This window comes from Schistocerca americana, chromosome 6, assembly GCF_021461395.2.
Source record: "Schistocerca americana isolate TAMUIC-IGC-003095 chromosome 6, iqSchAmer2.1, whole genome shotgun sequence".
Lineage (NCBI taxonomy): Eukaryota > Metazoa > Arthropoda > Insecta > Orthoptera > Acrididae > Schistocerca > Schistocerca americana.
In genome coordinates, this window is record NC_060124.1 from 542,073,577 (window position 1) to 542,217,755 (window position 144,179).

Consider the following 144,179-nt stretch of genomic DNA (forward strand, 5'->3'; position numbering starts at 1 on the left):
TCTCAAACTGGGCTCACACGAGAGGTTCAAATCATAGAAAGTTAGAGTGACAGTCCTCTTGTACTTAAGTCGGCTTTGTGACTTTTGTATTAAATTCGGATGCAATTTCTGTGTTTCATCGTCAATAAGATGGTCCAAGGAATACAGTAAACCTGAATTGAAGCATCGGAATCTAAAACTGGACACACAGGAGAGGTTCAATTCATCGAAAGTTAGAGTGTCAGTCCTCTTGTACTTAAGTCGGCATTGTGCCTCTTGTATTAAATTCGGATGCAATTTCTGTGTTTCATCGTCAATAAGAAGGTCTAAGGGCTACAGTAAACCTGAAGTGAAGCATCTGAATCTTAAACTGGAGTCACAGGAGTGGTTCAAATCATAGAAAGTTAGAGTGTCAGTCCTCTTGTACTTAAGTCGGCATTGTGCCTTTTGTATTAAATTCGGATGCAATTTCTGTGTTCATCGTCAATACTAAGGTCCAAGGGATACAGTAAACCTGAATTGAAGCATCGGAATCTAAAACTGGAGTCACAGGAGAGGTTCAAATCATAGACAGTTAGGGTGTCATTCCTCTTGTACTTAAGTCGGCATTCTGCCTTTTGTATTAAATTCGGATGCAATTTCTGTGTTTCATCGTCAATAAGATGGTCCAAGGAATACAGTAAACCTGAATTGAAGCATCGGAATCTAAAACTGGACACACAGGAGAGGTTCAAATCATCGAAAGTTAGAGTGTCAGTCCTCTTGTACTTTAGTCGGCATTGTGCCTTTTGTATTATATTTGGATGCAATTTCTGTGTTTCATCGTCAATTAGAAGGTGCAAGGGATACAGTAAACCTAAAGTGAAGCATCGGAATCTAAAACTGGACTCACAGGAGAGGTTCAAATCATAGAGAGTTAGAGTGTCAGTCCTCTTGTACTTAAGTCGGTATTGTGCCTTTTGTATTGAATTCGGATGTAATTTCAGTGTTGCATCATCAATAAGAAGGTCCAAGGGATACAGTAAACCTGATGTGAAGCATCGGAATCTAAAACTGGACTCACAGGAGAGGTTCAAATCATAGAAAGTTAGAGTGTCAGTCCTCTTGTACTTATGTCGGTATTGTGCCTTTTGTATTGAATTCGGATGTAATTTCAGTGTTTCATCATCAATAAGAAGGTCCAAGAGATACAGTAAACCTGATGTGAAGCATCGGAATCTAAAACTGGACTCACAGGAGAGGTTCAAATCATAGGAAGTTAGAGTGTCAGTCCTCTTGTACCTATGTCGGTATTGTGCCTTTTGTATTGAATTCGGATGTATATTCAGTGTTTCATCATCAATAAGAAGGTCCAAGAGATACAGTAAACCTGATGTGAAGTATTGGAATCTAAAACTGGACTCACAGGAGAGGTTCAAATCATCGAAATTTAGAGTGTCAGTCCTCTTGTACTTAAGTCGGCATTCTGCCTTTTGTATTAAATTCGGATGCAATTTCTGTGTTACATCGTCAATAAGATGGTGCAAGGGATACAGTAAACCTGAATTGAAACATCGGAATCTAAAACTGGACTCACAGGAGAGGTTCAAATCATCGAAAGTTAGAGTGTTAGTCCTCTTGTACTTAAGTCGGTATTAGGCCTTTTGTATTAAATTCGGATGCAATTTCTGTGTTTCATCGTCAATAAGATGGTCCAAGGGATGCAGTAAACCTGAATTCAAGCATCGGAATCTAAAACTGGACTCACAGGAGAGGTTCAAATCGTCGAAAGTTAGAATGCCAGTCCTCTTGTACTTAAGTCGGCATTGTGCCTTTTGTATTAAATTTGGATGCAATTTCTGTGTTTCATCGGCAATAAGAAGGTGCAACGGATACAGTAAACCTGAAGTGAAGCATGGGAATCTAAAACTGGACTAACAGGAGCGGTTCAAATCATCGAAATTTAGAGTGTCAGTCCTCTTGTACTTAAGTCGGCATTGTGCCTTTTGTATTAAATTTGGATGCCATTTCTGTGTCTCATCGTCAATAGGAAGGTCAGAGGGATACAGTAAACCTGAAGTGAAGCATCGGAATCTAAAACTGGACTCACAGGAGAGGTTCAAATCATCGAAATTTAGAGTGTCAGTCCTCTTGTACTTAAGTCGGCATTGTGCATTTTGTATTAAATTCGGATGCAATTTCTGTGTTTCATCGTCAATAAGAAGGTCCTAGGGATACAGTAAACCTGAAGTGAAGCTTCGCAATCTGAAACTGGACTCACAATAGAGGTCCAAGTCATAGAATGTAAGAGTGTCAGTCCTCTTGTACTTAAGTCGGCATTGTGCCTTTTGTATTAAATTCGGATGCAATTTCTGTGGTTCATCGTCAATAGGAAGATCCAAGGGATACAGCAAACGTGAAGTGAAGTATCGGAATCTTAAACTGGACTCACAGGAGTGGTTCAAATCGTAGAAAGTTAGAGTGTCAGTCCTCTTGTACTTAAGTCGGCATTGTGCCTTTTGTATTAAAATCGGATGCAATTTCTATGTTTCATCGTCAATAAGAAGGTCCAAGGGATACAGCAAACCTGAAGTGAAGCATTTGAATCTAAAACTGGACTCACAGGAGAGGTTCAAGTCATAGAAAATTAGAGTGTCAGTCCTCTTGTACTTAAGTAGGCATTGTGCCTTTTGTATTAAATTTGGATGCAATATCTGTGTTTCATCGTCAATAAGAAGGTCTAAGGGATACAGTAAACCTGAAGTGAAGCATCGGAGTCAGAAACTGGACTCACACAAGAGGTTCAAATCAAAGAAAGTTAGAGTGTCAGTCCTCTTGTACTTAAGTCGGCAGTGTGCCTTATGTATTAAAATCGGATGCAATTTATGTGTTTCATCGTCAATAAGAAGGTCCAAGGGATACAGTAAACCTGAAAAGAAGCATCGGAATCTAAAACTGGACTCAAAGGAGAGGATCAAATCATAGAGAGTTTATGTGTCAGTCCTCTTGTCCTTAAGTCGGCATTGTGCCTTTTGTATTAAATTCGGATGCAATTTCTGTGTTTCATCGTCAATAAGAAGGTCCAAGGGATACAGTAAACCTGAAGTGAAGCATCGGAATCTAAAACTGGACTCACAGGAGTGGTTCAAATCATAGAGAGTTAGAGTGTCAGTCCTCTTGTACTTATGTCGGTATTATGCCTTTTGTATTGAATTCGGATGTAATTTCTGTGTTTCATCATCGATAAGATGGTCCAAGAGATACATTAAACCTGATGTGAAGCATCGGAATCTAAAACTGGACTCACAAGAGAGGTTCAAATCGTAGAAATTTAGAGTGTCAGTCCTTTTGTAATTAAGTCGGCATTGTGCCTTTTATATTAAATTCGGATGCAATTTCTGTGTTTCATCGTCAATAAGAAGGTCCAGGGGATACAGTAAACCTGAAGTGAAGAATCGGAATCTAAAACTGGACTCACAGGAGAGGTTCAAATCATAGAGTGTTAGAGTGTCAGTCCTCTTGTACTTAAGTAGGTAGTGTGCCTTTTGTATTGTATTCGGATGTAATTTCTGTGTTTCATCATCAATAAGAAGGTCCGGGAGATACAGTTAACCTGATGTAAAGCATCGGAACCTAAAACTGGACTCACAGGAAAGGTTCAAGTAATTGAAAATTAGAGTGTGAGTCCTCTTGTACTTAAGTCAGCTTTGTGCCTTTTGTATTAAATTCGGATGCAATTTCTGTGTTTCATCTTCAATAAGAAGGTCCAAGGTATACAGTAAACCTGATGTGAAGCATCGGAATCTGAAACTGGACTCACAGGAGAGGTTCAAGTCATAGAAATTTAGAGTGTCAGTCCAATTGTACTTCACTCAACATTGTGCCTTTTGTATTAAATTGGGATGCAATTTCTGTGTTTCATCGTCAATAAGAAGGTCCAAGGGATACAGTAAAACTGAAGTGCAGTATCGGAATCTTAAACTGGACTCACAGAAGTGGTTCAAATCATAGAAAGTTAGAGTGTCAGTCCTCTTGTACTTAAGTCGGCATTGTGCCTTTTGTATTAAATTTGGATGCAATTTCTGTGTTTCATCGTCAATAAGGAGGTCCAAGGGATACAGTAAACCTGAAGTGAAGCATCGGAATCTAAAACTGGACTCACAGGAGAGGTTCAAGTCATAGAAAATTAGAGTGTCAGTCCTCTTGTACTTAAGTAGGCATTGTGCCTTTTGTATTAAATTTGGATGCAATTTCTGTGTTTCATCGTCAATAAAAAGGTCTAAGGGATACAGTAAACCTGAAGTGAAGCATCGGAATCAGAAACTGGACTCACAGGAGAGGTTCAAATCATAGAGAGTTAGAGTGTTAGTCCTCTTGTACTTAAGTCGGCATTGTGCCTTTTGTATTAAATTCGGATGCAATTTCTGTGTTTCATCTTCAATAAGAAGGTCCAAGGGATACATTAAACCTGAAGTGAAGCATCGCAATCTGAAACTGGATTCACAATGGAGGTCCAAGTCATAGAATGTAAGAGTGACAGTCCTCTTATACCTAAGTCAGCGTTGTGCCTTTTGTATTATAAATTCGGATGCAATTTCTGTGTTTCATCGTCAATAAAAAGGACTAAGGGATACAGTAAACCTGAAGTGAAGCTTCGCAATCTGAAACTGGACTCACAATAGAGGTCCAAGTCATAGAATGTAAGAGTGTCAGTCCTCTTATGCCTAAGTCAGCATTGCGCCTTTTGTATTAATTTCGGATGCAATTTCTGTGTTTCATCGTCAATAAGAAGGTCCAAGGGATACAGGAAACCTGAAGTGAAGCATTGGAATCTAAAACTGGACTCACAGGAGGGGTTCAAATCGTAGAAAGTTAGAGTGTCAGTCCTCTTGTACTTATGTCAGCATTGTGCCTTTTGTATTAAATTCGGATGCAATTTCTGTGTTTCATCTTCAATAAGAAGGTCCAAGGGATACATTAAACCTGAAGTGAAGCATCGCAATCTGAAACTGGACTCACAATAGAGGTCCAAGTCATAGAATGTAAGAGTGACAGTCCTCTTATACCTAAGTCAGCGTTGTACCTTTTGTATTAAAAATTCGGATGCAATTTCTGTGTTTCATCGTCAATAAGAAGGTCCAAGGGATACAGTAAACCTGAAGTGAAGCATCGGAATCTAAAACTGGACTCACAGGAGATGTTCAAATCATAGAGAGTTAGAGTGTCAGTCCTCTTGTACTTAAGTCGGTATTGTGACTGTTGTATTGAATTCGGATGTAATTTCTGTGTTTCATCATCAATAAGAAGGTCCAAGAGATACAGTAAACCTGATGTGAAGCATCGGAATCTCAAACTGGGCTCACACGAGAGGTTCAAATCATAGAAAGTTAGAGTGACAGTCCTCTTGTACTTAAGTCGGCTTTGTGACTTTTGTATTAAATTCGGATGCAATTTCTGTGTTTCATCGTCAATAAGATGGTCCAAGGAATACAGTAAACCTGAATTGAAGCATCGGAATCTAAAACTGGACACACAGGAGAGGTTCAATTCATCGAAAGTTAGAGTGTCAGTCCTCTTGTACTTAAGTCGGCATTGTGCCTCTTGTATTAAATTCGGATGCAATTTCTGTGTTTCATCGTCAATAAGAAGGTCTAAGGGCTACAGTAAACCTGAAGTGAAGCATCTGAATCTTAAACTGGAGTCACAGGAGTGGTTCAAATCATAGAAAGTTAGAGTGTCAGTCCTCTTGTACTTAAGTCGGCATTGTGCCTTTTGTATTAAATTCGGATGCAATTTCTGTGTTCATCGTCAATACTAAGGTCCAAGGGATACAGTAAACCTGAATTGAAGCATCGGAATCTAAAACTGGAGTCACAGGAGAGGTTCAAATCATAGACAGTTAGAGTGTCATTCCTCTTGTACTTAAGTCGGCATTCTGCCTTTTGTATTAAATTCGGATGCAATTTCTGTGTTTCATCGTCAATAAGATGGTCCAAGGAATACAGTAAACCTGAATTGAAGCATCGGAATCTAAAACTGGACACACAGGAGAGGTTCAAATCATCGAAAGTTAGAGTGTCAGTATTCTTGTACTTTAGTCGGCATTGTGCCTTTTGTATTATATTTGGATGCAATTTCTGTGTTTCATCGTCAATTAGAAGGTGCAAGGGATACAGTAAACCTAAAGTGAAGCATCGGAATCTAAAACTGGACTCACAGGAGAGGTTCAAATCATAGAGAGTTAGAGTGTCAGTCCTCTTGTACTTAAGTCGGTATTGTGCCTTTTGTATTGAATTCGGATGTAATTTCAGTGTTTCATCATCAATAAGAAGGTCCAAGGGATACAGTAAACCTGATGTGAAGCATCGGAATCTAAAACTGGACTCACAGGAGTGGTTCAAATCATAGAAAGTTAGAGTGTCAGTCCTCTTGTACTTATGTCGGTATTGTGCCTTTTGTATTGAATTCGGATGTAATTTCAGTGTTTCATCATCAATAAGAAGGTCCAAGAGATACAGTAAACCTGATGTGAAGCATCGGAATCTAAAACTGGACTCACAGGAGAGGTTCAAATCATAGGAAGTTAGAGTGTCAGTCCTCTTGTACCTATGTCGGTATTGTGCCTTTTGTATTGAATTCGGATGTATATTCAGTGTTTCATCATCAATAAGAAGGTCCAAGAGATACAGTAAACCTGATGTGAAGTATTGGAATCTAAAACTGGACTCACAGGAGAGGTTCAAATCATCGAAATTTAGAGTGTCAGTCCTCTTGTACTTAAGTCGGCATTCTGCCTTTTGTATTAAATTCGGATGCAATTTCTGTGTTACATCGTCAATAAGATGGTGCAAGGGATACAGTAAACCTGAATTGAAACATCGGAATCTAAAACTGGACTCACAGGAGAGGTTCAAATCATCGAAAGTTAGAGTGTTAGTCCTCTTGTACTCAAGTCGGTATTAGGCCTTTTGTATTAAATTCGGATGCAATTTCTGTGTTTCATCGTCAATAAGATGGTCCAAGGGATGCAGTAAACCTGAATTCAAGCATCGGAATCTAAAACTGGACTCACAGGAGAGGTTCAAATCGTCGAAAGTTAGAATGCCAGTCCTCTTGTACTTAAGTCGGCATTGTGCCTTTTGTATTAAATTTGGATGCAATTTCTGTGTTTCATCGGCAATAAGAAGGTGCAACGGATACAGTAAACCTGAAGTGAAGCATGGGAATCTAAAACTGGACTAACAGGAGCGGTTCAAATCATCGAAATTTAGAGTGTCAGTCCTCTTGTACTTAAGTCGGCATTGTGCCTTTTGTATTAAATTTGGATGCCATTTCTGTGTCTCATCGTCAATAGGAAGGTCAGAGGGATACAGTAAACCTGAAGTGAAGCATCGGAATCTAAAACTGGACTCACAGGAGAGGTTCAAATCATCGAAATTTAGAGTGTCAGTCCTCTTGTACTTAAGTCGGCATTGTGCATTTTGTATTAAATTCGGATGCAATTTCTGTGTTTCATCGTCAATAAGAAGGTCCAAGGGCTACAGTAAACCTGAAGTGAAGCATCTGAATCTTAAACTGGAGTCACAGGAGTGGTTCAAATCATAGAAAGTTAGAGTGTCAGTCCTCTTGTACTTAAGTCGGCATTGTGCCTTTTGTATTAAATTCGGATGCAATTTCTGTGTTCATCGTCAATACGAAGGTCCAAGGGATACAGTAAACCTGAATTGAAGCATCGGAATCTAAAACTGGACTCACAGGAGAGGTTCAAATCGTAGACAGTTAGAGTGTCTTTCCTCTTGTACTTAAGTCGGCATTCTGCCTTTTGTATTAAATTCGGATGCAATTTCTGTGTTTCATCGTCAATAAGATGGTCCAAGGAATACAGTAAACCTGAATTGAAGCATCGGAATCTAAAACTGGACACACAGGAGAGGTTCAAATCATCGAAAGTTAGAGTGTCAGTCCTCTTGTACTTTAGTCGGCATTGTGCCTTTTGTATTATATTTGGATGCAATTTCTGTGTTTCATCGTCAATTAGAAGGTGCAAGGGATACAGTAAACCTGAAGTGTAGCATCGGAATCTAAAACTGGACTCACAGGAGAGGTTCAAATCATAGAGAGTTAGAGTGTCAGTCCTCTTGTACTTAAGTCGGCATTGTGCCTTTTGTATTAAATTCGGATGCAATTTCTGTGTTACATCGTCAGTAAGATGGTGCAAGGGATACAGTAAACCTGAATTGAAACATCGGAATCTAAAACTGGACTCACAGGACAGGTTCAAATCATCGAAAGTTAGAGTGTTAGTCCTCTTGTACTTAAGTCGGTATTGTGCCTTTTGTATTAAATTCGGATGCAATATCTGTGTTTCATCGTCAATAAGATGGTCCAAGGGATGCAGTAAACCTGAATTCAAGCATCGGAATCTAAAACTGGACTCACAGGAGAGGTTCAAATCGTCGAAAGTTAAAATGCCAGTCCTCTTGTACTTAAGTCGGCATTGTGCCTTTTGTATTAAATTTGGATGCAATTTCTGTGTTTCATCGGCAATAAGAAGGTGCAACGGATACAGTAAACCTGAAGTGAAGCATCGGAATCTAAAACTGGACTCACAGGAGCGGTTCAAAGCATCGAAATTTAGAGTGTCAGTCTCTTGTACTTAAGTCGGCATTGTGCCTTTTGTATTAAATTCGAATGCAATTTCTGTGTTTCATCGTCAATAAGAAGGTTCAAGGGATACAGTAAACCTGAATTGAAGCATCGGAATCTAAAACTGGACTCACAGAAGAGGTTCAAATCATAGGGAGTAAGAGTGTCAGTCCTCTTGTGCTTAAGTCGGCATTGTGCCTTTTGTATTAAATTTGGATGCAATTTCTGTGTTTCATCGTGAATAAGAAGGTCCAAGGGATACAGTAAACCTGAAGTGAAGCATCGGAATCTAAAACTGGACTCACAGGAGAGGTTCAAATCGTAGAGAGTTAGAGTGTCAGTCCTCTTGTACTTAAGTCTGTATTTTGCCTTTCGTATTGAATTCGGATGTAATTTCTGTGTTTCATCATCAATAAGAAGGTCCAAGAGATACAGTAAACCTGATGTGAACATCAGAATCTAAAACTGGACTCACAGGAGAGGTTCAAATCATAAAAAGTTAGAGTGTCAGTCCTCTTGTACTTAAGTCGGCATTGTGCCTTTTGTATTAAATTCGGATACAATTTCTGTGATTCATCGTCAATAAGAAGGTCCAAGGGATACAGTAAACCTGAATTGAAGCATCGGAATCCAAAGCTGGACTCACAGGAAAGGTTAAGATCGTCGAGAGTTAGAGTGTCAGTCCTCTTGTGCTTAAGTCGGCATTGTGCCTTTTGTATTAAATTTGGATGCAATTTCTGTGTTTCATCGTGAATAAGAAGGTCCAAGGGATACAGTAAACCTGAAGTGAAGCATCGGAATCTAAAACTGGACTCACAGGAGATGTTCAAATCATAGAGAGTTAGAGTGTCAGTCCTCTTGTACTTAAGTCGGTATTGTGCCTGTTGTATTGAATTCGGATGTAATTTCTGTGTTTCATCATCAATAAGAAGGTCCAAGAGATACAGTAAACCTGATGTGAAGCATCGGAATCTCAAACTGGGCTCACACGAGAGGTTCAAATCATAGAAAGTTAGAGTGTCAGTCCTCTTGTACTTAAGTCGGCATTGTGCCTTTTGTATTACATTCGGATGCAATTTCTGTGTTTCATCGTCAATAAGAAGGTCCAAGGGATACAGTAAACCTGAAGTGAAGCATCTGAATCTTAAACTGGAGTCACAGGAGTGGTTCAAATCATGGAAAGTTAGAGTGTCAGTCCTCTTGTACTTAAGTCGGCATTGTGCCTTTTGTATTTAATTCGGATGCAATTTCTGTGTTTCATCGTCAATAAGAAGGTCCAAGTGATACAGTAAACCTGAATTGATGCATAGGAATCTAAAACTGGACCCACAGGAGAGGTTCAAATCATCGAAAGTTAGAGTGTCAGTCCTCATGTACTTAAGTCGATATTGTGCCTTTTGTATTAAATTTGGATGCCATTTCTGTGTTTCATCGGCAATAAGAAGGTGCAACGGATGCAGTAAACCTGAAGCGAAGCATCGGAATCTAAAACTGGACTCACAGGAGCGGTTCAAATCATCGAAATTTATATTGTCAGTCCTCTTGTACTTAAGTCGGCATTGTGCCTTTTGTATTGAATTTGGATGCAATTTCTGTGTTTCATCGTCAATAGGAAGGTCAGAGGGATACAGTAAACCTGAAGTGAAGCATCGGAATCTAAAACTGGACCCACAGGAGAGGTTCAAATCATAGGGAGTTAGAGTGTCAGTCCTCTTGTACTTAAGTCGGTATTGTGCCTTTTGAATTGAATTCGGATGTAATTTCTGTGTTTCATCATCAATAAGAAGGTCCAAGAGATACAGTAAACGTGATGTGAAGCATCGGAATCCTAATTGGACTCACAGGAGACGTTCAAATCATAGAAAGTTAGCGGGCCAGTCCTCTTGTACTTAAGTCGGCATTGTGCCTTTTGTATTAAATTCGGATGCAATTTCTGTGTTTCATCGTCAATAAGAAGGTCCGTGGGATTCAGTAAACCTCAGGTAAAGCATCGGAATCTACAACTGGACCCACAGGAGGGGTTCAAATCATAGAAAGTAATAGTGTCAGTCCTCTTGTACTTAAGTCGACATTGTGCCTTTTGTATTAAATTCGGATGCAATATCTGTGTTTCATCGTCAATAAGAAGGTCCAAGGGATACAGTAAACGTGAATTGAAGCATCGGAATCTAAAACTGGACCCACAGTAGAGGTTCAATTCATCGAAAGTTATAGTGTCAGTCCTCTTGTACTTAAGTCGGCATTGTTCCTTCTGTATTAAATTTGGATGCAATTTCTGTGTTTCATCGTCAAAGAGAAGGTCCAGGGATACAGTAAACCTGAATTGAAGCATCGGAATCGAAAACTGGACTCACAGGAGAGGTTCAAATCATAGAAAGTTAGAGTGTCAGTCCTCTTGTACTTATGTCGGCATTGTGCTCTTTGTATTAAATTCGGATGCAATTTCTGTGTTTCATCGACAATAAGAAAGTCCAAAGGATACAGTAAACCTGAAGTGAAGCATCGGAATCTAAAACTTGACTCACAGGATAGGTTCAAATCATACTAAGTTAGAGTGTCAGTCCTCTTGTACTTAAGTCAACATTGTGCCTGTTGTATTAAATTCGGATGCAATATCTGTGTTTCATCGTCAATAAGAAAGTTCAAGGGATACAGTAAACCTGAATTGAAGCATCGGAATCTAAAACTGGACTCACAGAAAAGGTTCAAATCATAGAGAGTTAGAGTGTCAGTCCTCTTGTACTTATGTCGGCTTGTGCCTTTTGTATTAAGTTCGGATGCAATTTCTGTGTTTCATCGTCAATAAGATGGTCCAAGGGTTACAGTAAACCTGAAGTGAAGCATCGGAATCTAAAACTGGACTGACAGGAGAGGTTCAAATCATAGAGAGTTAGAGTGTCAGTCCCCTTGTACTTAAGTCGGCATTGTGCCTTTTGTATTAAATTCGGATGCAATTTCTGTGTTTCATCGTCAATAAGAAGGTCCAAGGGATACAGTAAACCTGAAGTGAAGCATCGGAATCTTAAACTGGAGTCACAGGAGTGGTTCAAATCATAGAAAGTTAGAGTGTCAGTCCTCTTGACTTAAGGCGGCATTGTGCCTTTTGTATAAAATTCGGATGCAATTTCTGTATTTCATCGACAATAAGAAGGTCCAAGGGATACAGTAAACCTGAAGTGAAGCATCGGAATCAAAAACTGGTCTCTTAGGAGAGCTTCAAATCATAGAAAGTTAGAGTGTCAGTCCTCTTGTACTTAATTCGGCATTGTGCTTTTTGTATTAAATTCGAATGCAATTTCTGTGTTTGATCGTCAATAAGAAGGTCCAAGGGATACAGTAAACCTGAAGTGAAGCATCGGAATCAAAAACTGGACTCACAGGAGAGGTTCAAGTCATCGAAAGTTTGAGTGTCAGTCCTGTTGTACTTAAGTCGGCATTGTGCCTTTTGTATTAATTTTGGATGCAATTTCTGTGTTTCATGGTCAATAGGAAGGTCCAAGGGATACAGTAAACCTGAAGTGAAGCATCGGAATCTAAAACTGGACTCACAGGAGAGGTTCAAATCATCGGAAGTTAGAGTGTCAGTCCTCTTGTACTTAAGTCGGCATTGTGCCTTTTGTATTAAATTTGGATGCAATTTCTGTGCTTCATCGTCAATAAGAATGTCCAAGGGATACAGTAAACCTGAAGTGAAGCATCGGAATCTAAAACTGGATTCACAGGAGAGGTTCAAATTCTAGAGAGTTAGAGTGTCAGTCCTCTTGTACTCAAGTCGGTATTGTGCCTTTCGTATTGAATTCGGATGTAATTTCTGTGTTTCATCATCAATAGGAAGGTCCAAGAGATACAGAAAACCTGATGTGAAGCATCAGAATCTAAAACTGGAATCACAGGAGAGGTTCAAATCATAGAAAGTTAGAGTGTCAGTCCTCTTATACTTAAGTCGGCATTGTGCCTATTGTATTAAATTCAGGTGCAATTTCGGTGTTTCATCCTTAATAAGAAGGTCCAAGGGACAGAGTAAACCTGAAGTTAAGCATCGGAATCTGAAACTGGACTCACAGGAGAGGTTCAAATCGTAGAGAGTTAGAGTGTCAGTCCTCTTGTACTTAAGTCGGCATTGTGCCTTTTGTATTAAATTCGGATGCAATTTCTGTGATTCATCGTCAATAAGAAGGTCCAAGGGATACAGTAAACCTGAATTGAAGCATCGGAATCTAAAACTGGACTCACAGGAGAGGTTCAAATCGTCGAGAGTTAGAGTGTCAGTCCTCTTGTGCTTCAGTCGGCATTGTGCCTTTTGTATTAAATTTGGATGCAATTTCTGTGTTTCATCGTGAATAAGAGGGTCCAAGGGATTCAGTAAACCTGAAGTGAAGCATCGGAATCTAAAACTGGACTCACAGGAGAGGTGCAAATCATAGACAGTTAGAGTGTCATTCCTCTTGTACTTAAGTCGTTATTGTGCCTTTTGTTTTAAATACGGATGCAATTTCTGTCTTTCATCGTCAATAAGAAGGTCCAAGGGATACAGTAAACCTAAAGTGAAGCAACAGAATCTAAAACTGGACTCACAGGAGAGGTTCAAATCATCGAAATTTAGAGTGTCAGTCCTCCTGTACTTAAGTCGGCATTGTGCCTTTTGTATTAAATTTGGATGCAATTTCTGTGTTTCATCGTCAATAAGAAGGTCCAAGGAATACAGTAAACCTGAAGTGAAGCATCGGAATCTTAAACTGGAGTCACAGGAGTGGTTCAAATCATAGAAAGTTAGAGTGTCAGTCCTCTTGTACCTGAGTCGGATTTGTGCCTTTTGTATTAAATTCGGATGCAATTTCTGTGTTTCATCGACAATAAGAAGGTCCAAGGGATACAGTAAACCTGACGTAAAGCATCAGAATCTAAAACTGGACTCTTAGGAGAGCTTCAAATCATAGAAAGTTAGAGTGTCAGTCCTCTTGTACTTAAGTCGGCATTGTGCCTTTAGTATTAAATTCGAATGCAATTTCTGTGTTTGATCGTCAATAAGAAGGTCCAAGGGATACAGTAAACCTGAAGCGAAGCATCGCAATCTAAAACTGGACTCACAGGAGAGGTTCAAATCATCGAAAGTTAGAGTGTCAATCCTCTTGTACTTAAGTCGGCATTGTGCCTTTTGTATTAAATTTGGATGCAAATTCTGTGTTTCATCGTCAATAAGAAGGTCCAAGGGATACAGTAAACCTGAAGTGAAGCATCGGAATCTAAAACTGGACTCACAGGAGAGGTTCAAATCATAGAGAGTTAGAGTGTCAGTCCTCTTGTACTTAAGTCGGTATTGTGCATCTTGTATTGAATTCGGATGTAATTTCTGTGTTTCGTCATGAATAAGAAGGTCCAAGAAATACAGTAAACCTGATGTGAAGCATCACAATCTAAAACTTGACTCACAGGAGAGGTTCAAATCGTAGACAGTTGGAGTGTCATTCCTCTTGTACTTAAGTCGGCATTGTGCCTTCTGTATTAAATTCGGATGCAATTTCTGTGTTTCATCGTCAATAAGAAAGTCCAAGGGATACAGTAAACCTGAATTGAAGCATCGGAAACTAAAACTGGACTCACAGGAGAGTTTCAAATCATCGAAAGTTAGAGTGTCAGTCCTCTTGTACTTAAGTCGGCATTGTGCCTTTTGTATTAAATTTTAATGCAATTTCTGTGTTTCATCGCCAATAAGAATGTCCAAGGGATACAGTAAACCTGAAGTGGAGCATCGGAATCTAAAGCTGGACTCACAGGAGTGGTTCGAATCGTAGAGAGTTAGAGTGTCAGTCCTCTTGTACTTAAGTCGGGATTGTGCCTTTCGTACTGAATTCGGATGTAATTTCTGTGTTTCATCATCAACAAGATGGTCTAAGAGACACAGTAAACCTGATGTGAAGCAACAGAAACTAAAATTGGAGTCACAGGAGAGGTTCAAATCAAAGAAAGTTAGAGTGTCAGTCCTCTTGTACTTAAGTCAGCATTGTGCCTTTTGTATTAAATTCGTATGCAATTTCTGTGATTCATCGTCAATAAGAAGGTCCAAGGGATACAGTAAACCTGAATTGAAGCATCGGAATCTATAACTGGACTCACAGGAGAGGTTCAAATCGTCGAGAGTTAGAGTGTCAGTCCTCTTGTGCTTAAGTCGGCATTGTGCCTTTTGTATTACATTTGGATGCAATTTCTGTGTTTCATCGTGAATAAGAATGTCCAAGGGATACAGTAAACCTGAAGTGAAGCATCGGAATCTATAACTGGACTCACATTAGATGTTCAAATCATAGAGAGTTAGAGTGTCAGTCCTCTTGTACTTAAGTCGGTATTGTGCCTTTTGTATTGAATTCGGATGTAATTTCTGTGTTTCATCATCAATAAGAAGGTCCAAGAGATACATTAAACCAGATGTGAAGCATCGGAATCTGAAACTGGGCTCTCACGAGAGGTTCAAATCATAGAAAGTTAGAGTGTCAGTACTCTTGTACATAAGTCGGCATTGTGACTTTTGTATTAAATTTGGATGCAATTTCTGTGTTTCATCGTCAATAAGAAGGTCCAAGCGATACAGTAAACCTGAAGTGAAGCATCAAAATCTTAAACTGGAGTCACAGGAGTGGTTCAAATCATAGAAAGTTAGAGGGTCAGTCCTCTTGTACTTAAGTCGGCATTGTGCCTTTTCTATTAAATTCGGATGCAATTTCTGTGTTTCATCGACAATCAGAAGGTCCAAGGGATACAGTAAACCTAAAGTGAAGCATCGGAATCTAAAACTGGACTCTTAGGAGAGCTTCAAATCATAGGAAGTTAGAGTGTCAGTCCTCTTGTACTTAAGTCGGCATTGTGCCTTTTGTATTAAATTTGGATGCAATTTCTGTGTTTCATCGTCAATAAGAAGGTCCAACGGATACAGTAAACCTGAAGTGAAGCATCGGAATCTAAAACTGGACTCACAGGAGAGGTTCAAATCATAGAGAGTTGGAGTGTCAGTCCTCTTGTACTGAAGTCGGTAATGTGCCTCTTGTATTGAATTCGGATGTAATTTCTGTGTTTCATCATGAATAAGAAGGTCCAAGAAATACAGTAAACCTGATGTGAAGCATCAGAATCTAAAACTGGACTCACAGGAGAGGTTCAAATCATAGACAGTTAGAGTGGCATTCCTCTTGTACTTAAGTCGGCATTGTGCCTTTTGTATTAAATTCGGATGCAATTTCTGTGTTTCATCGTCAATAAGAAGGTCCAAGGGATACAGTAAACCTGAATTGAATCATCGGAATCTAAAACTGGACTCACAGGAGAGGTTCAAATCATCGAAAATTAGAGTGTCAGTCCTCTTGTACTTAAGTCGGCATTGTGCCTTTTGTGTTAAATTTGGATGCAATTTCTGTGTTTCATCGTCAATAAGAACGAACAAGGGATACAGTAAACCTGAAGTTAAGCGTCGGAATCTAAAACTGGACTCACAGGACAGGTTCAAACCGTAGAGAGTTAGAGTGTCAGTCCTCTTGTACTTAAGTCGGTATTGTGCCTTTCGTATTGAATTCGGATGTAATTTCTGTGTTTCATCATCAATAAGAAGGTCAAAGATATACAGTAAACCTGATGTGAAGCATCAGAATCTAAAACTGGACTTTCAGGAGAGTTTCAAATCATAGAAAGTTAGAGTGTCAGTCCTCTTGTACTTAAGGCGGCATTGTGCCTTTTGTATTAAATTTAGATGCAATTTCGGTGTTTCATCCTCAATAAGAAGGTCCAAGGGACACAGTAAACCTGAAATGAATCATCGGAATCTAAAACTGGACTCACAGGAGAGGTTCAAATCGTAGAGAGTTAGAGTATCAGTCCTCTTGTACTTAAGTCGGCATTGTGCCTTTTGTATTAAATTTGGATGCAATTTCTGTGATTCATCGTCAATAAGAAGGTCCAAGGGATACAGTAAACCTGAATTGAAGCATCGGAATCTAAAACTGGACTCACAGGAGAGGTTCAAATCGGCGAGAGTTAGAGTGTCAGTCCTCTTGTGCTTAAGTCGGCATTGTGCCTTTTGTATTAAATTCGGATGCAATTTCTGTGTTTCATCGTCAATAAGAAGGTCCAAGGGATACAGTAAACCTGAATTGAAACATCGGAATCTAAAACTGGACTCACAGGAGAGGTTCAAATCATCGAAAGTTAGAGTGTCAGTCCTCTTGTACTTAAGTCGGCATTGTGCCTTTTGTATTAAATTTGGATGCAATTTCTGTGTTTCATCGTCAATAAGAAGGTCCAAGGGATAAAGTAAACCTGAAGTGAAGCATCAGAATCCAAACCGGGACTCACAGGAGAGGTTCAAATCGTAGAGAGTTAGAGTGTCAGTCCTCTTGTACTTATGTCGACATTGTGCCTTTTGTATTAAATTCGGATGCAATTTCTGTGTTTCATCGTCATTAAGAAGGTCCAAGGGATACAGTAAACCTTAAGTGAAGCATCGGAATCTTAAACTGGACTCACAGGAGTGGCTCAAATCATAGAAAGTTAGAGTGTCAGTCCTCTTGTACTTAAGTCGGCATTGTGCCTTTTGTAATTATTTCTGATGAAATTTCTGTGTTTCATCGTCAATAAGCAGGTCCAAGGGATACAGTAAACCTGAATTGAAACATCGGAATCTAAAAATGGACTCACAGGAGAGGTTCAAATCTTCGAAAGTTAGAGTGTCAGTCCTCTTGTACTTAAGTCGGCATTGTGCTTTTTGTATTAAATTTGGATGCAATTTCTGTGTTTCATCGTCAATAAGAACGAACAAGGGATACAGTAAACCTGAAGTTAAGCATCGGAATCTAAAACTGGACTCACAGGACAGGTTCAAACCGTAGAGAGTTAGAGTGTCAGTCCTCTTGTACTTAAGTCGGTATTGTGCCTTTCGTATTAAATTCGGATATAATTTCTGTGTTTCATCATCAATACGAAGGTCCAAGATATACAGTAAACCTGACGTGAAGCATCAGAATCTAAAACTGGACTCTCAGGAGAGTTTCAAATCATAGAAAGTTAGAGTGTCAGTCCTCTTGTACTTAAGGCGGCATTGTGCCTTTTGTATTAAATTTAGATGCAATTTCGGTGTTTCATCCTCAATAAGAAGGTCCAAGGGACACAGTAAACCTGAAGTGAATCATCGGAATCTAAAACTGGACTCACAGGAGAGGTTCAAATCGTAGAGAGTTAGAGTATCAGTCCTCTTGTACTTAAGTCGGCATTGTGCTATTGTATTAAATTCGGATGCAATTTCTGTGATTCATCGTCAATAAGAAGGTCCAAGGGATACAGTAAACCTGAATTGAAGCATCGGAATCTAAAACTGGACTCACAGGAGACTTTCAAATCGGCGAGAGTTAGAGTGTCAGTCCTCTTGTGCTTAAGTCGGCATTGTGCCTTTTGTATTAAATTCAGATGCAATTTCTGTGTTTCATCGTCAACAAGAAGGTCCAAGGGATACAGTAAACCTGAATTGAAACATCGGAATCTATAACTGGACTCACAGGAGAGGTTCAAATCATCGAAAGTTAGAGTGTCAGTCCCCTTGTACTTAAGTCGGCATTGTGCTTTTTGTATTAAATTTGGATGCAATTTCTGTGTTTCATCGTCAATAAGAATGTCCAAGGGATACAGTAAACCTGAAGTGAAGCATCGGAATCTAAAACTGGACTCACATGAGAGGTTCAAAACGTAGAGAGTTAGAGTGTCAGTCCTCTTGTACTTAAGTCGGCATTGTGCCTTTTGTATTAAATTCGGAAGCAATTTCTGTGATTCATAGTCAATAAGAAGGTCCAAGGAATACAGTAAACCTCAATTGAAGCATCGGAATCTAAAACTGGACTCACAGGAGAGGTTCAAATCGCCGCGAGTTAGAGTGTCAGTCCTCTTGTGCTTAAGTCGGCATTGTGCCTCTCGTATTGAATTCGGATGTAATTTCTGTGTTTCATCATCAATTAGAAGGTCCAAGATATACAGTAAACCTGAAGTGAAGCATCAGAATCTAAAACTGGACTCACAGGAGAGGTTCAAATCATAGAAAGTTAGAGTGTCAGTCCTCTTGTACTTAGGTCGACATTGTGCCTTTTGTATTAAATTTAGATGCAATTTCGGTGTTTCATCCTCAATAAGAAGGTCCAAGGGACACAGTAAACCTGAAGTGAAGCATCGGAATTTTAAACTGGACTCACAGGAGAGGTTCAAATCGTAGAGAGTTAGAGTGTCAGTCCTCTTGTACTTTAGTCGGCAATGTGCCTTTTGTATGAAATTCGGAAGCAATATCTGTGTTTCATCGTCAATAAGAAGGTCCAAGGGATACACTAAACCTGAAGTGAAGCATCGGAATCTTAAACTGACTCACAGGAGTGGTTCAAATCATAGAAAGTTAGAGTGTCAGTCCTCTTGTACTTAAGTCGGCATTGTCCCTTTTGTATTAAATTCGGATGCAATTTCTGTGTTTCATCGTCAATAAGAAGGTCCAAGGGATACAGTAAACCTGAAGTGAAGCATCAGAATCCAAACCGGGACTCACAGGAGAGGTTCAAATCGTAGAGAGTTAGAGTGTCAGTCCTCTTGTACTTATGTCGACATTGTGCCTTTTGTATTAAATTCGGATGCAATTTCTGTGTTTCATCGTCATTAAGAAGGTCCAAGGGATACAGTAAACCTTAAGTGAAGCATCGGAATCTTAAACTGGACTCACAGGAGTGGCTCAAATCATAGAAAGTTAGAGTGTCAGTCCTCTTGTACTTAAGTCGGCATTGTACCTTTTGTAATTATTTCTGATGAAATTTCTGTGTTTCATCGTCAATAAGAAGGTCCAAGGGATACAGTAAACCTGAATTGAAACATCGGAATCTAAAACTGGACTCACAGGAGAGGTTCAAATCATAGAAAGTTAGAGTGTCAGTCCTCTTGTACTTAAGGCGGCATTGTGCCTTTTGTATTAAATTTAGATGCAATTTCGGTGTTTCATCCTCAATAACAAGGTCCAAGGGACACAGTAAACCTGAAGTGAATCATCGGAATCTAAAACTAGACTCACAGGAGAGGTTCAAATCGTAGAGAGTTAGAGTATCAGTCCTCTTGTACTTAAGTCGGCATTGTGCTTTTGTATTAAATTCGGATGCAATTTCTGTGTTTCATCGTCAATAAGAAGGTCCAAGGGATACAGTAAACCTGAAGTGAAGCATCAGAATCCAAACCGGGACTCACAGGAGAGGTTCAAATCGTAGAGAGTCAGAGTGTCAGTCCTCTTGTACTTATGTCGACATTGTGCCTTTTGTATTAAATTCGGATGCAATTTCTGTGTTTCATCGTCAATAAGAACGTCCAAGGGATACAGTAAACCTGAATTGAAGCATCGGAATCTAAAACTGGACTCACAGGAGAGGTTCAAATCGGCGAGAGTTAGAGTGTCAGTCCTCTTGTGCTTAAGTCGGCATTGTGCCTTTTGTATTAAATTCGGATGCAATTTCTGTGTTTCATCGTCAATAAGAAGGTCCAAGGGATACAGTAAACCTGAATTGAAACATCGGAATCTAAAACTGGACTCACAGGAGAGGTTCAAATCATCGAAAGTTAGAGTGTCAGTCTTCTTGTACTTAAGTCGGCATTGTGATTTTTGTATTAAATTTGGATGCAATTTCTGTGTTTCATCGTCAATAAGAATGTCCAAGGGATACAGTAAACCTGAAGAGAAGCATCGGAATCTAAAACTGGACTCACATGAGAGGTTCAAAGCGTAGAGATTTAGTGTGTCAGTCCTCTTGTACTTAAGTCGGCATTGTGCCTTTTGTATTAAATTCGGATGCAATTTCTGTGATTCATAGTCAATAAGAAGGTGCAAGGAATACAGTAAACCTGAATTGAAGCATCGGAATCTAAAACTGGACTCACAGGAGAGGTTCAAATCATCGAAAGTTAGAGTGTCAGTCCTCTTGTACTTAAGTCGGCATTGTGCCTTTTGTATTAAATTTGGATGCAATTTCTGTGTTTCATCGTCAATAAGAAGGTCCAAGGGATAAAGTAAACCTGAAGTGAAGCATCAGAATCCAAACCGGGACTCACAGGAGAGGTTCAAATCGTAGAGAGTTAGAGTGTCAGTCCTCTTGTACTTACGTCGACATTGTGCCTTTTGTATTAAATTCGGATGCAATTTCTGTGTTTCATCGTCATTAAGAAGGTCCAAGGGATACAGTAAACCTTAAGTGAAGCATCGGAATCTTAAACTGGACTCACAGGAGTGGCTCAAATCATAGAAAGTTAGAGTGTCAGTCCTCTTGTACTTAAGTCGGCATTGTGCCTTTTGTATTAAATTCGGATGCAATTTCTGTGATTCATAGTCAATAAGAAGGTGCAAGGAATACAGTAAACCTGAATTGAAGCATCGGAATCTAAAACTGGACTCACAGGAGAGGTTCAAATCATCGAAAGTTAGAGTGTCAGTCCTCTTGTACTTAAGTCGGCATTGTGCTTTTTGTATTAAATTTGGATGCAATTTCTGTGTTTCATCGTCAATAAGAACGAACAAGGGATACAGTAAACCTGAAGTTAAGCATCGGAATCTAAAACTGGACTCACAGGACAGGTTCAAACCGTAGAGAGTTAGAGTGTCAGTCCTCTTGTACTTAAGTCGGTATTGTGCCTTTCGTATTGAATTCGGATATAATTTCTGTGTTTCATCATCAATACGAAGGTCCAAGATATACAGTAAACCTGACGTGAAGCATCAGAATCTAAAACTGGACTCTCAGGAGAGTTTGAAATCATAGAAAGTCAGAGTGTCAGTCCTCTTGTACTTAAGGCGGCATTGTGCCTTTTGTATTAAATTTAGATGCAATTTCGGTGTTTCATCCTCAATAAGAAGGTCCAAGGGACACAGTAAACCTGAAGTGAATCATCGGAATCTAAAACTGGACTCACAGGAGAGGTTCAAATCGTAGAGAGTTAGAGTATCAGTCCTCTTGTACTTAAGTCGGCATTGTGCTTTTGTATTAAATTCGGATGCAATTTCTGTGATTCATCGTCAATAAGAAGGTCCAAGGGATACAGTAAACCTGAATTGAAGCATCGGAATCTAAAACTGGACTCACAGGAGACTTTCAAATCGGCGAGAGTTAGAGTGTCAGTCCTCTTGTGCTTAAGTCGGCATTGTGCCTTTTGTATTAAATTCAGATGCAATTTCTGTGTTTCATCGTCAACAAGAAGGTCCAAGGGATACAGTAAACCTGAATTGAAACATCGGAATCTAAAACTGGACTCACAGGAGAGGTTCAAATCATCGAAAGTTAGAGTGTCAGTCCCCTTGTACTTAAGTCGGCATTGTGCTTTTTGTATTAAATTTGGATGCAATTTCTGTGTTTCATCGTCAATAAGAATGTCCAAGGGATACAGTAAACCTGAAGTGAAGCATCGGAATCTAAAACTGGACTCACATGAGAGGTTCAAAACGTAGAGTGTTAGAGTGTCAGTCCTCTTGTACTTAAGTCGGCATTGTGCCTTTTGTATTAAATTCGGATGCAATTTCTGTGATTCATAGTCAATAAGAAGGTCCAAGGAATACAGTAAACCTCAATTGAAGCATCGGAATCTAAAACTGGACTCACAGGAGAGGTTCAAATCGCCGCGAGTTAGAGAGTCAGTCCTCGTGTGCTTAAGTCGGCATTGTGCCTTTTGCATTAAATTTGGATGCAATTTCTGTGTTTCATCGTCAATAAGAACGTCCAAGGGATACAGTAAACCTGATGTGAAGCATCGGTATCTAAAACTGGACTCACAGGAGAGGTTCAAATCGTAGAGAGTTAGAGTGTCAGTCCTCTTGTACTTAAGTCGGTATTGTGCCTCTCGTATTGAATTCGGATGTAATTTCTGTGTTTCATCATCAATAAGAAGGTCCAAGATATACAGTAAACCTGAAGTGAAGCATCAGAATCTAAAACTGGACTCACAGGAGAGGTTCAAATCATAGAAAGTTAGAGTGTCAGTCCTCTTGTACTTAAGTCGACATTGTGCCTTTTGTATTAAATTTAGATGCAATTTCGGTGTTTCATCCTCAATAAGAAGGTCCAAGGGACACAGTAAACCTGAAGTGAAGCATCGGAATTTAAAACTGGACTCACAGGAGAGGTTCAAATCGTAGAGAGTTAGAGTGTCAGTCCTCTTGTACTTAAGTCGGCAATGTGCCTTTTGTATGAAATTCGGATGCATTTTCTGTGTCTCATCATCAATAAGAAGTTCCAAGAGATACAGTAAACCTGTTGTGAAGCATCGGAATCTCAAACTGGGCTCACACGAGAGGTTCAAATCATAGAAAGTTAGAGTGTCAGTCCTTTTGTACTTAAGTCGGCATTGTGCCTTTTGTATTAAATTCGGATGCAATTTCTGTGTTTCATCGTCAATAAGAAGGTCCAAGGGATAAAGTAAACCTGACGTGAAGCATCAGAATCCAAACCTGGACTCACAGGAGAGGTTCAAATCGTAGAGAGTTAGAGTGTCAGTCCTCCTGTACTTATGTCGACATTGTGCCTTTTGTATTAAATTCGGATGCAATTTCTGTGTTTCATCGTCATTAAGAAGGTCCAAGGGATACAGTAAACCTGAAGTGAAGCATCGGAATCTTAAACTGGACTCACAGGAGTGGTTCAAATCATAGAAAGTTAGAGTATCAGTCCTCTTGTACTTAAGTCGGCATTGTGCCTTTTGTAATTATTTCTGATGAAATTTCTGTGTTTCATCGTCAATAAGAAGGTCCAAGGGATAGAGTAAACCTGAAGCGAAGCATCGGAATCTAAGACTGGACTCACAGGAGAGGTTCAAACCATAGAGATTTGGAGTGTCAGTCCTCTTGTACTTAAGTCGGCATTGTGCCTTTTGTATTAAATTCGGAAGCAATATCTGTGTTTCATCGTCAATAAGAAGGTCCAAGGGATACACTAAACCTGAAGTGAAGCATCGGAATCTTAAACTGACTCACAGGAGTGGTTCAAATCATAGAAAGTTAGAGTGTCAGTCCTCTTGTACTTAAGTCGGCATTGTCCCTTTTGTATTAAATTCGGATGCAATTTCTGTGTTTCATCGTCAATAAGAAGGTCCAAGGGATACAGTAAACCTGAAGTGAAGCATCAGAATCCAAATCGGGACTCACAGGAGAGGTTCAAATCGTAGAGAGTTAGAGTGTCAGTCCTCTTGTACTTATGTCGACATTGTGCCTTTTGTATTAAATTCGGATGCAATTTCTGTGTTTCATCGTCATTAAGAAGGTCCAAGGGATACAGCAAACCTTAAGTGAAGCATCGGAATCTTAAACTGGACTCACAGGAGTGGCTCAAATCATAGAAAGTTAGAGTGTCAGTCCTCTTGTACTTAAGTCGGCATTGTACCTTTTGTAATTATTTCTGATGAAATTTCTGTGTTTCATCGTCAATAAGAAGGTCCAAGGGATACAGTAAACCTGAATTGAAGCATCGGAATCTAAAACTGGACTCACAGGAGACTTTCAAATCGGCGAGAGTTAGAGTGTCAGTAATCTTGTGCTTAATTCAGCATTGTGCCTTTTGTATTAAATTCAGATGCAATTTCTGTGTTTCATCGTCAACAAGAAGGTCCAAGGGATACAGTAAACCTGAATTGAAACATCGGAATCTAAAACTGGACTCACAGGAGAGGTTCAAATCATCGAAAGTTAGAGTGTCAGTCCTCTTGTACTTAAGTCGGCATTGTGCTTTTTGTATTAAATTTGGATGCAATTTCTGTGATTCATCGTCAATAAGAATGTCCAAGGGATACAGTAAACCTGAAGTGAAGCATCGGAATCTAAAACTGGACTCACATGAGAGGTTCAAAACGTAGAGAGTTAGAGTGTCAGTCCTCTTGTACTTAAGTCGGCATTGTGCCTTTTGTATTAAATTCGGATGCAATTTCTGTGATTCATAGTCAATAAGAAGGTCCAAGGAATACAGTAAACCTCAATTGAAGCATCGGAATCTAAAACTGGACTCACAGGAGAGGTTCAAATCGCCGCGAGTTAGAGTGTCAGTCCTCTTGTGCTTAAGTCGGCATTGTGCCTTTTGCATTAAATTTGGATGCAATTTCTGTGTTTCATCGTCAATAAGAACGTCCAAGGGATACAGTAAACCTGAAGTGAAGCATCGGTATCTAAAACTGGACTCACAGGAGAGGTTCAAATCGTAGAGAGTTAGAGTGTCAGTCCTCTTGTACTTAAGTCGGTATTGTGCCTTTCGTATTGAATTCGGATGTAATTTCTGTGTTTCATCATCAATAAGAAGGTCCAAGATATACAGTAAACCTGAAGTGAAGCATCAGAATCTAAAACTGGACTCACAGGAGAGGTTCAAATCATAGAAAGTTAGAGTGTCAGTCCTCTTGTACTTAAGTCGACATTGTGCCTTTTGTAATTAATTTAGATGCAATTTCGGTGTTTCATCCTCAATAAGAAGGTCCAAGGGACACAGTAAACCTGAAGTGAAGCATCGGAATTTAAAACTGGACTCACAGGAGAGGTTCAAATCGTAGAGAGTTAGAGTGTCAGTCCTCTTGTACTTAAGTCGGCAATGTGCCTTTTGTATGAAATTCGGATGCATTTTCTGTGTCTCATCATCAATAAGAAGTTCCAAGAGATACAGTAAACCTGTTGTGAAGCATCGGAATCTCAAACTGGGCTCACACGAGAGGTTCAAATCATAGAAAGTTAGAGTGTCAGTCCTTTTGTACTTAAGTCGGCATTGTGCCTTTTGTATTAAAATTCGGATGCAATTTCTGTGTTTCATCGTCAATAAGAAGGTCCAAGGGATAAAGTAAACCTGACGTGAAGCATCAGAATCCAAACCTGGACTAACAGGAGAGGTTCAAATCGTAGAGAGTTAGAGTGTCAGTCCTCTTGTACTTATGTCGACATTGTGCCTTTTGTATTAAATTCTAATGCAATTTCTGTGTTTCATCGTCATTAAGAAGGTCCAAGGGATACAGTAAACCTGAAGTGAAGCAACGGAATCTTAAACTGGACTCACAGGAGTGGTTCAAATCATAGAAAGTAAGAGTATCAGTCCTCTTGTACTTAAGTCGGCATTGTGCCTTTTGTAATTATTTCTGATGAAATTTCTGTGTTTCATCGTCAATAAGAAGGTCCAAGGGATAGAGTAAACCTGAAGCGAAGCATCGGAATCTAAGACTGGACTCACAGGAGAGGTTCAAACCATAGAGATTTGGAGTGTCAGTCCTCTTGTACTTAAGTCGGCATTGTGCCTTTTGTATTAAATTCGGAAGCAATATCTGTGTTTCATCGTCAATAAGAAGGTCCAAGGGATACACTAAACCTGAAGTGAAGCATCGGAATCTTAAACTGGACTCACAGGAGTGGTTCAAATCATAGAAAGTTAGAGTGTCAGTCCTCTTGTACTTAAGTCGGCATTGTCCCTTTTGTATTAAATTCGGATGCAATTTCTGTGTTTCATCGTCAATAAGAAGGTCCAAGTAATACAGTAAACCTGAAGTGAAGCATCGGAATCTAAAACTGGACCCACAGGAGAGGTTCAAATCATCGAAAGTTAGAGTGTCAGTCATCTTGTACTTAAGTCGCTATTGTTCCTTTTGTATTAAATTTGGATGCAATTACTGTGTTTCATCGTCAATAAGAAGGTCCAAGGGATACAGTAAACCTGAAGTGAAGCATCGGAATCAAAAGCTGGACTCACAGGAGAGGTTCAAATCATAGAAACTTAGAGTGTCTGTCCTCTTGTACTTAAGTCGGCATTGTGCCTTTTGTATTAAATTCGGATGCAATTTCTGTGATTCATCGAGAATAAAAAAGTCCAAGTGATACAGTAAACCTGAAGTGAATCATCAGAATCTAAAACTGGACTCATAGGAGAGGTTCAAATCATAGAAAGTTACAGTGTCAGTCCTCTTGTACTTAAGTCGGCATTTTGCCTTTTGTATTACATTGGGATGCAATTTCTGTGTTTCATCGTCAATAGGAAGGTCCAAGGGATACAGTAAACCTGAATTGAAGCATCGGAATCTAAAACTGGACCCACAGGAGAGGTTCAAACCATCGAAAGTTAGAGTGGCAGTCCTCTTGTACTTGAGTCGGCATTGTGCCCTTTGTATTAAATTCGGATGCAATTTCTGTGTTTCATCGTCAATAAGAAGTTCCAAGGGATACAGTAAACCTGAAGTGAAGCATCGGAATCTAAAACTGGACTCACAGGAGAGGTTCAAATCGTAGAGAGTTAGAGTGTCAGTACTCTTGTACTTATGTCTGTATTGTGCCTTTCGTATTGAATTCGGATGTAATATCTGAGTTTCATCATCAATAAGAAGGTCCAAGAGATACAGTAAACCAGATGTGAAACATCGGAATATAAAACTGGATTCACAGGAGAGGTTCAAATCATTGAAAATCAGAGTGTCAGTCCTCTTGTACTTAAGTCGGTATTGTGCATTTTGTATTAAATTGAGATGCAATTTCGGTGTTTCATCCTCAATAAGAAGGTCCAAGGGACACAGTAAGCCTGAAGTGAAGCCACGGAATCTAAAACTGGACTCACAGGAGAAGTTCAATAGTAGAGAGTTAGAGTGTCAGTCCTCTTGTACTTAAGTCGGCATTGTGCCTTTTGTACCAAATTCGGATGCAATTTCTGTGATTCATCGTCAATAAGAAGGTCCAAGGGATACAGTAAACCTGAATTGAAGCATCGGAATCTAAAACTGGACTCAGAGGAGAGGTTCAAATCGTCGAGAGTTAGAGTGTCAGTCCTATTGTACTTAAGTCGGTATTGTGCCTTTCGTATTGAATTCGGATGTAATTTCTGTGTTTCATCATCAATAAGAAGGTCCAAGAGATACAGTAAACCTGATGTGAAGCATCGGAATCTCAAACTGGGCTCACACGAGAGGTTAAAATCATAGAAAGTTAGAGTGTCAGTCCTCTTGTACTTAAGTCCACATTGTGCCTTTTGTATTGAATTCAGATGTAATTTCTGTGTTTCATCACCAATAAGAAGGTCCAAGATATACAGTAAACCTGATGTGAAGCAACAGAATCTAAAACTGGACTCACAGGAGAGGTTCAAATCATAGAAAGTTAGAGTGTCAGTCCTCTTGTACTAAAGTCGGCATTGTGCCTTTTGTATTAAATTTACATGCAATTTCGGTGTTTCATCCTCAATAAGAAGGTCCAAGGGACCCAGTAAACCTGAAGTGAAGCATCGGAATCTAAAACTGGACTCAGAGGAGATGTTCAAATCATAGAGAGTTAGAGTGTCAGCCCTCTTGTACTTAAGTCGGTATTGTGCCTTTTGTATTGAATTCGGATGTAATTTCTGTGTTTCATCATCAGTAAGAAGGTCCAAGAGATACAGTAAACCTGATGTGAAGCATCGGAATCTCAAACTGGGCTCACACGAGAGGTTAAAATCATAGAAAGTTAGAGTGTCAGTCCTCTTGTACTTAAGTCCACATTGTGCCTTTTGTATTGAATTCAGATGTAATTTCTGTGTTTCATCATCAATAAGAAGGTCCAAGAGATACAGTAAGACTGATGTGAAGCATCGGAATCTAAAACTGGTCTCACTGGAGAGATTCAAATCGTAGAGAGTTAGAGTGACAGTCCTCTTGTACTTAAGTCGGCATTGTGCCTTTTGTATTAAATTCGGATGCGATTTCTGTGATTCATAGTCAATAAGAAGGTCCAAGGAATACAGTAAACCTGAATTGAAGCATCGGAATCTAAAACTAGACTCACAGGAGGGGTTCAAATCGCCGCGAGTTAGAGTGTCAGTCCTCTTGTGCTTAAGTTGGCATTGTGCCTTTTGTGTTAAATTTGGATGCTATTTCTGTGTTTCATCGTGAATAAGAAGGTCCAAGGGATACAGTAAACCTGAAGTGAAGCATCGGAATCTAAAACTGGACTCACAGGAGATGTTCAAATCATAGAGAGTTAGAGTGTCTGTCCTCTTGTACTTAAGTCGGTATTGTGCCTTTTGTATTGAATTCGGATGTAATTTCTGGATTTCATCATCAATAAGAAGGTCCAAGAGATACAGTAAACCTGATGAGAAGCATTGGAATCTCAAACTGGGCTCACACGAGAGGTTCAAATCATAGAAAGTTAGAGTGTCAGTCATCTAGTACTTAAGTCGCCATTGTGCCTTTTGTATTAAATTCGGATGCAATTTCTGTGTTTCATCGTCAATATGAAGGTCCAAGGGATACAGTAAACCTGAATTGAAGCATCGGAATCTAAAACTGGACTCACAGGAGAGGTTCAAGTCATCGAAAATTAGAGTGTCAGTCCGCTTGTACTTAAGTCGGCATTGTGCCTTTTGTATTAAATTCCGATGCAATTTCAGTGTCTCATCGTCAATAAGAAGGTCCAAGGGATACAGAAAACCTGAAGTGAAGCATCGGAATCCAAACCTGTACTCACAGCAGAGGTTCAAATCGTAGAGAGTTAGCGTGTCAGTCTTCTTGTACTTAAGTCGGCATTGTGCTTTTTGTATTAATTTCTGATGAAATTTCTGTGTTTCATCGTCAATAAGAAGGTCCAAGGGATAGAGTTAACCTGAAGCGAAGCATCGGAATCTAAGACTGGACTCACAGGAGAAGTTTAAACCATAGAGAGTTAGAGTGTCAGTCCTCTTGTACTTAAGTCGGCATTGTGCCTTTTGTATTAAATTCGGATACAATATCTGTGTTTCATCGTCAATATGAAGGTCCAAGGGATACAGTAAACCTGAAGTGAAGCATCGGAATCTTAAACTGGACTCACAGCAGTGGTTCAAATCATAGAAAGTTAGAGTGTCAGTCCTCTTGTACTTAAGTCGGCATTGTCCCTTTTGTATTAAATTCGGATGCAATTTCTGTGTTTCATCGTCAATAAGAAGGTCCAAGTGATACAGTAAACCTGAATTGATGCATAGGAATCTAAAACTGGACCCACAGGAGAGGTTCAAATCATCGAAAGTTAGAGTGTCAGTCCTCTTGTTCTTAAGTCGGCATTGTTCCTTTTGTATTAAATTTGGATGCAATTTCTGTGTTTAATCGTCAACAAGAAGGTCCAAGTGATACAGTAAACCTGAAGTGAAGCATCGGAATCTAATACTGGAATCATAGGAGAGGTTCCAATCATAGAAAGTTACAAAGTCAGTCCTCTTGTACTTAAGTCGGCATTGTGCCTTTTGTATTACATTGGGATGCAATTTCTATGTTCCATCGTCAATAGGAAGGTCCAAGGGATACAGTAAACCTGAATTGAAGCATCGGAATCTCAAACTGGACTCACAGGAAAGGTTCAAATCATCGAAAGTTAGAGTGTCAGTCCTCTTGTACTTGAGTCGGCATTGTGCCCTTTGTATTAAATTTGGATGCAATTTTTGTGTTTCATCGTCAATAAGGAGGTCCAAGGGATACAGTAAACCTGAAGTGAAGCATCGGAATCTAAAACTGGACTCACAGGAGAGGTTCAAATCGTAGAGAGTTAGAGTGTCTGTCCTCACGTACTTTTGTCGGCATTGTGCCTTTTGTATTAAATTCGGATGCAATTTCTGTGATTCATCGTCAATAAGAAGATCCAAGGGATACAGTAAACCTGAATTTAAGCATCGGAATCTAAAACTGGACTCACAGGAGAGGTTCAAATCGTCGAGAGTTAGATGGTCAGTCGTCTTGTGCTTAAGTCGGCATTGTGCCTTTTGTATTAAATTTGGATGCAATTTCTGTGTTTCATCCTGAATAAGAAGGTCCAAGGGATACAGTAAACCGGAAGTGAAGCATCGGAATCTAAAACTGGACTCACAGGAGATTTTCAAATCATAGAGAGTTAGAGTGTCAGTCCTCTTGTACTTAAGTCGGTATTTTGCCTTTTGTATTGAATTCGGATGTAATTTCTGTGTTTCATCATCAATAAGAAGGTCCAAGAGATACAGTAAACCTGATGTGAAGCATCGGAATCTCAAACTGGGCTCACACGAGAGGTTCAAATCATAGAAAGTTAGAGTGTCAGTCCTCTTGTACTTAAGTCGGCGTTGTTCCTTTTGTATTGAATTCGGATGTAATTTCTGTCTTTCGTCATCAATAAGAAGGTCCAAGAGATACAGTAAACCTGATGTGAAGCGTCGGAATCTAAAACTGGTCTCACTGGAGAGGTTCAAATCGTAGAGAGTTAGAGTGTCAATCCTCTTGTAGTTAAGTCGGCATTGTGCCTTTTGTATTAAATTCGGACGCAATTTCTGTGATTCATCGTCAATAAGAAGGTCCAAGGAATACAGTAAACCTGAATTGAAGCATCTGAATCTAAAACTGGACTCACAGGAGAGGTTCAAATCGTCGAGAGTTAGTGTGTCAGTCCTCTTGTGCTTAAGTCGGCATTGTGCCTTTTGTATTAAATTTGGATGCAATTGCTGTGTTTCATCGTCAATAAGAAGGTCCAAGGGATACAGTAAACCTGAAGTGAAGCATCGGAATCTAAAACTGGACTCACAGGAGATGTTCTAATCATAGAGAGTTAGAGTGTCAGTCCTCTTGTACTTAAGTCGGTATTGTGCCTTTTGTATTGAATTCGGATGTAATTTCTGTGTTTCATCATCAATAAGAAGGTCCAAGAGATACAGTAAACCTGATGTGAAGCATCGGAATCTCAAACTGGGCTCACACGAGAGGTTCAAATCATAGTAAGTTAGAGTGTCAATCCTCTTGTACTTAAGTCGGCATTGTGCCTTTTGTATTAAATTCGGTTGCAATTTCTGTGTTTCATCGTCAATAAGAAGCTCCAAGGGATACAGTAAACCTGAATTGAAGCATCGGAATCTAAAACTGCACTCACAGGAGAGGTTCAAATCATCGAAAGTTAGCGTGTCAGTCCTCTTCTACTTAAGTCGGCATTGTGCCTCTTGTATTAAATTCGGATGCAGTTTCTGTGTCCCATCGTCAATAAGAAGGTCCAAGGGATACAGTAAACCTGAAGTGAAGCATCGGAATCCAAACCTGGACTCACAGGAGAGGTTCAAATCGTAGAGAGTTAGAGTGTCAGTCCTCTTGTACTTAAGTCGGCATTGTGCCTTTTGTATTAATTTCTGATGCAATTTCTGTGTTTCATAGTCAATAAGAAGGTCCAAGGGATACAGTAAACCTGAAGCGAAGCATCGGAATCTAAAACTGGAGTCACAGGAGAGGTTCAAATCATAGATTTAGAGTGTCAGTCCTCTTGTACTTATGTCGGCATTGTGCCTTTTGTATTAAATTCGGATGCAATTTCTGTGTTTCATCGTCAATAAGAAGGTCCAAGGGATACAGTTAACCTGAATTGGAGCATCGGAATCTAAAACTGGACTCACAGGAGAGGTTCAAACCATAGAGAGTTAAAGTGTGTGTCCTCTTGTACTTAAGTCGGTATTGTGGTTTTTGTATTGAATTCGGATGTAATTTCTGTGTTTCGTCATCAATAAGAAGGTCCAAGAGATACAGTAAACCTGATGTGAAGCATCGGAATCTCAAACTGGGCTCACACGAGATGGTCAAATCATAGAAAGTTAGAGTGTCAGTCCTCTTGTACTTAAGTCGGCATTGTGCCTTTTGTATTAAATTCGGATGCAATTTCTGTGTTTCATCGTCAATAAGAAGCTCCAAGGGATACAGTAAACTTGAATTGACGCATCGGAATCTAAAACTGGACTCACAGGAGAGGTTCAAATCATCGAAAGTTAGCGTGTCAGTCCTCTTGTAATTAAGTCGGCATTGTGCCTTTTGTATTAAATTCGGATGCAGTTTCTGTGTCTCATCGTCAATAAGAAAGTCCAAGGGATACAGTAAACCTGAAGTGAAGCATCGGAATCCAAATCTGGACTCACAGGAGAGGTTCAAATCATTGAGAGTTAGAGTGTCAGTCCTCTTGTACTTAAGTCGGCATTGTGCCTTTTTTATTCATTTCTGATGCAATTTCTGTGTTTCATAGTCAATAAGAAGGTCCAAGGGATACAGTAAACCTGAAGCGAAGCATCGGAATCTAAAACTGGACTCACAGGAGAGGTTCAAATCATAGATTTAGAGTGTCAGTCCTCTTGTACTTAAGTCGGCATTGTGCCTTTTGTATTAAATTCGGAAGCAATATCTGTGTTTCATCGTCAATTAGAAGGTCCAAGGGATGCAGTAAACCTGAAGTGAAGCACCGGAAACGTAAACTGGACTCACAGGAGTGGTTCAAATAATAGACAGTTAGAGTGTATGTCCTCTTGTACTTAAGTCGGCATTGTGCCTTTTGTATTAAATTCGGATGCAATTTCTGGGTTTCATCGTCAATGGGAAGGTCCAAGGGATACAATTAACTTCTAGCGAAGCATCAGAATCTAAAACTGGACTCACAGGAGAGGTTCAAATCATATAAGGTTAGAGTGTCAGTCCTCTTGTACTTAAGTCGGCATTGTGCCTTTTGTATTAAATTCGAATGCAATTCCTGTGTTTCATCGTCATAAAGAAGGTCCAAGGGATACAGTAAACCTGAAGTGAAGCATCGGAATCTTAAACTGGACTCACAGGAGATGTTCAAATCAGAGAGAGTTAGAGTGTCAGTCCTCTTGTACTTAAGTCGGTATTGTGCCTTTTGTATTGAATTCGGATGTAATTTCTGTGCTTCATCATCAATAAGAAGGTCCAAGTGATACAGTAAACCTGATGTGATGCATCGGAATCTCAAACTGGGCTCACACGAGAGGTTCAAATCATAGAAAGTTAGAGTGTCAGTCCTCTTGTACTTAAGTCGGCATTGTGCCTTTTGTATTAAATTCGGTTGCAATTTCTGTGTTTCATCGTCAATAAGAAGCCCCAAGGGATACAGTAAACCTGAATTGAAGCATCGGAATCTAAAACTGGACTCACAGGAGAGGTTCAAATCATCGAAAGTTAGCGTGTCAGTCCTCTTGTACTTAAGTCGGCATTGTGCCTCTTGTATTAAATTCGGATGCAGTTTCTGTGTCCCATCGTCAATAAGAAGGTCCAAGGGATACAGTAAACCTGAAGTGAAGCATCGGAATCCAAACCTGGACTCACAGGAGAGGTTCAAATCGTAGAGAGTTAGAGTGTCAGTCCTCTTGTACTTAAGTCGGCATTGTGCCTTTTGTATTAATTTCTGATGCAATTTCTGTGTTTCATAGTCAATAAGAAGGTCCAAGGGATACAGTAAACCTGAAGCGAAGCATCGGAATCTAAAACTGGACTCACAGGAGAGGTTCAAATCATAGATTTAGAGTGTCAGTCCTCTTGTACTTATGTCGGCATTGTGCCTTTTGTATTAAATTCGGATGCAATTTCTGTGTTTCATCGTCAATAAGAAGGTCCAAGGGATACAGTTAACCTGAATTCAAGCATCGGAATCTAAAACTGGACTCACAAGAGAGGTGCAAACCATAGAGAGTTAAAGTGTGTGTCCTCTTGTACTTAAGTCGGTATTGTGGTTTTTGTATTGAATTCGGATGTAATTTCTGTGTTTCGTCATCAATAAGAGGGTCCAAGAGATACAGTAAACCTGATGTGAAGCATCGGAATCTCAAACTGGGCTCACACGAGAGGGTCAAATCATAGAAAGTTAGAGTGTCAGTCCTCTTGTACTTAAGTCGGCATTGTGCCTTTTGTATTAAATTCGGATGCAATTTCTGTGTTTCATCGTCAATAAGAAGCTCCAAGGGATACAGTAAACTTGAATTGACGCATCGGAATCTAAAACTGGACTCACAGGAGAGGTTCAAATCATCGAAAGTTAGCGTGTCAGTCCTCTTGTACTTAAGTCGGCATTGTGTCTTTTGTATTAAATTGGGATGCAGGTTCTGTGTCTCATCGTCAATAAGAAGGTCCAAGGGATACAGTAAACCTGAAGTGAAGCATCGGAATCCAAATCTGGACTCACAGGAGAGGTTCAAATCATTGAGAGTTAGAGTGTCAGTCCTCTTGTACTTAAGTCGGCATTGTGCCTTTTTTATTCATTTCTGATGCAATTTCTGTGTTTCATAGTCAATAAGAAGGTCCAAGGGATACAGTAAACCTGAAGCGAAGCATCGGGATCTAAAACTGGACTCACAGGAGAGGTTCAAATCATAGATTTAGAGTGTCAGTCCTCTTGTACTTAAGTCGGCATTGTGCCTTTTGTATTAAATTCGGAAGCAATATCTGTGTTTCATCGTCAATAAGAAGGTCCAAGGGATGCAGTAAACCTGAAGTGAAGCACCGGAAACGTAAACTGGACTCACAGGAGTGGTTCAAATCATAGACAGTTAGAGTGTATGTCCTCTTGTACTTAAGTCGGCATTGTGCCTTTTGTATTAAATTCGGATGCAATTTCGGGGTTTCATCGTCAATAGGAAGGTCCAAGGGAGACAATAAACTTCTAGCGAAGCATCAGAATCTAAAACTGGACTCACAGGAGAGGTTCAAATCATAGAAAGTTAGAGTGTCAGTCCTCTTGTACTTATGTCGGCATTGTGCCTTTTGTATTAAATTCGAATGCAATTTCTGTGTTTCATCGTCATAAAGAAGGTCCAAGGGATACAGTAAACCTGAAGTGAAGCATCGGAATCTTAAACTGGACTCACAGGAGTTGTTCAAATCATAGAAATGTAGAGTGTCAGTCCTCTTGTACTTAAGTCGGCATTGTGCCTTTTGTATTAATTTCGGATGCAATTTCTCTGTTTCATCGTCAATAAGAAGGTCCAAGGGATACAGTAAACCTGAAGTCAAGCTCCGGAATCTAAAACAGGACTCACTGGAGAGGTTCAAATCATAGAAAGTAAGAGTGTCGGTCCTCTTGTACTTATGGCGGCATTGTGCCTTTTGTATTAAATTCGGATGCAATTTCTGTGTTTCATCGTCAATAAGAAGGTCCAAGGGATACAGTTAACCTTAATTGAAGCATCGGAATCTAAAACTGGACTCACAGGAGAGGTTCAAACCATAGAGAGTTAGAGTGTGTGTCCTCTTGTACTTAAGTCGGCATTGTGCCTTTTGTATTGAATTCGGATGCAATTTCTGTGTTTCATCGTCAATAAGAAGGTCCAAGGGATACAGTAAACCTGAATTGAAGCATCGGAATCTAAAACTGGACTCACACGAAAGGTTCAAATCATCGAAAGCTAGAGTGTCAGTCCTCTTGTACTTAAGTCGGCATTGTGCCTTTTGTATTAATTTCGGATGCAATTTCTGTGATTCATCGACAATAAAAAAGTCCAAGTGATACAGTAAACCTGAAGTGAAGCATCGGAATCTAAAACTGGACTCATAGGAGAGGTTCAAATCATAGAAAGTTACAGTGTCAGTCCTCTTGTACTTAAGTCGGCATTGTGCCTTTTGTATTACATTCGGATGCAATTTCTGAGTTCCATCGTCAATAGGAAGGTCCAAGGGATACAGTAAACCTGAATTGAAGCATCGGAATCTAAAACTGGACTCACAGGAAAGGTTCAAATCATCGAAAGCTAGAGTGTCAGTCCTCTTGTACTTAAGTCGGCATTGTGCCTTTTGTATTAATTTCGGATGCAATTTCTGTGTTTCATCGTCAATAAGAAGGTCCAAGGGATACAGTAAACCTGAAGTGAAGCATCGGAATCTAAAACTGGACTCACACGAGAGGTTCAAATCGTAGAGAGTTAGAGTGTCAGTCCTCTTGTACTTAAGTCGGCATTGTGCCTTTTGTATTAAATTCGGATGCAATTTCTGCGATTCATCGTCAATAAGAAGGTCCAAGGGATACAGTAAACCTGAATTGAAGCATCGGAATCTAAAACAGGACTCACAGGAGAGGTTTAAATCGTCGAGAGTTAGAGTGTCAGTCCTCTTGTGCTTAAGTCGGCCTTGTGCCTTTTGTATTAAAATTGGATGCAATTTCTGTGTTTCATCGTGAATATAAATGTCCAAGGGATACAGTAAACCTGAAGTGAAGCATCGGAATCTAAAACTGGACCCACAGGAGATGTTCAAATCATAGAGAGTTAGAATGTCAGTAATCTTGTACATAAGACGGTATTGTGCCTTTTGTATTCAATTCGGATGTAGTTTCTGAGTTTCATCATCAATAAGAAGGTCCAAGAGATACAGTAAACCCGATGTGAAGCATCGGAATCTCATACTGGGCTCACACGAGAGGTTCAAATCATAGAAAGTTAGAGTGTCAGTCCTCTTGTACTTAAGTCGGCATTGTGCCTTTTGTATTGAATTCGGATGTAATTTCTGTGATTCATCATCATATAAGAAGGTCCAAGAGATACAGTAAACCTGATGTGAAGCATCGGAATCTAAAACTGGTCTCACTGGAGAGGTTCAAATCGTAGAGAGTTAGAGTGTCAGTCCTCTTGTACTTAAGTCGGCATTGTGCCTTTTGTATTAAATTCGGATGCAATTTCTGTGATTCATCGTCAATAAGAAGTTCCAAGGAATACAGTAAACCTGAATTGAAGCATCGGAATCTAAAACTGGACTCACAGGACAGGTTCAAATCGTCGAGAGTTAGAGTGTCAGTCCGCTTGTGCTTAAGTCGGCATTGTGCCTTTTGAATTAAATTTGGATGCAATTTCTGTGTTTCATCGTGAATAAGAAGGTCCAAGGGATACAGTAAGCCTGAAGTGAAGCATCGGAATCTAAAACTGGACTCACAGGAGGTGTTCAAATCATAGAGAGTTAGAGTGTCAGTCCACTTGTACTTAAGTCGGTATTGTGCCTTTTGTGTTGAATTCGGATGTAATTTCTGTGTTTCATCATCAATAAGCAGGTCCAAGAGATACAGTAAACCTGATGTGAAGCATCGGAATCTCAAACTGGGCTCACACGAGAGGTTCAAATCATAGAAAGTTAGAGTGTCAGTTCTCTTGTACTTAAGTCGACATTGTGCCTTTTGCATTAATTTCTGATGCAATTTCTGTGTTTCATAGTCAATAAGAAGGTCCAAGGTATACAGTAAACCTAAAGCAAAGCATCGGAATCTAAAACTGGACTCACAGGAGAGGTTCAAATCATAGATTAAGAGTGTCAGTCCTCTTGTACTTACGTCGGGATTGTGCCTTTTGTGTTAAATTCGGATGCAATTTCTGTGTTTCATCGTCAATAAGAAGGTCCAAGGGACACGGTAAACCTGAATTGAAGCATCGGAATCTAAAACTAGACCCACAGGAGAGGTTCAAATCATCAAAAGTTAGAATGTCAGTCCTCTTGTACTTAAGTCGGCATTGTTCCTTTTGTATTAAATTTGGATGCAGTTTCTGTGTTTCATCGTCAATAAGAAGGTCCAAGGGATAAAGTAAACCTGAAGTGCAGCATCGGAATCAAAAACTGGACTCACAGGAGAGGTTCAAATCATAGAATGTTAGAGTGTCTGTCCTCTTGTACTTAAGTCGGCATTGTGTCTTTTGTATTAAATTCGGATGTAATTTCTGTGATTCATCGACAATAAAAAAGTCCAAGTGATACAGTAAACCTGAAGTGAAGCATCGGAATCTAAAACTGGACTCATAGGAGAGGTTCAAATCATAGAAAGTTACAGTGTCAGTCCTCTTGTACTTAAGTCGGCATTGTGCCCATTGTATTACATTGGGATGCAATTTCTGTGTTCCATCGTCAATAGGAAGGTCCAAGGGATAGAGTAAACCTGAATTGAAGCATCGGAATCTAAAACTGGACTCACAGGAAAGGTTCAAATCATCGAAAGTTAGAGTGTCAGTCCTCTTGTACTTGAGTCTGCATTGTGCCTTTTCTATTAAATTCGGATGCAATTTCTGTGTTTCATCGTCAATAAGAAGGTCCAAGGGATACAGTAAACCTGAAGTGAAGCATCGGAATCTAAAACTGGACTCACAGGAGAGGTTCAAATCGTAGAGAGTTAGAGTGTCAGTCCTCTTGTACTTAAGTCGCCATTGTGCCTTTTGTATTAAATTCGGATGCAATTTCTGTGATTCATCGTCAATAAGAAGGTCCAAGGGATACAGTAAACCTGAATTGAAGCATCGGAATCTAAAACTGGACTCACAGGAGAGGTTCAAATCGTCGAGAGTTAGAGTGTCAGTCCTCTTGTGCTTAAGTCGGCATTGTGCCTTTTGTATTAAATTTGGATGCAATTTCTGTGGTTCATCGTGAATATAAAGGTCCAAGGGATACAGTAAACTTGAAGTGAAGCATCGGAATCTAAAACTGGTCCCACAGGAGATGTTCAAATCATAGAGAGTTAGAGTGTCAGTCCTCTTGTACTTAAGTCGGTATTGTGCCTTTTGTATTGAATTCGGATGTAATTTCTGTGTTTCATCATCAATAAGAAGGTCCAAGAGATACAGTAAACCTGATGTGAAGCATCCGAATCTCAAACTGGGCTGACACGAGAGGTTCAAATCATAGAAAGTTAGAGTGTCAGTCCTCTTGTACTTAAGTCGGCATTGTTCCTTTTGTATTAAATTCGGATGCAATTTCTGTGTTTCATCGTCAATAAGAAGCTCCAAGGGATACAGTAAACCTGAATTGAAGCATCGGAAACTAAAACTGGACTCACAGGAGAGGTTCAAATCATCGAAAGTTAGAGTGTCTGTCCTCTTGTACTTAAGTCGGCATTGTGCCTTTTGTATTAAATTCGGATGCAGTTTCTGTGTCTCATCGTCAATAAGAAGGTCCAACGGATACAGTAAACCTGAAGTGAAGCATCGGAATCCAAACCTGGACTCACAGGAGAGGTTCAAATCGTAGAGAGTTAGAGTGTCAGTCCTCTTGTACTTAAGTCGGCATTGTTCCTTTTGTATTAAATTCGGGTGCAATTTCTGTGTTTCATCGTCAATAAGAAGCTCCAAGGGATACAGTAAACCTGAATTGAAGCATCGGAATCTAAAACTGGACTCACAGGAGAGGTTCAAATTATCGAAAGTTAGAGTGTCTATCCTCTTGTACTTAAGTCGGCATTGTGCCTTTTGTATTAAATTCGGATGCAGTTTCTGTGTCTCATCGTCAATAAGAAGGTCCAACGGATACAGCAAACCTGAAGTGAAGCATCGGAATCCACACCTGGACTCACAGGAGAGGTTCAAATCGTAGAGAGTTAGAGTGTCAGTCCTCTTGTACTTAAGTCGGCATTGTGCCTTTTGTATTTAATTCGGATGCAATTTCTGTGTTTCACCGTCATTAAGAAGGTCGAAGGGATACAGTAAACCTGAAGTGAAGCATCGGAATCTTAAACTGGACTCAAAGGAGTGGTTCAAATCATAGAAAGTTAGAGTGTCAGTTCTCTTGTACTTAAGTCGGCATTGTGCCTTTTGTATTAATTTCTGATGCAATTTCTGTGTTTCATAGTCAATAAGAAGGTCCAAGGTATACAGTAAACCTAAAGCGAAGCATCGGAATCTAAAACTGGACTCACAGGAGAGGTTCAAATCATAGATTAAGAGTGTCAGTCCTCTTGTACTTAAGTCGGCATTGTGCCTTTTATATTAAATTCGGATGCAATATCTGTGTTTCATCGTCAATAAGAAGGTCCAAGGGATACAATAAACCTGAAGTGAAGCATCGGAATCTTAAACTGGACTCACAGGAGTGGTTCAAATAATAGAAAGTTAGAGTGTCAGTCCTCTTGTACTTAAGTCGGCATTGTGCCTTTTGTATTAAATTCGGATGCAATTTCTGTGTTTCATCGTCAATAGGAAGGTCCAAGGGATACAATAAACTTCTAGTGAAGCATCGGAATCTAAAACTGGACTCACAGGACAGGTTTAAATTATAGAAAGTTAGAGTGTCAATCCTCTTGTACTTAAGTCGGCATTGTGCCTTTTGTGTTGAATTCGGATGCAATTTCTGTGTTTCATCGTCAATAAGAAGGTCCAAGGGATACGGTAAACCTGAATTGAGGCATCGGAATCTAAAACTAGACCCACAGGAGAGGTTCAAATCATCAAAAGTTAGAATGTCAGTCCTCTTGTACTTAAGTCGGCATTGTTCCTTTTGTATTAAATTTGGATGCAATTTCTGTGTTTCATCGTCAATAAGAAGGTCCAAGTTATAAAGTAAACCTGAAGTGCAGCATCGGAATCAAAAACAGGACTCACAGGAGATGTTCAAATCATAGAATGTTAGAGTGTCTGTCCTCTTGTACTTAAGTCAGCATTGTGCCTTTTGTATTAAATTCGGATGCAATTTCTGTGATTCATCGACAATAAAAAAGTCCAAGTGATACAGTAAACCTGAAGTGAAGCATCGGAATCTAAAACTGGACTCATAGGAGAGGTTCAAATCATAGAAAGTTACAGTGTCAGTCCTCTTGTACATAAGTCGGCATTGTGCCTTTTGTATTACATTGGGATGCAATTTCTGTGTTCCATCGTCAATAGGAAGGTCCAAGGGATAGAGTAAACCTGAATTGAAGCATCGGAATCTAAAACTGGACTCACAGGAAAGGTTCAAATCATCGAAAGTTAGAGTGTCAGTCCTCTTGTACTTGAGTCTGCATTGTGCCTTTTGTATTAAATTCGGATGCAATTTCTGTGTTTCATCGTCAATAAGAAGGTCCAAGGGATACAGTAAACCTGAAGTGAAGCATCGGAATCTAAAACTGGACTCACAGGAGAGGTTCAAATCGTAGAGAGTTAGAGTGTCAGTCCTTTGTACTTAAGTCGGCATTGTGCCTTTTGTATTAAATTCGGATGCAATTTCTGTGATTCATCGTCAATAAGAAGGTCCAAGGGATACAGTAAACCTGAATTGAAGCATCGGAATCTAAAACTGGATTCACAGGAGAGGTTCAAATCGTCGAGAGTTAGAGTGTCAGTCCTCTTGTGCTTAAGTCGGCATTGTGCCTTTTGTATTAAATTTGGATGCAATTTCTATGGGTCATCGTGAATATAAAGGTCCAAGGGATACAGTAAACCTGAAGTGAAGCATCGGAATCTAAAACTGGTCCCACAGGAGATGTTCAAATCATACAGAGTTAGAGTGTCAGTGCTCTTGTACTTAAGTCGGTATTGTGCTTTTTGTATTGAATTCGGATGTAATTTCTGTGTTTCATCATCAATAAGAAGGTCCAAGAGATACAGTAAACCTGATGTGAAGCATCGGAATCTCAAACTGGGCTGACACAAGAGGTTCAAATCATAGAAAGTTAGAGTGTCTGCCCTCTTGTACTTAAGTCGGCATTGTGCCTTTTGTATTAAATTCGGATGCAGTTTCTGTGTTTCATCGTCAATAAGAAGGTCCAAGGGATAAAATAAACCTGAAGTGATGCATCGGAATCTTAAACTGGACTCACAGGAGTGGTTCAAATAATGGAAAGTTAGAGTGTCAGTCCTCTTGTACTTAAGTCGGCATTGTGCCTTTTGTATTAAATTCGGATGCAATATCTGTGTTTCATCGTCAATAGGAAGGTCCAAGGGATACAATAAACTTCTAGTGAAGCATCGGAATCTAAAACTGGACTCACAGGAGAGGTTTAAATCATAGAAAGTTAGAGTGTCAGTCCTCTTGTACTTAAGTCGGCATTGTGCCTTTTGTGTTAAATTCGGATGCAATTTCTGTGTTTCATCGTCAATAAGAAGGTCCAAGGGATACGGTAAACCTGAATTGAAGCAACGGAATCTAAAACTAGACCCACAGGAGCGGTTGAAATCATCAAAAGTTAGAATGTCAGTCCTCATGTACTTAAGTCGGCATTGTTCCTTTTGTATTAAATTTGGATGCAATTTCTGTCTTTCATCGTCAATAAGAAGGACCAAGGGATAAAGTAAACCTGAAGTGCAGCATCGGAATCAAAAACTGGACTCACAGGAGAGGTTCAAATCATAGAAAGTTAGAGTGTCTGTCCTCTTGTACTTAAGTCGGCATTATGCCTTTTGTATTAAATTCGGATGCAATTTCTGTAATTCATCGACAATAAAAAAGTCCAAGTGATACAGTAAACCTGAAGTGAAGCTTCGGAATCTAAAACTGGACTCATAGGAGAGGTTCAAATCATAGAAAGTTTCAGTGTCAGTCCTCTTGTACTTAAGTCGGCATTGTGCCTTTTGTATTACGTTGGGATGCAATTTCTGTGTTCCATCGTCAATAGGAAGGTCCAAGGGATAGAGTAAACCTGAATTGAAGCATCGGAATCTAAAACTGGACTCACAGGAAAGGTTCATATCATCGAAAGTTAGAGTGTCAGTCCTCTTGTACTTGAGTCTGCATTGTGCCTTTTGTATTAAATTCGGATGCAATTTCTGTGTTTCACGTCAATAAGAAGGTCCAAGGGATACAGTAAACCTGAAGTGAAGCATCGGAATCTAAAACTGGACTCACAGGAGAGGTTCAAATCGTAGAGAGTTAGAGTGTCAGTCTTCTTGTACTTAAGTCGGCATTGTGCCTTTTGTATTAAATTCGGATGCAATTTCTGTGATTCATCGTCAATAAGAAGGTCCAAGGGATACAGTAAACCTGAATTGAAGCATCGGAATCAAAAACTGGACTCACAGGAGAGGTTCAAATCATAGAATGTTAGAGTGTCTGTCCTCTTGTACTTAAGTCGGCATTGTGTCTTTTGTATTAAATTCGGATGCAATTTCTGTGATTCATCGACAATTAAAAAGTCCAAGTGATACAGTAAACCTGAAGTGAAGCATCGGAATCTAAAACTGGACTCATAGGAGAGGTTCAAATCATAGAAAGTTACAGTGTCAGTCCTCTTGTACTTAAGTCGGCATTGTGCCTTTTGTATTACATTGGGATGCAATTTCTGTGTTCCATCGTCAATAGGAAGGTCCAAGGGATAGAGTAAACCTGAATTGAAGCATCGGAATCTAAAACTGGACTCACAGGAAAGGTTCAAATCATCGAAAGTTAGAGTGTCAGTCCTCTTGTACTTGAGTCTGCATTGTGCCTTTTGTATTAAATTCGGATGCAATTTCTGTGTTTCATCGTCAATAAGAAGGTCCAAGGGATACAGTAAACCTGAAGTGAAGCATCGGAATCTAAAACTGGACTCACAGGAGAGGTTCAAATCGTAGAGAGTTAGAGTGTCAGTCCTCTTGTACTTAAGTCGGCATTGTGCCTTTTGTATTAAATTCGGATGCAATTTCTGTGATTCATCGTCAATAAGAAGGTCCAAGGGATACAGTAAACCTGAATTGAAGCATCGGAATCTAAAACTGGACTCACAGGAGAGGTTCAAATCGTCGAGAGTTAGAGTGTCAGTCCTCTTGTGCTTAAGTCGGCATTGTGCCTTTTGTATTAAATTTGGATGCAATTTCTGTGGTTCATCGTGAATATAAAGGTCCAAGGGATACAGTAAACTTGAAGTGAAGCATCGGAATCTAAAACTGGTCCCACAGGAGATGTTCAAATCATAGAGAGTTAGAGTGTCAGTCCTCTTGTACTTAAGTCGGTATTGTGCCTTTTGTATTGAATTCGGATGTAATTTCTGTGTTTCATCATCAATAAGAAGGTCCAAGAGATACAGTAAACCTGATGTGAAGCATCCGAATCTCAAACTGGGCTGACACGAGAGGTTCAAATCATAGAAATTTAGAGTGTCAGTCCTCTTGTACTTAAGTCGGCATTGTTCCTTTTGTATTAAATTCGGATGCAATTTCTGTGTTTCATCGTCAATAAGAAGCTCCAAGGGATACAGTAAACCTGAATTAAAGCATCGGAATCTAAAACTGGACTCACAGGAGAGGTTCAAATCATCGAAAGTTAGAGTGTCTGTCCTCTTGTACTTAAGTCGGCATTGTGCCTTTTGTATTAAATTCGGATGCAGTTTCTGTGTCTCATCGTCAATAAGAAGGTCCAACGGATACAGTAAACCTGAAGTGAAGCATCGGAATCCAAACCTGGACTCACAGGAGAGGTTCAAATCGTAGAGAGTTAGAGTGTCAGTCCTCTTGTACTTAAGTCGGCATTGTTCCTTTTGTATTAAATTCGGGTGCAATTTCTGTGTTTCATCGTCAATAAGAAGCTCCAAGGGATACAGTAAACCTGAATTGAAGCATCGGAATCTAAAACTGGACTCACAGGAGAGGTTCAAATCACCGAAAGTTAGAGTGTCTATCCTCTTGTACTTAAGTCGGCATTGTGCCTTTTGTATTTAATTCGGATGCAATTTCTGTGTTTCATCGTCATTAAGAAGGTCGAAGGGATACAGTAAACCTGAAGTGAAGCATCGGAATCTTAAACTGGACTCAAAGGAGTGGTTCAAATCATAGAAAGTTAGAGTGTCAGTTCTCTTGTACTTAAGTCGGCATTGTGCCTTTTGTATTAATTTCTGATGCAATTTCTGTGTTTCATAGTCAATAAGAAGGTCCAAGGTATACAGTAAACCTAAAGCGAAGCATCGGAATCTAAAACTAGACTCACAGGAGAGGTTCAAATCATAGATTAAGAGTGTCAGTCCTCTTGTACTTAAGTCGGCATTGTGCCTTTTATATTAAATTCGGATGCAATATCTGTGTTTCATCGTCAATAAGAAGGTCCAAGGGATACAATAAACCTGAAGTGAAGCATCGGAATCTTAAACTGGACTCACAGGAGTGGTTCAAATAATAGAAAGTTAGAGTGTCATTCCTCTTGTACTTAAGTCGGCATTGTGCCTTTTGTATTAAATTCGGATGCAATTTCTGTGTTTCATCGTCAATAGGAAGGTCCAAGGGATACAATAAACTTCTAGTGAAGCATCGGAATCTAAAACTGGACTCACAGGACAGGTTTAAATCATAGAAAGTTAGAGTGTCAATCCTCTTGTACTTAAGTCGGCATTGTGCCTTTTGTGTTGAATTCGGATGCAATTTCTGTGTTTCATCGTCAATAAGAAGGTCCAAGGGATACGGTAAACCTGAATTGAGGCATCGGAATCTAAAACTAGACCCACAGGAGAGGTTCAAATCATCAAAAGTTAGAATGTCAGTCCTCTTGTACTTAAGTCGGCATTGTTCCTTTTGTATTAAATTTGGATGCAATTTCTGTGTTTCATCGTCAATAAGAAGGTCCAAGTTATAAAGTAAACCTGAAGTGCAGCATCGGAATCAAAAACAGGACTCACAGGAGATGTTCAAATCATAGAATGTTAGAGTGTCTGTTCTCTTGTACTTAAGTCAGCATTGTGCCTTTTGTATTAAATTCGGATGCAATTTCTGTGATTCATCGACAATAAAAAAGTCCAAGTGATACAGTAAACCTGAAGTGAAGCATCGGAATCTAAAACTGGACTCATAGGAGAGGTTCAAATCATAGAAAGTTACAGTGTCAGTCCTCTTGTACTTAAGTCGGCATTGTGCCTTTTGTATTACATTGGGATGCAATTTCTGTGTTCCATCGTCAATAGGAAGGTCCAAGGGATAGAGTAAACCTGAATTGAAGCATCGGAATCTAAAACTGGACTCACAGGAAAGGTTCAAATCATCGAAAGTTAGAGTGTCAGTCCTCTTGTACTTGAGTCTGCATTGTGCCTTTTGTATTAAATTCGGATGCAATTTCTGTGTTTCATCGTCAATAAGAAGGTCCAAGGGATACAGTAAACCTGAAGTGAAGCATCGGAATCTAAAACTGGACTCACAGGAGAGGTTCAAATCGTAGAGAGTTAGAGTGTCAGTCCTCTTGTACTTAAGTCGGCATTGTGCCTTTTGTATTAAATTCGGATGCAATTTCTGTGATTCATCGTCAATAAGAAGGTCCAAGGGATACAGTAAACCTGAATTGAAGCATCGGAATCTAAAACTGGATTCACAGGAGAGGTTCAAATCGTCGAGAGTTAGAGTGTCAGTCCTCTTGTGCTTAAGTCGGCATTGTGCCTTTTGTATTAAATTTGGATGCAATTTCTATGGGTCATCGTGAATATAAAGGTCCAAGGGATACAGTAAACCTGAAGTGAAGCATCGGAATCTAAAACTGGTCCCACAGGAGATGTTCAAATCATAGAGAGTTAGAGTGTCAGTGCTCTTGTACTTAAGTCGGTATTGTGCTTTTTGTATTGAATTCGGATGTAATTTCTGTGTTTCATCATCAATAAGAAGGTCCAAGAGATACAGTAAACCTGATGTGAAGCATCGGAATCTCAAACTGGGCTGACACAAGAGGTTCAAATCATTGAAAGTTGGAGTGTCAGTCCTCTTGTACTTAAGTCGGCATTGTTCCTTTTGTATTAAATTCGGATGCAATTTCAGTGTTTCATCGTCAGTAAGAACCTCCAAGGGATACAGTAAACCTGAATTGAAGCATCGGAATCGAAAACTGGACTCACAGGAGAGGTTCAAATCATCGAAAGTTAGAGTGTCTGCCCTCTTGTACTTAAGTCGGCATTGTGCTTTTTGTATTAAATTCGGATGCAGTTTCTGTGTTTCATCGTCAATAAGAAGGTCCAACGGATAAAATAAACCTGAAGTGAAGCATCGGAATCTTAAACTGGACTCACAGGAGTGGTTCAAATAATGGAAAGTTAGAGTGTCAGTCCTCTTGTACTTAAGTCGGCATTGTGCCTTTTGTATTAAATTCGGATGCAATATCTGTGTTTCATCGTCAATAGGAAGGTCCAAGGGATACAATAAACTTCTAGTGAAGCATCGGAATCTAAAACTGGACTCACAGGAGAGGTTTAAATCATAGAAAGTTAGAGTGTCAGTCCTCTTGTACTTAAGTCGGCATTGTGCCTTTTGTGTTAAATTCGGATGCAATTTCTGTGTTTCATCGTCAATAAGAAGGTCCAAGGGATACGGTAAACCTGAATTGAAGCAACGGAATCTAAAACTAGACCCACAGGAGCGGTTGAAATCATCAAAAGTTAGAATGTCAGTCCTCATGTACTTAAGTCGGCATTGTTCCTTTTGTATTAAATTTGGATGCAATTTCTGTCTTTCATCGTCAATAAGAAGGACCAAGGGATAAAGTAAACCTGAAGTGCAGCATCGGAATCAAAAACTGGACTCACAGGAGAGGTTCAAATCATAGAAAGTTAGAGTGTCTGTCCTCTTGTACTTAAGTCGGCATTATGCCTTTTGTATTAAATTCGGATGCAATTTCTGTAATTCATCGACAATAAAAAAGTCCCAAGTGATACAGTAAACCTGAAGTGAAGCATCGGAATCTAAAACTGGACTCATAGGAGAGGTTCAAATCATAGAAAGTTTCAGTGTCAGTCCTCTTGTACTTAAGTCGGCATTGTGCCTTTTGTATTACGTTGGGATGCAATTTCTGTGTTCCATCGTCAATAGGAAGGTCCAAGGGATAGAGTAAACCTGAATTGAAGCATCGGAATCTAAAACTGGACTCACAGGAAAGGTTCAAATCATCGAAAGTTAGAGTGTCAGTCCTCTTGTACTTGAGTCTGCATTGTGCCTTTTGTATTAAATTCGGATGCAATTTCTGTGTTTCACGTCAATAAGAAGGTCCAAGGGATACAGTAAACCTGAAGTGAAGCATCGGAATCTAAAACTGGACTCACAGGAGAGGTTCAAATCGAAGAGAGTTAGAGTGTCAGTCCTCTTGTACTTAAGTCGGCATTGTGCCTTTTGTATTAAATTCAGATGCAATTTCTGTGATTCATCGTCAATAAGAAGGACCAAGGGATACAGTAAACCTGAATTGAAGCATCGGAATCTAAAACTGGACTCACAGGAGAGGTTCATATCGTCGAGAGTTAGAGTGTCAGTCCTCTTGTGCTTAAGTCGGCATTGTGCCTTTTGTATTAAATTTGGATGCAATTTCTGTGTTTCATCGTGAATATAAAGGTCCAAGGGATACAGTAAACCTGAAGTGAAGCATCGGAATCTAAAACTGGTCTCACAGGAGATGATCAAATCATAGAGAGGTAAAGTGTCAGTCCTCTTGTACTTAAGTCGGTATCGTGCCATTTGCATTGAATTCGGATGTAATTTCTGTGTTTCAGCATAAATAAGAAGGTCCAAGAGATACAGTAAACCTGATGTGAAGCATCGGAATCTCAAGTTGGGCTCACACGAGAGGTTCAAATCATAGAAAGTTAGAGTGTCAGTCCTCTTGTACTTAAGTCGGCATTGTTCCTTTTGTATTAAATTCGAATGCAATTTCTGTGTTTCATCGTCAATAGGAAGGTCCAAGGGATACAATAAACTTCTAGTGAAGCATCGGAATCTAAAACTGGACTCACAGGAGAGGTTTAAATCATAGAAAGTTAGAGTGTCAGTCCTCTTGTACTTAAGTCGGCATTGTGCCTTTTGTGTTAAATTCGGATGCAATTTCTGTGTTTCATCGTCAATAAGAAGGTCCAAGGGATACGGTAAACCTGAATTGAAGCAACGGAATCTAAAACTAGACCCACAGGAGCGGTTGAAATCATCAAAAGTTAGAATGTCAGTCCTCATGTACTTAAGTCGGCATTGTTCCTTTTGTATTAAATTTGGATGCAATTTCTGTCTTTCATCGTCAATAAGAAGGACCAAGGGATAAAGTAAACCTGAAGTGCAGCATCGGAATCAAAAACTGGACTCACAGGAGAGGTTCAAATCATAGAAAGTTAGAGTGTCTGTCCTCTTGTACTTAAGTCGGCATTATGCCTTTTGTATTAAATTCGGATGCAATTTCTGTAATTCATCGACAATAAAAAAGTCCCAAGTGATACAGTAAACCTGAAGTGAAGCATCGGAATCTAAAACTGGACTCATAGGAGAGGTTCAAATCATAGAAAGTTTCAGTGTCAGTCCTCTTGTACTTAAGTCGGCATTGTGCCTTTTGTATTACGTTGGGATGCAATTTCTGTGTTCCATCGTCAATAGGAAGGTCCAAGGGATAGAGTAAACCTGAATTGAAGCATCGGAATCTAAAACTGGACTCACAGGAAAGGTTCAAATCATCGAAAGTTAGAGTGTCAGTCCTCTTGTACTTGAGTCTGCATTGTGCCTTTTGTATTAAATTCGGATGCAATTTCTGTGTTTCACGTCAATAAGAAGGTCCAAGGGATACAGTAAACCTGAAGTGAAGCATCGGAATCTAAAACTGGACTCACAGGAGAGGTTCAAATCGTAGAGAGTTAGAGTGTCAGTCCTCTTGTACTTAAGTCGGCATTGTGCCTTTTGTATTAAATTCGGATGCAATTTCTGTGATTCATCGTCAATAAGAAGGTCCAAGGGATACAGTAAACCTGAATTGAAGCATCGGAATCTAAAACTGGACTCACAGGAGAGGTTCATATCGTCGAGAGTTAGAGTGTCAGTCCTCTTGTGCTTAAGTCGGCATTGTGCCTTTTGTATTAAATTTGGATGCAATTTCTGTGTTTCATCGTGAATATAAAGGTCCAAGGGATACAGTAAACCTGAAGTGAAGCATCGGAATCTAAAACTGGTCTCACAGGAGATGATCAAATCATAGAGAGGTAAAGTGTCAGTCCTCTTGTACTTAAGTCGGTATTGTGCCATTTGCATTGAATTCGGATGTAATTTCTGTGTTTCAGCATAAATAAGAAGGTCCAAGAGATACAGTAAACCTGATGTGAAGCATCGGAATCTTAAGTTGGGCTCACACGAGAGGTTCAAATCGTAGAAAGTTAGAGTGTCAGTCCTCTTGTACTTAAGTCGGCATTGTTCCTTTTGTATTAAATTCGAATGCAATTTCTGTGTTTCATCGTCAATAAGAAGCTCCAAGGGATACAGTAAACTTGAATTGAAGCATCGGAATTTAAAACTGGACTCACAGGAGAGGTTCAAATCATCGAAAGTTAGAGTGTCTGTCCTCTTGTACTTAAGTCGGCATTGTGCCTTTTGTATTAAATTCGGATGCAGTTTCTGTGTCTCATCGTCAATAAGAAGGTCCAACGGATACAGTAAACCTGAAGTGATGCATCGGAATCCAAACCTGGACTCACAGGAGAGGTTCAAATCGTAGGGAGTTAGAGTGTCAGTCCTCTTGTACTTAAGTCGGCATTGTGCCTTTTGTATTAAATTCGGATGCAATTTCTGTGTTTCATCGTCATTAAGAAGGTCCAAGGGATACAGTAAACCGGAAGTGAAGCATCGGAATCTTAAACTGGACTCAAAGGAGTGGTCCAAATCATAAAAAGTTAGAGTGGTAGTTCTCTTGTACTTAAGTCGGCATTGTGCCTTTTGTATTAATTTCTGATGCAATTTCTGTGTTTCATAGTCAATAAGAAAGTCCAAGGGATACAGTAAACCTAAAGCGAAGCATCGGAATCTAAAACTGGACTCACAGGAGAGGTTCAAATCATAGATTAAGAGTGTCAGTCCTCTTGTACTTAAGTCGGCATTGTGCCTTTTGTATTAAATTCGGATGCAATATCTGTGTTTAATCGTCAATAAGAAGGCCCAAGGGATACAATAAACGTGAAGTGAAGCATCGGAATCTTAAACTGGACTCACAGGAGTGGTTCAAATAATAGAAAGTTAGAGTGTCAGTCCTCTTGTACTTAAGTCGACATTGTGCCTTTTGTATTAAATTCGGATGCAATTTCTGTGTTTCATCGTCAATAGGAAGGTCCAAGGGATACAATAAACTTCTAGTGAAGCATCGCAATCTAAAACTGGACTCACAGGAGAGGTTTAAATCATAGAAAGTTAGAGTGTCAGTCCTCTTGTACTTAAGTCGGCATTGTGCCTTTTGTGTAAAATTCGGATGCAATTTCTATGTTTCATCGTCAATAAGAAGGTCCAAGGGATACGGTAAACTTGAATTGAAGCATCGGAATCTAAAACTAGACCCACAGGAGAGGTTCAAACCATCGAAAGTAAGAATGTCAGTCCTCTTGTACTTAAGTCGGCATTGTTCCTTTTGTATTAAATTTGGATGCTATCTCTGTGTTTCATCGTCAATAAGAAGGTCCAAGGGATACAGTAAACCTGAAGTGCAGCATCGGAATCAAAAAGTTGACTCACCGGAGAGGTTCAAATCATGGTAAATTAGAGTGTCAGTCCTCTTGTACTTAAGTCGGCATTGTGCCCTTTGTATTAAATTCGGATGCAATTTCTATGTTTCATCGTCAATAAGAGGGTCCATGGGATACAGTAAACCTGAAGTGAAGCATCGGAAGCTAAAACTGGACTCACAGGAGAGGTTCAAATGATAGAGATTTAGAGGTTCAGTCCTCTTGTACTTAAATCGGCATTGTGCCTTTTGTATTAAATTCGGATACAATTTCTGTGTTTCATCGTCAATAAGAAGGTCCAAGGCATACAGTAAACCTGAAGTGAGGCATCGGAATCTTAAACTGGACTCACAGGAGTGGTTGAAATCATAGAAAGTTAGAGTGTCAGTCCTCTTGTACCAAAGTCAGCATTGTGCCTTTTGTATTAAATACGGATGCAATTTCTGTGTTTCTTCTTCAATAAGAAGGTCCAAGGGATACAGTAAACCTGAAGTGAAGCATAGGAATCTAAAACTGGACTCACAGGAGAGGTTCAAATCATAGATAGTTATAGTGTCAGTCCTTTTGTACTTAAGTCGGCATTGTTCCTTTTGTATTAAATTCGGATGCAATTTCTGTGTTTCATCGTCAATAAGAAGCTCCAAGGGATACAGCAAACCTGAATTGAATCATCGGAATCTAAAACTGGACTCACAGGAGAGGTTCAAATCATCGAAAGTTAGAGTGTCTGCCCTCTTGTACTTAAGTCGGCATTGTGCCTTTTGTATTAAATTCGGATGCAGTTTCTGTGACTCATCGTCAATAAGAAGGTCCAACGGATACAGTAAACCTGAAGTGAAGCATCGGAATCCAAACCTGGACTCACAGGAGAGGTTCAAATCGTAGAGAGTTAGAGTGTCAGTCCTCTTGTACTTAAGTCGGCATTGTGCCTTTTGTATTAAATTCGGATGCAATTTCTGTGTTTCATCGTCATTAAGAAGGTCCAAGGGATACAGTAAACCTGAAGTGAAGCATCGGAATCTTAAACTGGACTCACAGGAGTGGTTCAAATAATGGAAAGTTAGAGTGTCAGTCCTCTTGTACTTAAGTCGGCATTGTGCCTTTTGTATTAAATTCGGATGCAATATCTGTGTTTCATCGTCAATAGGAAGGTCCAAGGGATACAATAAACTTCTAGTGAAGCATCGGAATGTAAAACTGGACTCACAGGAGAGGTTTAAATCATAGAAAGTTAGAGTGTCAGTCCTCTTGTACTTAAGTCGGCATTGTGCCTTTTGTGTTAAATTCGGATGCAATTTCTGTGTTTCATCGTCAATAAGAAGGTCCAAGGGATACGGTAAACCTGAATTGAAGCATCGGAATCTAAAACTAGACCCACAGGAGAGGTTCAAATCATCAAAAGTTAGAATGTCAGTCCTCATGTACTTACGTCGGCATTGTTCCTTTTGTATTAAATTTGGATGCAATTTCTGTCTTTCATCGTCAATAAGAAGGTCCAAGGGATAAAGTAAACCTGAAGTGCACCATCGGAATCAAAAACTGGACTCACAGGAGAGGTTCTAATCATAGAAAGTTAGAGTGTCTGTCCTCTTGTACTTAAGTCGGCATTATGCCTTTTGTATTAAATTCGGATGCAATTTCTGTAATTCATCGACAATAAAAAAGACCAAGTGATACAGTAAACCTGAAGTGAAGCATCGGAATCTAAAACTGGACTCATAGGAGAGGTTCAAATCATGGAAAGTTGCAGTGTCAGTCCTCTTGTACTTAAGTCGGCATTGTGCCTTTTGTATTACATTGGGATGCAATTTCTGTGTTCCATCGTCAATAGGAAGGTCCAAGGGATAGAGTAAACCTGAATTGAAGCATCGGAATCTAAAACTGGACTCACAGGAAAGGTTCAAATCATCGAAAGTTTGAGTGTCAGTCCTCTTGTACTTGAGTCTGCATTGTGCCTTTTAATTAAATTCGGATGCAATTTCTGTGTTTCATCGTCAATAAGAAGGTCCAAGGGATACAGTAAACCTGAAGTGAAGCATCGGAATCTAAAACTGGACTCACAGGAGAGGTTCAAATCGTAGAGAGTTAGAGTGTCAGTCCTCTTGTACTTAAGTCGGCATTGTGCCTTTTGTATTAAATTCGGATGCAATTTCTGTGATTCATCGTCAATAAGAAGGTCCAAGGGATACAGTAAACCTGAATTGAAGCATCGGAATCTAACACTGGACTCACAGGAGAGGTTCAAATCGTCGAGAGTTAGAGTGTCAGTCCTCTTGTGCTTCAGTCGGCATTGTGCCTTTTGTATTAAATTTGGATGCAATTTCTGTGTTTCATCGTGAATATAAAGGTCCAAGGGATACAGTAAACCTGAAGTGAAGCATCGGAATCTAAAACTGGTCTCACAGGAGATGTTCAAATCATAGAGAGGTAAAGTGTCAGTCCTCTTGTACTTAAGTCGGTATTGTGCCATTTGTATTGAATTCGGATGTAATTTCTGTGTTTCAGCATAAATAAGAACGTCCAAGAGATACAGTAAACCTGATGTGAAGCATCGGAATCTCAAATTGGGCTCACACGAGAGGTTCAAATCATAGAAAGTTAGAGTGTCAGTCCTCTTGTTGTTAAGTCGGCATTGTTCCTTTTGTATTAAATTCGGATGCAATTTCTGTGTTTCATCGTCAATAAGAAGCTCCAAGGGATACAGTAATCTTGAATTGAAGCATCGGAATCTAAAACTGGACTCACAGGAGAGGTTCAAATCATCGAAAGTTAGAGTGTCTGTCCTCTTGTACTTAAGTCGGCATTGTGCCTTTTGTATTAAATTCGGATGCAGTTTCTGTGTCTCTTCGTCAATAAGAAGGTCCAACGGATACAGTAAACCTGAAGTAATGCATCGGAATGCAAACCTGGACTCACAGGAGAGGTTCAAATCGTAGGGAGTTAGAGTGTCAGTCCTCTTGTACTTAAGTCGGCATTGTGCCTTTTGTATTAAATTCGGATGCAATTTCTGTGTTTCACCGTCATTAAGAAGGTCCAAGGGATACAGTTAACCGGAAGTGAAGCATCGGAATCCTCAAGTGGACTCAAAATAGTGGTTCAAATCATAGAAAGTTAGAGTGGTAGTTCTCTTGTACTTAAGTCGGCATTGTGCCTTTTGTATTAATTTCTGATGCAATTTCTCTGTTTCATAGTCAATAAGAAGGCCCAAGGGATACAGTAAACCTAAAGCGAAGCATCGGAATCTAAAACTGGACTCACAGGAGAGGTTCAAATCATAGATTAAGAGTGTCAGTCCTCTTGTACTTAAGTCGGCATTGTGCCTCTTGTATTAAATTCGGATGCAATATCTGTGTTTAATCGTCAATAAGAAGGTCCAAGGGATACAATAAACCTGAAGTGAAGCATCGGAATCTTAAACTGGACTCACAGGAGTGGTTCAAATAAAAGAAAGTTAGAGTGTCAGTCCTCTTGTACTTAAGTCGGCATTGTGCCTTTTGTATTAAATTCGGATGCAATTTCTGTGTTTCATCGTCAATAGGAAGGTCCAAGGGATACAATAAACTTCTAGTGAAGCATCGCAATCTAAAACTGGACTCACAGGAGAGGTTTAAATCATAGAAAGTTAGAGTGTCAGTCCTCTTGTACTTAAGTCGGCATTGTGCCTTTTGTGTAAAATTCGGATGCAATTTCTATGTTTCATCGTCAATAAGAAGGTCCAAGGGATACGGTAAACTTGAATTGAAGCATCGGAATCTAAAACTAGACCCACAGGAGAGGTTCAAATCATCGAAAGTAAGAATGTCAGTCCTCTTGTACTTAAGTCGGCATTGTTCCTTTTGTATTAAATTTGGATGCTATCTCTGTGTTTCATCGTCAATAAGAAGGTCCAAGGGATACAGTAAACCTGAAGTGCAGCATCGGATCAAAAACTGGACTCACCGGAGAGGTTCAATTCATGGTAAATTCGAGTGTCAGTCCTCTTGTACTTAAGTCGGCATTGTGCCCTTTGTATTAAATTCGGATGCAATTTCTGTGTTTCATCTTCAATAACAAGGTCCAAGGGATACAGTAAACCTGAAGTGAAGCATCGGAATCTAAAACTGGACTCACAATAGAGGTCCAAGTCATAGAAAGTAAGAGTGTCAGTCGTCTTGTACTTAAGTCGGCATTTTGCCTTTTGTATTAAATCCGGATGCAATTTCTGTGTTTCATCGAAGTAAGAAAGTCCAAGGGATACAGTAAACCTGAAGTGAAGCATCGGAATCTAAAACTGGACTCCCAGGAGAGGTTCAAATCATAGAAAGTTAGAGTGTCAGTCCTCTTGTACTTAAGTCGGCATTGTGCCTTTTGTATTAAATTCGGATGCAATTTCTGTGTTTCATCGTCCATAAGAAGGTCCAAGTATACAGTAAACCTGAAGTGAAGCATCGGAATCTAAAGCTGGACTCACAGGAGAGTTTCAAATCATAGAAAGTAAGAGTGTCAGTCCTCTTGTACTTAAGTCGGCATTGTGCCTTTTGTATTAAATTCGGATGCAATTTCTGTGTTTCATCGAAATAAGAAAGTCCAAGGGATACAGTAAACCTGAAGTGAAGCATCGGAATCTAAAACTGGACTCCCAGGAGAGGTTCAAATCATAGAAAGTTAGAGTGTCAGTCCTCTTGTACTTAAATCGGCATTGTGCCTTTTGTATTAAATTCGGATGCAATTTCTGTGTTTCGTCGTCAATAAGAAGGTCCAAGGGATACAGTAAACCTGAAGTGAAGCATCGGAATCTAAAACTGGACTCACAGGAGAGGTTCAAATCAGAGAGAGTTAGAGAATCAGTCCTCTTGTACTTAAGTCGGCATTGTGCCTTTTGTATTAAATTCGGATGCAATTTCTGTGTTTCATCGTCAATAAGAAGGTCCAAGGGATACAGTAGACCTGAAGTGAAGCATCGGAATCTTAAACTGGACTCACAGGAGAGGTTCAAATCATAGAAATTTAGAGTGTCAGTCCTCTTGTACTTACGTTGGCATTGTGCCTTTTGTATTAAATTCGGATGCAATTTCTGTGTTTCATCGTCAATAAGAAGTTCCAAGGGATACAGTAAACCTGAAATGAAGCATCGGAATCTAAAACTGGACTCACAGGAGAGGTTCAAATCATCGAAAGTTAGAGTGTCTGTCCTCTTGTACTTAAGTCGGCATTGTGCCTTTTGTATTAAATTCGGATGCAGTTTCTGTGTATCATCGTCAATAAGAAGGTCCAACGGATACAGTAAACCTGAAGTGATGCATCGGAATCCAAACCTGGACTCACAGGAGAGGTTCAAATCGTAGGGAGTTAGAGTGTCAGTCCTCTTGTACTTAAGTCGGCATTGTGCCTTTTGTATTAAATTCGGATGCAATTTCTGTGTTTCATCGTCATTAAGAAGGTCCAAGGGATACAGTAAACCGGAAGTGAAGCATCGGAATCTTAAACTGGACTCAAAGGAGTGGTTCAAATTATAGAAAGTTAGAGTGGTAGTTCTCTTGTACTTAAGTCGGCATTGTGCCTTTTGTATTAATTTCTGATGCAATTTCTCTGTTTCATAGTCAATAAGAAGGTCCAAGGGATACAGTAAACCTAAAGCGAAGCATCGGAATCTAAAACTGGACTCACAGGAGAGGTTCAAATCATAGATTAAGAGTGTCAGTCCTCTTGTACTTAAGTCGGCATTGTGCCTTTTGTATTAAATTCGGATGCAATATCTGTGTTTAATCGTCAATAAGAAGGTCCAAGGGATACAATAAACCTGAAGTGAAGCATCGGAATCTTAAACTGGACTCACAGGAGTGGTTCAAATAAAAGAAAGTTAGAGTGTCAGTCCTCTTGTACTTAAGTCGGCATTGTGCCTTTTGTATTAAATTCCGATGCAATTTCGGTGTTTCATCGTCAATAGGAAGGTCCAAGGGATACAATAAACTTCTAGTGAAGCATCGCAATCTAAAACTTGACTCACAGGAGAGGTTTAAATCATAGAAAGTTAGAGTGTCAGTCCTCTTGTACTTAAGTCGGCATTGTGCCTTTTGTATTAAATTCGGATGCAATTTCTGTGTTTCATCGTCAATAAGAAGGTCCAAGGGATACAGTAAACCCGAAGTGAAGCATCGGAATCTAAAACTGGACTCACAGGAGAGGTTCAAATCGTAGAGAGTTAGAGTGTCAGTACTCTTGTACTTATGTCTGTATAGTGCCTTTCGTATTGAATTCGGATGTAATATCTGTGTTTCATCATCAATAAGAAGGTCCAAGAGATACAGTAAACCAGATGTGAAACATCGGAATATAAAACTGGACTCACAGGAGAGGTTCAAATCATTGAAAATTAGAGTGTCAGTCCTCTTGTACTTAAGTCGGTATTGTGCATTTTGTATTAAATTGAGATGCAATTTCGGTGTTTCATCCGCAATAAGAAGGTCCAAGGGACACAGTAAGCCTGAAGTGAAGCCACGGAATCTAAAACTGGACTCACAGGAGAAGTTCAATAGTAGAGAGTTAGAGTGTCAGTCCTCTTGTACTTAAGTCGGCATTGTGCCTTTTGTACCAAATTCGGATGCAATTTCTGTGATTCATCGTCAATAAGAAGGTCCAAGGGATACAGTAAACCTGAATTGAAGCATCGGAATCTAAAACTGGACTCAGAGGAGAGGTTCAAATCGTCGAGAGTTAGAGTGTCAGTCCTATTGTACTGAAGTCGGTATTGTGCCTTTCGTATTGAATTCGGATGTAATTTCTGTGTTTCATCACCAATAAGAAGGTCCAAGATATACAGTAAACCTGATGTGAAGCAACAGAATCTAAAACTGGACTCACAGGAGAGGTTCAAATCATAGAAAGTTAGAGTGTCAGTCCTCTTGTACTAAAGTCGGCATTGTGCCTTTTGTATTAAATTTAGATGCAATTTCGGTGTTTCATCCTCAATAAGAAGGTCCAAGGGACCCAGTAAACCTGAAGTGAAGCATCGGAATCTGAAACTGGACTCAGAGGAGATGTTCAAATCATAGAGAGTTAGAGTGTCAGCCCTCTTGTACTTAAGTCGGTATTGTGCCTTTTGTATTGAATTCGGATGTAATTTCTGTGTTTCATCATCAATAAGAAGGTCCAAGAGATACAGTAAACCTGATGTGAAGCATCGGAATCTCAAACTGGGCTCACACGAGAGGTTAAAATCATAGAAAGTTAGAGTGTCAGTCCTCTTGTACTTAAGTCCACATTGTGCCTTTTGTATTGAATTCAGATGTAATTTCTGTGTTTCATCATCAATAAGAAGGTCCAAGAGATACAGTAAGACTGATGTGAAGCATCGGAATCTAAAACTGGTCTCACTGGAGAGATTCAAATCGTAGAGAGTTAGAGTGACAGTCCTCTTGTACTTAAGTCGGCATTGTGCCTTTTGTATTAAATTCGGATGCGATTTCTGTGATTCATAGTCAATAAGAAGGTCCAAGGAATACAGTAAACCTGAATTGAAGCATCGGAATCTAAAACTAGACTCACAGGAGAGGTTCAAATCGCCGCGAGTTAGAGTGTCAGTCCTCTTGTGCTTAAGTCGGCATTGTGCCTTTTGTGTTAAATTTGGATGCTATTTCTGTGTTTCATCGTGAATAAGAAGGTCCAAGGGATACAGTAAACCTGAAGTGAAGCATCGGAATCTAAAACTGGACTCACAGGAGATGTTCAAATCATAGAGAGTTAGAGTGTCTGTCCTCTTGTACTTAAGTCGGTATTGTGCCTTTTGTATTGAATTCGGATGTAATTTCTGGATTTCATCATCAATAAGAAGGTCCAAGAGATACAGTAAACCTGATGAGAAGCATTGGAATCTCAAACTGGGCTCACACGAGAGGTCAAATCATAGAAAGTTAGAGTGTCAGTCATCTAGTACTTAAGTCGCCATTGTGCCTTTTGTATTAAATTCGGATGCAATTTCTGTGTTTCATCGTCAATATGAAGGTCCAAGGGATACAGTGAACCTGAATTGAAGCATCGGAATCTAAAACTGGACTCACAGGAGAGGTTCAAGTCATCGAAAATTAGAGTGTCAGTCCGCTTGTACTTAAGTCGGCATTGTGCCTTTTGTATTAAATTCCGATGCAATTTCTGTGTCTCATCGTCAATAAGAAGGTCCAAGGGATACAGAAAACCTGAAGTGAAGCATCGGAATCCAAACCTGTACTCACAGGAGAGGTTCAAATCGTAGAGAGTTAGCGTGTCAGTCTTCTTGTACTTAAGTCGGCATTGTGCCTTTTGGATTAAATTCGGATGCAATTTCTGTGTTTCATCGTCAATAGGAAGGTCCAAGGGATACAATAAACTTCTAGTGAAGCATCGCAATCTAAAATTGGACTCACAGGAGAGGTTTAAATCATAGAAAGTTAGAGTGTCAGTCCTCTTGTACTTAAGTCGGCATTGTGCCTTTTGTGTTAAATTCGGATGCAATTTCTGTGTTTCATCGTCAATAAGAAGGTCCAAGGGATACGGTAAACCTGAATTGAAGCATCGGAATCTAAAACTAGACCCACAGGAGAGGTTCAAATCATCAAAAGTTAGAATGTCAGTCCTCATGTACTTACGTCGGCATTGTTCCTTTTGTATTAAATTTGGATGCAATTTCTGTCTTTCATCGTCAATAAGAAGGTCCAAGGGATAAAGTAAACCTGAAGTGCACCATCGGAATCAAAAACTGGACTCACAGGAGAGGTTCAAATCATAGAAAGTTAGAGTGTCTGTCCTCTTGTACTTAAGTCGGCATTATGCCTTTTGTATTAAATTCGGATGCAATTTCTGTAATTCATCGACAATAAAAAAGACCAAGTGATACAGTAAACCTGAAGTGAAGCATCGGAATCTAAAACTGGACTCATAGGAGAGGTTCAAATCATGGAAAGTTGCAGTGTCAGTCCTCTTGTACTTAAGTTGGCATTGTGCCTTTTGTATTACATTGGGATGCAATTTCTGTGTTCCATCGTCAATAGGAAGGTCCAAGGGATAGAGTAAACCTGAATTGAAGCATCGGAATCTAAAACTGGACTCACAGGAAAGGTTCAAATCATCGAAAGTTTGAGTGTCAGTCCTCTTGTACTTGAGTCTGCATTGTGCCTTTTAATTAAATTCGGATGCAATTTCTGTGTTTCATCGTCAATAAGAAGGTCCAAGGGATACAGTAAACCTGAAGTGAAGCATCGGAATCTAAAACTGGACTCACAGGAGAGGTTCAAATCGTAGAGAGTTAGAGTGTCAGTCCTCTTGTACTTAAGTCGGCATTGTGCCTTTTGTATTAAATTCGGATGCAATTTCTGTGATTCATCGTCAATAAGAAGGTCCAAGGGATACAGTAAACCTGAATTGAAGCATCGGAATCTAACACTGGACTCACAGGAGAGGTTCAAATCGTCGAGAGTTAGAGTGTCAGTCCTCTTGTGCTTCAGTCGGCATTGTGCCTTTTGTATTAAATTTGGATGCAATTTCTGTGTTTCGTCGTGAATATAAAGGTCCAAGGGATACAGTAAACCTGAAGTGAAGCATCGGAATCTAAAACTGGTCTCACAGGAGATGTTCAAATCATAGAGAGGTAAAGTGTCAGTCCTCTTGTACTTAAGTCGGTATTGTGCCATTTGTATTGAATTCGGATGTAATTTCTGTGTTTCAGCATAAATAAGAACGTCCAAGAGATACAGTAAACCTGATGTGAAGCATCGGAATCTCAAATTGGGCTCACACGAGAGGTTCAAATCATAGAAAGTTAGAGTGTCAGTCCTCTTGTTGTTAAGTCGGCATTGTTCCTTTTGTATTAAATTCGGATGCAATTTCTGTGTTTCATCGTCAATAAGAAGCTCCAAGGGATACAGTAATCTTGAATTGAAGCATCGGAATCTAAAACTGGACTCACAGGAGAGGTTCAAATCATCGAAAGTTAGAGTGTCTGTCCTCTTGTACTTAAGTCGGCATTGTGCCTTTTGTATTAAATTCGGATGCAGTTTCTGTGTCTCTTCGTCAATAAGAAGGTCCAACGGATACAGTAAACCTGAAGTGATGCATCGGAATCCAAACCTGGACTCACAGGAGAGGTTCAAATCGTAGGGAGGTAGAGTGTCAGTCCTCTTGTACTTAAGTCGGCATTGTGCCTTTTGTATTAAATTCGGATGCAATTTCTGTGTTTCACCGTCATTAAGAAGGTCCAAGGGATACAGTAAACCGGAAGTGAAGCATCGGAATCCTCAAGTGGACTCAAAGGAGTGGTTCAAATCATAGAAAGTTAGAGTGGTAGTTCTCTTGTACTTAAATCGGCATTGTGCCTTTTGTATTAATTTCTGATGCAATTTCTCTGTTTCATAGTCAATAAGAAGGCCCAAGGGATACAGTAAACCTAAAGCGAAGCATCGGAATCTAAAACTGGACTCACAGGAGAGGTTCAAATCATAGATTAAGAGTGTCAGTCCTCTTGTACTTAAGTCGGCATTGTGCCTCTTGTATTAAATTCGGATGCAATATCTGTGTTTAATCGTCAATAAGAAGGTCCAAGGGATACAATAAACCTGAAGTGAAGCATCGGAATCTTAAACTGGACTCACAGGAGTGGTTCAAATAAAAGAAAGTTAGAGTGTCAGTCCTCTTGTACTTAAGTCGGCATTGTGCCTTTTGTATTAAATTCGGATGCAATTTCTGTGTTTCATCGTCAATAGGAAGGTCCAAGGGATACAATAAACTTCTAGTGAAGCATCGCAATCTAAAACTGGACTCACAGGAGAGGTTTAAATCATAGAAAGTTAGAGTGTCAGTCCTCTTGTACTTAAGTCGGCATTGTGCCTTTTGTGTAAAATTCGGATGCAATTTCTATGTTTCATCGTCAATAAGAAGGTCCAAGGGATACGGTAAACTTGAATTGAAGCATCGGAATCTAAAACTAGACCCACAGGAGAGGTTCAAATCATCGAAAGTAAGAATGTCAGTCCTCATGTACTTAAGTCGGCATTGTTCCTTTTGTATTAAATTTGGATGCTATCTCTGTGTTTCATCGTCAATAAGAAGGTCCAAGGGATACAGTAAACCTGAAGTGCAGCATCGGATCAAAAACTGGACTCACCGGAGAGGTTCAATTCATGGTAAATTCGAGTGTCAGTCCTCTTGTACTTAAGTCGGCATTGTGCCCTTTGTATTAAATTCGGATGCTATTTCTGTGTTTCATCTTCAATAACAAGGTCCAAGGGATACAGTAAACCTGAAGTGAAGCATCGGAATCTAAAACTGGACTCACAATAGAGGTCCAAGTCATAGAAAGTAAGAGTGTCAGTCGTCTTGTACTTAAGTCGGCATTTTGCCTTTTGTATTAAATCCGGATGCAATTTCTGTGTTTCATCGAAGTAAGAAAGTCCAAGGGATACAGTAAACCAAAGTGAAGCATCGGAATCTAAAACTGGACTCCCAGGAGAGGTTCAAATCATAGAAAGTTAGAGTGTCAGTCCTCTTGTACTTAAGTCGGCATTGTGCCTTTTGTATTAAATTCGGATGCAATTTCTGTGTTTCATCGTCCATAAGAAGGTCCAAGTATACAGTAAACCTGAAGTGAAGCATCGGAATCTAAAACTGGACTCACAGGAGAGTTTCAAATCATAGAAAGTAAGAGTGTCAGTCCTCTTGTACTTAAGTCGGCATTGTGCCTTTTGTATTAAATTCGGATGCAATTTCTGTGTTTCATCGAAATAAGAAAGTCCAAGGGATACAGTAAACCTGAAGTGAAGCATCGGAATCTAAAACTGGACTCCCAGGAGAGGTTCAAATCATAGAAAGTTAGAGTGTCAGTCCTCTTGTACTTAAATCGGCATTGTGCCTTTTGTATTAAATTCGGATGCAATTTCTGTGTTTCATCGTCAATAAGAAGGTCCAAGGGATACAGTAAACCTGAAGTGAAGCATCGGAATCTAAAACTGGACTCACAGGAGAGGTTCAAATCAGAGAGAGTTAGAGAATCAGTCCTCTTGTACTTAAGTCGGCATTGTAGCTTTTGTATTAAATTCGGATGCAATTTCTGTGTTTCATCGTCAATAAGAAGGTCCAAGGGATACAGTAGACCTGAAGTGAAGCATCGGAATCTTAAACTGGACTCACAGGAGAGGTTCAAATCATAGAAATTTAGAGTGTCAGTCCTCTTGTACTTACGTTGGCATTGTGCCTTTTGTATTAAATTCGGATGCAATTTCTGTGTTTCATCGTCAATAAGAAGTTCCAAGGGATACAGTAAACCTGAAATGAAGCATCGGAATCTAAAACTGGACTCACAGGAGAGGTTCAAATCATCGAAAGTTAGAGTGTCTGTCCTCTTGTACTTAAGTCGGCATTGTGCCTTTTGTATTAAATTAGGATGCAGTTTCTGTGTATCATCGTCAATAAGAAGGTCCAACGGATACAGTAAACCTGAAGTGATGCATCGGAATCCAAACCTGGACTCACAGGAGAGGTTCAAATCGTAGGGAGTTAGAGTGTCAGTCCTCTTGTACTTAAGTCGGCATTGTGCCTTTTGTATTAAATTCGGATGCAATTTCTGTGTTTCATCGTCATTAAGAAGGTCCAAGGGATACAGTAAACCGGAAGTGAAGCATCGGAATCTTAAACTGGACTCAAAGGAGTGGTTCAAATTATAGAAAGTTAGAGTGGTAGTTCTCTTGTACTTAAGTCGGCATTGTGCCTTTTGTATTAATTTCTGATGCAATTTCTCTGTTTCATAGTCAATAAGAAGGTCCAAGGGATACAGTAAACCTAAAGCGAAGCATCGGAATCTAAAACTGGACTCACAGGAGAGGTTCAAATCATAGATTAAGAGTGTCAGTCCTCTTGTACTTAAGTCGGCATTGTGCCTTTTGTATTAAATTCGGATGCAATATCTGTGTTTAATCGTCAATAAGAAGGTCCAAGGGATACAATAAACCTGAAGTGAAGCATCGGAATCTTAAACTGGACTCACAGGAGTGGTTCAAATAAAAGAAAGTTAGAGTGTCAGTCCTCTTGTACTTAAGTCGGCATTGTGCCTTTTGTATTAAATTCGGATGCAATTTCGGTGTTTCATCGTCAATAGGAAGGTCCAAGGGATACAATAAACTTCTAGTGAAGCATCGCAATCTAAAACTGGACTCACAGGAGAGGTTTAAATCATAGAAAGTTAGAGTGTCAGTCCTCTTGTACTTAAGTCGGCATTGTGCCTTTTGTATTAAATTCGGATGCAATTTCTGTGTTTCATCGTCAATAAGAAGGTCCAAGGGATACAGTAAACCTGAAGTGAAGCATCGGAATCTAAAACTGGACTCACAGGAGAGGTTCAAATCGTAGAGAGTTAGAGTGTCAGTACTCTTGTACTTATGTCTGTATAGTGCCTTTCGTATTGAATTCGGATGTAATATCTGTGTTTCATCATCAATAAGAAGGTCCAAGAGATACAGTAAACCAGATGTGAAACATCGGAATATAAAACTGGACTCACAGGAGAGGTTCAAATCATTGAAAATTAGAGTGTCAGTCCTCTTGTACTTAAGTCGGTATTGTGCATTTTGTATTAAATTGAGATGCAATTTCGGTGTTTCATCCGCAATAAGAAGGTCCAAGGGACACAGTAAGCCTGAAGTGAAGCCACGGAATCTAAAACTGGACTCACAGGAGAAGTTCAATAGTAGAGAGTTAGAGTGTCAGTCCTCTTGTACTTAAGTCGGCATTGTGCCTTTTGTACCAAATTCGGATGCAATTTCTGTGATTCATCGTCAATAAGAAGGTCCAAGGGATACAGTAAACCTGAATTGAAGCATCGGAATCTAAAACTGGACTCAGAGGAGAGGTTCAAATCGTCGAGAGTTAGAGTGTCAGTCCTATTGTACTGAAGTCGGTATTGTGCCTTTCGTATTGAATTCGGATGTAATTTCTGTGTTTCATCACCAATAAGAAGGTCCAAGATATACAGTAAACCTGATGTGAAGCAACAGAATCTAAAACTGGACTCACAGGAGAGGTTCAAATCATAGAAAGTTAGAGTGTCAGTCCTCTTGTACTAAAGTCGGCATTGTGCCTTTTGTATTAAATTTAGATGCAATTTCGGTGTTTCATCCTCAATAAGAAGGTCCAAGGGACCCAGTAAACCTGAAGTGAAGCATCGGAATCTAAAACTGGACTCAGAGGAGATGTTCAAATCATAGAGAGTTAGAGTGTCAGCCCTCTTGTACTTAAGTCGGTATTGTGCCTTTTGTATTGAATTCGGATGTAATTTCTGTGTTTCATCATCAATAAGAAGGTCCAAGAGATACAGTAAACCTGATGTGAAGCATCGGAATCTCAAACTGGGCTCACACGAGAGGTTAAAATCATAGAAACTTAGAGTGTCAGTCCTCTTGTACTTAAGTCCACATTGTGCCTTTTGTATTGAATTCAGATGTAATTTCTGTGTTTCATCATCAATAAGAAGGTCCAAGAGATACAGTAAGACTGATGTGAAGCATCGGAATCTAAAACTGGTCTCACTGGAGAGATTCAAATCGTAGAGAGTTAGAGTGACAGTCCTCTTGTACTTAAGTCGGCATTGTGCCTTTTGTATTAAATTCGGATGCGATTTCTGTGATTCATAGTCAATAAGAAGGTCCAAGGAATACAGTAAACCTGAATTGAAGCATCGGAATCTAAAACTAGACTCACAGGAGAGGTTCAAATCGCCGCGAGTTAGAGTGTCAGTCCTCTTGTGCTTAAGTCGGCATTGTGCCTTTTGTGTTAAATTTGGATGCTATTTCTGTGTTTCATCGTGAATAAGAAGGTCCAAGGGATACAGTAAACCTGAAGTGAAGCATCGGAATCTAAAACTGGACTCACAGGAGATGTTCAAATCATAGAGAGTTAGAGTGTCTGTCCTCGTGTACTTAAGTCGGTATTGTGCCTTTTGTATTGAATTCGGATGTAATTTCTGGATTTCATCATCAAAAAGAAGGTCCAAGAGATACAGTAAACCTGATGAGAAGCATTGGAATCTCAAACTGGGCTCACACGAGAGGTTCAAATCATAGAAAGTTAGAGTGTCAGTCATCTAGTACTTAAGTCGCCATTGTGCCTTTTGTATTAAATTCGGATGCAATTTCTGTGTTTCATCGTCAATATGAAGGTCCAAGGGATACAGTGAACCTGAATTGAAGCATCGGAATCTAAAACTGGACTCACAGGAGAGGTTCAAGTCATCGAAAATTAGAGTGTCAGTCCGCTTGTACTTAAGTCGGCATTGTGCAGTTTGTATTAAATTCCGATGCAATTTCTGTGTCTCATCGTCAATAAGAAGGTCCAAGGGATACAGAAAACTTGAAGTGAAGCATCGGAATCCAAACCTGTACTCACAGGAGAGGTTCAAATCGTAGAGAGTTAGCGTGTCAGTCTTCTTGTACTTAAGTCGGCATTGTGCTTTTTGTATTAATTTCTGATGAAACTTCTGTGTTTCATCGTCAATAAGAAGGTCCAAGGGATAGAGTTAACCTGAAGCGAAGCATCGGAATCTTAGACTGGACTCACAGGAGAGGTTCAAACCATAGAGAGTTAGAGTGTCAGTCCTCTTGTACTTAAGTCGGCATTGTGCCTTTTGTATTAAATTCGGATGCAATATCTGTGTTTCATCGTCAATATGAAGGTCCAAGGGATACAGTAAACCTGAAGTGAAGCATCGGAATCTTAAACTGGACTCACAGCAGTGGTTCAAATCATAGAAAGTTAGAGTGTCAGTCCTCTTCTACTTAAGTCGGCATTGTCCCTTTTGTATTAAATTCGGATGCAATTTCTGTGTTTCATCGTCAATAAGAAGGTCCAAGTGATACAGTAAACCTGAATTGATGCATAGGAATCTAAAACTGGACCCACAGGAGATGTTCAAATCATCGAAAGTTAGAGTGTCAGTCCTCTTGTACTTAAGTCGGCATTGTTCCTTTTGTATTAAATTTGGATGCAATTTCTGTGTTTCATCGTCAACAAGAAGGTCCAAGTGATACAGTAAACCTGAAGTGAAGCATCGGAATCTAATACTGGAATCATAGGAGAGGTTCCAATCATAGAAAGTTACAATGTCAGTCCTCTTGTACTTAAGTCGGCATTGTGCCTTTTGTATTACATTGGGATGCAATTTCTATGTTCCATCGTCAATAGGAAGGTCCAAGGGATACAGTAAACCTGAATTGAAGCATCGGAATCTCAAACTGGGCTCACACGAGAGGTTCAAATCATAGAAAGTTAGAGTGTCAGTCCTCTTGTACTTAAGTCGGCATTGTGCCTTTTGTATTAAATTCGGTTGCAATTTCTGTGTTTCATCGTCAATAAGAAGCTCCAAGGGATACAGTAAACCTGAATTGAAGCATCGGAATCTAAAACTGGACTCACAGGAGAGGTTCAAATCATCGAAAGTTAGCGTGTCAGTCCTCTTCTACTTAAGTCGGCATTGTGCCTCTTGTATTAAATTCGGATGCAGTTTCTGTGTCCCATCGTCAATAAGAAGGTCCAAGGGATACAGTAAACCTGAAGTGAAGCATCGGAATCCAAACCTGGACTCACAGGAGAGGTTCAAATCGTAGAGAGTTAGAGTGTCAGTCCTCTTGTACTTAAGTCGGCATTGTGCCTTTTGTATTAATTTCTGATCAATTTCTGTGTTTCATAGTCAATAAGAAGGTCCAAGGGATACAGTAAACCTGAAGCGAAGCATCGGAATCTAAAACTGGACTCACAGGAGAGGTTCAAATCATAGATTTAGAGTGTCAGTCCTCTTGTACTTATGTCGGCATTGTGCCTTTTGTATTAAATTCGGATGCAATTTCTGTGTTTCATCGTCAATAAGAAGGTCCAAGGGATACAGTTAACCTGAATTGGAGCATCGGAATCTAAAACTGGACTCACAGGAGAGGTTCAAACCATAGAGAGTTAAAGTGTGTGTCCTCTTGTACTTAAGTCGGTATTGTGGTTTTTGTATTGAATTCGGATGTAATTTCTGTGTTTCGTCATCAATAAGAAGGTCCAAGAGATACAGTAAACCTGATGTGAAGCATCGGAATCTCAAACTGGGCTCACACGAGATGGTCAAATCATAGAAAGTTAGAGTGTCAGTCCTCTTGTACTTAAGTCGGCATTGTGCCTTTTGTATTAAATTCGGATGCAATTTCTGTGTTTCATCGTCAATAAGAAGCTCCAAGGGATACAGTAAACTTGAATTGACGCATCGGAATCTAAAACTGGACTCACAGGAGAGGTTCAAATCATCGAAAGTTAGCGTGTCAGTCCTCTTGTACTTAAGTCGGCATTGTGCCTTTTGTATTAAATTCGGATGCAGTTTCTGTGTCTCATCGTCAATAAGAAAGTCCAAGGGATACATTAAACCTGAAGTGAAGCATCGGAATCCAAATCTGGACTTACAGGAGAGGTTCAAATCATTGAGAGTTAGAGTGTCAGTCCTCTTGTACTTAAGTCGGCATTGTGCCTTTTTTATTCATTTCTGATGCAATTTCTGTGTTTCAGAGTCAATAAGAAGGTCCAAGGGATACAGTAAACCTGAAGCGAAGCATCGGAATCTAAAACTGGACTCACAGGAGAGGTTCAAATCATAGATTTAGAGTGTCAGTCCTCTTGTACTTAAGTCGGCATTGTGCCTTTTGTATTAAATTCGGAAGCAATATCTGTGTTTCATCGTCAATAAGAAGGTCCAAGGGATGCAGTAAACCTGAAGTGAAGCACCGGAAACGTAAACTGGACTCACAGGAGTGGTTCAAATCATAGACAGTTAGAGTGTATGTCCTCTTGTACTTAGTCGGCATTGTGCCTTTTGTATTAAATTCGGATGCAATTTCTGGGTTTCATCGTCAATGGGAAGGTCCAAGGGATACAATAAACTTCTAGCGAAGCATCAGAATCTAAAACTGGACACACAGGAGAGGTTCAAATCATAGAAATTTAGAGTGTCAGTCCTCTTGTACTTAAGTCGGCATTGTGCCTTTTGTATTGAATTCGAATGCAATTTCTGTGTTTCATCGTCATAAAGAATGTCCAAGGGATACATGAAACCTGAAGTGAAGCATCGGAATCTTAAACTGGACTCACAGGAGATGTTCAAATCATAGAGAGTTAGAGTGTCAGTCCTCTTGTACTTAAGTCGGTATTGTGCCTTTTGTATTGAATTCGGATGTAATTTCTGTGTTTCATCATCAATAAGAAGGTCCAAGTGATACAGTAAACCTGATGTGAAGCATCGGAATCTCAAACTGGGCTCACACGAGAGGTTCAAATCATAGAAAGTTAGAGTGTCAGTCCTCTTGTACTTAAGTCGGCATTGTGCCTTTTGTATTAAATTCGGTTGCAATTTCTGTGTTTCATCGTCGATAAGAAGCTCCAAGGGATACAGTAAACCTGAATTGAAGTATCGGAATCTCAAACTGGGCTCACACGAGAGGGTCAAATCATAGAAAGTTAGAGTGTCAGTCCTCTTGTACTTAAGTCGGCATTGTGCCTTTTGTATTAAATTCGGATGCAATTTCTGTGTTTCATCGTCAATAAGAAGCTCCAAGGGATACAGTAAACTTGAATTGACGCATCGGAATCTAAAACTGGACTCACAGGAGAGGTTCAAATCATCGAAAGTTAGCGTGTCAGTCCTCTTGTACTTAAGTCTGCATTGTGCATTTTGTATTAAATTCGGATGCAGTTTCTGTGTCTCATCGTCAATAAGAAGGTCCAAGGGATACAGTAAACCTGAAGTGAAGCGTCGGAATCCAAATCTGGACTCACAGGAGAGGTTCAAATCATTGAGAGTTAGAGTGTCAGTCCTCTTGTACTTAAGTCGGCATTGTGCCTTTTTTATTCATTTCTGATGCAATTTCTGTGTTTCATAGTCAATAAGAAGGTCCAAGGGATACAGTAAACCTGAAGCGAAGCATCGGAATCTTAAACTGGACTCACAGGAGTGGTTCAAATCATAGACAGTTAGAGTGTATGTCCTCTTGTACTTAAGTCGGCATTGTGCCTTTTGTATTAAATTCGGATGCAATTTCGGGGTTTCATCGTCAATAGGAAGGTCCAAGGGATACAATAAACTTCTAGCGAAGCATCAGAATCTAAAACTGGACTCACAGGAGAGGTTCAAATCATAGAAAGTTAGAGTGTCAGTCCTCTTGTACTTAAGTCGGCATTGTGCCTTTTGTATTAAATTCGAATGCAATTTCTGTGTTTCATCGTCATAAAGAAGGTCCAAGGGATACAGTAAACCTGAAGTGAAGCATCGGAATCTTAAACTGGACTCACAGGAGTTGTTCAAATCATAGAAAAGTAGAGTGTCAGTCCTCTTGTACTTAAGTCGGCATTGTGCCTTTTGTATTAATTTCGGATGCAATTTCTCTGTTTCATCGTCAATAAGAAGGTCCAAGGGATACAGTAAACCTGAAGTCAAGCTCCGGAATCTAAAACAGGACTCACTGGAGAGGTTCAAATCATAGAAAGTAAGAGTGTCGGTCCTCTTGTAGTTATAACGGCATTGTGCCTTTTGTATTAAATTCGGATGCAATTTCTGTGTTTCATCGTCAATAAGAATGTCCAAGGGATACAGTTAATCTTAATTGAAGCATCGGAATCTAAAACTGGACTCACAGGAGAGGTTCAAACCATAGAGAGTTACAGTGTGTGTCCTCTTGTACTTAAGTCGGCATTGTGCCTTTTGTATTGAATTCGGATGCAATTTCTGTGTTTCATCGTCAATAAGAAGGTCCAAGAGATACAGTAAACCCGATGTGAAGCATCGGAATCTCATACTGGGCTCACACGAGAGGTTCAAATCATAGAAAGTTAGAGTGTCAGTCCTCTTGTACTTAAGTCGGCATTGTGCCTTTTGTATTGAATTCGGATGTAATTTCTGTGATTCATCATCAATAAGAAGGTCCAAGAGATACAGTAAACCTGATGTGAAGCATCGGAATCTAAAACTGGTCTCACTGGAGAGGTTCAAATCGTAGAGAGTTAGAGTGTCAGTCCTCTTGTACTTAAGTCGGCATTGTGCCTTTTGTATTAAATTCGGATGCAATTTCTGTGATTCATCGTCAATAAGAAGTTCCAAGGAATACAGTAAACCTGAATTGAAGCATCGGAATCTAAAACTGGACTCACAGGAGAGGTTCAAATCGTCGAGAGTTAGAGTGTCAGTCCTCTTGTGCTTAAGTCGGCATTGTGCCTTTTGAATTAAATTTGGATGCAATTTCTGTGTTTCATCGTGAATAAGAAGGTCCAAGGGATACAGTAAGCCTGAAGTGAAGCATCGGAATCTAAAACTGGACTCACAGGAGATGTTCAAATCATAGAGAGTTAGAGTGTCAGTCCACTTGTACTTAAGTCGGTATTGTGCCTTTTGTGTTGAATTCGGATGTAATTTCTGTGTTTCATCATCAATAAGCAGGTCCAAGAGATACAGTAAACCTGATGTGAAGCATCGGAATCTCAAACTGGGCTCACACGAGAGGTTCAAATCATAGAAAGTTAGAGTGTCAGTCCTCTTGTACTTAAGTCGGCATTGTTCCTTTTGTATTAAATTCGGGTGCAATTTCTGAGTTTCATCGTCAATAAGAAGCTCCAAGGGATATAGTAAGTCTGAATTGAAGCATCGGAATCTAAAACTGGAATCACAGGAGAGGTTCAAATCATCGAAAGTTAGAGTGTCTGTCCTCTTGTACTTAAGTCGGCATTGTGCCTTTTGTATTAAATTCGGATGCAGTTTCTGTGTCTCATCGTCAATAAGAAGGTCCAACGGATACAGTAAACCTGAAGTGAAGCATCGGAATCTTAAACTGGACTCAAAGGAGTGGTTCAAATCATAGAAAGTTAGAGTGTCAGTTCTCTTGTACTTAAGTCGGCATTGTGCCTTTTGTATTAATTTCTGATGCAATTTCTGTGTTTCATAGTCAATAAGAAGGTCCAAGGTATACAGTAAACCTAAAGCGAAGCATCGGAATCTAAAACTGGACTCACAGGAGAGGTTCAAATCATAGATTAAGAGTGTCAGTCCTCTTGTACTTACGTCGGGATTGTGCCTTTTGTGTTAAATTCGGATGCAATTTCTGTGTTTCATCGTCAATTAGAAGGTCCAAGGGACACGGTAAACCTGAATTGAAGCATCGGAATCTAAAACTAGACCCACAGGAGAGGTTCAAATCATCAAAAGTTAGAATGTCAGTCCTCTTGTACTTAAGTCGGCATTGTTCCTTTTGTATTAAATTTGGATGCAGTTTCTGTGTTTCATCGTCAATAAGAAGGTCCAAGGGATAAAGTAAACCTGAAGTGCAGCATCAGAATCAAACACTGGACTCACAGGAGAGGTTCAAATCATAGAATGTTAGAGTGTCTGTCCTCTTGTACTTAAGTCGGCATTGTGCCTTTTGTATTAAATTCGGATGCAATTTCTGTGATTCATCGACAATAAAAAAGTCCAAGTGATACAGTAAACCTGAAGTGAAGCATCGGAATCTAAAACTGGACTCATAGGAGAGGTTCAAATCATAGAAAGTTACAGTGTCAGTCCTCTTGTACTTAAGTCGGCATTGTGCCTTTTGTATTACATTGGGATGCAATTTCTGTGTTCCATCGTCAATAGGAAGGTCCAAGAGATAGATTAAACCTGAATTGAAGCATCGGAATCTAAAACTGGACTCACAGGAAAGGTTCAAATCATCGAAAGTTAGAGTGTCAGTCCTCTTGTACTTGAGTCTGCATTGTGCCTTTTGTATTAAATTCGGATGCAATTTCTGTGATTCATCGTCAATAAGAAGGTCCAAGGGATACAGTAAACCTGAAGTGAAGCATCGGAATCTAAAACTGGACTCACAGGAGAGGTTCAAATCGTAGAGAGTTAGAGTGTCAGTCCTCTTGTACTTAAGTCGGCATTGTGCCTTTTGTATTAAATTCGGATGCAATTTCTGTGATTCATCGTCAATAAGAAGGTCCAAGGGATACAGTAAACCTGAATTGAAGCATCGGAATCTAAAACTGGACTCACAGGAGAGGTTCAAATCGTCGAGAGTTAGAGTGTCAGTCCTCTTGTGCTTAAGTCGGCATTGTGCCTTTTGTATTAAATTTGGATGCAATTTCTGTGGTTCATCGTGAATATAAAGGTCCAAGGGATACAGTAAACCTGATGTGAAGCATCGGAATCTAAAACTGGTCCCACAGGAGATGTTCAAATCATAGAGAGTTAGAGTGTCAGTCCTCTTGTACTTAAGTCGGTATTGTGCCTTTTGTATTGAATTCGGATGTAATTTCTGTGTTTCATCATCAATAAGAAGGTCCAAGAGATACAGTAAACCTGATGTGAAGCATCCGAATCTCAAACTCGGCTGACACGAGAGGTTCAAATCATAGAAAGTTAGAGTGTCAGTCCTCTTGTACTTAAGTCGGCATTGTTCCTTTTGTATTAAATTCGGATGCAATTTCTGTGTTTCATCGTCAATAAGAAGCTCCAAGGGATACAGTAAACCTGAATTGAAGCATCGGAATCTAAAACTGGACTCACAGGAGAGGTTCAAATCATCGAAAGTTAGAGTGTCTGTCCTCTTGTACTTAAGTCGGCATTGTGCCTTTTGTATTAAATTCGGATGCAGTTTCTGTGTCTCATCGTCAATAAGAAGGTCCAACGGATACAGTAAACCTGAAGTGAAGCATCGGAATCCAAACCTGGACTCACAGGAGAGGTTCAAATCGTAGAGAGTTAGAGTGTCAGTCCTCTTGTACTTAAGTCGGCATTGTTCCTTTTGTATTAAATTCAGGTGCAATTTCTGTGTTTCATCGGCAATAAGAAGCTCCAAGGGATACAGTAAACCTGAATTGAAGCATCGGAATCTAAAACTGGACTCACAGGAGAGGTTCAAATCATCGAAAGTTAGAGTGTCTGTCCTCTTGTACTTAAGTCGGCATTGTGCCTTTTGTATTAAATTCGGATGCAGTTTCTGTGTCTCATCGTCAATAAGAAGGTCCAACGGATACAGCAAACCTGAAGTGAAGCATCGGAATCCAAACCTGGACTCACAGGAGAGGTTCAAATCGTAGAGAGTTAGAGTGTCAGTCCTCTTGTACTTAAGTCGGCATTGTGCCCTTTGTATTTAATTCGGATGCAATTTCTGTGTTTCATCGTCATTAAGAAGGTCGAAGGGATACAGTAAACCTGAAGTGAAGCATCGGAATCTTAAACTGGACTCAAAGGAGTGGTTCAAATCATAGAAAGTTAGAGTGTCAGTTCTCTTGTACTTAAGTCGGCATTGTGCCTTTTGTATTAATTTCTGATGCAATTTCTGTGTTTCATAGTCAATAAGAAGGTCCAAGGTATACAGTAAACCTAAAGCGAAGCATCGGAATCTAAAACTGGACTCACAGGAGAGGTTCAAATCATAGATTAAGAGTGTCAGTCCTCTTGTACTTAAGTCGGCATTGTGCCTTTTATATTAAATTCGGATGCAATATCTGTGTTTCATCGTCAATAAGAAGGTCCAAGGGATACAATAAACATGAAGTGAAGCATCGGAATCTTAAACTGGACTCACAGGAGTGGTTCAAATAATAGAAAGTTAGAGTGTCAGTCCTCTTGTACTTAAGTCGGCATTGTGCCTTTTGTATTAAATTCGGATGCAATTTCTGTGTTTCATCGTCAATAGGAAGGTCCAAGGGATACAATAAACTTCTAGTGAAGCATCGGAATCTAAAACTGGACTCACAGGACAGGTTTAAATCATAGAAAGTTAGAGTGTCAATCCTCTTGTACTTAAGTCGGCATTGTGCCTTTTGTGTTAAATTCGGATGCAATTTCTGTGTTTCATCGTCAATAAGAAGGTCCAAGGGATACGGTAAACCTGAATTGAGGCATCGGAATCTAAAACTAGACCCACAGGAGAGGTTCAAATCATCAAAAGTTAGAATGTCAGTCCTCTTGTACTTAAGTCGGCATTGTTCCTTTTGTATTAAATTTGGATGCAATTTCTGTGTTTCATCGTCAATAAGAAGGTCCAAGTTATAAAGTAAACCTGAAGTGCAGCATCGGAATCAAAAACAGGACTCACAGGAGATGTTCAAATCATAGAATGTTAGAGTGTCTGTCCTCTTGTACATAAGTCGGCATTGTGCCTTTTGTATTAAATTCGGATGCAATTTCTGTGATTCATCGACAATAAAAAAGTCCAAGTGATACAGTAAACCTGAAGTGAAGCATCGGAATCTAAAACTGGACTCATATGAGAGGTTCAAATCATAGAAAGTTAGAGTGTCAGTCCTCTTGTACTTAAGTCGGCATTGTTCCTTTTGTATTAAATTCGGATGCAATTTCTGTCTTTCATCGTCAATAAGAACCTCCAAGGGATACAGTAAACCTGAATTGAAACATCGGAATCAAAAACTGGACTCACAGGAGAGGTTCAAATCATAGAAAGTTAGAGTGTCTGTCCTCTTGTACTTAAGTCGGCATTATGCCTTTTGTATTAAATTCGGATGCAATATCTGTGTTTCATCGTCAATAGGAAGGTCCAAGGGATACAATAAACTTCTAGTGAAGCATCGGAATCTAAAACTGGAATCACAGGAGAGGTTTAAATCATAGAAAATTAGAGTGTCAGTCCTCTTGTACTTAAGTCGGCATTGTGCCTTTTGTGTTAAATTCGGATGCAATTTCTGTGTTTGATCGTCAATAAGAAGGTCCAAGGGATACGGTAAACCTGAATTGAAGCAACGGAATCTAAAACTAGACCCACAGGAGCGGTTCAAATCATCAAAAGTTAGAATGTCAGTCCTCATGTACTTAAGTCGGCATTGTTCCTTTTGTATTAAATTTGGATGCAATTTCTGTCTTTCATCGTCAATAAGAAGGACCAAGGGATAAAGTAAACCTGAAGTGCAGCATCGGAATCAAAAACTGGACTCACAGGAGAGTTTCAAATCATAGAAAGTTAGAGTGTCTGTCCTCTTGTACTTAAGTCGGCATTATGCCTTTTGTATTAAATTCGGATGCAATTTCTGTAATTCATCGACAATAAAAAAGTCCAAGTGATACAGTAAACCTGAAGTGAAGCATCGGAATCTAAAACTGGACTCATAGGAGAGGTTCAAATCATAGAAAGTTGCAGTGTCAGTCCTCTTGTACTTAAGTCGGCATTGTGCCTTTTGTATTACGTTGGGATGCAATTTCTGTGTTCCATCGTCAATAGGAAGGTCCAAGGGATAGAGTAAACCTGAATTGAAGCATCGGAATCTAAAACTGGACTCACAGGAAAGGTTCAAATCATCGAAAGTTAGAGTGTCAGTCCTCTTGTACTTGACTCTGCATTGTGCCTTTTGTATTAAATTCGGATGCAATTTCTGTGTTTCACGTCAATAAGAAGGTCCAAGGGATACAGTAAACCTGAAGTGAAGCATCGGAATCTAAAACTGGACTCACAGGAGAGGTTCAAATCGTAGAGAGTTAGAGTGTCAGTCCTCTTGTACTTAAGTCGGCATTGTGCCTTTTGTATTAAATTCGGATGCAATTTCTGTGATTCATCGTCAATAAGAAGGTCCAAGGGATACAGTTAACCTGAATTGAAGCATCGGAATCTAAAACTGGACTCACAGGAGAGGTTCAAATCGTCGAGAGTTAGAGTGTCAGTCCTCTTGTGCTTAAGTCGGCATTGTGCCTTTTGTATTAAATTTGGATGCAATTTCTGTGTTTCATCGTGAATATAAAGGTCCAAGGGATACAGTATACCTGAAGTGAAGCATCGGAATCTAAAACTGGTCTCACAGGAGATGATCAAATCATAGAGAGGTAAAGTGTCAGTCCTCTTGTACTTATGTCGGTATTGTGCCATTTGTATTGAATTCGGATGTAATTTCTGTGTTTCAGCATAAATAAGAAGGTCCAAGAGATACAGTAAACCTGATGTGAAGCATCGGAATCTCAAGTTGGGCTCACACGAGGGTTCAAATCATAGAAAGTTAGAGTGTCAGTCCTCTTGTACTTAAGTCGGCATTGTTCCTTTTGTATTAAATTCGGATGCAATTTCTGTGTTTCATCGTCAATAAGAAGCTCCAAGGGATACAGTAAACTTGAATTGAAGCATCGGAATTTAAAACTGGACTCACAGGAGAGGTTCAAATCATCGAAAGTTAGAGTGTCTGTCCTCTTGTACTTAAGTCGGCATTGTGCCTTTTGTATTAAATTCGGATGCAGTTTCTGTGTCTCATCGTCAATAAGAAGGTCCAACGGATACAGTAAACCTGAAGTGATGCATCGGAATCCAAACCTGGACTCACAGGAGAGGTTCAAATCGTAGGGAGTTAGAGTGTCAGTCCTCTTGTACTTAAGTCGGCATTGTGCCTTTTGTATTAAATTCGGATGCAATTTCTGTGTTTCATCGTCATTAAGAAGGTCCAAGGGATACAGTAAACCGGAAGTGAAGCATCGGAATCTTAAACTGGACTCAAAGGAGTGGTCCAAATCATAAAAAGTTAGAGTGGTAGTTCTCTTGTACTTAAGTCGGCATTGTGCCTTTTGTATTAATTTCTGATGCAATTTCTGTGTTTCATAGTCAATAAGAAAGTCCAAGGGATACAGTAAAACTAAAGCGAAGCATCGGAATCTAAAACTGGACTCACAGGAGAGGTTCAAATCATAGATTAAGAGTGTCAGTCCTCTTGTACTTAAGTCGGCATTGTGCCTTTTGTATCAAATTCGGATGCAATATCTGTGTTTCATCGTCAATAAGAAGGTCCAAGGGATAAAATAAACCTGAAGTGAAGCATCGGAATCTTAAACTGGACTCACAGGAGTGGTTCAAATAATGGAAAGTTAGAGTGTCAGTCCTCTTGTACTTAAGTCGGCATTGTGCCTTTTGTATTAAATTCGGATGCAATATCTGTGTTTCATCGTCAATAGGAAGGTCCAAGGGATACAATAAACTTCTAGTGAAGCATCGGAATGTAAAACTGGACTCACAGGAGAGGTTTAAATCATAGAAAGTTAGAGTGTCAGTCCTCTTGTACTTAAGTCGGCATTGTGCCTTTTGTGTTAAATTCGGATGCAATTTCTGTGTTTCATCGTCAATAAGAAGGTCCAAGGGATACAGTAAACCTGAAGTGAAGCATCGGAATCTAAAACTGGACTCACAGGAGAGGTTCAAATCGTTGAGAGTTAGAGTGTCAGTCCTCTTGTACTTAAGTCGGCATTGCGCCTTTTGTATTAAATTCGGATGCAATTTCTGTGATTCATCGTCAATAAGGAGGTCCAAGGGATACAGTAAACCTGAATTGAAGCATCGGAATCTAAAACTGGACTCACAGGAGAGGTTCAAATCGTCGAGAGTTAGAGTGTCAGTCCTCTTGTGCTTAAGTCGGCATTGTGCCTTTTGTATTAAATTTGGATGCAATATCTGTGTTTCATCGTGAATATAAAGGTCCAAGGGAAACAGTAAACCTGAAGTGAAGCATCGTAATCTAAAACTGGTCTCACAGGAGATGTTCAAATCATAGAGAGGTAAAGTGTCAGTCCTCTTGTACTTAAGTCGGTATTGTGCCATTTGTATTGAATTCGGATGTAATTTCTGTGTTTCAGCATAAATAAGAAGGTCCAAGAGATACAGTAAACCTGATGAGAAGCATCGGAATCTCAAATTGGGCTCACACGAGAGGTTCAAATCATAGAAAGTTAGAGTGTCGGTCCTCTTGTACTTAAGTCGGCATTGTTCCTTTTGTATTAAATTCGGATGCAATTTCTGTGTTCCATCGTCAATAAGAAGCTCCAAGGGATACAGTAAACTTGAATTGAAGCATCAGAATCTAAAACTGGACTCACAGGAGAGGTTCAAATCATCGAAAGTTAGAGTGTCTGTCCTCTTGTACTTAAGTCGGCATTGTGCCTTTTGTATTAAATTCGGATGCAGTTTCTGTGTCTCATCGTCAATAAGAAGGTCCAACGGATACAGTAAACCTGAAGTGATGCATCGGAATCCAAACCTGGACTCACAGGAGAGGTTCAAATCGTAGGGAGTTAGAGTGTCAGTCCTCTTGTACTTAAGTCGGCATTGTGCCTTTTGTATTAAATTCGGATGCAATTTCTGTGTTTCACCGTCATTAAGAAGGTCCAAGGGATACAGTAAACCGGAAGTGAAGCATCGGAATCCTCAACTGGACTCAAAGGAGTGGTTCAAATCATAGAAAGTTAGAGTGGTAGTTCTCTTGTACTTAAGTCGGCATTGTGCCTTTTGTATTAATTTCTGATGCAATTTCTCTGTTTCATAGTCAATAAGATAGTCCAAGGGATACAGTAAACCTAAAGCGAAGCATCGGAATCTAAAACTGGACTCACAGGAGAGGTTCAAATCATAGATTAAGAGTGTCAGTCCTCTTGTACTTAAGTCGGCATTGTGCCTCTTGTATTAAATTCGGATGCAATATCTGTGTTTAATCGTCAATAAGAAGGTCCAAGGGATACAATAAACCTGAAGTGAAGCATCGGAATCTTAAACTGGACTCACAGGAGTGGTTCAAATAAAAGAAAGTTAGAGTGTCAGTCCTCTTGTACTTAAGTCGGCATTGTGCCTTTTGTATTAAATTCGGATGCAATTTCTGTGTTTCATCGTCAATAGGAAGGTCCAAGGGATACAATAAACTTCTAGTGAAGCATCGCAATCTAAAACTGGACTCACAGGAGAGGTTTAAATCATAGAAAGTTAGAGTGTCAGTCCTCTTGTACTTAAGTCGGCATTGTGCCTTTTGTGTAACATTCGGATGCAATTTCTATGTTTCATCGTCAATAAGAAGGTCCAAGGGATACGGTAAACTTGAATTGAAGCATCGGAATCTAAAACTAGACCCACAGGAGAGGTTCAAATCATCGAAAGTAAGAATGTCAGTCCTCTTGTACTTAAGTCGGCATTGTTCCTTTTGTATTAAATTTGGATGCTATCTCTGTGTTTCATCGTCAATAAGAAGGTCCAAGGGATGCAGTAAACCTGAAGTGCAGCATCGGATCAAAAACTGGACTCACCGGAGAGGTTCAATTCATGGTAAATTAGAGTGTCAGTCCTCTTGTACTTAAGTCGGCATTGTGCCCTTTGTATTAAATTCGGATGCAATTTCTATGTTTCATCGTCAATAAGAAGGTCCAAGGGATACAGTAAACCTGAAGAGAAACATCGGAATCTAAAACTGGGCTCACAGGAGAGGTTCAAGTCATAGGAAGTTAAGGAGTCAGTCCTCTTGTACTTAAGTCAGCATTGTGCCTTTTGTATTACATTTGGATGCAATTTCTGTGTTTCATCTTCAATAACAAGGTCCAAGGGATACAGTAAACCTGAAGTGAAGCATCGGAATCTAAAACTGGACTCACAATAGAGGTCCAAGTCATAGAAAGTAAGAGTGTCAGTCGTCTTGTACTTAAGTCGGCATTTTGCCTTTTGTATTAAATCCGGATGCAATTTCTGTGTTTCATCGAAGTAAGAAAGTCCAAGGGATACAGTAAACCTGAAGTGAAGCATCGGAATCTAAAACTGGACTCCCAGGAGAGGTTCAAATCATAGAAAGTTAGAGTGTCAGTCCTCTTGTACTTAAGTCGGCATTGTGCCTTTTGTATTAAATTCGGATGCAATTTCTGTGTTTCATCGTCCATAAGAGGGTCCAAGGGATACAGTAAACCTGAAGTGAAGCATCGGAATCTAAAACTGGACTCACAGGAGAGTTTCAAATCATAGAGAGTAAGAGTGTCAGTCCTCTTGTACTTAAGTCGGCATTGTGCCTTTTGTATTAAATTCGGATGCAATTTCTGTGTTTCATCGAAATAAGAAAGTCCAAGGGATACAGTAAACCTGAAGTGAAGCATCGGAATCTAAAACTGGACTCCCAGGAGAGGTTCAAATCATAGAAAGTTAGAGTGTCAGTCCTCTTGTACTTAAATCGGCATTGTGCCTTTTGTATTAAATTCGGATGCAATTTCTGTGTTTCATCGTCAATAAGAAGGTCCAAGGGATACAGTAAACCTGAAGTGAAGCATCGGAATCTAAAACTGGACTCACAGGAGAGGTTCAAATCAGAGAGTGTTAGAGGTTCAGTCCTCTTGTACTTAAGTCGGCATTGTGCCTTTTGTATTAAATTCGGATGCAATTTCTGTGTTTCATCGTCAATAAGAAGGTCCAAGGGATACAGTAGACCTGAAGTGAAGCATCGGAATCTAAAACTGGACTCACAGGAGAGGTTCAAATCAGAGAGTGTTAGAGGTTCAGTCCTCTTGTACTTAAGTCGGCATTGTGCCTTTTGTATTAAATTCGGATGCAATTTCTGTGTTTCATCGTCAATAAGAAGGTCCAAGGGATACAGTAGACCTGAAGTGAAGCATCGGAATCTTAAACTGGACTCACAGGAGAGGTTCAAATCATAGAAATTTAGAGTGTCAGTTCTCTTGTACTTACGTTGGCATTGTGCCTTTTGTATTAAATTCGGATGCAGTTTCTGTGTCTCATCGTCAATAAGAAGGTCCAACGGATACAGTAAACCTGAAGTGATGCATCGGAATCCAAACCTGGACTCACAGGAGAGGTTCAAATCGTAGGGAGTTAGAGTGTCAGTCCTCTTGTACTTAAGTCGGCATTGTGCCTTTTGTATTAAATTCGGATGCAATTTCTGTGTTTCATCGTCATTAAGAAGGTCCAAGGGATACAGTAAACCGGAAGTGAAGCATCGGAATCTTAAACTGGACTCAAAGGAGTGGTTCAAATCATAGAAAGTTAGAGTGGTAGTTCTCTTGTACTTAAGTCGGCATTGTGCCTTTTGTATTAATTTCTGATGCAATTTCTCTGTTTCATAGTCAATAAGAAGGTCCAAGGGATACAGTAAACCTAAAGCGAAGCATCGGAATCTAAAACTGGACTCACAGGAGAGGTTCAAATCATAGATTAAGAGTGTCAGTCCTCTTGTACTTAAGTCGGCATTGTGCCTTTTGTATTAAATTCGGATGCAATATCTGTGTTTAATCGTCAATAAGAAGGTCCAAGGGATACAATAAACCTGAAGTGAAGCATCGGAATCTTAAACTGGACTCACAGGAGTGGTTCAAATAAAAGAAAGTTAGAGTGTCAGTCCTCTTGTACTTAAGTCGGCATTGTGCCTTTTGTATTAAATTCGGATGCAATTTCTGTGTTTCATCGTCAATAGGAAGGTCCAAGGGATACAATAAACTTCTAGTGAAGCATCGCAATCTAAAACTGGACTCACAGGAGAGGTTTAAATCATAGAAAGTTAGAGTGTCAGTCCTCTTGTACTTAAGTCGGCATTGTGCCTTTTGTATTAAATCCGGATGCAATTTCTGTGTTTCATCGAAGTAAGAAAGTCCAAGGGATACAGTTAACCTGAAGTGAAGCATCGGAATCTAAAACTGGACTCCCAGGAGAGGTTCAAATCATAGAAAGTTAGAGTGTCAGTCCTCTTGTACTTAAGTCGGCATCGTGCCTTTGTATTAAATTCGGATGCAATTTCTGTGTTTCATCGTCAATAAGATGGTCCAAGGGATACAGTAAACCTGAAGTGAAGCATCGGAATCTGAAACTGGACTCACAGGAGAGTTTCAAATCATAGAAAGTAAGAGTGTCAGTCCTCTTGTACTTAAGTCGGCATTGTTCCTTTTGTATTAAATTTGGATGCTATCTCTGTGTTTCATCGTCAATAAGAAGGTCCAAGGGATACAGTAAACCTGAAGTGCAGCATCGGATCAAAAACTGGACTCACCGGAGAGGTTCAATTCATAGTAAATTAGAGTGTCAGTCCTCTTGTACTTAAGTCGGCATTGTGCCCTTTGTATTAAATTCGGATGCAATTTCTATGTTTCATCGTCAATAAGAAGGTCCAAGGGATACAGTAAACCTGAAGTGAAGCATCGGAATCTAAAACTGGGCTCACAGGAGAGGTTCAAGTCATAGAAAGTTAAGGAGTCAGTCCTCTTGTACTTAAGTCAGCATTGTGCCTTTTGTATTACATTTGGATGCAATTTCTGTGTTTCATCTTCAATAACAAGGTCCAAGGGATACAGTAAACCTGAAGTGAAGCATCGGAATCTAAAACTGGACTCACAATAGAGGTCCAAGTCATAGAAAGTAAGAGTGTCAGTCGTCTTGTACTTAAGTCGGCATTTTGCCTTTTGTATTAAATCCGGATGCAATTTCTGTGTTTCATCGAAGTAAGAAAGTCCAAGGGATACAGTAAACCTGAAGTGAAGCATCGGAATCTAAAACTGGACTCCCAGGAGAGGTTCAAATCATAGAAAGTTAGAGTGTCAGTCCTCTTGTACTTAAGTCGGCATTGTGCCTTTTGTATTAAATTCGGATGCAATTTCTGTGTTTCATCGTCAATAAGAAGGTCCAAGGGATACAGTAAACCTGAAGTGAAGCATCGGAATCTAAAACTGGACTCACAGGAGAGTTTCAAATCATAGAAAGTAAGAGTGTCAGTCCTCTTGTACTTAAGTCAGCATTGTGCCTTTTGTATTAAATTCGGATGCAATTTCTGTGTTTCATCGAAATAAGAAAGTCCAAGGGATACAGTAAACCTGAAGTGAAGCATCGGAATCTAAAACTGGACTCCCAGGAGAGGTTCAAATCATAGAAAGTTAGAGTGTCAGTCCTCTTGTACTTAAATCGGCATTGTGCCTTTTGTATTAAATTCGGATGCAATTTCTGTGTTTCATCGTCAATAAGAAGGTCCAAAGGATACAGTAAACCTGAAGTGAAGCATCGGAATCTAAAACTGGACTCACAGGAGAGGTTCAAATCAGAGAGAGTTAGAGGTTCAGTCCTCTTGTACTTAAGTCGGCATTGTGCCTTTTGTATTTAATTCGGATGCAATTTCTGTGTTTCATCGTCAATAAGAAGGTCCAAGGGATACAGTAGACCTGAAGTGAAGCATCGGAATCTTAAACTGGACTCACAGGAGAGGTTCAAATCATAGAAATTTAGAGTGTCAGTCCTCTTGTACTTACGTTGGCATTGTGCCGTTTGTATTAAATTCGGATGCAATTTCTGTGTTTCATCGTCAATAAGAAGTTCCAAGGGATACAGTAAACCTGAAATGAAGCATCGGAATCTAAAACTGGACTCACAGGAGATGTTCAAATCATCGAAAGTTAGAGTGTCTGTCCTCTTGTACTTTGTCGGCATTGTGCCTTTTGTATTAAATTCGGATGCAATTTCTGTGTTTCATCGTCAATAAGAAGGTCCAAATAATACAGTAAACCTGAATTGAAGCATCGGAATCTAAAACTAACTCATAGGAGAGGTTCAAATCATCGAAAGTTATAGTGTCAGTCCTCTTGTAATTAAGTCAGCATTGTGCCTTTTGTATTAAATTCGGATGCAATTTCTGTGTTTCATCGAGAATAAGAAGGTCTAAGGGATACAGTAAACCTGAAGTGAAGCATCGGAATCTAAAACTGGACTCACAGGTGAGGTTCAAATCATAGAAAGTTAGAGTGTCAGTCCTCTTGTACTTAAGTCGGCATTGTGCATTTTCTATTAACTTCGGATGCAATTTCTGTGTTTCATCGTCAATAAGAAGGTCCAAGGGATACAGTAAAACTGAATTGAAGCATCGGAATCTAAAACTGGACTCACAGGAGAGGTTCAAATCATCAAAAGTTAGAGTATCAGCCCTCCTGTACTAAAGTCGGCATTGTGCCTTTTGTATTATACTTTGATGCAATATCAGTGTGTCATCGTCAATAAGAAGGTCCAAGGGATACAGTAAACCTGAAGTAAAGCACCGAAATCTACTACTGGACTCAAAGGAGAGGTTCAAACCAGAGAGAGTTACAGTGTCAGTCCTCTTGTACTTAAGTCGGTATTGTGCCTCTTGTATTGGATTCGGATGTAATTTCTGTGTTTCATCATCAATTAGAAGGTCCAAGACATATAGTAAACCTGATGTGAAGCATCGGAATCTAAAACTGGACTCACAGGGGAGGTTCAAATCATAGAAAGTTAGAGTGTCAGTCCTCTTGTACTTATGTCGGCATTGTGCCTTTTGTATTAAATTCTGATGCAATTTCTGTGTTTCATCGCCAATAAGAAGGTCCAAGAGATACAGTAAACCTGATGTGAAGCATCGGAATCTAAAACTCGACTCACAGGAGAGGTTCAAATCATAGAAAGTTAGAGTGTCAGTCCTCTTGTACTTAAGTCGGCATTGTGCATTTTGTATTAAATTCGGATGCAATTTCTGTGTTTCATCGTCAATAAGAAGGTCGAAGGGATACAGTAAACCTGAAGTGAAGCATCGGAATCTAAAACTGGACTCACAGGAGAGCTTCAAATCAGAGAGTGTTAGAGGTTCAGTCCTCTTGTACTTAAGTCGGCATTGTGCCTTTTGTATTAAATTCGGATGCAATTTCTGTGTTTCATCGTCAATAAGAAGGTCCAAGGGATACAGTAGACCTGAAGTGAAGCATCGGAATCTTAAACTGGACTCACAGGAGAGGTTCAAATCATAGAAATTTAGAGTGTCAGTCCTCTTGTACTTACGTTGGCATTGTGCCTTTTGTATTAAATTCGGATGCAATTTCTGTGTTTCATCGTCAATAAGAAGTTCCAAGGGATACAGTAAACCTGAAATGAAGCATCGGAATCTAAAACTGGACTCACAGGAGAGGTTCAAATCATCGAAAGTTAGAGTGTCTGTCCTCTTGTACTTAAGTCGGCATTGTGCCTTTTGTATTAAATTCGGATGCAGTTTCTGTGTCTCATCGTCAATAAGAAGGTCCAACGGATACAGTAAACCTGAAGTGATGCATCGGAATCCAAACCTGGACTCACAGGAGAGGTTCAAATCGTAGGGAGTTAGAGTGTCAGTCCTCTTGTACTTAAGTCGGCATTGTGCCTTTTGTATTAAATTCGGATGCAATTTCTGTGTTTCATCGTCATTAAGAAGGTCCAAGGGATACAGTAAACCGGAAGTGAAGCATCGGAATCTTAAACTGGACTCAAAGGAGTGGTTCAAATCATAGAAAGTTAGAGTGGTAGTTCTCTTGTACTTAAGTCGGCATTGTGCCTTATGTATTAATTTCTGATGCAATTTCTCTGTTTCATAGTCAATAAGAAGGTCCAAGGGATACAGTAAACCTAAAGCGAAGCATCGGAATCTAAAACTGGACTCACAGGAGAGGTTCAAATCATAGATTAAGAGTGTCAGTCCTCTTGTACTTAAGTCGGCATTGTGCCTTTTGTATTAAATTCGGATGCAATATCTGTGTTTAATCGTCAATAAGAAGGTCCAAGGGATACAATAAACCTGAAGTGAAGCATCGGAATCTTAAACTGGACTCACAGGAGTGGTTCAAATAAAAGAAAGTTAGAGTGTCAGTCCTCTTGTACTTAAGTCGGCATTGTGCCTTTTGTATTAAATTCGGATGCAATTTCTGTGTTTCATCGTCAATAGGAAGGTCCAAGGGATACAATAAACTTCTAGTGAAGCATCGCAATCTAAAACTGGACTCACAGGAGAGGTTTAAATCATAGAAAGTTAGAGTGTCAGTCCTCTTGTACTTAAGTCGTCATTGTGCCTTTTGTATTAAATCCGGATGCAATTTCTGTGTTTCATCGAAGTAAGAAAGTCCAAGGGATACAGTAAACCTGAAGTGAAGCATCGGAATCTAAAACTGGACTCCCAGGAGAGGTTCAAATCATAGAAAGTTAGAGTGTCAGTCCTCTTGTACTTAAATCGGCATTGTGCCTTTTGTATTAAATTCGGATGCAATTTCTGTGTTTCATCGTCAATAAGAAGGTCCAAAGGATACAGTAAACCTGAAGTGAAGCATCGGAATCTAAAACTGGACTCACAGGAGAGGTTCAAATCAGAGAGAGTTAGAGGTTCAGTCCTCTTGTACTTAAGTCGGCATTGTGCCTTTTGTATTTAATTCGGATGCAATTTCTGTGTTTCATCGTCAATAAGAAGGTCCAAGGGATACAGTAGACCTGAAGTGAAGCATCGGAATCTTAAACTGGACTCACAGGAGAGGTTCAAATCATAGAAATTTAGAGTGTCAGTCCTCTTGTACTTACGTTGGCATTGTGCCGTTTGTATTAAATTCGGATGCAATTTCTGTGTTTCATCGTCAATAAGAAGTTCCAAGGGATACAGTAAACCTGAAATGAAGCATCGGAATCTAAAACTGGACTCACAGGAGATGTTCAAATCATCGAAAGTTAGAGTGTCTGTCCTCTTGTACTTTGTCGGCATTGTGCCTTTTGTATTAAATTCGGATGCAATTTCTGTGTTTCATCGTCAATAAGAAGGTCCAAATAATACAGTAAACCTGAATTGAAGCATCGGAATCTAAAACTAACTCATAGGAGAGGTTCAAATCATCGAAAGTTATAGTGTCAGTCCTCTTGTAATTAAGTCAGCATTGTGCCTTTTGTATTAAATTCGGATGCAATTTCTGTGTTTCATCGAGAATAAGAAGGTCTAAGGGATACAGTAAACCTGAAGTGAAGCATCGGAATCTAAAACTGGACTCACAGGTGAGGTTCAAATCATAGAAAGTTAGAGTGTCAGTCCTCTTGTACTTAAGTCGGCATTGTGCATTTTCTATTAACTTCGGATGCAATTTCTGTGTTTCATCGTCAATAAGAAGGTCCAAGGGATACAGTAAAACTGAATTGAAGCATCGGAATCTAAAACTGGACTCACAGGAGAGGTTCAAATCATCAAAAGTTAGAGTATCAGCCCTCCTGTACTAAAGTCGGCATTGTGCCTTTTGTATTATACTTTGATGCAATATCAGTGTGTCATCGTCAATAAGAAGGTCCAAGGGATACAGTAAACCTGAAGTAAAGCACCGAAATCTACTACTGGACTCAAAGGAGAGGTTCAAACCAGAGAGAGTTACAGTGTCAGTCCTCTTGTACTTAAGTCGGTATTGTGCCTCTTGTATTGGATTCGGATGTAATTTCTGTGTTTCATCATCAATTAGAAGGTCCAAGACATATAGTAAACCTGATGTGAAGCATCGGAATCTAAAACTGGACTCACAGGGGAGGTTCAAATCATAGAAAGTTAGAGTGTCAGTCCTCTTGTACTTATGTCGGCATTGTGCCTTTTGTATTAAATTCTGATGCAATTTCTGTGTTTCATCGCCAATAAGAAGGTCCAAGAGATACAGTAAACCTGATGTGAAGCATCGGAATCTAAAACTCGACTCACAGGAGAGGTTCAAATCATAGAAAGTTAGAGTGTCAGTCCTCTTGTACTTAAGTCGGCATTGTGCATTTTGTATTAAATTCGGATGCAATTTCTGTGTTTCATCGTCAATAAGAAGGTCCAAGGGATACAGTAAACCTGAAGTGAAGCATCGGAATCTAAAACTGGACTCACAGGAGAGCTTCAAATCAGAGAGTGTTAGAGGTTCAGTCCTCTTGTACTTAAGTCGGCATTGTGCCTTTTGTATTAAATTCGGATGCAATTTCTGTGTTTCATCGTCAATAAGAAGGTCCAAGGGATACAGTAGACCTGAAGTGAAGCATCGGAATCTTAAACTAGACTCACAGGAGAGGTTCAAATCATAGAAATTTAGAGTGTCAGTCCTCTTGTACATACGTTGGCATTGTGCCTTTTGTATTAAATTCGGATGCAATTTCTGTGTTTCATCGTCAATAAGAAGTTCCAAGGGATACAGTAAACCTGAAATGAAGCATCGGAATCTAAAACTGGACTCACAGGAGAGGTTCAAATCATCGAAAGTTAGAGTGTCTGTCCTCTTGTACTTAAGTCGGCATTGTGCCTTTTGTATTAAATTCGGATGCAGTTTCTGTGTCTCATCGTCAATAAGAAGGTCCAACGGATACAGTAAACCTGAAGTGATGCATCGGAATCCAAACCTGGACTCACAGGAGAGGTTCAAATCGTAGGGAGTTAGAGTGTCAGTCCTCTTGTACTTAAGTCGGCATTGTGCCTTTTGTATTAAATTCGGATGCAATTTCTGTGTTTCATCGTCATTAAGAAGGTCCAAGGGATACAGTAAACCGGAAGTGAAGCATCGGAATCTTAAACTGGACTCAAAGGAGTGGTTCAAATCATAGAAAGTTAGAGTGGTAGTTCTCTTGTACTTAAGTCGGCATTGTGCCTTATGTATTAATTTCTGATGCAATTTCTCTGTTTCATAGTCAATAAGAAGGTCCAAGGGATACAGTAAACCTAAAGCGAAGCATCGGAATCTAAAACTGGACTCACAGGAGAGGTTCAAATCATAGATTAAGAGTGTCAGTCCTCTTGTACTTAAGTCGGCATTGTGCCTTTTGTATTAAATTCGGATGCAATATCTGTGTTTAATCGTCAATAAGAAGGTCCAAGGGATACAATAAACCTGAAGTGAAGCATCGGAATCTTAAACTGGACTCACAGGAGTGGTTCAAATAAAAGAAAGTTAGAGTGTCAGTCCTCTTGTACTTAAGTCGGCATTGTGCCTTTTGTATTAAATTCGGATGCAATTTCTGTGTTTCATCGTCAATAGGAAGGTCCAAGGGATACAATAAACTTCTAGTGAAGCATCGCAATCTAAAACTGGACTCACAGGAGAGGTTTAAATCATAGAAAGTTAGAGTGTCAGTCCTCTTGTACTTAAGTCGTCATTGTGCCTTTTGTATTAAATCCGGATGCAATTTCTGTGTTTCATCGAAGTAAGAAAGTCCAAGGGATACAGTTAACCTGAAGTGAAGCATCGGAATCTAAAACTGGACTCCCAGGAGAGGTTCAAATCATAGAAAGTTAGAGTGTCAGTCCTCTTGTACTTAAGTCGGCATTGTGCCTTTTGTATTAAATTCGGATGCAATTTCTGTGTTTCATCGTCAATAAGATGGTCCAAGGGATACAGTAAACCTGAAGTGAAGCATCGGAATCTGAAACTGGACTCACAGGAGAGTTTCAAATCATAGAAAGTAAGAGTGTCAGTCCTCTTGTACTTAAGTCGGCATTGTTCCTTTTGTATTAAATTTGGATGCTATCTCTGTGTTTCATCGTCAATAAGAAGGTCCAAGGGATACAGTAAACCTGAAGTGCAGCATCGGATCAAAAACTGGACTCACCGGAGAGGTTCAATTCATAGTAAATTAGAGTGTCAGTCCTCTTGTACTTAAGTCGGCATTGTGCCCTTTGTATTAAATTCGGATGCAATTTCTATGTTTCATCGTCAATAAGAAGGTCCAAGGGATACAGTAAACCTGAAGTGAAGCATCGGAATCTAAAACTGGGCTCACAGGAGAGGTTCAAGTCATAGAAAGTTAAGGAGTCAGTCCTCTTGTACTTAAGTCAGCATTGTGCCTTTTGTATTACATTTGGATGCAATTTCTGTGTTTCATCTTCAATAACAAGGTCCAAGGGATACAGTAAACCTGAAGTGAAGCATCGGAATCTAAAACTGGACTCACAATAGAGGTCCAAGTCATAGAAAGTAAGAGTGTCAGTCGTCTTGTACTTAAGTCGGCATTTTGCCTTTTGTATTAAATCCGGATGCAATTTCTGTGTTTCATCGAAGTAAGAAAGTCCAAGGGATACAGTAAACCTGAAGTGAAGCATCGGAATCTAAAACTGGACTCCCAGGAGAGGTTCAAATCATAGAAAGTTAGAGTGTCAGTCCTCTTGTACTTAAGTCGGCATTGTGCCTTTTGTATTAAATTCGGATGCAATTTCTGTGTTTCATCGTCAAGAAGAAGGTCCAAGGGATACAGTAAACCTGAAGTGAAGCATCGGAATCTAAAACTGGACTCACAGGAGAGTTTCAAATCATAGAAAGTAAGAGTGTCAGTCCTCTTGTACTTAAGTCGGCTTTGTGCCTTTTGTATTAAATTCGGATGCAATTTCTGTGTTTCATCGAAATAAGAAAGTCCAAGGGATACAGTAAACCTGAAGTGAAGCATCGGAATCTAAAACTGGACTCCCAGGAGAGGTTCAAATCATAGAAAGGTAGAGTGTCAGTCCTCTTGTACTTAAATCGGCATTGTGCCTTTTGTATTAAATTCGGATGCAATTTCTGTGTTTCATCGTCAATAAGAAGGTCCAAGGGATACAGTAAACCTGAAGTGAAGCATCGGAATCTAAAACTGGACTCACAGGAGAGGTTCAAATCAGAGAGAGTTAGAGGTTCAGTCCTCTTGTACTTAAGTCGGCATTGTGCCTTTTGTATTTAATTCGGATGCAATTTCTGTGTTTCATCGTCAATAAGAAGGTCCAAGGGATACAGTAGACCTGAAGTGAAGCATCGGAATCTTAAACTGGACTCACAGGAGAGGTTCAAATCATAGAAATTTAGAGTGTCAGTCCTCTTGTACTTACGTTGGCATTGTGCCGTTTGTATTAAATTCGGATGCAATTTCTGTGTTTCATCGTCAATAAGAAGTTCCAAGGGATACAGTAAACCTGAAATGAAGCATCGGAATCTAAAACTGGACTCACAGGAGATGTTCAAATCATCGAAAGTTAGAGTGTCTGTCCTCTTGTACTTTGTCGGCATTGTGCCTTTTGTATTAAATTCGGATGCAATTTCTGTGTTTCATCGTCAATAAGAAGGTCCAAATGATACAGTAAACCTGAATTGAAGCATCGGAATCTAAAACTAACTCATAGGAGAGGTTCAAATCATCGAAAGTTATAGTGTCAGTCCTCTTGTAATTAAGTCAGCATTGTGCCTTTTGTATTAAATTCGGATGCAATTTCTGTGTTTCATCGAGAATAAGAAGGTCTAAGGGATACAGTAAACCTGAAGTGAAGCATCGGAATCTAAAACTGGACTCACAGGTGAGGTTCAAATCATAGAAAGTTAGTGTGTCAGTCCTCTTGTACTTAAGTCGGCATTGTGCATTTTCTATTAACTTCGGATGCAATTTCTGTGTTTCATCGTCAATAAGAAGGTCCAAGGGATACAGTAAAACTGAATTGAAGCATCGGAATCTAAAACTGGACTCACAGGAGAGGTTCAAATCATCAAAAGTTAGAGTATCAGCCCTCCTGTACTAAAGTCGGCATTGTGCCTTTTGTATTATACTTTGATGCAATATCAGTGTGTCATCGTCAATAAGAAGGTCCAAGGGATACAGTAAACCTGAAGTAAAGCACCGAAATCTACTACTGGACTCAAAGGAGAGGTTCAAACCAGAGAGAGTTACAGTGTCAGTCCTCTTGTACTTAAGTCGGTATTGTGCCTCTTGTATTGGATTCGGATGTAATTTCTGTGTTTCATCATCAATTAGAAGGTCCAAGACATATAGTAAACCTGATGTGAAGCATCGGAATCTAAAACTGGACTCACAGGGGAGGTTCAAATCATAGAAAGTTAGAGTGTCAGTCCTCTTGTACTTATGTCGGCATGTGCCTTTTGTATTAAATTCGGATGCAATTTCTGTGTTTCATCGAGAATAAGATGGTCTAAGGGATACAGTAAACCTGAAGTGAAGCATCAGAATCTAAAACTGGACTCACAGCAGAGGTTTAAATCATAGAGAGTTAGAGTGTCAGTCCTCTTGTACTTAAGTCGGTATTGTGCCTCTTGTATTGAATTTGGATGTAATTTCTGTGTTTCATCATCAATAAGAAGGTCCAACAGATACAGTGAACCTGAAGTTGAAGCATCGGAATCTAAAACTGGACTCACAGGAGAGGTTCAAGTCATAGAGAGTGAGAGTGTCACTCCTCGTGTACTTAAGTCGGTTTTGTTCCTATTGTATTGAATTCGGATGTAATTTCTGTGTTTCATCATCAATAAGAAGGTCCAAGAAATACAGTTAACCTGATGTGAAACATCGGAATCTAAAACTGGGCTCACAGGAGAGGTTCAAGTCATAGAATGTTAGAGTGTCAGTCCTCTTGTACTTAAGTCAGCATTGTGCATTTGTATTACATTTGGATGCAATTTCTGTGTTTCATCTTCAATAACAAGGTCCAAGGGATACAATAAACCTAAAGTGAAGCATCGGAATCTAAAACTGGACTCACAATAGAGGTCCAAGTCATAGAAAGTAAGAGTGTCAGTCCTCTTGTACTTAAGTCGGCATTGTGCCTTTTGTATTAAATTCGGATGCAGTTTCTGTGTTTCATCGAAATAAGAATGTCCAAGGGTTACAGTAAACCTGAAGTGAAGCATCGGAATCTGAAACTGGACTCCCTGGAGAGGTTTAAATCATAGGAAGTTAGAGTGTCAGTCCTCTTGTACTTAAGTCGGCATTGTGCCTCTTGTATTAAATTCGGATGCAATTTCTGTGTTTCACCGTCAATAAGAAGGTCCAAGGGATACAGTAAACCTGAAGTGAAGCATCGGAATCTAAACTGGACTCACAGGAGATGTTCAAATCATAGAGTGTTAGAGGTTCAGTCCTCTTGTACTTAAGTCGGCATTGTGCCTTTTGTATTAAATTCGGATGCAATTTCTGTGTTTCATCGTCAATAAGATGGTCCAAGGGATACAGTAGACCTGAAGTGAAGCATCGGAATCTTAAACTGGACTCTCAGGAGTGGGTCAAATCATAGAGATTTAGAGTGTCAGACCTCTTGTACTTACGTTGGCATTGTGCCATTTGTATTAAATTCGGATGCAATTTCTGTGTTTCATCGTCAATAAGAAGTTCCAAGGGATACAGTAAACCTGAAATGAAGCATCGGAATCTAAAACTGGACTCACAGGAGAGGTTCAAATCATCGAAAGTTAGAGTGTCAGTCCTCTTGTACTTTGTCGGCATTGTGCCTTTTGTATTAAATTCGGATGCAATTTCTGTGCATCATCGTCAATAAGAAGGTCCAAGGGATACAGTAAACCTGAATTGAAGCATCGGAATCTAAAACTAACTCACAGGAGAGGTTCAAATCATCGAAAGTTATAGTGTCAGTCCTCTTGTACTTAAGTCGGCATTGTGCCTTTTGTATTAAATTTGGATGCTATTTCTGTATTTCATCGTCAATAAGAAGGTTCAAGGGATACATTAAACCTGAAGTGAAGCATCGGAATCTTAAACTGGACTCACAGGAGTGGTTCAAATCATAGAAATTTAGAGCGTCAGTCCTCTTGTACTTACGTTGGCATTGTGCATTTTGTATTAAATTCAGATGCAATTTCTGTGTTTCATGCTCTGTAAGAAGGTCCAAGGGATGCAGTAAACCTGAAGTGAAGCATCGAAATCTAAAACTGGACTAACAGGAGAGGTTCAAATCATAGAAAGTTATAGTGTCAGTCCTCTTGTACTTAAGTCAGCATTGTGCCTTTTGTATTACATTTGGATGCAATTTCTGTGTTTCATCTTCAATAACAAGGTCCAAGGGATACAGTAAACCTGAAGTGAAGCATCGGAATCTAAAACTGGACTCACAATAGAGGTCCAAGTCATAGAAAGTAAGAGTGTCAGCCCTCTTGTACTTAAGTCGGCATTGTGCCTTTTGTATTAAATTCGGATGCGATTTCTGTGTTTCATCGAAATAAGAAAGTCCAAGGGATACAGTAAACCTGAAGTGAAGCATCGGAATCTAAAACTGGACTCCCAGGAGAGGTTCAAATCATAGAAAGTTAGAGTGTCAGTCCTCTTGTACTTAAGTCGGCATTGTGCCTTTTGTATTAAATTCGGATGCAATTTCTGTGTTTCATCGTCAATAAGAAGGTCCAAGGGATACAGTAAACCTGAAGTGAAGCAACGGAATTTAAAACTGGACTCACAGGAGAGGTTCAAATCATAGAGAGTTAGAGGTTCAGTCCTCTTGTACTTAAGTCGGCATTGTGCCTTTTGTATTAAATTCGGATGCAATTTCTGTGTTTCATCGTCAATAAGAAGGTCCAAGGGATACAGTGGACCTGAAGTGAAGCATCGGAATCTTAAACTGGACTCACAGGAGTGGTTCAAATCATAGAAATTTAGAGTGTCAATTCTCTTGTACTTACGTTGGCATTGTGCCTTTTGTATTAAATTCGGATGCAATTTCTGTGTTTCATCGTCAATAAGAAGTTCCAAGGGATACAGTAAACCTGAAATGAAGCATCGGAATCTAAAACTGGACTCACAGGAGATGTTCAAATCATCGAAAGTTAGAGTGTCAGTCCTCTTGTACTTTGTCGGCATTGTGCCTTTTGTATTAAATTCGGATGCAATTTCTGTGTTTCATCGTCAATAAGAAGGTCCAAATGATACAGTAAACCTGAATTGAAGCATCGGAATCTAAAACTAACTCACAGGAGAGGTTCAAATCATCGAAAGTTATAGTGTCAGTCCACTTGTACTTATGTCAGCATTGTGCCTTTTTTATTAAATTCGGATGCAATTTCTGTGTTTCATCGTCAATAAGAAGGTCCAAGGGATACAGTAAAACTGAATTGAAGCATCGAAATCTAAAACTGACTCACAGGAGAGTTTCAAATCATCAAAAGTTAGAGTGTCAGTCCTCTTGTACTAAAGTCGGCATTGTGCCTTTTGTATTATATTTGGATCCAATATCAGTGTGTCATCGTCAATAAGAAGGTCTAAGGGATACAGTAAACCTGAAGTAAGGCACCGGAATCTACTACTGGACTCAAAGGAGAGGTTCAAACCAGAGAGAGTTACAGTGTCAGTCCTCTTGTACTTAAGTCGGTATTGTGCCTTTTGTATTGAATTCGGATGTAATTTCTGTGTTTCATCATCAATTAGAAGGTCCAAGACATATAGTAAACCTGATGTGAAGCATCGGAATCTAAAACTGGACTCACAGGAGAGGTTCAAGTCATAGAAAGTTAGAGTGTCAGTCCTCTTGTACTTAAGTCGGCATTGTGCCTTTTGTATTAAATTCTGATGCAATTTCTGTGTTTCATCGTCAATAAGAAGGTCCAAGGGATACAGTAAACCTGAATTGAAGCATCGGAATCTAAAACTGGACTCACAGGAGAGGTTCAAACCATAGAGAGTTAGAGTGTCAGTCCTCTTGTACATAAGTAGGTATTGTGCCTTTTGTATTGAATTCAGATGTAATTTCTGTGTTTCATCATCAATTAGAAGGTCCAAGAGATACAGTCAACCTGAGGTGAAGCATCGGAATCTAAAACTGGACTCACAGGAGAGGTTCAAATCATAGAAAGTTAGAGTGTCAGTCCTCTTGTACTTAAGTCGGCATTGTGCATTTTGTATTAAATTCGGATGCAATATCTGTGTTTCATCCTCAGTAAGAAGGTCCATGGGATACAGTAAACCTGAAGTGAAGCATCGGAATCTAAAACTGGACTCACAGCAGAGGTTCAAATCATAGAGAGTTAGAGTGTCAGTCCTGTTGTACTTAAGTCGGTATTGTGCCTCTTGTATTGAATTCGGATGTAATTTCTGTGTTTCATCATTAATAAGAAGGTCCAAGAGATACTGTAAACCTGAAGTGAAGCATCGGAATCTAAAACTGGACTCACAGGAGAGTTTCAAATCATAGAGAGTGAGAGTGTCACTCCTCTTGTACTTAAGTCGGTTTTGTTCCTATTGTATTGAATTCGGATGTAATTTCTGTGTTTCATCATCAATAAGAAGGCCCAAGAAATACAGTTAACCTGATGTGAAGCATCGGAATCTTAAACTGGACTCACAGGAGAGGTTCAAATCATAGAAATTTAGAGTGTCAGTCCTCTTGTACTTACGTTGGCATTGTGCCTTTTGTATTAAATTCGGATGCAATTTCTGTGTTTCATCGTCAATAAGAAGTTCCAAGGGATACAGTAAACCTGAATTGAAGCATCGGAATCTAAAACTAACTCACAGGAGAGGTTCAAATCATCGAAAGTTATAGTGTCATTCCTCTTGTACTTAAGTCAGCATTGTGCCTTTTGTATTAAATTCGGATGCAATTTCTGTGTTTCATCGAGAATAAGAAGATCTAAGGGATACAGTAAACCTGAAGTGAAGCATCGGAATCTAAAACTGGACTCACAGGAGAGGTTCTAATCATTGAAAGTTAGAGTGTCAGTCCTCTTGTACTTAAGTCGGCATTGTGCATTTGGTATTAACTTCGGATGCAATTTCTGTGTTTCATCGTCAATAAGAAGGTCCAAGGGATACAGTAAAACTGAATTGAAGCATCGGAATCTAAAACTGGACTCACAGGTGAGGTTCAAATCATCAAAAGTTAGAGTGTCAGTCCTCCTGTACTAATGTCGGCATTGTGCCTTTTGTATTATACTTTGATGCAATATCAGTGTGTCATCGTCAATAAGAAGGTCCAAGGGATACAGTAAACCTGAAGTAAAGCACCGAAATCTACTACTGGACTCAAAGGAGAGGTTCAAACCAGAGAGAGTTACAGTGTCAGTCCTCTTGTACTTAAGTCGGTATTGTGCCTCTTGTATTGGATTCGGATGTAATTTCTGTGTTTCATCATCAATTAGAAGGTCCAAGACATATAGTAAACCTGATGTGAAGCATCGGAATCTAAAACTGGACTCACAGGGGAGGTTCAAATCATAGAAAGTTAGAGTGTCAGTCCTCTTGTACTTATGTCGGCATTGTGCCTTTTGTATTAAATTCTGATGCAATTTCTGTGTTTCATCGCCAATAAGAAGGTCCAAGAGATACAGTAAACCTGATGTGAAGCATCGGAATCTAAAACTCGACTCACAGGAGAGGTTCAAATCATAGAAAGTTAGAGTGTCAGTCCTCTTGTACTTAAGTCGGCATTGTGCATTTTGTATTAAATTCGGATGCAATATCTGTGTTTCATCCTCAGTAAGAAGGTCCATGGGATACAGTAAACCTGAAGTGAAGCATCGGAATCTAAAACTGGACTCACAGGAGAGGTTCAAATCATAGAAAGTTATAGTGTCAGTCCTCTTGTACTTAAGTCGGCATTGTGCCTTTTGTATTAAATTCGGATGCAATTTCTGTGTTTCATCGAGAATAAGATGGTCTAAGGGATACAGTAAACCTGAAGTGAAGCATCAGAATCTAAAACTGGACTCACAGCAGAGGTTTAAATCATAGAGAGTTAGAGTGTCAGTCCTCTTGTACTTAAGTCGGTATTGTGCCTCTTGTATTGAATTCGGATGTAATTTCTGTGTTTCATCATCAATAAGAAGGTCCAACAGATACAGTAAACCTGAAGTTGAAGCATCGGAATCTAAAACTGGACTCACAGGAGAGGTTCAAATCATAGAGAGTGAGAGTGTCACTCCTCGTGTACTTAAGTCGGTTTTGTTCCTATTGTATTGAATTCGGATGTAATTTCTGTGTTTCATCATCAATAAGAAGGTCCAAGAAATACAGTTAACCTGATGTGAAACATCGGAATCTAAAACTGGGCTCACAGGAGAGGTTCAAGTCATAGAATGTTAGAGTGTCAGTCCTCTTGTACTTAAGTCAGCATTGTGCATTTGTATTACATTTGGATGCAATTTCTGTGTTTCATCTTCAATAACAAGGTCCAAGGGATACAATAAACCTAAAGTGAAGCATCGGAATCTAAAACTGGACTCACAATAGAGGTCCAAGTCATAGAAAGTAAGAGTGTCAGTCCTCTTGTACTTAAGTCGGCATTGTGCCTTTTGTATTAAATTCGGATGCAGTTTCTGTGTTTCATCGAAATAAGAATGTCCAAGGGTTACAGTAAACCTGAAGTGAAGCATCGGAATCTGAAACTGGACTCCCTGGAGAGGTTTAAATCATAGAAAGTTAGAGTGTCAGTCCTCTTGTACTTAAGTCAGCATTGTGCCTCTTGTATTAAATTCGGATGCAATTTCTGTGTTTCACCGTCAATAAGAAGGTCCAAGGGATACAGTAAACCTGAAGTGAAGCATCGGAATCTAAACTGGACTCACAGGAGAGGTTCAAATCATAGAGTGTTAGAGGTTCAGTCCTCTTGTACTTAAGTCGGCATTGTGCCTTTTGTATTAAATTCGGATGCAATTTCTGTGTTTCATCGTCAATAAGAAGGTCCAAGGGATACAGTAGACCTGAAGTGAAGCATCGGAATCTTAAACTGGACTCTCAGGAGTGGGTCAAATCATAGAGATTTAGAGTGTCAGACCTCTTGTACTTACGTTGGCATTGTGCCATTTGTATTAAATTCGGATGCAATTTCTGTGTTTCATCGTCAATAAGAAGTTCCAAGGGATACAGTAAACCTGAAATGAAGCATCGGAATCTAAAACTGGACTCACAGGAGAGGTTCAAATCATCGAAAGTTAGAGTGTCAGTCCTCTTGTACTTTGTCGGCATTGTGCCTTTTGTATTAAATTCGGATGCAATTTCTGTGCATCATCGTCAATAAGAAGGTCCAAGGGATACAGTAAACCTGAATTGAAGCATCGGAATCTAAAACTAACTCACAGGAGAGGTTCAAATCATCGAAAGTTATAGTGTCAGTCCTCTTGTACTTAAGTCGGCATTGTGCCTTTTGTATTAAATTTGGATGCTATTTCTGTATTTCATCGTCAATAAGAAGGTTCAAGGGATACATTAAACCTGAAGTGAAGCATCGGAATCTTAAACTGGACTCACAGGAGTGGTTCAAATCATAGAAATTTAGAGCGTCAGTCCTCTTGTACTTACGTTGGCATTGTGCATTTTGTATTAAATTCAGATGCAATTTCTGTGTTTCATGCTCTGTAAGAAGGTCCAAGGGATGCAGTAAACCTGAAGTGAAGCATCGAAATCTAAAACTGGACTAACAGGAGAGGTTCAAATCATAGAAAGTTATAGTGTCAGTCCTCTTGTACTTAAGTCAGCATTGTGCCTTTTGTATTAAATTCGGATGCAATTTCTGTGTTTCATCGAGAATAAGAAGGTCTAAGGGATACAGTAAACCTGATGTGAAGCATCGGAATCTAAAACTGGGCTCACAGGAGAGGTTCAAGTCATAGAAAGTTAAGGAGTCAGTCCTCTTGTACTTAAGTCAGCATTGTGCCTTTTGTATTACATTTGGATGCAATTTCTGTGTTTCATCTTCAATAACAAGGTCCAAGGGATACAGTAAACCTGAAGTGAAGCATCGGAATCTAAAACTGGACTCACAATAGAGGTCCAAGTCATAGAAAGTAAGAGTGTCAGCCCTCTTGTACATAAGTCGGCATTGTGCCTTTTGTATTAAATTCGGATGCGATTTCTGTGTTTCATCGAAATAAGAAAGTCCAAGGGATACAGTAAACCTGAAGTGAAGCATCGGAATCTAAAACTGGACTCCCAGGAGAGGTTCAAATCATAGAAAGTTAGAGTGTCAGTCCTCTTGTACTTAAGTCGGCATTGTGCCTTTTGTATTAAATTCAGATACAATTTCTGTGTTTCATCGTCAATAAGAAGGTCCAAGGGATACAGTAAACCTGAAGTGAAGCAACGGAATCTAAAACTGGACTCACAGGAGAGGTTCAAATCATAGAGAGTTAGAGGTTCAGTCCTCTTGTACTTAAGTCGGCATTGTGCCTTTTGTATTAAATTCGAATGCAATTTCTGTGTTTCATCGTCAATAAGAAGGTCCAAGAGATACAGTAGACCTGAAGTGAAGCATCGGAATCTTAAACTGGACTCACAGGAGTGGTTCAAATCATAGAAATTTAGAGTGTCAATCCTCTTGTACTTACGTTGGCATTGTGCCTTTTGTATTAAATTCGGATGCAATTTCTGTGTTTCATCGTCAATAAGAAGTTCCAAGGGATACAGTAAACCTGAAATGAAGCATCGGAATCTAAAACTGGACTCACAGGAGATGTTCAAATCATCGAAAGTTAGAGTGTCAGTCCTCTTGTACTTTGTCGGCATTGTGCCTTTTGTATTAAATTCGGATGCAATTTCTGTGTTTCATCGTCAATAAGAAGTCCAAATGATACAGTAAACCTGAATTGAAGCATCGGAATCTAAAACTAACTCACAGGAGAGGTTCAAATCATCGAAAGTTATAGTGTCAGTCCACTTGTACTTAAGTCAGCATTGTGCCTTTTGTATTAAATTCGGATGCAATTTCTGTGTTTCATCGTCAATAAGAAGGTCCAAGGGATACAGTAAAACTGAATTGAAGCATCGAAATCTAAAACTGACTCACAGGAGAGTTTCAAATCATCAAAAGTTAGAGTGTCAGTCCTCTTGTACTAAAGTCGGCATTGTGCCTTTTGTATTATATTTGGATGCAATATCAGTGTGTCATCGTCAATAAGAAGGTCTAAGGGATACAGTAAACCTGAAGTAAAGCACCGGAATCTACTACTGGACTCAAAGGAGAGGTTCAAACCAGAGAGAGTTACAGTGTCAGTCCTCTTGTACTTAAGTCGGTATTGTGCCTTTTGTATTGAATTCGGATGTAATTTCTGTGTTTCATCATCAATTAGAAGGTCCAATACATATAGTAAACCTGATGTGAAGCATCCGAATCTAAAACTGGACTCACAGGAGAGGTTCAAATCATAGAAAGTTAGAGTGTCAGTCCTCTTGTACTTAAGTCGGCATTGTGCCTTTTGTATTAAATTCTGATGCAATTTCTGTGTTTCATCGTCAATAAGAAGGTCCAAGGGATACAGTAAACCTGAATTGAAGCATCGGAATCTAAAACTGGACTCACAGGAGAGGTTCAAACCATAGAGAGTTAGAGTGTCAGTCCTCTTGTACATAAGTAGGTATTGTGCCTTTTGTATTGAATGCAGATGTAATTTCTGTGTTTCATCATCAATTAGAAGGTCCAAGAGATACAGTCAACCTGAGGTGAAGCATCGGAATCTAAAACTGGACTCACAGGAGAGGTTCAAATCATAGAAAGTTAGAGTGTCAGTCCTCTTGTACTTAAGTCGGCATTGTGCATTTTGTATTAAATTCGGATGCAATATCTGTGTTTCATCCTCAGTAAGAAGGTCCATGGGATACAGTAAACCTGAAGTGAAGCATCGGAATCTAAAACTGGACTCACAGCAGAGGTTCAAATCATAGAGAGTTAGAGTGTCAGTCCTCTTGTACTTAAGTCGGTATTGTGCCTCTTGTATTGAATTCGGATGTAATTTCTGTGTTTCATCATTAATAAGAAGGTCCAAGAGATACTGTAAACCTGAAGTGAAGCATCGGAATCTAAAACTGGACTCACAGGAGAGTTTCAAATCATAGAGAGTGAGAGTGTCACTCCTCTTGTACTTAAGTCGGTTTTGTTAATATTGTATTGAATTCGGATGTAATTTCTGTGTTTCATCATCAATAAGAAGGCCCAAGAAATACAGTTAACCTGATGTGAAGCATCGGAATCTTAAACTGGACTCACAGGAGAGGTTCAAATCATATAAATTTAGAGTGTCAGTCCTCTTGTACTTACGTTGGCATTGTGCCTTTTGTATTAAATTCGGATGCAATTTCTGTGTTTCATCGTCAATAAGAAGTTCCAAGGGATACAGTAAACCTGAATTGAAGCATCGGAATCTAAAACTAACTCACAGGAGAGGTTCAAATCATCGAAAGTTATAGTGTCATTCCTCTTGTACTTAAGTCAGCATTGTGCCTTTTGTATTAAATTCGGATGCAATTTCTGTGTTTCATCGAGAATAAGAAGGTCTAAGGGATACAGTAAACCTGAAGTGAAGCATCGGAATCTAAAACTGGACTCACAGGAGAGGTTCTAATCATTGAAAGTTAGAGTGTCAGTCCTCTTGTACTTAAGTCGGTATTGTGCATTTTGTATTAACTTCGGATGCAATTTCTGTGTTTCATCGTCAATAAGAAGGTCCAAGGGATACAGTAAAACTGAATTGAAGCATCGGAATCTAAAACTGGACTCACAGGTGAGGTTCAAATCATCAAAAGTTAGAGTGTCAGTCCTCCTGTACTAATGTCGGCATTGTGCCTTTTGTATTATACTTTGATGCAATATCAGTGTGTCATAGTCAATAAGAAGGTCCAAGGGATACAGTAAACCTGAAGTAAAGCACCGAAATCTACTACTGCACTCAAAGGAGAGGTTCAAACCAGAGAGAGTTACAGTGTCAGTCCTCTTGTACTTAAGTCGGTATTGTGCCTTTTGTATTGGATTCGGATGTAATTTCTGTGTTTCATCATCAATTAGAAGGTCCAAGACATATAGTAAACCTGATGTGAAGCATCGGAATCTAAAACTGGACTCACAGGGGAGGTTCAAATCATAGAAAGTTAGAGTGTCAGTCCTCTTGTACTTAAGTCGGCATTGTGCCTTTTGTATTAAGTTCTGATGCAATTTCTGTGTTTCATCGCCAATAAGAAGGTCCAAGAGATACAGTAAACCTGATGTGAAGCATCGGAATCTAAAACTCGACTCACAGGAGAGGTTCAAATCATAGAGAGTTATAGTGTCAGTCCTCTTGTACTTAAGTCGGCATTGTGCCTTTTGTATTAAATTCGGATGCAATTTCTGTGTTTCATCGAGAATAAGACGGTCTAAGGGATACAGTAAACCTGAAGTGAAGCATCAGAATCTAAAACTGGACTCACAGCAGAGGTTTAAATCATAGAGAGTTAGAGTGTCAGTCCTCTTGTACTTAAGTCGGTATTGTGCCTCTTGTATTGAATTCGGTTGTAATTTCTGTGTTTCATCATCAATAAGAAGGTCCAACAGATACAGTAAACCTGAAGTGAAGCATCGGAATCTAAAACTGGACTCACAGGAGAGGTTCAAATCATAGAGAGTGAGAGTGTCACTCCTCTTGTACTTAAGTCGGTTTTGTTCCTATTGTATTGAATTCGGATGTAATTTCTGTGTTTCATCATCAATAAGAAGGTCCAAGGAATACAGTTAACCTGATGTGAAGCATCGGAATCTAAAACTGGGCTCACAGGAGAGGTTCAAGTCATAGAATGTTAGAGTGTCAGTCCTCTTGTACTTAAGTCAGCATTGTGCCTTTTGTATTACATTTGGATGCAATTTCTGTGTTTCATCATCAATAACAAGGTCCAAGGGATACAGTAAACCTAAAGTGAAGCATCGGAATCTAAAACTGGACTCACAATAGAGGTCCAAGTCATAGAATGTAAGAGTGTCAGTCCTCTTGTACTTAAGTCGGCATTGTGCCTTTTTTATTAAATTCGGATGCAATTTCTGTGTTTCATCGAAATAAGAATGTCCAAGGGTTACAGTAAACCTGAAGTGAAGCATCGGAATCTGAAACTGGACTCCCTGGAGAGGTTTAAATCATATAAAGTTAGAGTGTCAGTCCTCTTGTACTTAAGTCGGCATTGTGCCTCTTGTATTAAATTCGGATGCAATTTCTGTGTTTCACCGTCAATAAGAAGGTCCAAGGGATACAGTAAACCTGAAGTGAAGCATCGGAATCTAAACTGGACTCACAGGAGAGGTTCAAATCATAGAGTGTTAGAGGTTCAGTCCTCTTGTGCTTAAGTCAGCATTGTGCCTTTTGTATTAAATTCAGATGCAATTTCTGTGTTTCATCGTCAATAAGAAGGTCCAAGGGATACAGTAGACCTGAAGTGAAGCATCGGAATCTTAAACTGGACTCTCAGGAGTGGGTCAAATCATAGAAATTTAGAGTGTCAGACCTCTTGTACTTACGTTGGCATTGTGCCTTTTGTATTAAATTCGGATGCAATTTCTGTGTTTCATCGTCAATAAGAAGTTCCAAGGGATACAGTAAACCTGAAATGAAGCATCGGAATCTAAAACTGGACTCACAGGAGAGGTTCAAATCATCGAAAGTTAGAGTGTCAGTCCTCTTGTACTTTGTCGGCATTGTGCCTTTTGTATTAAATTCGGATGCAATTTCTGTGCATCATCGTCAATAAGAAGGTCCAAGGGATACAGTAAACCTGAATTGAAGCATCGGATTCTAAAACTAACTCACAGGAGAGGTTCAAATCATCGAAAGTTATAGTGTCAGTCCTCTTGTACTTAAGTCGGCATTGTGCCTTTTGTATTAAATTTGGATGCTATTTCTGTATTTCATCGTCAATAAGAAGGTTCAAGGGATACAGTAAACCTGAAGTGAAGCATCGGAATCTTAAACTGGACTCACAGGAGTGGTTCAAATCATAGAAATTTAGAGTGTCAGTCCTCTTGTACTTACGTTGGCATTGTGCATTTTGTATTAAATTCAGATGCAATTTCTGTGTTTCATGCTCTGTAAGAAGGTCCAAGGGATACAGTAAACCTGAAGTGAAGCATCGGAATCTAAAACTGGACTAACAGGAGAGGTTCAAATCATAGAAAGTTAGAGTGTCAGTCCTCTTGTACTTCAGTCGGCATTGTGCCTTTTGTATTCAATTCGGATGCAATTTCTGTGTTTCATCGTCAATAAGAAGGTCCAAGGGATACAGTAAACCTGAAGTGAAGCATCGGAATCTAAAACTGGACTCCCAGGAGAGGTTCAAATCATAGTAAGTTAGAGTGTCAGTCCTCTTGTACTTCAGTCGGCATTGTGCCTTTTGTATTAAATTCGGATGCAATTTCTGTGTTTCATCGTCAATAAGAAGGTCCAAGGGATACAGTAAACCTGAAGTGAAGCATCGGAATCTAAAACTGGACTCACAGGAGAGGTAAAATCATAGAAAGTAAGAGTGTCAGTCCTCTTGTTATTAAGTCGGCATTGTGCCTTTTGTATTAAATTCGGATGTGATTTCTGTGTTTCATCGAAATAAGAAAGTCCAAGGGATACAGTAAACCTGAAGTGAAGCATCGGAATCTAAAACTGGACTCCCAGGAGAGGTTCAAATCATAGAAAGTCAGAGTGTCAGTCCTCTTGTACTTAAGTCGGCATTGTGCCTTTTGTATTAAATTCGGATGCAATTTCTGTGTTTCATCTTCAATAAGAAGGTCCAAGGGATACAGTAAACCTGAAGTGAAGCATCGGAATCTAAAACTGGACTCACAGGAGAGGTTCAAATCATAGAGAGTTAGAGGTTCGGTCCTCTTGTACTTAAGTCGGCATTGTGCCTTTTGTATTAAATTCGGATGCAATTTCTGTGTTTCATCGTCAATAAGAAGGTCCAAGGGATACAGTAGACCTGAAGTGAAGCATCGGAATCTTAAACTAGACTCACAGGAGTGGTTCAAATCATAGAAATTTAGAGTGTCAGTCCTCTTGTACTTACGTTGGCATTGTGCCTTTTGTATTAAATTCGGATGCAATTTCTGTGTTTCATCGTCAATAAGAAGTTCCAAGGGATACAGTAAACCTGAAATGAAGCATCGGAATCTAAAACTGGACTCACAGGAGATGTTCAAATCATCGAAAGTTAGAGTGTCAGTCCTCTTGTACTTTGTCGGCATTGTGACTTTTGTATTAAATTCGGATGCAATTTCTGTGTTTCATCGTCAATAAGAAGGTCCAAATGATACAGTAAACCTGAATTGAAGCATCGGAATCTAAAACTAACTCACAGGAGAGGTTCAAATCATCGAAAGTTATAGTGTCAGTCCACTTGTACTTAAGTCAGCATTGTGCCTTTTGTATTAAATTCGGATGCAATTTCTGTGTTTCATCGTCAATAAGAAGGTCCAAGGGATACAGTAAAACTGAATTGAAGCATCGAAATCTAAAACTGGACTCACAGGAGAGTTTCAAATCATCAAAAGTTAGAGTGTCAGTCCTCCTGTACTAAAGTCGGCATTGTGCCTTTTGTATTATATTTGGATGCAATATCAGTGTGTCATCGTCAATAAGAAGGGCGAAGGGATACAGTAAACCTGAAGTAAAGCACCGGAATCTACTACTGGACTCAAAGGAGAGGTTCAAACCAGAGAGAGTTACAGTGTCAGTCCTCTTGTACTTAAGTCGGTATTGTGCCTTTTGTTTTGAATTCGGATGTAATTTCTGCGTTTCATCATCAATTAGAAGGTCCGAGACATATAGTAAACCTGATGTGAAGCATCGGAATCTAAAACTGGACTCACAGGAGAGGTTCAAATCATAGAAATTTAGAGTGTCAGTCCTCTTGTACTTAAGTCGGCATTGTGCCTTTTGTATTAAATTCTGATGCAATTTCTGTGTTTCATCGTCAATAAGAAGGTCCAAGGGATACAGTAAACCTGAATTGAAGCATCGGAATCTAAAACTAGACTCACAGGAGTGGTTCAAACCATAGAGAGTTAGAGTGTCAGTCCTCTTGTACATAAGTAGGTATTGTGCCTTTTGTATTGAATTCAGATGTAATTTCTGTGTTTCATCATCAATTAGAAGGTCCAAGAGATACAGTCAACCTGAGGTGAAGCATCGGAATCTAAAACTGGACTCACAGGAGAGGTTCAAATCATAGAAAGTTAGAGTGTCAGTCCTCTTGTACTTAAGTCGGCATTGTGCATTTTGTATTAAATTCGGATACAAATATCTGTGTTTCATCCTCAGTAAGAAGGTCCATGGGACACAGTAAACCTGAAGTGAAGCATCGGAATCTAAAACTGGACTCACCGCAGAGGTTCAAATCATAGAGAGTTAGAGTGTCAGTCCTCTTGTACTTAAGTCGGTATTGTGCCTCTTGTATTGAATTCGGATGTAATTTCTGTGTTTCATCATTAATAAGAATTTCCAAGAGATACACTAAACCTGAAGTGAAGCATCGGAATCTTAAACTGGACTCACAGGAGTGGTTCAAATCATAGAAATTTAGAGTGTCAGTCCTCTTGTACTTACGTTGGCATTGTGCCTTTTGTATTAAATTCGGACACAATTTCTGTGTTTCATCGTCAATAAGAAGTTCCAAGGGAAACAGTAAACCTGAAATGAAGCATCGGAATCTAAAACTGGACTCACAGGAGAGGTTCAAATCATCGAAAGTTAGAGTGTCAGTCCTTTTGTACTTTGTCGGCATTGTGCCTTTTGTATTAAATTCGGATGCAATTTCTGTGTTTCATCGTCAATAAGAAGGTCTAAGGGATACAGTAAACCTTAATTGAAGCATCGGAATCTAAAACTAACTCATGGGAGAGGTTCAAATCATCGAAAGTTAGAGTGTCAGTCCTCTTGTACTTAAGTCGACATTGTGCCTTTGTATTAAATTTGGATGCAATTTCTGTATTTCCTCGTCAATAAGAAGGTTCAAGGGATTCAGTAAACCTGAAGTGAAGCATCGGAATCTTAAACTGGACTCACAGGAGTGGTTCAAATCATAGAAATTTAGAGTGTCAGTCCTCTTGTACTTACGTTGGCATTGTGCCTTTTGTATTAAATTCGGATGCAATTTCTGTGTTTCATCCCCAGTAAGAAGGTCCAATGGATACACTAAACCTCAAGTGAAGCATCGGAATCTAAAACTGGACTCACAGGAGAGGTTCAAATCATAGAAAGTTATAGTGTCAGTCCTCTTGTACTTAAGTCAGCAATGTGCCTTTTGTATTACTTTCGGATGCAATTTCTTTGTTTCATCGAGAATAAGAAGGTCTAAGGGATACAGTGAACCTGAAGTGAAGCATCGGAATCTAAAACTGGACTCACAGGAGAGGTTCAAATCATAGAGAGTGAGAGTGTCGGTCCTCTTGTACTTAAGTCAGCAGTGTGCCTTTTGTATTACATTTGGATGCAATTTCTGTGTTTCATCTTCAATAACAAGGTCCAAGGGATACAGTATACCCGAAGTGTAGCATCGGAATCTAAAACTGGACTCACAATATAGGTCCAAGTCATAGAAAGTAAGAGTGTCAGTCCTCTTGAACCTAATTCAGCATTGTGCCTTTTGTATTAAATTCGGATGCAATTTCTGTTTTTCATCATCAATAAGAAGGTCCAAGGGATACGGGAAACCTGAAGTGAAGCATCGGATTCTAAAACTGGACTCACAGGAGAGGTTCAAATCAGAGAGTTAGAGTGTCAGTCCTCTTGTACTTAAGTCGGCATTGTGCAATTTGTATTAAATTTGGATGCAATTTCTGTGTTTCATCGTCTATAAGAAGGTCCAAGTGATACAGTAAACCTGAATTGAAGCATCGGAATCGAAAACTGGACTCACAGGAGAGGTTCAAATCATCAAAAGTTAGAGTGTCAGTCCTCCTTTACTAAAGTCGGCATTGTGCCTTTTGTATTACATTTGGATGCAATATCAGTGTGTCATCGTCAATAAGAAGGTCCAAGGTATACAGTAAACCTGAAGTAAAGCATCGGAATCTAAAACTGGACTCAAAGGAGAGGTTCAAACCATAGAGAGTTAGAGTGTCAGTCCTCTTATACTTAAGTCGGTATTGTGTTTTTTGTATTGAATTCGGATGTAATTTCTGTGTTTCATCGTCAATTAGAAGGTCCAAGAGATATATTAAACCTGATGTGAAGCATCGGAATCTAAAACTGGACTCATAGGAGAGGTTCAAATCATAGAAAGTTAGAGTGTCAGTCCTCTTGTACTACAGTCTGCATTGTGCCTTTTGTATTAAATTCTGATGCAATTTCTGTGTTTCATCGTCAGTAAGAAGGTCCAAGGGATACAGTAAAACTGAATTAAGCACCGGAATCTAAAACTGGACTCACAGGAGAGGTTCAAATCATAGATAGTTAGAGTGTCAGTCCTCTTGTACTAAAGTCTGCATTGTACCTTTTGTATTAAATTCTGATGCAATTTCTGTGTTTCATCGTCAATAAGAAAGTCCAAGGGATACAGTAAACCTGAATTGAAGCATCGGAATCTAAAACTAGACTCACAGGAGAGTTTTAAATCATAGAAAGTTAGAGTGTCTGTCCTCTTGTACTTAAGTCGGCATTGTGCCTTTTGTATTAAATTCGGATGCAATTTCTGTGTTTCATCGACGATAAGGAAGTCCAAGGGATACAGTAAACCTGAAGTGAAGCATCGGAATCTAAAACTGGACTCACAGGGGAGGTTCAAATCATAGAAAAATATAGTGTCAGTCCTCTTGTACTTAAGTCGGCATTGTGCCTTTTGTATTAAATTCGATTGGATTTTTGTGTTTCATCGAAATAAGAAAGTCCAAGGGATACAGTAAACCTGAAGTGAAGCATCGGAATCTAAAACTGGACTCCCAGGAGAGGTTCAAATCATAGAAAGTTAGAGTGTCAGTCCTCTTGTACTTAAGTCGGCATTGTGCCTTTTGTATTAAATTCGGATGCAATTTCTGTGTTTCATCGTCAATAAGAAGGTCCAAGGGATACAGTTAACCTGAAGTGAAGCATCGGAATCTAAAACTGGACTCACAGGAGCGGTTCAAATCATAGAGAGTTAGAGGTTCAGTCCTCTTGTACTTAAGTCGGCATTGTGCCTTTTTTATTAAATTCGGATGCAATTTCTGTGTTTCATCGTCAATAAGAAGGTCCAAGGGATACAGTAGACCTGAAGTGAAGCATCGGAATCTTAAACTGGACTCACAGGAGTGGTTCAAATCATAGAAATTTAGAGTGTCAGTCCTCTTGTACTTACGTTGGCATTGTGCCTTTTGTATTAAATTCGGATGCAATTTCTGTGTTTCATCCCCAGTAAGAAGGTCCAAGGGATACACTAAACCTCAAGTGAAGCATCGGAATCTAAAACTGGACTCACAGGAGAGGTTCAATTCATAGAGAGTGAGAGAGTCACTCCTCTTGTACTTAAGTCGGTATTGTCCCAATTGTATTGAATTCGGATGTAGTTTCTGTGTTTCATCATCAATAAGAAGGGCCAAGAGATACAGTTAACCTGATGTGAAGCATCGGAATCTAAAACTGGGCTCACAGGAGAGGTTCAAGTCATAGAAAGTTAGAGTGTCAGTCCTCTTGTACTTAAGTCAGCATTGTGCCTTTTGTATTACATTTGAATGCCATTTCTGTGTTTCATCTTCAATAACAAGGTCCAAGGGATACAGTAAACCCGATGTGAAGCATCGGAATCTAAAACTGGACTCACAATAGAGGTCCAAGTCATAGAAAGTAAGAGTGTCAGTCCTCTTGTACCTAAGTCAGCAATGTGCCTTTTGTATTAAATTCGGATGCAATTTCTGTTTTTCATCGTCAATAAGATGGTCCAAGGGATACAGGAAACCTGAAGTGAAGCATCGGATTCTAAAACTGGACTCACAGGAAAGGTTCAAATCAGAGAGTTAGAGTGTCAGTCCTCTTTCTACTTAAGTCGCCATTGTGCCTTTTGTATTAAATTTGGATGCAATTTCTGTGTTTCATCGTCAATAAGAAGCTCCAAGGGATACAGTAAACCTGAAGTGAAGTATCGGAATCTTAAACTGGACCCACAGGAGTGGTTCAAATCATAGAAAGTTAGAGTGTCAGTCCTCTTGTACTTAAGTCGGCATTGTGCATTTTGTATCAACTTCGGATGCAATTTCTGTGTTTCATCGTCTATAAGAAGGTCCAAGGGATACAGTAAACCTGAATTGAAGCATCGCTATCTAAAACTGGACTCACAGGAGAGGTTCAAATCGTCAAAAGTTAGAGTGTCAGTCCTCCTTTACTAAAGTCGGCATTGTGCCTTTTGTATTACATTTGGATGCAATTTCAGTGTGTCATCGTCAATAAGAAGGTCCAAGGTATACAGTAAACCTGAAGTAAAGCATCGGAATCTAAAACTGGACTCACAGGAGAGGTTCAGACCATAGAGAGTTAGAGTGTTAGTCCTCTTGTATATAAGTAGGTATTGTGCCTTTTGTATTGAACTCAGATGTAATTTCTGTGTTTCATCATTAATAAGAAGGTCCAAGAGATACAGTAAATCTGAAGTGAAGCATCGGAATCTAAAACTGGACTCACAGGAGAGGTTCAAATCATAGAAAGTTAGAGTGTCAGTCCTCTTGTACTTAAGTCGCCATTGTGCCTTTTGTATTAAATTTGGATGCAATTTCTGTGTTTCATCGTCAATAAGAAGCTCCAAGGGATACAGTAAACCTGAAGTGAAGTATCGGAATCTTAAACTGGACCCACAGGAGTGGTTCAAATCATAGAAAGTTAGAGTGTCAGTCCTCTTGTACTTAAGTCGGCATTGTGCAATTTGTATTAACTTCGGATGGAATTTCTGTGTTTCATCGTCTATAAGAAGGTCCAAGGGATGCAGTAAACCTGAATTGAAGCATCGGAATCGAAAACTGGACTCACAGGAGAGGTTCAAATCATCAAAAGTTAGAGTGTCAGTCCTCCTTTTCTAAAGTCGGCATTGTGCCTTTTGTATTACATTTGGATGCAATATCAGTGTGTCATCGTCAATAAGAAGGTCCAAGGTATACAGTAAACCTGAAGTAAAGCATCGGAATCTAAAACTGGACTCACAGGAGAGGTTCAGACCATAGAGAGTTAGAGTGTTAGTCCTCTTGTATATAAGTAGGTATTGTGCCTTTTGTATTGAACTCAGATGTAATTTCTGTGTTTCATCATTAATAAGAAGGTCCAAGAGATACAGTAAATCTGAAGTGAAGCATCGGAATCTAAAACTGGACTCACAGGAGAGGTTCAAATCATAGAAAGTTAGAGTGTCAGTCCTCTTGTACTTAAGTCGCCATTGTGCCTTTTGTATTAAATTTGGATGCAATTTCTGTGTTTCATCGTCAATAAGAAGCTCCAAGGGATACAGTAAACCTGAAGTGAAGTATCGGAATCTTAAACTGGACCCACAGGAGTGGTTCAAATCATAGAAAGTTAGAGTGTCAGTCCTCTTGTACTTAAGTCGGCATTGTGCAATTTGTATTAACTTCGGATGGAATTTCTGTGTTTCATCGTCTATAAGAAGGTCCAAGGGATGCAGTAAACCTGAATTGAAGCATCGGAATCGAAAACTGGACTCACAGGAGAGGTTCAAATCATCAAAAGTTAGAGTGTCAGTCCTCCTTTTCTAAAGTCGGCATTGTGCCTTTTGTATTACATTTGGATGCAATATCAGTGTGTCATCGTCAATAAGAAGGTCCAAGGTATACAGTAAACCTGAAGTAAAGCATCGGAATCTAAAACTGGACTCAAAGGAGAGGTTCAAACCATAGAGAGTTAGAGTGTCAGTCCTCTTGTACTTAAGTCGGTATTGTGCCTTTTGTATTGAATTCGGATGTAATTTCCGTGTTTCATCGTCAATTAGAAGGTCCAAGAGATATATTAAACCTGATGTGAAGCATCGGAATCTAAAACTGGACTCATAGGAGAGGTTCAAATCATAGAAAGTTAGAGTGTCAGTCCTCTTGTACTAAAGTCTGCATTGTGCCTTTTGTATTAAATTCTGATGCAATTTCTGTGTTTCATCGTCAGTAAGAAGGTCCAAGGGAAACAGTAAAACTTAATTAAGCATCGGAATCTAAAACTGGACTCACTGGAGTGGTTCAAATCATAGAAAGGTTGAGTGTCAGTCCTCTTGTACTTAAGTCGGCATTGTGCCTTTGTATTAAATTTGGATGCAATTTCTGTATTTCCTCGTCAATAAGAAGGTTCAAGGGATACAGTAAACCTGAAGTGAAGCATCGGAATCTTAAACTGGACTCACAGGAGTGGTTCAAATCATAGAAATTTAGAGTGTCAGTCCTCTTGTACTTACGTTGGCATTGTGCCTTTTGTATTAAATTCGGATGCAATTTCTGTGTTTCATCCCCAGTAAGAAGGTCCAAGGGATACACTAAACCTCAAGTGAAGCATCGGAATCTAAAACTGGACTCACAGGAGAGGTTCAAATCATAGAAAGTTATAGTGCCAGTCCTCTTGTACTTAAGTCAGCAATGTGCCTTTTGTATTACTTTCGGATGCAATTTCTGTGTTTCATCGAGAATAAGAAGGTCTAAGGGATACAGTGAACCTGAAGTGAAGCATCGGAATCTAAAACTGGACTCACAGGAGAGGTTCAAATCATAGAGAGTGAGAGTGTCGGTCCTCTTGTACTTAAGTCAGCAGTGTGCCTTTTGTATTACATTTGGATGCAATTTCTGTGTTTCATCTTCAATAACAAGGTCCAAGGGATACAGTATACCCGAAGTGTAGCATCGGAATCTAAAACTGGACTCACAATATAGGTCCAAGTCATAGAAAGTAAGAGTGTCAGTCCTCTTGAACCTAATTCAGCATTGTGCCTTTTGTATTAAATTCGGATGCAATTTCTGTTTTTCATCATCAATAAGAAGGTCCAAGGGATACGGGAAACCTGAAGTGAAGCATCGGATTCTAAAACTGGACTCACAGGAGAGGTTCAAATCAGAGAGTTAGAGTGTCAGTCCTCTTGTACTTAAGTCGGCATTGTGCAATTTGTATTAAATTTGGATGCAATTTCTGTGTTTCATCGTCTATAAGATGGTCCAAGTGATACAGTAAACCTGAATTGAAGCATCGGAATCGAAAACTGGACTCACAGGAGAGGTTCAAATCATCAAAAGTTAGAGTGTCAGTCCTCCTTTACTAAAGTCGGCATTGTGCCTTTTGTATTACATTTGGATGCAATATCAGTGTGTCATCGTCAATAAGAAGGTCCAAGGTATACAGTAAACCTGAAGTAAAGCATCGGAATCTAAAACTGGACTCAAAGGAGAGGTTCAAACCATAGAGAGTTAGAGTGTCAGTCCTCTTATACTTAAGTCGGTATTGTGTTTTTTGTATTGAATTCGGATGTAATTTCTGTGTTTCATCGTCAATTAGAAGGTCCAAGAGATATATTAAACCTGATGTGAAGCATCGGAATCTAAAACTGGACTCATAGGAGAGGTTCAAATCATAGAAAGTTAGAGTGTCAGTCCTCTTGTACTACAGTCTGCATTGTGCCTTTTGTATTAAATTCTGATGCAATTTCTGTGTTTCATCGTCAGTAAGAAGGTCCAAGGGATACAGTAAAACTGAATTAAGCACCGGAATCTAAAATTGGACTCACAGGAGAGGTTCAAATCATAGATAGTTAGAGTGTCAGTCCTCTTGTACTAAAGTCTGCATTGTGCCTTTTGTATTAAATTCTGATGCAATTTCTGTGTTTCATCGTCAATAAGAAAGTCCAAGGGATACAGTAAACCTGAATTGAAGCATCGGAATCTAAAACTAGACTCACAGGAGAGTTTTAAATCATAGAAAGTTAGAGAGTCTGTCCTCTTGTACTTAAGTCGGCATTGTGCCTTTTGTATTAAATTCGGATGCAATTTCTGTGTTTCATCGACGATAAGGAAGTCCAAGGGATACAGTAAACCTGAAGTGAAGCATCGGAATCTAAAACTGGACTCACAGGGGAGGTTCAAATCATAGAAAAATATAGTGTCAGTCCTCTTGTACTTAAGTCGGCATTGTGCCTTTTGTATTAAATTCGATTGGATTTTTGTGTTTCATCGAAATAAGAAAGTCCAAGGGATACAGTAAACCTGAAGTAAAGCATCGGAATCTAAAACTGGACTCCCAGGAGAGGTTCAAATCATAGAAAGTTAGAGTGTCAGTCCTCTTGTACTTAAGTCGGCATTGTGCCTTTTGTATTAAATTCGGATGCAATTTCTGTGTTTCACCGTCAATAAGAAGGTCCAAGGGATACAGTTAACCTGAAGTGAAGCATCGGAATCTAAAACTGGACTCACAGGAGCGGTTCAAATCATAGAGAGTTAGAGGTTCAACCTCTTGTACTTAAGTCGGCATTGTGCCTTTTTTATTAAATTCGGATGCAATTTCTGTGTTTCATCGTCAATAAGAAGGTCCAAGGGATACAGTAGACCTGAAGTGAAGCATCGGAATCTTAAACTGGACTCACAGGAGTGGTTCAAATCATAGAAATTTAGAGTGTCAGTCCTCTTGTACTTACGTTGGCATTGTGCCTTTTGTATTAAATTCGGATGCAATTTCTGTGTTTCATCCCCAGTAAGAAGGTCCAAGGGATACACTAAACCTCAAGTGAAGCATCGGAATCTAAAACTGGACTCACAGGAGAGGTTCAATTCATAGAGAGTGAGAGTGTCACTCCTCTTGTACTTAAGTCGGTATTGTATCTATTGTATTGAATTCGGATGTAGTTTCTGTGTTTCATCATCAATAAGAAGGGCCAAGAGATACAGTTAACCTGATGTGAAGCATCGGAATCTAAAACTGGGCTCACAGGAGAGGTTCAAGTCATAGAAAGTTAGAGTGTCAGTCCTCTTGTACTTAAGTCAGCATTGTGCCTTTTGTATTACATTTGAATGCCATTTCTGTGTTTCATCTTCAATAACAAGGTCCAAGGGATACAGTAAACCCGATGTGAAGCATCGGAATCTAAAACTGGACTCACAATAGAGGTCCAAGTCATAGAAAGTAAGAGTGTCAGTCCTCTTGTACCTAAGTCAGCAATGTGCCTTTTGTATTAAATTCGGATGCAATTTCTGTTTTTCATCGAGAATAAGAAGGTCTAAGGGATACAGTAAACCTGAAGTGAAGCATCGGAATCTAAAACTGGACTCACAGGAGACGTTCAAATCATAGAAAGTTAGAGTATCAGTCCTCTTGTACTTAAGTCGGCATTGTGCATTTTGTATTAACTTCGGATGCAATCTCTGTGTTTCATCGTCAATAAGAAGGTCCAAGGGACACAGTAAAACTGAATTGAAGCATCGGAATCTAAAACTGGACTTACAGGAGAGGTTCAAAACATCAAAAGTTAGAGTGTCAGTCCTCCTGTACTAAAGTCGGCATTGTGCCTTCTGTATTACATTTGGATGCAATATCAGTGTGTCATCGTCAATAAGAAGGTCCAAAGGATACTGTAAACCTGAAGTAAAGCATCGGAATCTACTACTGGACTCAAAGGAGAGGTTCAAACCATAGAGAGTTACAGTGTCAGTCCTCTTGTACTTAAGGCGGTATTGTGCCTTTTGTATTGATTTGGGATGTAATTTCTGTGTTTCATCATCAATTAGAAGGTCCAAGACATATAGTAAACCTGATGTGAAGCATCGGAATCTAAGACTGGACTCACAGGAGAGGTTCAAATCATAGAAAGTTAGAGTTTCAGTCCTCTTGTACTTAAGTCGGCATTGTGCCTTTTGTATTAAATTCTGATGCAATTCTGTGTTTCATCGTCAATAAGAAGCTCCAAGGGATACAGTAAACCTGAAGTGAAGTATCGGAATCTTAAACTGGACCCACAGGAGTGGTTCAAATCATAGAAAGTTAGAGTGTCAGTCCTCTTGTACTTAAGTCGGCATTGTGCATTTTGTATCAACTTCGGATGCTATTTCTGTGTTTCATCGTCTATAAGAAGGTCCAAGGGATACAGTAAACCTGAATTGAAGCATCGGAATCTAAAACTGGACTCACAGGAGAGGTTCAAATCGTCAAAAGTTAGAGTGTCAGTCCTCCTTTACTAAAGTCGGCTTTGTGCCTTTTGTATTACATTTGGATGCAATTTCAGTGTGTCATCGTCAATAAGAAGGTCCAAGGTATACAGTAAACCTGAAGTAAAGCATCGGAATCTAAAACTGGACTCAAAGGAGAGGTTCAAACCATAGAGAGTTAGAGTGTCAGTCCTCTTGTACTTAAGACGGTGTTGTGTCTTTTGTATTGAATTTGGATGTAATTTCTGTGTTTCATTATCAATTAGAATGTCCAAGAGATATATTAAACCTGATGTGAAGCATCCGAATCTAAAACTGGACTCACAGTAGAGGTTCATATCATAGAAAGTTAGAGTGTCAGTCCTCTTGTACTTAAGTCGGCATTGTGCATTTTGTATTAAATTCTGATGCAATTTCTGTGTTTCATCGTCAATAAGAAGGTCCAAGAGAAACAGTAAACCTGAATTGAAGCATCGGAATCTAAAACTGGTCTCACAGGAGAGTTTCAAATCATAGAAAGTTCCTACTTAAGTAGGATTTGTGCCTTTTGTATGAAATTCGGATGCAATTTCTGTGTTTCATCGATGATAAGAAAGTCCAAGGGATACAGTAAACCCGAAGTGAAGCATCGGAATCTAAAACTGGACTCACAGGAGGTTCAAATCGTAGAAAGTTATGGTGTCAGTTCTCTTGCACTTAAGTCAGCATTGTGCCTTTTGTATTAAATTCGGATGCAATTTCTGTGTTTCATCGAGAATAAGAAGGTCTAAGGGATACAGTAAACCTGAAGTGAAGCATCGGAATCTAAAACTGGACTCACAGGAGACGTTCAAATCATAGAAAGTTAGAGTATCAGTCCTCTTGTACTTAAGTCGGCATTGTGCATTTTGTATTAACTTCGGATGCAATCTCTGTGTTTCATCGTCAATAAGAAGGTCCAAGGGACACAGTAAAACTGAATTGAAGTATCGGAATCTAAAACTGGACTTACAGGAGAGGTTCAAATCATCAAAAGTTAGAGTGTCAGTCCTCCTGTACTAAAGTCGGCATTGTGCCTTCTGTATTACATTTGGATGCAATATCAGTGTGTCATCGTCAATAAGAAGGTCCAAGGGTTACTGTAAACCTGAAGTAAAGCATCGGAATCTACTACTGGACTCAAAGGAGAGGTTCAAACCATAGAGAGTTACAGTGTCAGTCCTCTTGTACTTAAGTCGGTATTGTGCCTTTTGTATTGATTTCGGATGTAATTTCTGTGTTTCATCATCAATTAGAAGGTCCAAGACATATAGTAAACCTGATGTGAAGCATCGGAATCTAAAACTGGACTCACAGGAGAGGTTCAAGTCATAGAAAGTTAGAGTGTCAGTCCTCTTGTACTTAAGTCGGCATTGTGCCTTTTGTATTAAATTCTGATGCAATTTCTGTGTTTCGTCGTCAATAAGAAGGTCCAAGGGATACAGTAAAACTGAATTGAAGCATCGGAATCTAAAACTGGACTCACAGGAGAGTTTCAAATCATAGAAAGTTAGAGTGTCAGTCCTCTTGTACTTAAGTCGGCATTGTGCCTTTTGTATTAAATTCGGATGCAATTTCTGTGTTTCATCGACGATAAGAAAGGCCAAGGGATACAGTAAACCTGAAGTGAAGCATCGGAAGCTAAAACTGGACTCACAGATGAGGTTCAAATCATAGAAAGTTAGAGTGTCAGTCCTCTTGTACTTAAGTCGGCATTGTGCCTTTTGTATTAAATTCGGATGCAATTTCTGTGTTTCATCGAAATAAGAATGTCCAAGGGATACAGTAAACCTGAAGTGAAGCATCGGAATCTAAAACTGGACTCCCAGGAGAGGTTCAAATCATAGAAAGTTAGAGTGTCAGTCCTATTGTACTTAAGTCGGCATTGTGCCTTTTGTATTAAATTCGGATGCAATTTCTGTGTTTCATCGTCAATAAGAAGGTCCAAGGGATACAGTAAACCTGAAGTGAAGCATCGGAATCTTAAACTTGACTCACAGGAGAGGTTCAAATCATAGAGAGATAAAGGTTCAGTCCTCTTGTACTTAAGTCGGCATTGTGCCTTTTGTATTAAATTCGGATGCAATTTCTGTGTTTCATCGTCAATAAGAAGGTCCAAGGGATACAGTAGACCTGAAGTCAAGCATCAGAATCTTAAACTGGACTCACAGGAGTGGTTCAAATCATAGAAATTTAGAGTGTCAGTCCTCATGTACTTACGTTGGCATTGTGCCTTTTGTATTAAATTCGGATGCAATTTCTGTGTTTCATCGTCAATAAGAAGTTCCAAGGGATACAGTAAACCTGAAATGAAGCATCGGAATCTAAAACTGGACTCACAGGAGAGGTTCAAATCATCAAAAGTTAGAGTGTCAGTCCTCTTGTACTTTGTCGGCATTGTGCCTTTTGTATTAAATTCGGATCCAATTTCTGTGTTTCATCGTCAATAAGAAGGTCCAAGGGATACAGTAAACCTAAATTGAAGCATCGGAATATAAAACTAACTCACAGGAGAGGTTCAAATCATCGAAAGTTAGAGTGTCAGTCCTCTTGTACTTAAGCCGGCATTGTGCCTTTGTATTAAATTTGGATGCAATTTCTGTATTTCATCGTCAATCGGAAGGTTCAAGGGATACAGTAAACCTGAAGTGAAGCATCGGAATCTTAAACTGGACTCACAGGAGTGGTTCAAATCATAGAAATTTAGAGTGTCAGTCCTCTTGTACTTACGTTGGCATTGTGCCTTTTGTATTAAATTCGGATGCAATTTCTGTGTTTCATCCTCAGTAAGAAGGTCCAAGGGATCCAGTAAACCTGAAGTGAAGCATCGGAATCTAAAACTGGACTCACAGGAGAGGGTCAAATCATAGAAAGTTATAGCGTCAGTCCTCTTGTACTTAAGTCAGCATTGTGCCTTTTGCATTAAATTCGGATGCAATTTCTGTGTTTCATCGAGAATAAGAAGGTCTAAGGGATTCAGTGAACCAGAAGTGAAGCATCGGTATCTACAACTGGACTCACAGGAGAGGTTCAAATCATAGAGTGTGAGGGTGTCACTCCTCTTGTACTTAAGTCGGCATTGTGCCTTTTGTATTAAATTCGGATGCAATTTCTGTGTTTCATCGTCAATAAGAAGGTCCAAGGGATACAGTAAACCTGAAGTGAAGCATCGGAATCTTAAACTGGACTCACAGGAGAGGTTCAAATCACAGAGAGTTAGAGGTTCAGTCCTCTTGTACTTAAGTCGGCATTGTGCCTTTTGTATTAAATTCGGATGCAATTTCTGTGTTTCATCGTCAATAAGAAGGCCCAAGGGATACAGCAGACCTGAAGTCAAGCATCGGAATCTTAAACTGGACTCACAGGAGTGGTCCAAATTATAGAAATTTAGAGTGTCAGTCCTCATGTTCTTACGTTGGCATTGTGCCTTTTGTATTAAATTCGGATGCAATTTCTGTGTTTCATCTTCAATAAGAAGTTCCAAATGATACAGTAAACCTGAAATGAAGCATCGGAATCTAAAAATATACTCACAGGAGAGGTTCAAATCATCAAAAGTTAGAGTGTCAGTCCTCTTGTACTTTGTCGGCATTGTGCCTTTTGTATTAAATTCGGATGCAATTTCTGTGTTTCATCGTCAATAAGAAGGTCCAAGGGATACAGTAAACCTGAATTGAAGCATCGGAATATAAAACTAACTCACAGGAGAGGTTCAAATCATCGAAAGTTAGAGTGTCAGTCCGCTTGTACTTAAGTCGGCATTGTGCCTTTGTATTAAATTTGGATGCAATTTCTGTATTTCATCGTCAATAAGAAGGTTCAAGGGATACAGTAAACCTGAAGTGAAGCATCGGAATCTTAAACTGGAGTCACAGGAGAGGTTCAAATCATTGAAAGTTAGAGTGTCAGTCCTCTTGTACTTAAGTCGGAATTGTGCCTTTGTATTAAATTTGGATGCAATTTCTGTATTTCATCGTCAATAAGAAGGTTCAAGGGATACAGTAAACCTGAAGTGAAGCATCGGAATCTTAAACTGGACTCACAGGAGTGGTTCAAATCATAGAAATTTAGAGTGTCAGTCCTCTTGTACTTACGTTGGCATTGTGCCTTTTGTATTAAATTCGGATGCAATTTCTGTGTTTCATCTTCAATAACAAGGTCCAAGGGATACAGTAAACCCGAAGTGAAGCATCGGAATCTAAAACTGGACCCACAATAGAGGTCCAAGTCATAAAAAGTAAGAGTGTCAGTCCTCTTGTACCTAAGTCAGCATTGTGCCTTTTGTATTAAATTCGGATGCAATTTCTGTTTTTCATCGTCAATAAGAAGGTCCAAGGGATACAGGAAACCTGAAGTGAAGCATCGGATTTAAAAACTGGACTCACAGGAGAGGTTCAAATCATAGAGAGTTAGAGTGTCAGTCCTCTTTCTACTTAAGTCGCCATTGTGCCTTTTGTATTAAATTTGTATGCAATTTCTGTGTTTCATCGTCAATAAGAAGCTCCAAGGGATACAGTAAACCTGAAGTGAAGTATCGGAATCTTAAACTGGACCCACAGGAGTGGTTCAAAACATAGAAAGTTAGAGTGTCTGTCCTCTTGTACTTAAGTCGGCATTGTGCATTTTGTATTAACTTCGGATGCAATTTCTGTGTTTCATCGTCTATAAGAAGGTCCAAGGGATACAGTAAACCTGAATTGAAGCATCGGAATCTAAAACTGGACTCACAGGAGAGGTTCAAATCAACAAAAGTTAGAGTGTCAGTCCTCCTTTACGGAAGTCGGAATTGTGCCTTTTGTATTACATTTGGATGCAATATCAGTGTGTCATCGTCAATAAGAAGGTCCAAGGATACAGTAAACCTGAAGTAAAGCATCGGAATCTAAAACTGGACTCAAAGGAGAGGTTCAAACCATAGAGAGTTAGAGTGTCAGTCCTCTTGTACTTAAGTCGGTATTGTGCCTTTTGTATTGAATTCGGATGTAATTTCTGTGTTTCATCATCAATTAGAAGGTCCAAGAGATATATTAAAGCTGATGTGAAGCATCGGAATCTAAAACTGGACTGACAGGAGAGGTTGAAATCGTAGAAAGTTAGAGTGTCAGTCCTCTTGTACTTAAGTCGGCATTGTGCCTGTTGTATTAAATTCTGATGCAATTTCTGTGTTTCATCGTCAATAAGAAGGTCCAAGGGATACAGTAAACCTGAACTGAAACTTCGTAATCTAAAACTGGACTCACAGGAGAGTTTCAAATCATAGAAAGTTAGAGTGTCAGTCCTCTTGGACTTAAGTAGGCATTGTGCCTTTTGTATGAAATTCGGATGCAATTTCTGTGTTTCATCGACGATAAGAAAGTCCAAGGGATACAGTAAACCCGAAGTGAAGCATCGGAATCTAAAACTGCACTCACAGGGGAGGTTCAAATCATAGGAAGTTAGAGTGTCAGTCCGCTTGTACTTAAGTCGGCATTGTGCCTTTTGTATTAAATTCGGATGCAATTTCTGTGTTCATCGACGATAAGAAAGTCCAATTGATACAGTAAACCTGAAGTGAAGCACCGGAATCTAAAACTGGACTCCCAGGAGAGGTTCAAATCATAGAAAGTTAGAGTGTCAGTCCTCTTGTACTTAAGTCGGCATTGTGCCTTTTGTATTAAATTCAGATGCAATTTCTGTGTTTCATCGCCAATAAGAAGGTCCAAGGGATACAGTAAACCTGAATTGAAGCATCGGAATCTAAAACTGGACTCACAGGAGAGGTTCAAATCATCGAAAGTAGAGTGTCAGTCCTCTTGTACTTAAGTCGGCATTGTGCCTTTTGTATTAAATTTGGATGCAATTTCTGTATTTCATCGTCAATAAGAAGGTTCATGGGATACAGTAAACCTGAAGTGTAGCATCGGAATCAAAACTGGACTCACAGGAGAGGTTCAAAGCATAGAGAGTTAGAGGTTCAGTCCTCTTGTACTTAAGTCGGCATTGTGCCTTTTGTATTAAATTCGGATGCAATTTCTGTTTTTCATCGTCAATAAGAAGGTCCAAGGGATACAGTAAACCTGAAGTGAAGCATCGGAATCTAAAACTGGACTCACAGGAGAGATTCAAATCATAGAAAGTTGGAGTGTCAGTCCTCTTGTACTTAAGTCGGGATTGTGCCTTTTGTTTTAAATTCGGATGCAATTTCTGTGTTTCATCGTGAATAAGAAGGTCTAAGGGATATAGTAAACCTGAAATGAAGCATCGGAATCTAAAACTGGACTCACAGGAGAGGTTCAAATCATAGAGAGTTAGAGTGTCAGTCCTCTTGTACTTAAGTCGGTATTGTGCCTTTTATATTGAATTCGGATGTAATTTCTGTGTTTCATCATCAATAAGAAAGTCCAAGAGATACAGTAAACCTGATGTGAAGCATCGGAATCTAAAACTGGGCTCACAGGAGAGGTTCAAGTCATAGAATGTTAGAGTGTCAGTCCTCTTGTACTTAAGTCAGCATTGTGCCTTTTGTATTAAATTTGGATGCAATTTCTGTGTTTCATCTTCAATAAGAAGGTCCAAGGGATACAGGTAACCTCAAGTGATGAAACGGAATCTAAAACTGGACTCACAGGAGAGGTTCAAATCATTGAGAGTTAGAGTGTCACTCCTCTTGTACTTAAGTCGGCATTGTGCCTTTGTATTAAATTTGGATGCAATTTCTGTACTTCATCGTCAATAAGAAGGTTCAAGGGATACAGTAAACCTGAAGTGTAGCATCGGAATCTAAAACTGGACTCACAGGAGAGGTTCGAATCATAGAGAGTTAGAGGTTCAGTCCTCTTGTACTTAAGTCAGCATTGTGCCTTTTGTATTGAATTCTGATGCAATTTCTGTGTTTCATCGTCAATAAGAAGGTCCAAGGGATACAGTAAACATGAAGTGAAGCATCGGAATCTAAAACTGGACTCACAGGAGAGGTTCAAAACATAGAAAGTTGGAGTGTCAGTCCTCTTGTACTTAAGTCGGCATTGTGCATTTTGTATTAAATTCGGATGCAATTTCTGTGTTTCATCGTGAATAAGACGGTCTAAGGGGAACAGTAAACCTGAAATGAAGCATCGGAATCTAAAACTGGACTAACAGGAGAGGTTCAAATCATAGAGAGTTAGAGTGTCAGTCCTCTTGTACTTAAGTCGGTATTGTGCCTTTTGTATTAAATTCGGTTGCAATTTCTGTGTTTCATCGTCAATAAGAAGGTCCAAGGCATACAGTAAACCTGAACTGAAGCATCGGAATCTAAAACTGGACTCACAGGAGAGGTTCAAATCATCGGAGGTTAGAGTGTCAGTCCTCTTGTACTTAAGTCGGTATTGTGCCTTTTGTATTAAATTTGGATGCAATTTCTGTGTTTCATCGTCAATAAGAAGGTCCAAGGGATACAGTAAACCTGAAGTGAAGCATCGGAATCTAAAACTGGACTCATAGGAGAGGTTCAAATCATAGAGAGCTAGAGTGTCAGTCCTCTTGTACTTATGTCGGTATTATGCCTTTTGTATTGAATTCGGATTTAATTTCTGTGTTTCATCATCGATAAGAAGGTCCAAGAGATACAGTAAACCTGATGTGAAGCATCGCAATCTAAAACTGGACTCACAGGAGTGGTTCAAATCGTAGAGATTTAGAGTGTTAGTCCTCTTGTACTTAAGTCGGCATTGTGCCTTTTGTATTAAATTCGGATGCAATTTCTGTTTTTCATCGTCAATAAGAAGGTCCAAGGGATACAGTAAACCTGAGGTGAAGCATCGGAATCTAGAACTGGACTCACAGGAGAGGTTCAAATCATAGAGAGTTAGAGTGTCAGTCCTCTTGTACTTATGTCGGTATTGTGCCTTTTGTATCGAATTCGGATGTAATTTCTGTGTTTCATCATCAATAAGAAGGTCCGAGAGATACAGTTAACCTGATGTGAAGCATCGGAATCCAAAACTGGACTAACAAGAGAGGTTCAAATCATAGAAAGTTAGAGTGTCAGTCCTCTTGTACTTAAGTCGGCATTGTGCCTTTTGTATTAAATTCGGATGGAATTTCTGTGTTTCAACCTCAATAAGAAGATCCAAGGGATACAGTAAACCTGAAGTGATGCATCGGAATCTAAAACTGGACTCACAGGGGAGGTTCAAATCATAGAAAGTTAGAGTGTCAGTCCTCTTGTAGTTAAGTCGGCATTGCGCCTTTTGTATTAAATTCGGATGCAATTTCTGTGTTTGGCCGTGAATTAGAACGTCTAAGGGATACAGTAACCTGAAATGAAGCATCGGAATCTAAAACAGGACTCACGGGAGAGGTTCAAATCATAGAGAGTTAGAGTGTCAGTCCTCTTGTACTTAAGTCGGTATTGTGCCTTTTGTATTGAATTCGGATTTAATTTCTGTGTTTCATCATCAATAAGAAGGTCCAAGAGATACAGTAAATCTGATGTGAAGCATCGCAATCTAAAACTGGGCTCACAGGAGAGGTTCAAGTCATAGAAATTTAGAGTGTCAGTCCTCTTGTACTTAAGTCAGCATTGTGCCTTTTTGTATTATATTTGGATGCTATTTCTGTGTTTCATCTTCAATAAGAAGCTCCAAGGGATACAGGAAACCTCAAGTGAAGAATCGGAATCTAAAACTGGACTCACAGGAGTGGTTCAAATCATAGAAAGTTAGAGTGTCAGTCCTCTCGTACTTAAGTCGGCATTGTGCCTATTGTATTGAAATCGGATGCAATATCTGTGTTTCATCGTCAATAAGAAGGTCCAAGGGATACAGTAAACCCGAAGTGACGCATCGGAATCTAAAACTGGACTCACAGGAAAGGTTCAAGTCATAGAAAATTAGAGTGTCAGTCATCTTGTACTTAAGTCAGCATTGTGCCTTTTGTATTAAATTCGGATGCAATTTCTGTGTTTCATCTTCAATACGAAGGTCCAAGGTATACAGTAAACCTGAAGTGAAGCATCGGAATTTAAAACTGGACTCATAGGAGAGGTTCAAGTCATAGAAAGTTAGAGTGTCAGTCCAATTGTACTTCAGTCAGCATTGTGCCTTTTGTATTGTATTCGGATGCAATTTCTGTGTTTCATCGTCAATAAGAAGGTCCAAGGGATACAGGAAACCCGAAGTGAAGCATCGGAATCTAAAACTGGACTCACAGGCGAGGTACAAATCATAGAGGGTTAGAGTGTCAGTCCCTTGGTACTTAAGTCGGCATTGTGCCTTTTGTATTAAATTCAGATGCAATTTCTGTGTTTCATCGTCAATAAGAAGGTCCAAGGGATACAGTAAAACTGAAGTGAAGTATCGGAATCTTAAACTGGACTCACGGATGCAATTTCTGTGTTTCATCGTCAATAAGAAGGTCCAAGGGATACAGTAAAACTGAAGTGAAGTATCGGTATCTTAAACTGGACTCACAGGAGTGGTTCAAATCGTAGAAAGTTAGAGTGTCAGTCATCTTGTACTTCAGTCGGCATTGTGCCTTTTGAATTAAATTCGGATGCAATTTCTGTGTTTCATCTTCAATAAGAGGGCCCAAGGGATACAGCAAACCTGAAGTGAAGCATTTGATTCTAAAACTGGACTCACAGGAGAGGTTCAAGTCATATAAAATTAGAGTGTCAGTCCTCTTGTACTTAAGTAGGCATTGTGCCTTTTGTATTAAATTTGGATGCAATTTCTGTGTTTCATCGTCAATAAGAAGGTCTAAGGGATACAGTAAACCTGAAGTGAAGCATCGGAATCAGAAACTGGACTCACAGGGGAGGTTCAAATCATAGAGAGTTAGAGTGTCAGTCCTCTTGTACTTAGGTCGGCATTGTGCCTTTTGTATTAAATTCGGATGCAATTTCGGTGTTTCATCGTCAATAAGAAGGTCCAAGGGATACAGTAAACCTGAAAAGAAGCATCCGAATCTAAAACTGGACTCACAGGAGAGGATCAAATCATAGAGAGTTAGAGTGTAAGTCCTCTTGTACTTAAGTCGGCATTGTGCCTTTTGTATTAAATTCGGTTGCAATTTCTGTGTTTCATCGTCAATAAGAAGGTCCAAGATATACAGTAAACCTGAATTGAAGCATCGGAATCTAAAACTGGACTCACAGGAGAGGTTCAAATCGTCGATAGTTAGAGTGTCAGTCCTCTTGTACTTAAGTCGGCATTGTGCCTTTTGTATTAAATTTGGATGCAATTTCTGTATTTCATCGTCAATAAGAAGGTCCAAGGGATACAGTAAACCTGAAGTGAAGCATCGGACTCTAAAACTGGACTCACAGGAGAGGTTCGAATCATAGAGAGTTAGAGGTTCAGTCCTCTTGTACTTAAGTCGGCATTGCGCCTTTTGTATTAAACTCGGATGCAATTTCTGTGTTTCATCGTGAATAAGAAGGTCTAAGTGATACAGTAAACCTGAAATGAAGCTTCGGAATCTAAAACTGGACTCACAGGAGAGGTTCAAATCATAGAGAGTTAGAGTGTCAGTCCTCCTGTACTTAAGTCGGTATTGTGCCTTTTGTATAGAATTCGGATTTAATATCTGTTTTTCATCATCAATAAGAAGGTCCGAGAGATACAGTTAACCGGATGTGAAGCATCGGAATCTAAAACTGGACTCACAGGAGAGGTTCAAATCATAGAAAGTTAGAGTGTCAGTCCTCTTGTACTTAAGTCGGCATTGTGCCTTTTGTATTACATTCGGTTGCAATTTCTGTGTTTCATCGACGATAAGAATGTCCAAGGGATACAGTAAACCTGAAGTGAAGCATCGGAATCTAAAACTGGACTCACAGGACAGGTTCAAATCATAGATAGTTAGAGTGTCAGTCCTCTTGTACTTAAGTCGGCATTGTGCCTTTTGTATTAAATTCGGATGCAATTTCTGTGTTTCATCGTCAATAAGAAGGTCGAAGGGATACAGTAAACCTGAAGTGAAGCATCGGAATCTAAAACTGGACTCACAGGAGAGGTTAAAATCATAGAAAGTTAGAGTGTCAGACCTCTTGTACTTAAGTCGGCATTGTGCTTTTGAATTAAATTCGGATGCAATTTCTGTGTTTCTTCGTGAATAAGGAGGTCTAAGGTATACAGTAAACCTGAAATGAAGCATCGGAATCTAAAACTGGACTCACAGGAGAGTTTCAAATCATAGAAAGTTAGAGTGTCAGTCCTCTTGTACTTAAGTAGGCATTGTGCCTTTTGTATTGAATTCGGATTCAATTTCTGTGTTTTATCGACGATTAGAATGTCCAAGGGATACAGTAAACCTGAAGTGAAGCATCGGAATCTAAAACTGGACTCACAGGGGAGGTTCAAATCATAGAAAGTTAGAGTGTCAGTCCTCTTGTACTTAAGTCAGCATTGTGCCTTTTGTATTAAATTCGGATGCAATTTCTGTGTTTCATCGACGATAAGAAAGTCCAAGGGATACAGTAAACCTGAAGCGAAGCATCGGAATCTAAAACTGGACTCCCAGGAGAGGTTCAAGTCATAGAATGTTATAGTGTCAGTCCGCTTGTACTTAAGTCGGCATTGTGCCTTTTGTATTAAATTCGAATGCAATTTCTGTGTTTCATCGTCAATAAGAAGGTCCAAGGGATACAGTAAACCTGAAGTGAAGCATCGGAATCTTAAACTGGACTCACAGGAGTGGTTCAAATCATAGAAATTTAGAGTGTCAGTCCTCTTGTACTTTGTCGGCATTGTGCCTTTTGTATTAAATTCGGATGCAATTTCTGTGTTTCATCCTCAATAAGAAGGTCCAAGGGATACAGTAAACCTGAATTGAAGCATCGGAATCTAAAACTGGACTCACAGGAGAGGTTCAAATCATCGAAAGTTAGAGTGTCAGTCCTCTTGTACTTAAGTCGGCATTGTGCCTTTTGTATTAAATTTGGATGCAATATCTGTATTTCATCGTCAATAAGAAGGTTCAAGGGATACAGTAAACCTGAAGAGTAGCATCGGAATCTAAAACTGGACTCACAGGAGAGGTTCTAATCATAGAGAGTTAGAGGTTGAGTCCTCTTGTACTTAAGTCGGCATTGTGCCATTCGTATTAAATTCGGATGCAATTTCTGTGTTTCACCGTCAATAAGAACGTCCAAGGGATACAGTAAACCTGAAGTGAAGCATCGGAATCTAAAACTGGACTCACAGGAGAGGTTAAAATCATAGAAAGTTAGAGTGTCAGACCTCTTGTACTTAAGTCGGCATTGTGCTTTTGAATTAAATTCGGATGCAATTTCTTTGTTTCTTCGTGAATAAGGAGGTCTAAGGGATACAGTAAACCTGAAATGAAGCATCGGAATCTAAAACTGGACACACAGGAGAGTTTCAAATCATAGAAAGTTAGAGTGTCAGTCCTCTTGTACTTAAGTAGGCATTGTACCTTTTGTATTAAATTCGGATGCAATTTCTGTGTTTCATCGACGATAAGAATGTCCAAGGGATACAGTAAACCTGAAGTGAAGCATCGAAATCTAAAAGTGGACTCACAGGGGGGGTTCACATCATAGAAAGTTAGAGTGTCAGTCCCCTTGTACTTAAGTCGGCATTGTGCCTTTTGTATTAAATTCGGATGCAATTTCTGTGTTTCATCGTCAATAAGAAGGTCGAAGGGATACAGTAAACCTGAAGTGAAGCATCGGAATCTAAAACTGGACTCACAGGAGAAGTTAAAAGCATAGAAAGTTAGAGTGTCAGACCTCTTGTACTTAAGTCGGCATTGTGCTTTTGAATTAAATTCGGATGCAATTTCTGTGTTTCTTCGTGAATAAGGAGGTCTAAGGGATACAGTAAACCTGAAATGAAGCATCGGAATCTAAAACTGGACTCACAGGAGAGTTTCAAATCATAGAAAGTTAGAGTGTCAGTCCTCTTGTACTTAAGTAGGCATTGTGCCTTTTGTATTAAATTCGGATTCAATTTCTGTGTTTTATCGACGATAAGAATGTCCAAGGGATACAGTAAACCTGAAGTGAAGCATCGGAATCTAAAACTGGACTCACAGGGGAGGTTCAAATCGTAGAAAGTTAGAGTGTCAGTCCTCTTGTACTTAAGTCGGCATTGTGCCTTTTGTATTAAATTCGGATGCAATTTCTGTGTTTCATCGACGATAAGAAAGTCCAAAGGATAAAGTAAACCTGAAGTGAAGCATCGGAATCTAAAACTGTACTCCCAGGAGATTTTCAAATCATAGAATGTTAGAGTGTCAGTCCGCTTGTACTTAAGTCGGCATTGTGCCTTTTGTATTAAATTCGAATGCAATTTCTGTGTTTCATCGTCAATAAGAAGGTCCAAGGGATACAGTAAACCTGAAGTGAAGCATCGGAATCTTAAACTGGACTCACAGGAGTGGTTCAAATCATAGAAATTTAGAGTGTCAGTCTTCTTGAACTTTGTCGGCATTGTGCCTTTTGTATTAAATTCGGATGCAATTTCTGTGTTTCATCCTCAATAAGAAGGTCCAAGGGATACAGTAAACCTGAATTGAAGCATCGGAATCTAAAACTGGTCTCACAGGAGAGGTTCAAATAATCGAAAGTTAGAGTGTCAGTCCTCTTGTACTTAAGTCGGCATTGTGCCTTTTGTATTAAATTTGGATGCAATTTCTGTATTTCATCGTCAATAAGAAGGTTCAAGGGATACAGTAAACCTGAAGAGTAGCATCGGAATCAAAAACTGGACTCACAGGAGAGGTTCTAATCATAGAGAGTTAGAGGTTGAGTCCTCTTGTACTTAAGTCGGCATTGTGCCATTTGTATTAAATTCGGATGCAATTTCTGTGTTTCATCGTCAATAAGAATGTCCAAGGGATACAGTAAACCTGAAGTGAAGCATCGGATCCTATAACTGGACTCACAGGTGAGGTTCAAATCATCGAAAGTTAGAGTGTCAGTCCTCTTGTACTTAAGTCGGCATTGTGCCTTTTGTATTAAATTCGGTTGCAATTTCTGTGTTTCATCGTGAATAAGAAGGTCTAAGGGATACAGTAAACCTGAAATGAAGCATCGGAATCTAAAACTGGACTCACAGGACAGGTTCAAATCATAGAGAGTTAGAGTGTCAGTCCTCTTGTACTTAAGTCGGTATTGTGCCTTTTGTATTAAATTTGGTTGCAATTTCTGTGTTTCATCGTCAATAAGAAGGTCCAAGGCATACAGTAAACCTGAATTGAAGCATCGGAATCTAAAACGGGACTCACAGGAGAGGTTCAAATCATCGAAAGCTAGAGTGTCAGTCCTCTTGTACTTAAGTCGGTATTGTGCCTTTTGTATTAAATTTGGATGCAATTTCTGTGTTTCATCGTCAATAAGAAGGTCCAAGGGATACAGTAAACCTGAAGTGAAGCATCGGAATCTAAAACTGGACTCACAGGGGAGGTTCAAATCTTAGAGAGTTAGAGTGTTAGTCCTCTTGTACTCATGTCGGTATTATGCCTTTTGTATTGAATTCGGATGTAATTTCTGTGTTTCATCATCGATAAGAAGGTCCAAGAGATACAGTAAACCTGAAATGATGCATCGGAATCTAAAACTGGACTCACAGGAGAGGTTCAAATCATCGAATGTTAGAGAGTCAGTCCTCTTGTACTTTCTCGGCATTGTGCCTTTTGTATTAAATTCGGATGCAAATTCTGTGTTTCATATTCAATAAGAAGGTCCAAGGGATACAAAAAACCTGAATTGAAGCATCGGAATCTAAAACTGGACTCACAGGAGAGGTTCAAATCATTGAGAGTTAGAGTGTCAGTCCTCTTGTACTTAAGTCGGCATTGTGCCTTTGTATTAAATTTGGATGCAATTTCTGTACTTCATCGTCAATAAGAAGGTTCAAGGGATACAGTAAACCTGAAGTGTAGCATCGGAATCTAAAACTGGACTCACAGGAGAGGTTCGAATCATAGGGAGTTAGAGGTTCAGTCCTCTTGTACTTAAGTCGGCATTGTGCCTTTTGTATTGAATTCTGATGCAATTTCTGTGTTTCATCGTGAATAAGACGGTCTAAGGGGAACAGTAAACCTGAAATGAAGCATCGGAATCTAAAACTGGACTAACAGGAGAGGTTCAAATCATAGAGAGTTAGAGTGTCAGTCCTCTTGTACTTATGTCGGTATTGTGCCTTTTGTATTAAATTCGGTTGCAATTTCTGTGTTTCATCGTCAATAAGAAGGTCCAAGGCATACAGTAAACCTGAACTGAAGCATCGGAATCTAAAACTGGACTCACAGGACAGGTTCAAATCACAGAAAGTTAGAGTGCCAGACCTCTTGTACTTAAGTCGGCATTGTGCTTTTGAATTAAATTCGGATGCAATTTCTGTGTTTCTTCGTGAATAAGGAGGTCTAAGGTATACAGTAAACCTGAAATGAAGCATCGGAATCTAAAACTGGACTCACAGGAGAGTTTCAAATCATAGAAAGTTAGAGTGTCAGTCCTCTTGTACTTAAGTAGGCATTGTGCCTTTTGTATTGAATTCGGATTCAATTTCTGTGTTTTATCGACGATTAGAATGTCCAAGGGATACAGTAAACCTGAAGTGAAGCATCGGAATCTAAAACTGGACTCACAGGGGAGGTTCAAATCATAGAAAGTTAGAGTGTCAGTCCTCTTTTACTTAAGTCAGCATTGTGCCTTTTGTATTAAATTCGGATGGAATTTCTGTGTTTCATCGACGATAAGAAAGTCCAAGGGATACAGTAAACCTGAAGTGAAGCATCGGAATCTAAAACTGGACTCCCAGGAGAGGTTCAAGTCATAGAATGTTATAGTGTCAGTCCGCTTGTACTTAAGTCGGCATTGTGCCTTTTGTATTAAATTCGAATGCAATTTCTGTGTTTCATCGTCAATAAGAAGGTCCAAGGGATACAGTAAACCTGAAGTGAAGCATCGGAATCTTAAACTGGACTCACAGGAGTGGTTCAAATCATAGAAATTTAGAGTGTCAGTCCTCTTGTACTTTGTCGGCATTGTGCCTTTTGTATTAAATTCGGATGCAATTTCTGTGTTTCATCCACAATGAGAAGGTCCAAGGGATACAGTAAACCTGAATTGAAGCATCGGAATCTAAAACTGGACTCACAGGAGAGGTTCAAATCATCGAAAGTTAGAGTGTCAGTCCTCTTGTACTTAAGTCGGCATTGTGATTTTTGTATTAAATTTGGATGCAATTTCTGTATTTCATCGTCAATAAGAAGGTTCAAGGGATACAGTAAACCTGAAGAGTAGCATCGGAATCTAAAACTGGACTCACAGGAGAGGTTCTAATCATAGAGAGTTAGAGGTTGAGTCCTCTTGTACTAAAGTCGGCATTGTGCCATTCGTATTAAATTCGGATGCAATTTCTGTGTTTCACCGTCAATAAGAACGTCCAAGGGATACAGTAAACCTGAAGTGAAGCATCGGAACCTATAACTGGTCTCACAGGAGAGGTTCAAATCATCGAAAGTTAGAGTGTCAGTCCTCTTGTACTTAAGTCGGCATTGTGCCTTTTGTATTAAATTCGGTTGCAATTTCTGTGTTTCATCGTGAATAAGAAGGTCTAAGGGATACAGTAAACCTGAAATGAAACATCGGAATCTAAAACTGGACACACAGGACAGGTTCAAATCATAGAGAGTTAGAGTGTAAGTCCTCTTGTACTTAAGTCGGCATTGTGCCTTTTGTATTAAATTCGGATGCAATTTCTGTGTTTCATCCGCAATAAGAAGGTCGAAGGGATACAGTAAACCTGAAGTGAAGCATCGGAATCTAAAACTGGACTCACAGGAGAGGTTAAAATCATAGAAAGTTAGAGTGTCAGACCTCTTGTACTTAAGTCGGCATTGTGCTTTTGAATTAAATTCGGATGCAATTTCTTTGTTTCTTCGTGAATGAGGAGGTCTAAGGGATACAGTAAACCTGAAATGAAGCATCGGAATCTATAACTGGACACACAGGAGAGTTTCAAATCATAGAAAGTTAGAGTGTCAGTCCTCTTGTACTTAAGTAGGCATTGTGCCTTTTGTATTAAATTCGGATGCAATTTCTGTGTTTCATCGACGATTAGAATGTCCAAGGGATACAGTAAACCTGAAGTGAAGCATCGAAATCTAAAAGTGGACTCACAGGGGAGGTTCAAATCATAGAAAGTTAGAGTGTCAGTCCTCTTGTACTTAAGTCGGCATTGTGCCTTTTGTATTAAATTCGGATGCAATTTCTGTGTTTCATCGTCAATAAGAAGGTCGAAGGGATACAGTAAACCTGAAGTGAAGCATCGGAATCTAAAACTGGACTCACAGGAGAGGTTAAAATCATAGAAAGTTAGAGTGTCAGACCTCTTGTACTTAAGTCGGCATTGTGCTTTTGAATTAAATTCGGATGCAATTTCTGTGTTTCTTCGTGAATAAGGAGGTCTAAGGGATACAGTAAACCTGAAATGAAGCATCGGAATCTAAAACTGGACTCACAGGAGAGTTTCAAATCATAGAAAGTTAGAGTGTCAGTCCTCTTGTACTTAAGTAGGCATTGTGCCTTTTGTATTAAATTCGGATTCAATTTCTGTGTTTTATCGACGATAAGAATGTCCAAGGGATACAGTAAACCTGAAGTGAAGCATCGGAATCTAAAACTGGACTCACAGGGGAGGTTCAAATCGTAGAAAGTTAGAGTGTCAGTCCTCTTGTACTTAAGTCGGCATTGTGCCTTTTGTATTAAATTCGGATGCAATTTCTGTGTTTCATCGACGATAAGAAAGTCCAAGGGATACAGTAAACCTGAAGTGAAGCATCGGAATCTAAAACTGGACTCCCAGGAGAGTTTCAAATCATAGAATGTTAGAGTGTCAGTCCGCTTGTACTTAAGTCGGCATTGTGCCTTTTGTATTAAATTCGAATGCAATTTCTGTGTTTCATCGTCAATAAGAAGGTCCAAGGGATACAGTAAACCTGAAGTGAAGCATCGGAATCTTAAACTGGACTCACAGGAGTGGTTCAAATCATAGAAATTTAGAGTGTCAGTCTTCTTGAACTTTGTCGGCATTGTGCCTTTTGTATTAAATTCGGATGCAATTTCTGTGTTTCATCCTCAATAAGAAGGTCCAAGGGATACAGTAAACCTGAATTGAAGCATCGGAATCTAAAACTGGTCTCACAGGAGAGGTTCAAATCATCGAAAGTTAGAGTGTCAGTCCTCTTGTACTTAAGTCGGCATTGTGCCTTTTGTATTAAATTTGGATGCAATTTCTGTATTTCATCGTCAATAAGAAGGTTCAAGGGATACAGTAAACCTGAAGAGTAGCATCGGAATCAAAAACTGGACTCACAGGAGAGGTTCTAATCATAGAGAGTTAGAGGTTGTGTCCTCTTGTACTTAAGTCGGCATTGTGCCATTTGTATTAAATTCGGATGCAATTTCTGTGTTTCATCGTCAATAAGAATGTCCAAGGGATACAGTAAACCTGAAGTGAAGCATCGGATCCTATAACTGGACTCACAGGTGAGGTTCAAATCATCGAAAGTTAGAGTGTCAGTCCTCTTGTACTTAAGTCGGCATTGTGCCTTTTGTATTAAATTCGGTTGCAATTTCTGTGTTTCATCGTGAATAAGAAGGTCTAAGGGGTACAGTAAACCTGAAATGAAGCATCGGAATCTAAAACTGGACTCACAGGACAGGTTCAAATCATAGAGAGTTAGAGTGTCAGTCCTCTTGTACTTAAGTCGGTATTGTGCCTTTTGTATTAAATTTGGTTGCAATTTCTGTGTTTCATCGTCAATAAGAAGGTCCAAGGCATACAGTAAACCTGAATTGAAGCATCGGAATCTAAAACGGGACTCACAGGAGAGGTTCAAATCATCGAAAGCTAGAGTGTCAGTCCTCTTGTACTTAAGTCGGTATTGTGCCTTTTGTATTAAATTTGGATGCAATTTCTGTGTTTCATCGTCAATAAGAAGGTCCAAGGGATACAGTAAACCTGAAGTGAAGCATCGGAATCTAAAACTGGACTCACAGGGGAGGTTCAAATCATAGAGAGTTAGAGTGTTAGTCCTCTTGTACTCATGTCGGTATTATGCCTTTTGTATTGAATTCGGATGTAATTTCTGTGTTTCATCATCGATAAGAAGGTCCAAGAGATACAGTAAACCTGAAATGATGCATCGGAATCTAAAACTGGACTCACAGGAGAGGTTCAAATCATCGAATGTTAGAGAGTCAGTCCTCTTGTACTTTCTCGGCATTGTGCCTTTTGTATTAAATTCGGATGCAATTTCTGTGTTTCATATTCAATAAGAAGGTCCAAGGGATACAAAAAACCTGAATTGAAGCATCGGAATCTAAAACTGGACTCACAGGAGAGGTTCAAATCATCGAAAGTTAGAGTGTCAGTCCTCTTGTACTTAAGTCGGCATTGTGCCTTTTGATTTAAATTTGGATGCAATTTCTGTATTTCATCGTCAATAAGAAGGTTCAAGGGATACAGTAAACCTGAAGTGTAGCATCGGAATCTAAAACTGGACTCACAGGAGAGGTTCGAATCATAGTGAGTTAGAGGTTCAGTCCTTTTGTACTTAAGTCGGCATTGTGCCATTTGTATTAAATTCGGATGCAATTTCTGTGTTTCATCGTCAATAAGAAGGTCCAAGGGATACAGTAAACCTGAAGTGAAGCATCGAAATCTAAAACTGGACTCACAGGAGAGGTTCAAATCATAGAAAGTTAGAGTGTCAGTCCTATTGTACTTAAGTCGGCATTGTGCCTTTTGTATTAAATTCGGTTGCAATTTCTGTGTTTCATCGTGAATTAGAAGGTCTAAGGGATAGAGTAAACCTGTAATGAAGCATTGGAATCTAAAACTGGACTCACAGGAGGGGTTCAAATCATAGAGAGTTAGAGTGTCAGTCCTCTTGTACTTAAGTCGGTATTGTGCCTTTTGTATTGAATTCGGATGTAATTTCTGTGTTTCATCATCAATAAGAAGGACCGAGAGATACAGTTAACCAGATGTGAAGCATCGGAATCTATAACTGGACTCACAGGAGAGGTTCAAATCATAGAAAGTTAGAGTGTCTGTCCTCTTGTACTTAAGTCGGCATTGTGCCCTTTGTATAAAATTTGGATGCAATTTCTGTGTGTCAACGTCACTAAGAAGGTCCAAGGGGTACAGCAAACCTAAAGTGAAGTATCGGAATCTTAAACTGGACTCACAGGAGTGGTTCAAATCATAGAAAGTTAGAGTGTCAGTCCTCTTGTACTTTGTCGGCATTGTGCCTTTTGTATTACATTCGGATGCAATTTCTGTGTTTCATCCTCAATAAGAAGGTCCAAGATATACAGTAAACCTGAATTGAAGCATCGGAATCTAAAACTGGACTCACAGGAGAGGTTCAAATCGTCGATAGTTAGAGTGTCAGTCCTCTTGTACTTAAGTCGGCATTGTGCCTTTTGTATTAAATTTGGATGCAATTTCTGTATTTCATCGTCAATAAGAAGGTCCAAGGGATACAGTAAACCTGAAGTGAAGCATCGGACTCTAAAACTGGACTCACAGGAGAGGTTCGAATCATAGAGAGTTAGAGGTTCAGTCCTCTTGTACTTAAGTCGGCATTGCGCCTTTTGTATTAAACTCGGATGCAATTTCTGTGTTTCATCGTGAATAAGAAGGTCTAAGTGATACAGTAAACCTGAAATGAAGCTTCGGAATCTAAAACTGGACTCACAGGAGAGGTTCAAATCATAGAGAGTTAGAGTGTCAGTCCTCCTGTACTTAAGTCGGTATTGTGCCTTTTGTATAGAATTCGGATTTAATATCTGTTTTTCATCATCAATAAGAAGGTCCGAGAGATACAGTTAACCGGATGTGAAGCATCGGAATCTAAAACTGGACTCACAGGAGAGGTTCAAATCATAGAAAGTTAGAGTGTCAGTCCTCTTGTACTTAAGTCGGCATTGTGCCTTTTGTATTAAATTCGGATGCAATTTCTGTGTTTCATCCTCAATGTGAAGGTCGAAGGGATACAGTAAACCTGAAGTGAAGCATCGGAATCTAAAACTGGACTCACAGGAGAGGTTAAAATCATAGAGAGTTAGAGTGTCAGACCTCTTGTACTTAAGTCGGCATTGTGCTTTGAATTAAATTCGGATGCAATTTCTTTGTTTCTTCGTGAATAAGGAGGTCTAAGGGATACAGTGAACCTGAAGTGAAGCATCGGAACCTATAACTGGACTCACAGGAGAGGTTCAAATCATCGAAAGTTAGAGTGTCAGTCCTCTTGTACTTAAGTCGGCATTGTGCCTTTTGTATTACATTTGGTTGCAATTTCTGTGTTTCATCGACGATAAGAATGTCCAAGGGATACAGTAAACCTGAAGTGAAGCATCGGAATCTAAAACTGGACTCACAGGACAGGTTCAAATCATAGATAGTTAGAGTGTCAGTCCTCTTGTACTTAAGTCGGCATTGTGCCTTTTGTATTAAATTCGGATGCAATTTCTGTGTTTCATCGTCAATAAGAAGGTCGAAGGGATACAGTAAACCTGAAGTGAAGCATCGGAATCTAAAACTGGACTCACAGGAGAGGTTAAAATCATAGAAAGTTTGAGTGTCAGACCTCTTGTACTTAAGTCGGCATTGTGCTTTTGAATTAAATTCGGATGCAATTTCTGTGTTTCTTCGTGAATAAGGAGGTCTAAGGTATACAGTAAACCTGAAATGAAGCATCGGAATCTAAAACTGGACTCACAGGAGAGTATCAAATCATAGAAAGTTAGAGTGTCAGTCCTCTTGTACTTAAGTAGGCATTGTGCCTTTTGTATTGAATTCGGATTCAATTTCTGTGTTTTATCGACGATTAGAATGTCCAAGGGATACAGTAAACCTGAAGTGAAGCATCGGAATCTAAAACTGGACTCACAGGGGAGGTTCAAATCATAGAAAGTTAGAGTGTCAGTCCTCTTGTACTTAAGTCAGCATTGTGCCTTTTGTATTAAATTCGGATGCAATTTCTGTGTTTCATCGACGATAAGAAAGTCCAAGGGATACAGTAAACCTGAAGTGAAGCATCGGAATCTAAAACTGGACTCCCAGGAGAGGTTCAAGTCATAGAATGTTATAGTGTCAGTCCGCTTGTACTTAAGTCGGCATTGTGCCTTTTGTATTAAATTCGAATGCAATTTCTGTGTTTCATCGTCAATAAGAAGGTCCAAGGGATACAGTAAACCTGAAGTGAAGCATCGGAATCTTAAACTGGACTCACAGGAGTGGTTCAAATCATAGAAATTTAGAGTGTCAGTCCTCTTGTACTTTGTCGGCATTGTGCCTTTTGTATTAAATTCGGATGCAATGTCTGTGTTTCATCCTCAATAAGAAGGTCCACGGGATACAGTAAACCTGAATTGAAGCATCGGAATCTAAAACTGGACTCACAGGAGAGGTTCAAATCATCGAAAGTTAGAGTGTCAGTCCTCTTGTACTTAAGTCGGCATTGTGCCTTTTGTATTAAATTTGGATGCAATTTCTGTATTTCATCGTCAATAAGAAGGTTCAAGGGATACAGTAAACCTGAAGAGTAGCATCGGAATCTAAAACTGGACTCACAGGAGAGGTTCTAATCATAGAGAGTTAGAGGTTGAGTCCTCTTGTACTTAAGTCGGCATTGTGCCATTCGTATTAAATTCGGATGCAATTTCTGTGTTTCACCGTCAATAAGAACGTCCAAGGGATACAGTAAACCTGAAGTGAAGCATCGGAACCTATAACTGGTCTCAAGGGAGAGGTTCAAATCATCGAAAGTTAGAGTGTCAGTCCTCTTGTACTTATGTCGGCATTGTGCCTTTTGTATTAAATTCGGTTGCAATATCTGTGTTTCATCGTGAATAAGAAGGTCTAAGGGATACAGTAAACCTGAAATGAAACATCGGAATCTAAAACTGGACTCACAGGACAGGTTCAAATCATAGAGAGTTAGAGTGTGAGTCCTCTTGTACTTAAGTCGGCATTGTGCCTTTTGTATTAAATTCGGATGCAATTTCTGTGTTTCATCCGCAATAAGAAGGTCGAAGGGATACAGTAAACCTGAAGTGAAGCATCGGAATCTAAAACTGGACTCACAGGAGAGGTTAAAATCATAGAAAGTTAGAGTGTCAGACCTCTTGTACTTAAGTCGGCATTGTGCTTTTGAATTAAATTCGGATGCAATTTCTTTGTTTCTTCGTGAATAAGGAGGTCTAAGGGATACAGTAAACCTGAAATGAAGCATCGGAATCTAAAACTGGACACACAGGAGAGTTTCAAATCATAGAAAGTTAGAGTGTCAGTCCTCTTGTACTTAAGTAGGCATTGTGCCTTTTGTATTAAATTCGGATTCAATTTCTGTGTTTTATCGACGATAAGAATGTCCAAGGGATACAGTAAACCTGAAGTGAAGCAACGGAATCTAAAACTGGACTCACAGGGGAGGTTCAAATCGTAGAAAGTTAGAGTGTCAGTCCTCTTGTACTTAAGTCGGCATTGTGCCTTTTGTATTAAATTCGGATGCAATTTCTGTGTTTCATCGACGATAAGAAAGTCCAAGGGATACAGTAAACCTGAAGTGAAGCATCGGAATCTAAAACTGGACTCCCAGGAGAGTTTCAAATCATAGAATGTTAGAGTGTCAGTCCGCTTGTACTTAAGTCGGCATTGTGCCTTTTGTATTAAATTCGAATGCAATTTCTGTGTTTCATCGTCAATAAGAAGGTCCAAGGGATACAGTAAACCTGAAGTGAAGCATCGGAATCTTAAACTGGACTCACAGGAGTGGTTCAAATCATAGAAATTTAGAGTGTCAGTCTTCTTGAACTTTGTCGGCATTGTGCCTTTTGTATTAAATTCGGATGCAATTTCTGTGTTTCATCCTCAATAAGAAGGTCCAAGGGATACAGTAAACCTGAATTGATGCATCGGAATCTAAAACTGGTCTCACAGGAGAGGTTCAAATCATCGAAAGTTAGAGTGTCAGTCCTCTTGTACTTAAGTCGGCATTGTGCCTTTTGTATTAAATTTGGATGCAATTTCTGTATTTCATCGTCAATAAGAAGGTTCAAGGGATACAGTAAACCTGAAGAGTAGCATCGGAATCAAAAACTGGACTCACAGGAGAGGTTCTAATCATAGAGAGTTAGAGGTTGAGTCCTCTTGTACTTAAGTCGGCATTGTGCCATTTGTATTAAATTCGGATGCAATTTCTGTGTTTCATCGTCAATAAGAATGTCCAAGGGATACAGTAAACCTGAAGTGAAGCATCGGATCCTATAACTGGACTCACAGGTGAGGTTCAAATCATCGAAAGTTAGAGTGTCAGTCCTCTTGTACTTAAGTCGGCATTGTGCCTTTTGTATTAAATTCGGTTGCAATTTCTGTGTTTCATCGTGAATAAGAAGGTCTAAGGGATACAGTAAACCTGAAATGAAGCATCGGAATCTAAAACTGGACTCACAGGACAGGTTCAAATCATAGAGAGTTAGAGTGTCAGTCCTCTTGTACTTAAGTCGGTATTGTGCCTTTTGTATTAAATTTGGTTGCAATTTCTGTGTTTCATCGTCAATAAGAAGGTCCAAGGCATACAGTAAACCTGAATTGAAGCATCGGAATCTAAAACGGGACTCACAGGAGAGGTTCAAATCACCGAAAGCTAGAGTGTCAGTCCTCTTGTACTTAAGTCGGTATTGTGCCTTTTGTATTAAATTTGGATGCAAATTCTGTGTTTCATCGTCAATAAGAAGGTCCAAGGGATACAGTAAACCTGAAGTGAAGCATCGGAATCTAAAACTGGACTCACAGGGGAGGTTCAAATCTTAGAGAGTTAGAGTGTTAGTCCTCTTGTACTCATGTCGGTATTATGCCTTTTGTATTGAATTCGGATGTAATTTCTGTGTTTCATCATCGATAAGAAGGTCCAAGAGATACAGTAAACCTGAAATGATGCATCGGAATCTAAAACTGGACTCACAGGAGAGGTTCAAATCATCGAATGTTAGAGAGTCAGTCCTCTTGTACTTTCTCGGCATTGTGCCTTTTGTATTAAATTCGGATGCAATTTCTGTGTTTCATATTCAATAAGAAGGTCCAAGGGATACAAAAAACCTGAATTGAAGCATCGGAATCTAAAACTGGACTCACAGGAGAGGTTCAAATCATTGAGAGTTAGAGTGTCAGTCCTCTTGTACTTAAGTCGGCATTGTGCCTTTGTATTAAATTTGGATGCAATTTCTGTACTTCATCGTCAATAAGAAGGTTCAAGGGATACAGTAAACCTGAAGTGTAGCATCGGAATCTAAAACTGGACTCACAGGAGAGGTTCGAATCATAGAGAGTTAGAGGTTCAGTCCTCTTGTACTTAAGTCGGCATTGTGCCTTTTGTATTGAATTCTGATGCAATTTCTGTGTTTCATCGTGAATAAGACGGTCTAAGGGGAACAGTAAACCTGAAATGAAGCATCGGAATCTAAAACTGGACTAACAGGAGAGGTTCAAATCATAGAGAGTTAGAGTGTCAGTCCTCTTGTACTTAAGTCGGTATTGTGCCTTTTGTATTAAATTCGGTTGCAATTTCTGTGTTTCATCGTCAATAAGAAGGTCCAAGGCATACAGTAAACCTGAACTGAAGCATCGGAATCTAAAACTGGACTCACAGGACAGGTTCAAATCATAGAAAGTTAGAGTGTCAGACCTCTTGTACTTAAGTCGGCATTGTGCTTTTGAATTAAATTCGGATGCAATTTCTGTGTTTCTTCGTGAATAAGGAGGTCTAAGGTATACAGTAAACCTGAAATGAAGCATCGGAATCTAAAACTGGACTCACAGGAGAGTTTCAAATCATAGAAAGTTAGAGTGTCAGTCCTCTTGTACTTAAGTAGGCATTGTGCCTTTTGTATTGAATTCGGATTCAATTTCTGTGTTTTATCGACGATTAGAATGTCCAAGGGATACAGTAAACCTGAAGTGAAGCATCGGAATCTAAAACTGGACTCACAGGGGAGGTTCAAATCATAGAAAGTTAGAGTGTCAGTCCTCTTTTACTTAAGTCAGCATTGTGCCTTTTGTATTAAATTCGGATGCAATTTCTGTGTTTCATCGACGATAAGAAAGTCCAAGGGATACAGTAAACCTGAAGTGAAGCATCGGAATCTAAAACTGGACTCCCAGGAGAGGTTCAAGTCATAGAATGTTATAGTGTCAGTCCGCTTGTACTTAAGTCGGCATTGTGCCTTTTGTATTAAATTCGAATGCAATTTCTGTGTTTCATCGTCAATAAGAAGGTCCAAGGGATACAGTAAACCTGAAGTGAAGCATCGGAATCTTAAACTGGACTCACAGGAGTGGTTCAAATCATAGAAATTTAGAGTGTCAGTCCTCTTGTACTTTGTCGGCATTGTGCCTTTTGTATTAAATTCGGATGCAATTTCTGTGTTTCATCCACAATAAGAAGGTCCAAGGGATACAGTAAACCTGAATTGAAGCATCGGAATCTAAAACTGGACTCACAGGAGAGGTTCAAATCATCGAAAGTTAGAGTGTCAGTCCTCTTGTACTTAAGTCGGCATTGTGCCTTTTGTATTAAATTTGGATGCAATTTCTGTATTTCATCGTCA